Source organism: Ambystoma mexicanum, chromosome 10 (assembly GCF_040938575.1).
Source record: "Ambystoma mexicanum isolate Mex_15411 chromosome 10, UKY_AmexF1_1, whole genome shotgun sequence".
In the NCBI taxonomy this organism is placed as follows: domain Eukaryota; kingdom Metazoa; phylum Chordata; class Amphibia; order Caudata; family Ambystomatidae; genus Ambystoma; species Ambystoma mexicanum.
Window position 1 is genome coordinate 1,694,767,848 of NC_090932.1, and position 144,179 is coordinate 1,694,912,026.

The window sequence follows — 144,179 nt, forward strand, 5'->3', positions numbered from 1 at the left end:
ATCTACCCCTACCGCTCCTTGTGTATCTACCCCTACCTCTCCTTGTGTATATACCCCCACTGCTCCGTGTGTATCTACCCCTACCTCTCCTTGTGTATCTACCCCTACCACTCCTTGTGTATCTACCCCTACCTCTCCTTGTGTATCTACCTCTACCACTCCTTGTGTATCTACCTCTACTGCTCCTTGTGTATCTACCCCTACTGCTCCTTGTGTATCTACCCGTACTGCTCCTTGTGTATCTACCCCCACTGCTCCTTGTGTATCTACCCCTACCGCTCCTTGTGTATCTACCCCTACCGCTCCTTGTGTATCTACCCCTACCGCTCCTTGTGTATCTACCCCTACCGCTCCTTGTGTATCTACCTCTACCGCTCCTTGTGTATCTACCCCTACCGCTCCTTGTGTATCTACCCCCACTGCTCCTTGTGTATCTACCCCCACTGCTCCTTGTGTATCTACCCCCACTGCTCCTTGTGTATCTACCCCTACCTCTCCTTGTGTATCTACCCCCACCGCTCCTTGTGTATCTACCCCTACCGCTCCTTGTGTATCTACCCCCACTGCTCCTTGTGTATCTACCCCCACTGCTCCTTGTGTATCTACCCCTACCCCTCCTTGTGTATCTACCCCTACCGCTCCTTGTGTATCTACCTCTACAGCTCCTTGGGTATCTACCCCCACTGCTCCTTGTGTATCTACCCCCACTGCTCCTTGTGTATCTACCCCTACCCCTCCTTGTGTATCTACCCCTACCGCTCCTTGTGTATCTACCTCTACCGCTCCTTGGGTATCTACCCCCACTGCTCCTTGTGTATCTACCCCCACCGCTCCTTGTGTATCTACCCCTACCGCTCCTTGTGTATCTACCCCCACTGCTCCTTGTGTATCTACCCCCACTGCTCCTTGTGTATCTACCCCCACTGCTCCTTGTGTATCTACCCCTACCGCTCCTTGTGTATCTACCTCTACCGCTCCTTGGGTATCTACCCCCACTGCTCCTTGTGTATCTACCCCCACTGCTCCTTGTGTATCTACCCCTACCCCTCCTTGTGTATCTACCCCTACCGCTCCTTGTGTATCTACCTCTACCGCTCCTTGGGTATCTACCCCCACTGCTCCTTGTGTATCTACCCCCACCGCTCCTTGTGTATCTACCCCTACCGCTCCTTGTGTATCTACCCCCACTGCTCCTTGTGTATCTACCCCCACTGCTCCTTGTGTATCTACCCCTACCCCTCCTTGTGTATCTACCCCTACCGCTCCTTGTGTATCTACCTCTACAGCTCCTTGGGTATCTACCCCCACTGCTCCTTGTGTATCTACCCCCACTGCTCCTTGTGTATCTACCCCTACCCCTCCTTGTGTATCTACCCCCACTGTTCCTTGGGTATCTACCCCCACTGCTCCTTGTGTATCTACCCCTACCCCTCCTTGTGTATCTACCCCTACCGCTCCTTGTGTATCTACCTCTACCGCTCCTTGGGTATCTACCCCCACTGCTCCTTGTGTATCTACCCCCACTGCTCCTTGTGTATCTACCCCTACCCCTCCTTGTGTATCTACCCCTACCGCTCCTTGTGTATCTACCTCTACCGCTCCTTGGGTATCTACCCCCACTGCTCCTTGTGTATCTACCCCCACTGCTCCTTGTGTATCTACCCCTACCGCTCCTTGTGTATCTACCTCTAGCACTCCTTGTGTATCTACCCTACCGCTCCTTGTGTATCTACCCCTACCTCTCCTTGTGTATCTACCCCTACCTCCTGCATATTTATCCCATCACCTCCTGTGTATCAATAAAGAAATGCGTTTGCAATTTTATATTCCGATTCATGGCGTTTGCCAATCTGCTGAGTGGAACACTGATGCCTTCAATTTGCCAGGCACATGTGGACCCCTGTGACGGGCGCATCAGTAGCCATGGCTGATGTAAGAAGCCACTAGCCACATGCCCCTTTCACCCCTCAACCTGGCAAGTGTATGTGTTCCAGACATGGTGGCACTCAAGATAGTTATTTTTCCTCCCAGTGACAAGTAATGCCATGGGCGTGCATGGCACACAAGGCCATCGCTGGTGTTCTCTTCACCCTAGTACTAGTGGACAGTGCCACTGGGTGACGGCACGCGTTGCCCACCAAGGACAGCCACTGGGAGTACTCGCCTTACACAAATGTTTTTACGATTTCTTTTCATCACACATATTAGGACATAGTATTTTCACACTTCCATCACAAGTTGGGACACTAAGTAAAACCACTGATTGCACTTATGCCACTAAACTGTTCAAATAATTTCTCTTCACAACTGCTACTTTTTGCTCATCACAAATCATTGCAATTAGTAATTCCTATGTTGGACTTAGTCCCTTTTCCAATTGGTGGCGGCCATCTTTTTTCACTCGTATTTTTCCTCCCCTGGAAAATGGCAGCACAGGCAGCCCGAATGTCCCATGGGGAAATAAAGAAAGCCATTTGCACCCCAGATGAACCCAGGGTGCGAATTGCTTTCACTACCGGGGTGGGAGGGGGGAGGGTAGTGGGGGTGAGGGGGTGGACATGGCTGGTAAAGGCCCACAACCTCAGCTGGAGGCCTCTCTTTGCTCGGGCCTACCATGACTCGGGTGATGGGCAGTTACGGGCATGTCAGACCCTCTGAAAGCCATGATATGTTCCAATCTCTCCCTCAACTTATCTTGCAGTCTCATGGCTAAAAGACTGTTCACAGCTTTGAAGCTGGCGAGCCCAATATGTTCCATGTCAGTCAGCCTGAACTCACCCCAACGTCGACGCGTCCTAATCACATACAAAGTTCATGAAAGGACTAAACATGCTTGCTGGGCTTAGTCATAGGAAATACCCTTATACGTCATAATTTACATGGAAAGTACTGAAGTTGCGCCACTGTGGTTACCTGCGCGAGTCACTGTGTCATCCTTCCGCCTCGTCTCAGTGCCATTGCAAGACACCACACTCGCCTTTTCATGTGAAGCAGGTCACTCCGTGTTTGTGTGTGGGCGTGCCCGGCCTTTGCCTCTACTCCTGACACCCACTTGGCAAAGGCAAAGTGGGTGTTATTATAGATGCACCCCCCCCCATTGCCCCCATTCCCAATACGGCCAGGTGCACTGTATTTATTGTGACTGGTCTCAAACGGCCTTTTCACTGGTTGGTAAAACACGCACAATGTGTGGGAGCTGCGCTTTGGGTATTTTTTTGTCCTCAAAGGCGTTTGAGGCCACGAAAGGCCCTAATAATTGTTTAAGTCAAAGAAGAACTAGTCACTCATGGTGGTTTGTGTTGTCTTTTTTATTGTATGTTATTCATGTTAACGATCGGGGCTGCACTGCTGTTTCTACAAGGCTTTATGTCACAATCCCAGCGTTTGTCATGACGAGATGAGTAGATGGCCTGCAAAGAGACCCACACAAAGGAAAGACAGTGCAGCACTTACCAGTGCATTCTGCCCCCAATGATATATGTGTCCACAGGTTAGTGTGCGGCCAGATGTGATGTCCAATGTGCGCGTGGTTCCGCTGATGAGGCTTCCCGCCCCGTGACAGCACGCGTCCAGTGCCTGATGCATGGCGGCGCCTGCAGAACTGCATTATAAAAATACATTTTTGATGAGAAATGTTTAAAGTAATGGAGGTTACAGAAGCAGGGAGTTTATTTTCAGTGGGTGAATGCGATCGCATACACGGAAGGTATATTACAGCCTGGGAGTAACTCAATAGACTCGGCCCCGAAAAACACATTCTGCAGAATATGTTTTTTTTTCAATATCACTCCGAAGCAATTGCATTTGCGTTCAGTAGTTTCCCGGTGTCTGACAGCGAGTAGTGACGTGTCTGTCTGACAGAGGGTACAGCAAATATATGGATTTTTCCAAACTAGATTTGCAAATGTTTTTGAATAGTGGGACTCGATATGTTTCTCTCTCTCTGCACACATGTGTTTCGTCATGACCTGTTATGTTTGGGTATCACTGTTAGGAGTGTGTCTATCACCGCTGACATCACAGTTACACACACACACACACACACACACACACCCACCCCCCCTCCACAGTTATTTTCAGTCTCTGTTAACAGTCGTTTTCACTACTTATTGTAAATCACTGTCCTCAATATTACTGTTACAGCTATGTTCACTATGGCTATTAAAACTAGTTCACTAGTACTAGCTTGCACTGTTCTCATGATTTTCACTGGGAGGATTATTTTCACTATTGGTGTTACAGTTGCTTGCACTATCACCATGTTTAATGTTCTCAATGTCATTGTCATTATTGCTTTCAGCAAGGGTGTTTGCAACCGGTACATTATTGCTGATATAGTGAACCCCACCAGTGGTGCAACTACGATGGATTTCTCATTGCTGTTGTGCTTGTTTTCACTATTTCTCTTTGTATTTTCACTGTTGCCTCTGTAGTTTGCCTGAGTGGCACATTGTCTTCTTTTCAACTTTGCTGTCATGTGTTGTACTCTCCAGTTTACAATGGAATTGTGCCTAGTTGTTTCTACTATGTTTATTGTGTACACTATTGCTATTTCCACTGTTCTCACGATTGCCAGGCTTGATTTTCTCTTCAGACTTTTGTTCGCAATCACTATTATGTTTGTTTTTGTTACCAGTGTTATTTAGGGTTTCATTGTCGCTGCTGTTGTTTTCACTAATGACCTTATGGTTATTTTTCACCATGCACCTGTTGACGCTGTCACTATCGCTCTGAGGATGGTTTTCAAGGCCGCTTTTTTGGTTGTTTTGCTGTCCAGGTTGTTTCCAGCCCTGCTGTTATGATTATTTTCACCAAGCATAGGCGAAAATTAGACAAAGCAATTTAGTCGATTGTTTGCTAATGGGTGATAAACACTGCAACTTGCAGGAATGTTTGCACAATAATAAATTAAACAACTGAATGCTAAAAGATTTCAAAAACGACAAAGCTGCTGAAAAATACAGCAAAGTAACTTCTGGAGTTATTTTGAGCATTTTAGATAAGTGATATCCACTTATTGTGCTCATTAAAAAACTGCAGTCTGATATAGTGAAATCTCGTCTTAATGTGTATTTAATATAATCATATATGTGTTTCACTAGTGGTTCTATTGAAAAATAAATTAATACATTCACAAAAAGAAATGCATTTTGTCCAACCTTCATAGCAAAATTGACATTTCATATCCTCCTAGTTTGTGTTGTGTAGTTGTTGACTGCATTGCTGTTTCAGTGGCTGTCGGTTCTGTGTGAAAAAGCCAGTGTTTGAAGGTTGCTGCGGGATCCCTCTTTTGGGGTGGGCCTAGAGGGCGCATCAGGGACTGCTGGGCTGTGATAGGCCACAGAGAACTCTACTGGCTCTCCTTTGCTCGCCATTCACTTGCCATCCTACCAGCATGTGGGCTTGAGAGCCACCGAATTTTCATTCAGCAGCAGGAAATGCGGCGCCCACTTCCTGGGGTCCATTATGCGGCAAGGGCCAATATGTGCACCGGGGCTGCATTGCTGTCACTTCCCCACAGTTGGCATGGCGGTTGCTTTGGGGCAGACAGTGCTTAATCCAGCGGGTACATAAGTGGGCATAGGAGCTCCATGGATATGTGTGGACCAGTTTAACACGCTGAGCAACAGGAAGAAAAGACTTGTGTTACTGCCTGATACAAAATATACAAATGTATCCTTTAATGTTCATGAATAACTATGTGCAAAGAAATATTCTTTACAAAAACATGTCTGTTTTACAGTTAAAACATATGTTTACTCACTTATTTTTCTAATTTGTTTCATTTTAATTCAGTGCATATGGTAAATTAACCTTTCGTACACCATTACAACCATAAGATAAAATAACCATTACAAGCATACAATTACATACAACTACACACAGTTAAAGGAGAAACATTCTAACCATTATAAGCAGGCACAACACAAAAGAAAACACCTATACACTCAATGTTTTACCTTTTCCCAAATGTGATACCCCCCCCCGCAGTAAGAACAAGAGTTTCTGCTCCATACAAAAGACTCCAACATTGGAATGGAACCAAATATCTCGATAAGACGCATACTGCCTATAATACATAGTCTGGAGACTGGAGCACTGAGTCAGGACATGCCGAGCTGTCTCCACTGCATACCCCAAAACCTGCAGGTTTTAAGATCTCGGGGGATACCCGCCCAGGCACCATTAAAAGACAACACAGGAAGGATATCGAACCTGAGTTATAGTGTAAATTGCACCAGTCCAAGAAAACAGTATTTAATCAAATAACTAAGTGGGCTAGACCCAGATAAACCCTGATAAGTGTAGAGTAGATAACTGGGACGTAGTGTCAATACATCTGTAGATTGGGCTTGGTCAAAGTATCGTCTCCTGAGCTCAATTTTAGCTAGACAGTAATCGATCATTAAGGTAGGAACAGTACATAAACCAATGTCTGAAAAAGGACTCATAACTGTTTTTACCAGCCCACAATACCAAATACTCCAAGATACCCTACGAGCATGTACAACCGCGTGATTCAAAAGATTAGCCTCAACATTCACTTCAAGAGTGATTTGTGCCCATTCGTGTGTTATTACTGCCTGATACAAAAACATACAGATGTAGCTTTGAATGTTCATAAATAACTAGGCGCAAAGAAATATTAATTTCAAAAATATTTCTGTTTTACAGTTAAATCATATTTTTACTTGCTTATAAAATATTTCTTTAAGGAATGGGACTTACCTGTTTACTCCCTAAACATCATCTTACTACCAACTTAAACAAAAATAGAGAGTAAAATATGTCACTTCAAAATCTTGTCTGAAGCACTGTTGGTGCTGATGGTCACATATGTGTGGGCTGCAAGTCCACTATAAAGACCCTGCTCATGCCATGGATAGGGCCATCCTACTTTGGGTAACCAGCAGATGAAACCAAAAAGCCTGTGGACAAAAACACTGATGACAATGGCATCATGCAATGACACCCCTGATTGGTGAATTACATCTTCAAGGTGTCTGTGCTTAATGTATGGAGACTTCTTATGTGCTCTGCGCCCAACTGGTCCAAAGGTATGCCAGCCTCTACGGCCACATCGGTAACTCTGCGACACTGAGGTCTCTGACCGTCTCTCCCATACCCTTCTAGTCGAGCACCAAGCCTGCTTGACACTGAGATCAAAGAATTCGGGACCACAGTTTTCCATCATGTGCCCATTTTCGATATGTCTGAGTCGCAACACTTGGGCCCAGTTGTAAATGATCAATTAATCACTTGCAAAACTACTTGGATTCGCAACAGGGAAGCTGTGAAGAGAAATACGCTCATCATTTCTTCGTCAACCTGGTGGGTGAGGGATCGCACGGTTCAAAGTGAATTTGCACTTCTCAAAATTGACTTTGCACTGTCAACACGAACCCCCATTCATGGAACTGTGCAAAGTGTATTTGTGCAGTGCAAATTCAGTGCAAAGTCACTTTTCAGCATCAGGCCCTTAGTAGCTTATATGTTTCATGATAAAACAGGATAATTCAAAAAAGGAATGCTTGGGAGATGACCCTGATCCTCAACAGAACATTGATGGCGAGGAGTCTTTGTCTACCTCTCCATGTCAGCTTCTGGGGAATGCTACACGATTTTCCTAACTTAACTAGGTTAGTACTATGAGTTTCACCAATTGAACACCCAGAGGACACTGTGTCAACAGTGACTGCTTGTCCTCTTCATTCACAAAATGACAGCTGAAAGAACCGCTATCCCTGGACAACACACCAAGGCCAGAGCTGAGACAAGAGTGAGGCGCAGATAGGACAAAGAGAACATGGACAATGAAAGATGATATCACGAATCTGTCACAGGTCAAGTAAACAATGTTTCAGGGATAAGCTACAGGCACACATGACTAAATGACTGCTTTAGCTGTGGATGGACTTTCTCACACGAAGGAACAGGATAGGCCAGTCAAGCTGCCATTGCAGTGAGGGCATGTATTTGCATATGTCTGCAAATCTAGGCTCAGAAGCAAGGTGCAGGTCCGTATCAACATCAGACAGCAACTCTTATGAAGACATGTACATGATGTCAGCTACTGTCACGCTCAGGAAGAAGACAGAGAGCTGGTGGCAGGTGACCATGTGGCTAGGTTCATGATTCTTAGTGCTGCTATGCTTACCATCATCTCTATATATGAATTTCCAGCGTTATCATCTTCAGAACTTCACGTCCTCGTGCCGGCTTCAAATGGACCTATTAAAAACCATGGCAAGTTCGCAGCACTGCTAAAATACAATCACAGAGCAAAACCAGGAGACAGGCGTGTACTGCATGATGAGGTTTCTGCAGAAGACTTCCTTGGTTGAATAAAGCCAAGAGCTAAGGATGTGGCCACCGCAAACCTCTCAATAACATCACAACAACCAATTTCAGAAGGACACCCCACATTGTTTCGTAGACTATGTGAGGGCAGTGTATCACATCAACACCAAGTTCCAACACATCTGGAAATAGAAGTAGAGCAAGACATTGGAAACCTATTCCAAGAAAGCGTCATGGAGACATTGACTGGTGTAACACCTATGAGTAACCTAAGGGTATTCGCACTCCTAACCCCCCTGGATGTTCTGCTCAGGTGTCTCTTGGATCCTGACCACGGGAGTGGAGAAGCGAGCGGGGATCACCTGGGTGGAGGGTCCTTGGGGACATGGAGTGGGGTGCCTACAGGACATGGTATCCCCCCTTTCCTGTTGTGGACCGACCTAACATTCTGTGACCTTTATGGGTTACTATGAAGCTGTTCCCCTCATTTCCCCACATGTGACACTTGACAGTACTGGGACGAGGAAGAGGCAACTAAGAGTAATGAACACTAGACCATTTAAACACTTTAGTACTGGGACAAGGAAGATGCCTGCAAACTGCCTTGAGGGTCAGGCCTATCCCTTTATTTATGGTCAGACAAATCTAATTAGACATTGACACCTACACCCTGTGAATGGGCTGCAGGTGTATAAAGGGGGGGCCAGTGGTGCAGAGAGAGGAGGAACAAGGAGGCCAGTGTGGGAAAGACCAGCAGGGGACCTTGATTGAAAGGAGGCAGACCTGGTGGGACTGGCGTAGGAGCCAAGATGCCGGCAGATACCTCAGAGGACTTGTGGGGCCCAGAGCAAGTGGGCCGTGAACACTTGCCGCAGGTCTGGGAGCCTCTGTGACAGAGCGGGCAGCAGGAGATACGAGAGAGCCAAAAGAAGGGATGCCGCCCGCGTCCACAAAGAAACATCACAATTGCCGGCGTGCAGAGAGAAACACCCAGCAGCAGGGATCTGAAAGGTGGACTTCCGGCTTCAGAAGCAGAGAAGAAGCAGTGGAAGCCACCCGAGGGAGTCGCAGGAGCCGGTGAGTGTCGGGAAGACAGCTTGAACACTGGAGCGCAACTAGCAGACTGCAAATAAGCACAGTCCTTTAAAATAAGCAAAAACAAATGCCTATTGAATACCAAACTGAATGGAAACTTAACATTAAGGAACATGAATGCTTATGGAATATCGAATTGAAGGAAACCCTGACGTTAAACATAATAAATACTGAATGGAATAACACTTTAGGGGCCAAACAAATAGATAGGACAGCCCATGGGAAAAATAATTTACTGAAAAGGAGGCAACTGGGACAGAGCGATTATGAGGTTGCTGGTAACCCACCGGTGCTACTGGCGGTTTGCCACTCACCTTGAAACACTAAATCTGCCACCTGACTTCCCGGTGGCACAAGGCATTACAAGCCCCAGTGGAGCAGGAAGTTTGGCAGCAGATTTGGTAACTCTCCATTCCTGCGGAGTACCATTGGGCTCCATGGGACTGGGGAGACGGAAGCACCGGCACCATTACTAATGGTGCCGTTGCTTCCATGACAACTCTGCCTACCGGGGCCGATGCACCTGGCATGGACAGACATGCTGGGTACTGTGGCCCCTGCAGGCAGACACGTAGTGTGGCCATCCAGAAACAAGGGTGCCGGTAAGTTTACCGGCACCCTTGTTTCCGGACCGCCACACTCAGAATAAGGCACAGAGTGTAATAGAATGGTGGGGTGCAAACAAAAACCCCTAAAAGTTCACTTTTATGAGTGAATGCTGTGCAGCAAAGCCAAAGACTGGCAAGAGGCTATTAATATCCAAGGTTGGATCAGTAGAATGGGACAACACTCTTTTAATACATATTCAAATTTTATTACAGAAGCTCATTACACAAGAAACATCTAAAAATCATAAAAATTGATAAAAAACACAATTTCATACCAGCAATCATAGCCACATACAGAAAATCATTCAAACATTTATACAATAAGAACACCCACAGTGTTTAATGCATCAATGGGTTTTGGAAAAATACTATTTCCCTTCATTTGATATATTCAACAATGACCCAGTCCCTAATATTAGGTGTCGTGGTATATCCAATGCCAAATTGAGGTCAGATATCTTTCACAGAAAAGCGTTGACACGTGTTTTGGTCGGAGACCTTCTTCAGGACATAGGGCAAAGGGAAAGTGCTTCGCCCTGTTCTTAACACATATGGGCCCGTAACCAATCTAAAAACAATCATAAAACAAAGTGTCATCCCTATTTCTTCAAAAAGGTGACTAATAATGTCACAATGTGTCCCAATCTCTTCACACACCAGTCCCTACTCACCCCCAGGTTCCAAGTCGAGGGTAGGTGATCGGGATAATGGACTTTAATCCTCCACTGGAAATAGTGTAAATACTGTACCTATGGAACCAATCATAAACACACGTTTCAGTGTCCATGACGATATTCATATAACACTGCAAGTTCATACAGTGAAATTTAAAACAACAAAAACACTTAAAAACACTTACAGGCACCCAGGGTGCTGCTCGAGAGTCTTCACCGAGGTATTGTGACCAATGGTCAATTCATGGGCCAACATAGAACTTGCCAACTCAATAGGCCATTCACAATGCTATAAGGGAAACACATAGTGAGACCCAAGTTATAAATTTGAAGTCATGTACGTATATCCCCCAAGTACAAAGAATGGAAAAAAACCCTGGTGTCGGTGAACCCGGATTCTACATAGTCCATGTCACCACGTATGCCCAAACATGCGTGTATCTCCGTGTATGTATAGCCACACCAAATGCGAAGTGAAGCCTCTTAAAAAGAAAGTGAAACCTCTTAAAAAGGAAGAAAAACCTCTTTAAAAAGATGATATATTAAGCAGCAGTTATTTCAATACTCGTAACACCTGTCTATCAGTGCTCACTAACAGTATAAGTGGCATGCCAGTCCTTTCAATTAGAAAGACCCTCTTTATATGAGGCAAAACAGAAACGAAAACGAAACGCCGTTCAATCCGCGGCACTCGTTTCGTTCTCCCAGTGCCATCGACACGGTTTTGCACGTGTAATAAGTCAAACGCACGCCCGACTAATCGCATGGTGCTAAAGCATACTAGCCTAGGGTAACACCACGCAACACTTCATTAACAAAGCATAGCCTACGCTTCTTAGTGGCTAAACAGAATACCGGTTACTCGCGTGATAATCATGCATACTATCAATAGCCAGCTGACACAGACCGACAAAGCGTTTACCTTTAGTACGCGACAGAATTTCAAAGCCCGGCCGCCAACACTCGTACGGCTCGAGTAACTCCAACCAAATGGGCTAGACATACTTGAAGGACTATCAACTATAAAGAGAGCCCCAGAAACTAAAAAAGGACTAAAACGCTGTATCTATTCACCCACAGATATAGAGCCAGGTTAAGTCCATACCCGAGTGTTCCGAAATCACTCACTAGCCAGCCAGAAGGCCAGTATCGCGCACATTGCAGCCTCATATAGATGACCTAAATGGTGGAGCAAATTTGACCTAACTCCCTAATTTAAGGGACTGGGTCCATTCATTAATATGGACATGAAGGTAATTGTACAATACAATTTTTTGTTGTTTTGGACCACTTCCTATCGTGAATGTAGCACTTGATGAACATGATTAATAGGATACTAAAGAAATGGCTCATTATATCAACATTGCCATATTTTTTTAAAACAAATTCAGTGTGGACATGTGGGTAGTAACAGAAAATGATTTCTTACATAAGGGGAAAAATCTATTGCATATCATATGGACCTGCAGGTAATTTACACAATACAGTTTTTTTGTTATATTGGACCACTTCATATGGTGCATATAGCAGTTAGTGAACATAGCTCATAGGATACCAAGAGGATAGCTCATTATATTCACATATAGGTAATAACAGACAATGATTTCTTACATAAGAGAAATAATCTATTGCGTATCATACCTGTGACACATACGCCCCATAGAATTTCAGATGTCAATCAATAGGCTCATTGTATTCACATAACCATATCTTATTCTTACATAAATAGTATGCACTAATTCACAAAGTATTTTTCTCATGTGCATAATATAATTGATCAACAGGTTCACATGCATTAGGTGCAGGGCCCACATTTCTGCTATTACATTTTTAATCTATACTTCTCATAGTAATGTTCAACTGTATGGTACCCATATCAATTATTCATATTGGTCCCTCATTTGGCTGTCAGTTTTTTGTAATCAAGGTGTTCCACTCTACTGAAACATTCAGGCCCTTATGGACTGTATTCAAAGTATGGATCCATTTTTGTTCAATACGATGCAGGGTTCTCCCAATGTCGCCCCCTCTAATGTTGATCTTGATATGTTGCAGTACAAACCACCACATGTCTGTATCTTTGTGTTGCATCTTAACAAAGTGTTCAACTAACCATTTATCTGGCACTCTATTTTGTATGCAACTTCTGTGTTCAGATATGCACTGTCTAACTTCACGTGTGGTCTTGCCCACATATAACAATTGGCATGGACAACTAATGATGTACACTACATTTTTGGTCATGCAATTGGTGTAGAAATTCATCTTCCAGGTCCTCTGACCGTATCGGAACTCACGTTTCTTCTCGGTCATAGGGCACGCAACACACCCGCCACACTTGAAATGTCCAACAATGGGTGGCAAACCCCATTGGTCATTAATAGTGGGTTCTCTTGTTGGCTCTATGTACGTGTGGACCAATTTTTGTCTGAGATTTTGGTTGCGTTTAAACGCAAACATCGTTTTTTTCATCAGGGACCTGGGTTGTTTAACAAGATTCCAATGTTTTCCAATGATACTTTTGACATCCCCACTCACTGGATTGAATGTTGTGACACAAACCAGACAGTCATTCTTGTTTCTTGCTTGTTCGGTAAGGCAAATATCCCGATTAGTGTTTTCAGCCCTTTTCATTTGATCTTTTATCAACCTTCTAGGGTACCCCCTATTGGTCAATCTTTCTTTAAGTTGTTCTGCATGTAATTTAAATTCCTCCCTTTCTGAACAGTTCCTCTTAATACGTACAAACTGCCCATAGGGTAAGTTTTGGCGTAAACTAGCAGGGTCAAAACTGTTCAAATGTAACAAGGTATTTTTGTCAGTTGGTTTCTTGAAAAGGGTAGTGATTAACTGATTCCCAGTCTTCTTGATCAGGAGATCGAGGAAACTGACCTGGCGGTGGTTGTATTCAATCGGAAATGTTATGTTTATATCATGTTGGTTTAACCATTCATGAAACTCAATAAGGGATGCAATAGAACCCCTCCAAACTAAAAAGACATCATCAATATAACGATGCCACATTTTCAAATGTGTCTTCAGGGTTGGGTGAGCCTTGAGCAGATTTTGTTGCCCTAATATGAACTTGTCTTCCTAGTCTGCCATATATAGGTTAGTGATGTCGGGGGCAACAGTCACCCCCATACTGACCCCTTTCTCCTGTTTATAAAGCTGTTTCTTAAACAGGAAGACATTTTCGGTCATTGCTAACCTAATGCACCCTTGAATAAACTCAGTAGGGGGCAAATGTGGTCTAATTCTTTTGTCTAGATAAAGACCCAATACGTGCAAACATTGCATATGGGGTATTGCCGTATGCAACGATTCAACATCCATCGTTACAAGGATATCACCTTCTTCAATTACGATGCTACTGGTGATATGAATCATATGAGTTGAATCTTTCACATATGAAGGCATCTCTTGTACAAAAGGTTTTAAAAAAAACTCAGCGTATACAGATAGTGGTTCTAGCAGTGAGTCAATGGCCGAAACAATGGATCTACCCGGGGGCTTAGTCACATTCTTATGGACTTTTGGCAGTGTAGAGAAGGCGGCCCTCTTTGGTCCAATTTTATTAAAAAAACGGCCTTCCTCATCACTAATCCACTTTTCATTCATAGCGTGGTCAGTCAAACTCTTTATTTCCTTTTGTAGTCTCCTGGTTGGATCCCTCTCCAGTTTTTTATAGGATTTCTTATCGTCCAGCAACCACCTACATTCTGTTTCATAGGTGAGTGTGTCTTGTATAACAATCCCAGCCCCCTTATCAGCGGGTTTTATGGTAATAGACTCATCATTACACAGTTTGGTAAGGCTAAGCCTCTCCACTTTAGAAAGGTTGTCAGGCTTGTAGTTCTTAGACTTTATGAACTCGAGTATTTCTCGTGTGACAATATTTTCAAAGGCCATCATTTCTGGTGGGCAAGTATGGGCGGAGGAATAAAACTAGATTTGATTTTAAGGCCACTAATGTTTGGTACTTTGTCAGAAGGAGATCCCTTTTCATACGGGTGGGCAGGGAGGTACACCTCAAAAAAATGCATCTCAGGAAACTGGCTGAAGAAGATGTTTGGGTCCTACAGAAACTAATGACTGAGTGAACTTTTAAATATGAAAAGAAGATTAAACATGCATGAAGTGCTACAGAGAATCAACCGTTCAATAATTGCACAGATGTTGAAACGCAAGTAGACTAAAGGGCCTCATTCCGAGTATGGAGGTAATCATGGCGCTATTTGCGCCATGACTACCTCCAAAACCGGTACCGGGTCTGCCCTGGTTCAATGGGGACTTACTGGTCTATTCCGACCTTTGCGGGACCGGTAAGTCCCCATTGAAAAAGCCATAGGGGACATAGAAGCCATAGGGCTCAATGGGAAGGTGCTAATAACGGTACCGCTAATTGCGGTACCGTTATTAGCTCTAAAGTCCCTTAACCGGTCCCGTCCGTAACGCCTGGTAAAACCAGGAGTTAAGGAAGTGACCCGCTAAGGGAACTCGAAATAGGGCGCAAAAGGATTACCGGCAACGGTGTCCTTACCGGTGCCTGGTATCCCTTAGCACCCAACTCGTAATGAGGCCCTAAATCAGCATAGAAACTGGCTATATGTGTTGAATAGAATGCAGGCAAAGACGCCATTGTATAAAAGTTGGACATCGGGATCACAAATTTAGAAAGCCAGGACTCATAACGAGGGAGGAGATAAACTATGTTCTCCTGTGTATTCTCAGAGACAAGGATACTTTGCAAGGCCAAGTTCAAAGACAATATTCATGGCAGAAGGCATGGGTGATGAGAGATGTCGGTTGTCAGGCTCACCTCCTTGCACTTGGATCTGGGCGTGCGTGCTGCTAAGTGAACCAAATGTTCCAGACATGGCACAAGCGTGCCAACCAATTGTAGATGTCCATATAACGAAGGACCTTACAGTTTGAGAAAGCAATAAGAAACTGTATACTTAATATTTTTGAAGATTACATGTTTTAGAGGTAGGCATATGTCATCCACTTGACAGTGGGCAGCCAATTTCAATCCCATTTCCTACCGATAGTAGACTGAGATATTCCCCTTAAGCCTATCCCAATCCCCAGTAGGTTTTTCGTTATTTGCCACGTAGTATGATGTCACCTCTGGCATATTTTTTAGTATAAAATCTATGCTGTGTGAAAATCGAGCGTTTGTTTGTTGATGTTCGTTGTAATTTCCTGTTTTAGTTATTTGTTAATAAAAACAGTACTTTTACATTTCCTAGGTTGTTGTGTAGATTTCCTAGGGAACGAGTCAAGTGAGGGGAGCACAGCCAATTAGTTAGTCAAAGTGTGTTAGGCTACTGAATTGAATTGAATTGCTGCACATTGCGAAATTGTTGAAAGTACTTAGCTGCATTAACAACTGCATTGATTACTGTCAACTCTGTTCTGACTCACAGATGTATAGGCAGACTACCTTGTAAAGCCTACTGTTTTACAGTTTGTTAAACCGACCACACTGTTAAGCGGCTTCACTTCAACACTACAGCCAAGTCAATGCCTAGTCTGGGATGCTGAGAGAAACCCTTATTGATATGTTTTTAGGTCCAGTTCAGGTACTCTGGATGACAACCCTTATATAACACCCCTCTCTTAGAATCCCCCCACTGAGCCAAGAAGTAGGTCTGTTTTGCAAATTTAAAAGGTTTATTTGAAAAATTAAACAATATATATATATATATCACACTTTTATAATAAATTAATATCTGATAGTACACTTAGACATATGATGTGGATCCACAATGGGTAATGTTACAGTGGTACACTTGATTACTTAGGAGTAGTATAGAGGATGAGGTAGCTGAAAATGCTTGATGGTTTCAAGGAAACGCAAGGTGGAATAAAATTCAGTACAGCAAATAAACTTGATATGATTTCAACCAACAACAATGTAATCACCTTTCTCTGGCAACTCACTCCCCCCCTTTATACAATATAAGGAGATGGAAAGGAGCGCACACAGTCTTCAAGAATCCCAACAAATCACACTTGATAATGCAAAACACAGTTCCAGTCCCCCCAGCAAGCTTAGAGAAAACAGGTATGAGTTTTAAACACAGGCAAATTTCTTTGAAATGTGGTGGCAATGAAGTGAAAAGATGCTAAAATTGATTTTAATTCCCTACAGGAGGTTCAGGTGAGGAAGAGATACTTTATATTAGTTCAGGCTCACTTTAGCGATGCTCTATGAATGATTAGCAGATTGCAAACGAATTTTAGCAAAGAGAAGCAAAAAGCTGCTGATTTTTACAGATGAAGAAATCGGGCCAAAACGCAAATCGCAGTAAATTTCGCGAGTGCGTGTCTCGCGATTACGGAGGCACTATAAAGAATAGCAAGTCGGTTCTAGGTCCATTGGAAAGCCTAGAATCCCAGCTTTAAAATGAAAAGTTCCTTAAATTTCATTCCTAGCCCAAACGGTTCAAGAGATACGGACGATTTAATAAAGGTAGATTTTCGGATTTAAAGTAAAACTCAAAATGACAGATGACAGCTCGCAGCTTTAGAATGACAGATGACAGGATTTCTAGGAGGCAGTTCTACTTAGGTTAAAATAGTTTGGATTAGATTATTTTAACTAAGAGATTGGTTTTGCACAGTGAGTACTCACACTATATTTTTGAAATAAGCCATCAAGGTCTGGTCAGGTTGGACGGACTTCTGGCGGTTCTACACTATATTTTTGAAATAAGCCATCAAGGTCTGGTCAGGTTGGACGGACTTCTGGCGGTTCTGCTCACAGCGATCTGGGTCAGCTATGCTCTGCTGGTCTAGCCTCTATGGATACAGCAGCCTCTGGTTCTGGATACTGCTCTGCTGGTCTAGCCTCTCTGGATACAGCGGCCTCTGGTTCTGGATACTGCTCTGCTTTCCGGTCCGGATCAAGTGGATTCTGGATGTAACACTGCTTTCTGGGTACTGGCAAAAGTTCTTGGCAAAAGAATTCAGACAGCTCGCCCGGCTGTGGAATAGTTTGCAAATGATTTTAAGGATGCTGGGGCCTGCTGAGAAGAGTTCTCAGTTTGTGGGTTTAGGCCCTTGCTTTAAGTTCTGAAGTAAATTTCTGGTCTCTGAAGATTGATGGATGCGAAGTCTGGAGTCTCCCGGCAGAGCATCCCGCAGAAAATTGAATTGAATGTCTCTACCTGTCCCAGCAGTCTCTTTTTATGTGTTTTGGAAGTGGGTGTGTGCGTGGCATAACTGAGCCTGCCCCTCTATACTTGTTATTGGCCCAATTCTCCCCTCTCCCATGATTGGGGGAAGGAAATGGATTGTCATCATGATGAGGTCTGTTTATGGGTCAGAGGATCCTCCCCATTCCCACTTGACCCCCCCCTTCAAGAGATGAATCAGGGGTGATCTCTGCGTAGCCTTCAATGAACTTTCTGCTGTAATTAGTCAGTCCAAGGAGGCTCCTTAGTTCCCGCAGAGTCGTGGGGTCTTTCAGTTTCTGAAGTGCTTCCACTTTCTTTTCCTGGGGACAGAGACCCTGAGGAGTAATCTCATGCCCCAATAAATTAACACGGGTTCTACACAACTGTGCTTTCTGAAAGGAAAGTTTTGCTCCGGCGGCACTCAACTGTGTCAGAACATAACGGATCTCCGCTATGTGTTCTTCCACAGATGAATTTTTGATGAGGACATCATCTACATAAGCCAGGTTACCCCTCGCACCCAGGTCGGGCATGGCCTTGTGTAGGAAAATGTTGAATTCATTGCCGGAGTTGAGGTATCCGAAGGGAGTCCGGGTCCAGGTGTACTGCTGGCCCCCAAAGGTAAAAGCCAGTTTGTATTGGTTCTCCCTACTGACAGGCACGGTCCAGTACCCATTGGTCAGGTCTATTGCAGTGAATACCTGTGACCCCTGGATCTGGGCCAGCCCTTGGTCAATGTAGGGAAGAGGCCATCGGGAAGTATGGACCCGTTTGTTGAGCTCCCTAAGGTCGGCGCAGAGTCTCCACTGGCCTTTTGGCTTCAATATTCCCAGCACCGGATTATTGAAGGTGCTGTGTACTGGACGGATTATTCCCCGGGACTCAAGGTTCTTAATTATTTCAGTAAAGGTCTCCATGGATGCAAGAGGCAAACAATATTGCTTCACAAACACTGGAGTCATTCCAGGGTCAGTGGGAATTGTTGTGGTGTGGATGTCGGTGAAACCACAGTCATATGAGTCTACCGCAAAGAGATCTTGGAAATTCAAGAAAACTTGTTTCAACTTTTGCTTCTGTTCCAGAGTCACGCAGGCATCAGCTAGGTTGACTCTCTCTTCCACGATCTGCCTGAAGCCTGGAAAGACTTCGGGTTTGGCTATCTCAGCGGCCTCCTCCAGCTGGGTGGAGAAGCCATGGTCAGAGTGCTGATTTGGACTGCAGGCCTCAGGTGGGAAAGGCAGCCTTCATGGACCTGAAAAATCACCTCATCACTCCTGAAGTCACAAGTCACATCTTCCTTACCATACGGGCAAGAAGTGTACACCAGGAAGTTCCCCCCATGCCTGGTGAAAATCCTGTCTGGTGTTGCATTGTCATCCCTGTCACTGTCAAAACAGTCCTTGGGGATTTGTCCTAACAGTTAATCTCCTAAATCAATGGAGAAATGTCAGTCATCAACCGCCATTCCAATGATGGTGCCTGCGGCTAGAGTAATACTCTGTAAATCGCTGTTATCCACCTCTATTGGAATGGTGTCATGTTCTATGTTGACTAATGGAGTTGGGTTTACCCCCAACTCTTGCTGTTGGAGAGAAGCATTTAGATGAATATAAGCATCAGTTTTTTTCAATTTTTGTCCTCTTTTAACTTTCACTTCCAGGGAGAATTGTCAGGTCCTTTCTGGAATGGTGACTTCCTTTTTAAGCTGATTTCAACCGCATAAGGTAGCAATTGAGCTGACCTAAATGCTTTTTCTTGATCATCAAAGCCCACTGGATTATCCACTAATCGGGACCAAGCTTTGAAGTTTATTAGGTCCAAACTATTGGCGAAACGATTGAGAATGTCACTGCCTAAGTAAAAGGCGGCAGTGACGTCTCGCACGACCCAACAATTATGGACTATGCTCTTGTTGCCAATGGAGATTTTGAGCATACACCTGCTTGGCAAGAGATGTTTGGAATTGGGTGCTTCCAGGTCCATTTCCCATTTGTCTATCAGTTTGAATGTGGGAATGGCTGGATCTTTTGGGAGTTGGCGGAACATGGCTTCGCTGATGAAGCTCTTACCGTGGTTCACACACACTCGAGCGAGAACAGGGTCCTTCCCATCATTTAACTGAACAGGGATGAACAACTGCTCTCCAATTTGCTGAATATCAGCCAGGCTCTGAGCTGATTTCACATCTTTCTGGACTATAGGAGTGGGAGTTTCTGATTGTGGATTAGTAAAGAATTTCAGGGTGTTTCCTTCCAGTGTGGAATACCACCTTAAACTGGAAGGAAGATTGATTTTCAGAAATAGAGAGGACCCCCATCACCAGTCTGTTGTCCTACTGCTATTACTGTCACGTCTGGAATCTGGTTGTTCTGGAAGTGAAATTCTACGTGGTCAGATTTTTGTTCAACCATGTGGCAGGTGCCATTTAAACTAACATGGTTGACACTCTGTTTTAATTTTATTGGTCGGATAGTCTGGGTCCAAAGGACCTTGTTTACACAATCTATTAGGGGTGACAACCTTCTCAGGAGGTTGTTCCCTAGTAAACAAGGGGTGCCCTCTGGAGTCACTACTATGACCGGTGTTTCACCTTGTGTCGCCCAATTTTGATGTCCAAATCTGCAGTCCCCTCGACAGGAATTTCCTTCCCGTCAAAGTTCTCCAGTTGTCCAGGAAGAGAGGTGAGAGGAATACGGTAATTCTCCCCCCTTCCTGCATTTAGTTCATCAAAGACCCTTCTGCACAGAAGGGTAGCTTGAGATCCAGTGTCCACCAGCGCTGAAATTGTACCCTGCCCCTGTACTTGTACCGGGGCATAATATCTTCCCTTCTTCTCCTTAAGGGGGAACAGATAATGCACATTTTTGGACAACTGGTGGGCTAATTATCTGGTTTTGGACATGGCGAGAGAAGAGATTTGGGCAGAATTCTGTGAAGAGCCTGGGGAAACTGAAAGAAAAAGTTGGCAACTGGAAATGGTTCTGGGCCGCCCCCCCCCTTTTTGGAGGCAGTCACCAGGATGGGTTTGACCCATGGTATTTTGGTATTGTCGGTTCTGGGATGAGATGATGGGCGGCGGTAGCTCAGTCTCCACATCTCCCCAGTCTGAATTGGCATCCTTTGGGACCCATTTTTCCTTGGGAGGAGTTCCCCCATCTCTGAAGGAGAAGATCCTTTTCCCAGGATCCTCTGAGGATCACTCTCCTTCAAATTGGAAGATCTGTAACTCCTCCACAAACTGGGCCTGTTTGGGTACTTTGTTTCTCCTACCCCCCCCCTCTGCTCCTTGGGAGGCAGGCTTTCAGGGGCAGGAGATTTTGTTTCCGGTTCCTGGTTTTCCAGGGGCTGTTTACAAGTTGGGAAGGAAGCTTCCTCCAAGGCTTTACACCCCCTTCCCCTTGTGCCTCCTCCCTGGGAACCGGTGGGTTATCGGGGTGCTGCCCCTGTCATTGTTCTGGAACACCAGGTCCAGAGTTTGGGGCATTCTGCGGTAGCATGCTCATCTGAGGGTTCTGTTGAGCCCTCAGTATGTGACCCAGATCCCGTGCCATATTTTGGACCTGGCGCTCTAACTGGGAAACCCGCTCATGCTGATACAGGGCTCTATTTTCTCCCCTGGGCTGATCCCGGGAAGGGTAGCTATCCCTTCTCTGGTAATACCCTGGGTTGGGAAGATTCGGGTACCCCTCCACCCTTGGCCTCCCCTCTCCCAGATTAGGTTGTCTGGGCTCAGAGAATTGGGGAAAGAAGGATGGATGATTTTAGGGCTGGAAATTGGGTGGATACCTGGGGAAAAAGTTCTGCCCAGGATTTGGTGAATTTCTGCCCCCCTGGGGGACGTTAGGAGGGAAGTTCCCTGGGTCAGGTGCTTGGCTGGATCCCCCCCCTTGGGCTGGAGGAGTCCACACATAACCCAGGATGGGTTGGTTTCCCTTGTAGCGGGGACTTAAATAATCAGGGGAACGAGGGACCCCATTTGTGGGACTACCTCCTCGACTCCCTGTCTGTGACTGGCCCGAGGGCCTTCTGGGCTTGCATTATTAGGTGCAGGTAGGTTTTTAGGCCCCCCCATCTCCAAATCCAAAACGGGGGTGACCTTTACCTCTGCCACCTTAGCAGCAGCAGGGGTGCTGTTGGTTTTGGGGTTTTTCTGCGCATTATTTTTATTTTCGATGGGCTTCTGCACCTCATAGATCCGGGTAGCCTGTTCAATGACCCAGTCTAAAGATCTTCTCTCATGAAAATCTCTCACGAGCTCGGTCATTATGTATTTGGGTAAGGTGTGGAAAAACGTATTGATAAATTCTCTGCTATCTGTGCACACCCTTCTGGTGGTCTGCGCAAAAGCACGCTTTAATTCTTGCACAAACTCTTGTGGGGCCTGATCCTCCCCACATTGCAAATTGTAGGCTGCCTTGCGAGCCTCTTGAGGATATCTGTGCACATAAAAATGTTTCAAGATGGCCGCCCTGTATGTGGACCACCTTGAATGGTTTTGATCCTCCAGCCCTGCAAAGAAACTGGAGTATTCTGGTGAGAAGGTCCATTTGACGTACTGGATGCAGCAACTGCTGTCCTTCAAATGGAAAGTCTCCATCATTTGCTCACAGAGCTCCAAGTGTTCCCAAACAGAATACTTGGCGTTCTTATGATAAGGCGTGATGACACTCCTTATTGCCTTTATTTGTTTCAATGGGTCCTTAAGCAAGGCCCTTTTTGCCTTATTGGCCTTTTTGGTTCAGGTAACCCTGGTCCATTCATCCTCTGACTCAGAAGCACTGCTCCCAGAGGTGCCCGTCTGATCTTCCAGGTTTTCCCGGATTCTGCGAGCCTGGGAATGGCTGGCAGAATGTGGGGACCTGGTCTCCTGTGTCCTGTAATGCTCAGAGGAGTCTTCAGATCCCTCTTTGCTGTCAGGATTTGATGGGTACCCCCCCACTGACCTAACTGGGCAGAGGTTTTCAGGATGCCCTTAATGGGCCTACTCTCCCGGGGTTCCCCACTAAATTGCACTGTGCTTGAGTGCCCATACCCGGATGCCCGCCCATCCATTCCTGGGAGGTACTGGTAGTCTCTTTTTATGTGTTTTGGAAGTGGGTGTGTGTGTGTCATAACTTAGCCTGCCCCTCTCTACTTGTCATTGGCCCAATTCTCCCCTCTCCCATGATTGGGGGAAGGAAATGGATTGTCATCATGATGAGGTCTGTTTATGGGTCAGAGGATCCTCCCCTGGTCAATTTGCCCACAAATCTATATTTGATTCAAATACATATTTCCCAGATATACAATTTGTTGAAATTACATGTACACATTATATATTCCTTATGGTCCATGCTTTTCCGCTTCTGATCTTCCTGGGGGCTTGCATTCAAAAATGACAACATTTTGCGCTTTTTGACTGGTTTACCAATATCGGACAGTTACCAAAATTTACACACATGTGCGCAAGGAGTATGGACATTAATTGATGAAGTGTCAGATTTTTAACATGCAGACATTTGGATTGAGACCCTATTTTCCGCTAGCAAGCCCCCAGAATACACCACAGGGTCCTAACGCATCTTAAAACGTGCACAGAAAAATCACAAGAATAATGATATTACTTATATAATTTTGACCAGTCCGCACTATGAGTTATCTATCTTTTTAACTTATGCCCTGGTCAAAAAGGGGTGTGGCTTCCCACATCACATGGTAGAAGAACTGATTTATCCACTTCCCCCAAGCACAGCTGGCTCTCACAGGCACTTCTCCTCCCACTTCTCCCAAGAGGAAGCCACTTTACGGCCCCCAATATAACATTTGCCTGAGTCCATTGTTCAGTTTCCTGCAGTCCCCAGGTAATTCAATCAGAGAGGTGTCACCTCCTTTTTGTGGGGGCATCAGAATGCAGCCAGGCCTGGGAACACAGCTGTTGATCCAGTTTCAACTCCTGTCGGGGGTAGTTGTCAGGCAGAATCCAGTTCCATTAAGCCAGGTTTCAGCTAAATGTCACTTTTTGTTCCCAGTTTTCTACATTCAAATCAAACTGACAATTTTTACACATGCAGCTAGAGTGCTGATTCTAAGTTCAAAACTATGACATTTCAACAGTGCCAAACTATGTGATACTCAAAAGTAGGTCCCTCATTTAATTTAAACATTTCGATTTTAGTGGTTTTCAGTTCAGTTTAACTTAAGCTGCTGACCTCCACAGCTCAGCCAGTTTTGTTATGAACATTGTTTTATGCTCTTTTTCTTTCCAGATTTTGTATGCACACAAAACTTCATTCTACCAAATGTCTGCTGGTGTTCAGTGAGATTATTGAATATCCTGCAATGTTTGACATAGGCATTTTTAGCTTGCATTCAGAGAAACCAAGGTGATTTCAAAGGGCTTTTTAAGCTAACAGGCACTGCTGTTTTTCCTTTGGCACACATTCCACTCATGGCACCCCTGGCCCATCACGCTCGCACTGATGGGTGGAAGGTTAGGCAACCATTTTGGTGTGTGCACAAACTGTGCGGTTCTCCTGGATTCTGGCGCACATGTGGGCTTTTTGGCCATCTTGGATTTTCTAAGCCCACAGCACCAAATGTTGCAGCTTAATGACTCAAACGTGGGTCAATACACCTGACAACACACACAGTGCAATCTTTTAAAACAGTGTTTTGTAATGGTGCGGGTTAAGATCAACTGATTACTGTATACTTTCCTGTGATCGTCTGAGCTGTTTTTGGTTGTGTGAGCTCACAGGAGCTTTTAGAAACTGATATAGGCCATGACAGCAGGATTTACTCACTGCACTGACCTCTGACAGATAGGACTTCATTGACCAGAAGCCCCGGCTGGCTATATAGAGAAACATCAGGTGCTTCCGCGCCGGCGCTTCAAAAGCCAAGCCGGCCTTTGCCATCCGCGGCGTGAGGCGCAGAACCCTGGTCCCCTTCCACCAGACGTGCCTTACCGAAAATCATGGTAAGAATGGGAGTAGGCAGAGGGGGTGCGCCATTGCTTGAACACCAAAATCTCCACGTATGGAAATTGTGCAGCACCTTGCACTACAAACCATGGAGTGCGGTAAACAGCAACAGAATGGCATGATCTACCACACCTCAAATTTAAAGGGGCACTTACAATCCCAGGGCCAGCTACTAAGGAACAAACAAATGAATAGAGAGAAGAAAGTAACGCTCAGACAAAAACCTGTAAAACCTAAAAACTAAATATGCCCCAAACAAAGAAAAACTAAATATGCCCCAAAATATGCTCACTGAACACCCAATTCCTAAACAAACATGCTTTGTGCATTCGCGACTTCGTCTTAGATGAGGCCATTGATATTATGTGCATAACCAAATCTTGGTTGCATGAACCAACGGGCCCCACCTGCGCTATTGTGGCCCTGGAGGGTTATGCCATCCAATTCTCCGACAGAGAATCTAGACAAGGGGGGTGTAGCCATTATTTACAGTGATTCTTTACACATGTTTTCCTCCTCCTCATGCAGAGGGTGCACAACTTTACACTTAAAACATTCACCTACTGAGAATAATTGCATCAAATTAATTCTGATTTACTGACCTCCAGTTCCTATGTCAGAATTGAATGAAAAACTCATACAGCTACTTACTACATTACAATAAACAAACAAAGATGGCAAGGAAACTGCAAAGACAATGGGCCTCATTACACGGTATGTGGTAACCATGGCGCTATTAGCGCCATGGTTGCCGCCGGTATTTTACCGTGTCCGCCTTGGTGGATGGCGGAATTACCGCCCTACTCCAAGGTGAGCGGGGGCGGTAATTCCCCATTCACCAAGGCACTTCCCCATTCCCATTTTTTCCCCCTATGGCTCAATGGGAATGGGGAATGAGCTAATTACGGTACCGCAAATTGCGGTACCGTAATTAGCACCAGGGTCCGTTTGTGGGCCCGTTCCTTAATGGCTGCTAAAACCAGCCATTGAGCTCGGGTCCGGCAAAGGGACCTCGTAGTAAGGCGGTAAGGGTTTACCGGTACCAGTGCCCTTACCGGTACCGGTAAACCCTTACCGCATTCCGCGTAATGAGGCCCAATGAAGCAATACATCTAGAAAAAGAACTCAATAAGATCGATTTCCTTGCTATGAACTCAAGCCCCACCATATCAAGTGGAAATCAGCTCGACTGGGCCATCACCAACAATATAAACACCAACACTGTTGTGCGAAAAAACCCTGTGTCTGGTGTGATCATTCTACAGTGTCATTTGCACTGACTGTGCCATGCGCAAAACAGAACGATGTCAATGAGTCAAAGAAAGTCTCATGTCGAAACTTGAAGAAAATAGGAAGACCCCACCTAGAACAATGCATCAAGGAAAGCATAACAGACCTAAAGACAGAAGACACGTGTGAGGTTATCAGCTCTATGTACATTGGCAGCAGGCTAGTCTGATGGCATGTCGGCAAGGGCTTCCACCAGGGTCGGCTTCACCTCAACATTCCCTTCCTGTAGATGTGCTTCTGTACATTCCTAGGGGTCCTGCAGGGTGTCCACAAACTCCTCCTCCGCCTCATGTGCTGTCTTGCAGGACACCACCAGGATGGCAGGCCATCCCCTTGCCTGCCGCTCATGCACCTCGACCCTGGCCCTCCAGATGGCAGCATTCCTTGCCCATCTCCTATCCACCTCCTGCTGCCTCGCAGATATCACCCTGGCCGAAATCAGATTAGCCAGTCGGATCCTGACCCCCTGCTTCGATTTGTGCGCACGTGTTCTACTTTGCCTCCTCTAGGTTGCAATGCCCTGTAAAATATGCCTCTTCACAGCAACCATCTGCTGCTGTCTGGGAATGAGTGCCCCATAGCTGGTCTCCCTCTGGCCAGACGACATTCGCTGTCAGGGGAGTACAGCACCTGCACTGCCCTGAAGTGGCTGTTGTTCCGCCATTGCCTGTACCTGTGTGGGCTCCTTGGCAGGCTCAGTGATCCCTTCTGCTTCTTCTGATGTAGGGACCTCCACCTCAAACTGGGACACAGGCACATTCAGAACAGGAGATGGTGGGATTGGTGCTAAGAGGGCAATGGTGGGAGGTGACATAGAAACTGCAGTGGAGGACAGCAAGGCACAGAGGAGGAAAGTTAGAGGGGGGGCCATTGCATGGGCCAGACTACAGAGACAACCAGAGCGAAGTGCAGTCGCCAAATGGGCCAGGAAGACAAATATCTGCTCTTGATGCTGATCGAGGCCCATACGAGAAACCTGCACAGCATCACGAATAGCTGATGTCTGCCTTTCAATACCCATCAACAGGGGCTGCACTAAAGTTCGGAAGTCCTCATGGGCCCGAGTGGGGGATCATTCTGGATGGAGGCCTCACAGAAGGTGGTCACTGCTACGGCAGATGGCCCAGGGACATGAGGATGTGCAGAACCCTCCACAGTCGTCTGCACATCCTCATCTCTCTGGTCCAGGGGTGGAGCCTGAACACTCTCTCGGTGCCCCCACCTGACCCTATATGCTGGCCTGCAATGGCTTTCTTCACTACATCCACCCCCGTCACCACAGATGCCGCCAGAGAGTCCTCCACCCTAGTTGGCCCCTGTGTGGCAGCCCTGTCCCACTGCTGATGAGGTGTCCCCCATGACAACCACCTCCTTGGACTTAACATCAGCAGCCTCATCTGATGGAATTGACGCTCCCACAGCCACATCACTCTCAGAAGAGGAGGTCTCGAGGTGGCGTGGCGGTGGTCTGCACCTGGTGCTGGAGGCCCTGTCCCTGCAGCTCAACTCCGCAGCATTGCTACTGATCTCTTCGCCAGCTGCAACAACTGTGGAAAAGCGGACAAAGAACATAGACATCAGGCAATAGTGATGATGCATGTGTCACATGCACAACATTAACAGTAGCATGAATTCAGCACGAGTCAACCATCGACTGCCACAGATGCACATACCCATGCAATCAGCATAGATAGTGACGCACCAGCCTAGGCACACTGATGATTCACAATCATGAGACATGCACATGTCCACCCAGCACATTCACGTGTGGCCACATACACATGTCACCAAATCATCACACGGTACTACACCGATGCGAAAGTGACCCAAATTGGACATGCGGCAGGTCCATGGGAACTGCACATGTCTCCGTAGCACCATTGCATGGCTCGCTAGAACACCCTGTGCGCTCATTTAGACATGCATTGTAGCAAAGGATAGAAATGGATGTCTATAAGGAGTCAAAAATGGGACAGGAAACATTCACAGTCATGGCCTACACAGTGGCACAGGAGTGGGGGACCACAATGTGCACAACTGGGTCCATGCCCTTGATTCCCCTGAGAAGTACCCTCCAGAGAGTCATGGGGACCCCAACTGCATCATGGAGCTCCACTAGCAACTCCCAGGGACAACTGCCAGAGCATGTGTCCTGCCTGGTGCCCAGCGCAGAGGAGCCCCTCAAGCCCCCATGCCACATGTCTGTCACACAGGGCACTCCTACCACATATGACAATGCATGCACTAAGGGGTGTTCCTGGAACATTGCTGCCAACATATGTGGCACCGAGCTGCCCCAGCTGTGATTCAGTGCATCTGGTGGGCCAGGCCCAGTCACATATGCAGTTGGACCTGGCTGAAGGAACTGGTCCAAACAGATCGATGTGGAGCCATGATGCAGGGCCACTCATGAGGACAGCACCCCGGGTCCGGCCTGGAGCCACCAACACTGAGTCAGTGGCTGCCAGTAACATAACACTGTCTGTGCGGTCAGTTTCATCAAATTGGCTAGTGCCCCCTGAGCGTTGTTGGGATGTGGGTCACATTACACTGCATTCCATGTGTTCACTGTAGCATGTGAAACATGCACTGTGGACATCCCACAACACTATGGGTGACAGAGGAACTCCTGGACATGTTATGATGACCCACTCCAGTAAATTAGGTGAACGTCCTATCCACTATGCCTGAAATGAGTGTGTATCCATGTGACCGAAGCCCAGGTGGCTGTGCTTGGGATTAGCATCATACTGTCTGCCCTGTCTGTCTGACCTCAGTGTCAGTAGACGGACAAATGCTGCAATTTGGGCGGCCTGTTGGTCACTCACTTGTCAAGAGGCAGCTGGATGGGTGGCAGAGAGCGCCTGGGCTAGGCACCAATCTTGCGAGAAGGGAGTGGCTGCTTCACATGCCCACCAAACAAGAGAAGTTCACACATGGGGAACTCCCGTCCTCTGCACACTTTCCGGGGCCTTAGATATTAGCCAAGAGTACAAGATAACACCAAGCAAGTAGAAGTCTAGGGTGACTTTTGGGCTTGTTACTTGGTCAAATACAATTCTTTACACTTTTGTAGTTGAGGCATAAACATTTTTTGAATAATGAAATCTCTAATGACAGTTAGATAATATACAAAATATCATAATGTATTATGGAGATAGCCCAACGTGTTTGGAGTTTTGACTCTTATTCAGGGACAAGTTCAATACAATTCTACAAAGAAAATACTAAAATAGATTTGGTAAATCTCCTGAACAACTTTCAGTTTATAAGATGAAGAATATATATTACAGATTTCATACTCTATTGTCATTTCCTGTTCCAAATGCACTTTCAACAGAGATTATACAAAGTAGATCTCATATCCTCCTAAGTAACATATAATGAGAAATGTGTAAAGCTGTTTGATACATACTTTTATACCTACTAACCTTGGTATTGAGTATCTAGAGCAAGAGACACATGATTGCTTATCCTCTAGGAATCAATAAAACAAAGTAATGTGAGACGGTGGTGAAAGGGACAAGCATATTTCCAATCACAAAGGTTTTCAACAAGCTGTGCAAATGAACAGTGAGGGATAGAAAGCCCCAAAAAACACCAGACAACAAGTGACTTCACAGACAAATGTGTACAGAATTAAGAACAGGATTCACTCCTGAAGATCCATGTTAAATACTTTGTGAAACACGTGCAGAGAGATAAAATGTTGTGATATTTATAAAACAACAAGGCAAAGACAAAATATCCTTTATTTTGGAAACATTGGAAAACAAAGAACATTTATTTTTTGGAAAATTGGAATACAACAGAAATAAATGAATAATGAAAAATGAAATCAATGCCAGGACAGTGTGTTGCTGACTAAATTTGAAGCATTCACCCTATAATTCAACAAATATAGGAATTGGCACACAGGTAAAGATACTATTTGGTTGAATATAATATCTATTGTTATATTGAAATGGTCACAATATAGGTATCTACTGTGTCGACAAACACATACAAAAAAGAGGCAGATTCGCCTAGGATTTAAGCCTATTTCTTGACTGAAACATTTTGAATATATTCAGTGATGATGAGCTTTGACTATAAGAGATGTGTTTTTTATAATATGTGCTGAGAGAAATCAAACAAATGTCTGTTGATGTCCATCGTAACTCTCTGTTTTAGATAATTGCAAATAAAACAGACCAAGTTTTGCCAACTTCCTGAGTCAGCTTTCATTATTGATGTTTGAGTAATTTAGCATCTCCATCTATCTCTAAGTATTGCTACCTCGTCTTGAAGGGCCCTAGGTCTATGGGTTCACTAGACTGCTTGTATTCCATTTATGTGTACAACCCTGACTATAATCTCAGTAAGCTACAACAGATCCTGAACAGGACAGCCTGACATTTGACATGGCTCCTTCTCCGTCAAGGCTCCCACACTCTAATACTCACTCTCACTCTCACTCTCACTCAGCACTGGCCTAGTGGTGGGCCACATTTCATTCCACGAGGCACAAAAAACCTGGCGCTTTCCTTCCCCAAGCAGGAGATAGGCCACACCCCATGCAATGTCCCAGCCAAGATTGCCCTGCTGGTGGGCACCCTACCGACCCATGGTAGTTTGCCCTGCATGTCATGGCTGTGTTAGTATCAGGAGCCTGGCTTGTTTAGGCAAGAAGGGTGCCTGGCCAATGGGTGTACATCAGCTCACTTGAACACAGATGGCTCGGCATCTAGGCTGTATGACTCCCTGCACTCCACAGGACCAGTTTAGCGCACTTGGATCATCTAGGTCTGTACTGTTTTTTACATGTGGACCCCTGACAGCATTTACCTGTCTTCCCCATACAAGTCACGTGCTGTTGTATGTTGCTTATCTGTATGTTCTCTCATCTTCAATGTATTGCATGACTTTTGTTTCCATAACTTGTTGTTCACATCCAGCACTGTGAGTGACTGCACTGTATGTGTCTGTTCATTGTGGGCACACGCATGTGGATCATCACTCCCTCCCCACAGCTTCTGTTTATATGTTGTCCCTGCAAGTGTTTACACTACACCCTATGATCCCCGCCCCTTCCTGGGAACGGATGCTCCAGGGCTTGTGATCAGTTTGAGGAGGCAGCAACAGCTGGGGCAGCACTACCTGTCCATGAATGGTGGTGTCCAATCAGGGGGTAGGTGGCTGGTGTGGAGTCTGGAGTGGGGGTGGCACAGCCTTATTTGCATGGATGTTGAAGACATGGGTCTCTTACTGGATTGCATGCCATGGCGTGTTGGACATGTTGTTTTGGTGATGAGAAGCTAAGGAGTCCCATTTAGCAGCTGGCATTTGTTTCCAATTCTGTCCTTTACCCTCACCCCCTATTCTACTTCTTCAACCCCAACCTGTGCTATTTTTCCATCATTGTGCCTCTGGGGCTCTCTGCCCCTGTTTCCTTCTTTTCCTATACTTTTATCTCTGTCTTCCTCTCTATTCCCCCTTCTCTCAGCCCTCACCCCTCTAACAGCTCCATCTCTCTCCTCATCTCCCCAATGGCCAAACTCCTCTTTGCTCCCAAATTCCTCTCTTTCTCTGTCTCTCTCTCTCTCTCTCTCCACTCCTGCACATTCTTCACTCTGTCTCCTCTCTCCCTCTTTCACCCTTCACATCAGCTCCCCCACATGTACTTACATTCCCCAGACCTCCCCCTCCTCCCTTGGTGTCCCTTTCCTTGCACTCCATCCAGGGGTACCTCAAAGGCACCCATGAAACCTGACAGTGGGTGTGCTTGACTTGTATGACTGCAATTGATGACCCAGCTTGTGCCCACATCTCAGGGGAGCCTAACCCCTGTGTCCAGAGTGCATACCATGCTCTGGTGGCAATTTGTTTGCTTTACTGCCAGTGAATAATGTGCCAATGAGTTCAGATATTGTTGGATTCATTGGTGCTCACACTCTTTTATGAGACCTTCCGGTTTTTAAATGTATTTATTTATTGTGCATTTGTAAGGCTCTTATACAACAAGTACGTTGTGTTTCAAAGCGGCCCACAGGACAGCAGGGAGGGAACATGGGAGAGAAAGGCAAATATAACAATTACAGAGAGAGTGGTCCTACCAGGCCTTGTGAGCATTCAAAGTGTGCAAGTGCAGAGAGAGAGGCACATGGGGGTAAGTGCAAGGAGTAAGAAGGAGGCAAGTGCTACAGAGTAAGTGACTGGCAGAGATCATATGGTGGGTGGTCGACTGCCAATAAATGCGTGCAGGCCTGTGATAACACAGGCCAGTGGGTGCCTAAGGCAAGTGCTGGGAGTGGGCAGAGGCTGAAAGAGATTGGGGTGGGAGGCCAGGATCCAGGTGGACACATAAGGGTTCTGGTCACCAATCGCAGTGACTGTGAGATTTACTAAAGGAGGTGAAAATGGAAGTCTTGAGGAGCATCTGGAATTTGAGGAGATCTGGCGTAAATCGAAGAGGAAGGGGAGGCTGTTCCATAAGAGGGAGCCAGCAAAGTAAAGAGTGTGTCCACCAGCTCACTGTTTAGAAAATAACTTGACAGGCAGAGAGTTGATGCCGGAGGAACGTAAAGATCTAGAGGGAGTATATCTAGTGAGAGCCAGTTGTAGATAGTGTGGTACCAGGCCCCGGACAGCCTTGTGGATGATACAGAGGGTTTTGAATGTAATTCTTGCAGCAACTGGGAGCCACTGGAGGGTGTTTAGCGTTGGAGAGATGCGGTCACTGGGCTTGAGGCCAGGAATAAGTCTTGCAGACCTTTTCTGGATTAGCTGGAGGGGACAAGGAGAAGAAAAGGGTAGATTATGGAAGAGGCTTTTGCAGGAGTCAAGCCTAGAGAGTACCAGGACTCTAGGCACACCGGGCTTCTGGGAAAAAGTGAGGAAAGGAAGGATAACTTTGGGGAGGTGGAGTTAAAAGTGGGACTTCTTGGAAAGTTCCTGGTTGTGAGTGAGCAAGGAAAGAGAGGAGTCGAAGATGACTCCAAGGTTTTTGACTTCAGATGAAGGAGAAGGGGGAGAAACCATAGGCGGTGGTTGGAGTGAGGGGAGGAGTTTCCGATGGGAAGGATCTCAGTCTTGCTGGCATTGAGGCTGACATTATTGGAGGCACACCAGGACTGGATGGCAGATAGGCAGTAAGGAATGACGGAGGAGGTAAGGAGCAGATCAGAGGGAAGTTCAAAGAAGAGTTTTGTGTCATCTGCATAACACAGGAAGTGAGGGGAGTAGGTGAAAATTAGGTGTGCACGCGTGGCAAGATAGGTGTTAAAGAGCCAGAGAGAAAGGTTGGAGCCCTGGGAGATTCCACAGGTGGAGATGGAGGTGGGAGAGGAGAAATATCCCAGGATAACCTGGGAAAGACGGTCAATGTGGAAGGAGGACAGTCAGTCCAGTGACCCCACTGAGATACCTATGGTATTGTGGAGTCCTTTTATGAGGATGGAGTGGTTAACCATTTCAAATGGAGAGGAGAGATCAAGTAGAATGAGAACGGCAGGAGAGTTAGAATCAAGAGATGTGAGCAGTTCTTCACGTATGTTCCGAAGAACAGTTTCCATGCCTCTGAATGCTCGGAATCCAAATTGATCATTGTGTAGGCAACCAACATGCTCCGCATGCTGGTTCAGTTGGGGTAAGACAATCTTCTCCAAGAGTTTCCCAAGGAAGGGGGTGATAGAGATGGGGCGTTAGTTAGCCATTCAGGACGGGACTGCAGAAGGTCTTTTCAGGTGGGGTTGCACAAGAGAGTGCTTGAGGAAAGAGGGGAAAGACCCAGTAGCAAAAGAGTGATTGCGGAAATCAGCGACTGCAGGGGCACGAGAGCCAATGTTGTCCTTAATAGTTCTGGAAGAACAGGGGAAGAGCTGTTTGGAGGAGACCTTCATAGAGCAGACCACTCTAGTGACCTCATCAGATGTGATAGCAAAGAATGAGGAGAGAAAGGCAGAGGGGGGATAGTAAGCCATAGATGGCAGGAGGGTGATGGAAGAAGAGGGTGAAGGAGAAGCAAGGGTGTTCAAGATGTCCTGAGTTTTTGCAGTGAAGTATGAGGCCAATGCATTGCAGAGAACCATAGAGGAAAGAGGATGGAGGGAGACTGCGGAAGGGTTGGCAAGTTCCTTGCAAATTTTAAAGAGCTCAGCTGTGTTGTTGGATGCACCAGAGACGTGAGCCTGGATGTGGGCCCTTTTCTTGAAGGGAATGGAGAGTCAGTATTGCCTTTGGAGCAGTCGACAGGGCAGTTATTGACACCGGGTGGACCATGGCTCTCAAGTCACCTTGTTCCCTACATGACACCTCAAGGCTGTCCAGTTTGTTTACTTTCATGCACTGCATGTCTTACCAAACTGAGAATGTGATTTATTTATTTAATGTATGTATTGTTTGCTTGTTAAATGCTTATACAACAAGAACATACTGTTTCAAAGCACCCACAGGGCAGGGAAGGAGCGAAGGTGGGAAATACATTACAAAATAATATTTAAGAGCAGAGTCGGGGAGAAAGAGAGGGACAAACCTACTATGGCTTGTGAGTATTCAGAACGTGCAAGTGCAGAAAGGAAGAGGGAAGAGGGGGTAAGTTCGGGGGAGTCCGAGCTTGTGGATGAGCCATAGATGAAGTGCTAGGAAAGTTGAGTGCTAACCGACCTGGGCCGCGGGAGGTGTAAGTGGGAGACTCCAGAGCGGAGGGAGTGCAGGTGCAAGTGCTGTGCATAGACAGGAGCCTGTAAGAATTGGTGTGGGAGGTAAAGGCCATGAGGATGCATAAGGGCCAAGGACACTGATTCAGCAACTGTGTGATTAGCAGAGGAGAGAAGGAGGGAAGGAGGAGGAAAAGAGGAAAGTCTTAAGGAGCTTTGGAATTTGAGAAAATCCTGCTCAAGGCGCAGGGCAAGGTGGAGACTGTTCCAGAGGAGGGAGTCTGCAGAGGAAGGTGAGCAACCCCCTGTCCTCTGTTTAGCAAAACGCTTTACACACAAAGAGTTGGTCCCAGCGGAGCGAAGTGGTCTAGAGGGACAGAATTTAGTGGGATAAAGTTGAAGAAAGTGTAGTCCCCGGGCCTAGACAGTCTTGTGGATTATACAGAGGGATTTGAATTCAATCTGTGCAGCAACCGAGACCCATTGAAGACTTTATAGTGCAGGAGAGATGTGGTACCTGGGTTTATGGCCAAGGATAAGTGTCACTGCCCTATTCTGGATAAGCTGCAGGGGTCGCAGAGTCCAAGAAAGAAGACTCAGGAGGAGGATGTGGGGTCACAGAGTGGAAGATGAAAGATTCAAGAGGAGGCTGTTCCAGTAGTCAAGTCTAGAGAGAATAAGCGCTTGAGTCAGATTGAGCCTCTGAGGAGAAGTGAGAAAAGGTAAAATTCCATTGAAAATGAGGAGCTGATAGTTGGACTTCTTGGCAATATCCTGAGTGTGAGGGAGGAAGGAGAGAGAGGGGTCAAAGAAGACTCGAAGACTCCAAGATTTCTGGCTTCAGTAGAAGGCGCAGAGGGAGAGCCCAAGGAGGAAGGCCAAAGTGAGGGGAAGAAGGAGGGAGCAGGGGTTCCAATGGGAAGCAACTCAGTTTTACAGGTGTCGAGGCAGAGATCATTGGCGGCGCATCAGGACTGGATGGCAGATATGCAGTCGGGATGATGGAGGGTGCAAGAGAGTTGGCAGGGAATCTAAAGAGGAATTGTGTGTTGTCTGAATAACACTGGAAGTTGGAGGAGAAAGAGGAGATGGGGCATGCAAGGAGAGCAGGGTAAATGTTAAAGAACCAGGGCAAGAGAATATAGCCCTGGGGGACACCACAGGTGGAGATGTAAGTAGGAGAGGAGAAGGGGAAAAGCAGTTAGTGAGGAAAGAGGACAGCCAATCCAGTGCCCTTTCTGAGATACCAATTGTATCGTGGAGCTGTTGTATGAGGATGGAATGGTTAACTGTGTCAAATGCAGAGGAGAGATTGAGAAGGATAAAGAAAGCTAGGGATTTGGAGTCCAGAGATGTGAGCAGTTCTTCATGGGTGTTCAGAAGAGCAGTTTCCATGCCTCTGGATGCTCGGAATACAGATTGATGCCATGGAGGGTGCCAACAAGTTCAGCGTGAGTGTTGAGTGGGGCAAGGTCAACTTCTCAAGCAGCTTCCCCAGGAAATGGTGTGATGGAGAGGGTGATAGCTGGTAGGGCAGGTAGGGGCAGAGGATGTTTCTTTCAGGAGTGGATGCACAAGGGAGTGCTTAAGTGTGTAGGGGAAAGATCCAGTGACAAAAGAGTGATTGCACAAATCAGCGAGAGTAGGGTCAAGAAAGCCAATGCTATCCTTGATGGTCCTGGATGAGCAAGGAGAGACCTGTTTAGAAGAGACCTTCATGGAGCGGACAACTCTGGTAACCTCCTCAGGTGTGACAGGGGAGAAGGAAGAGAAGGATGAAGGAGGGGGAGTGTGGAGGAGGGTGAGGGATGGGTTGTGTGGGAGTGTAAAAATGGTGGACAGAATGTCCTGAGTTTATGGTGATTTATGGTGAAATGCTGTGGCTGTGACCCAGGTGTGTCCCTTGTGCGGGTACGTTCAAGGCACACAGCGTGTGGTTCCATTGTTGTTGGGTAATGGGAGGTTGGCAAGTCATTGCTTGCAGTTGTTGCATGGCACTCAGGGGGGCAGGCAGTGGAGGTTTTTTTGCTGGGGATGCTGTCATTGTGTGGGGTGTTTTTCAGATCGTTGGCCTGAGGTGAGCAGGTATGGCTGCGTGGGTGGTGGGGAGACATGGTAATGGGAGGCAGGCAAGCCATTGCTTGCAGTTGTTGCATGGCACTCAGGAGGGCAGGCAGTGGAGGTGTTGTTGGAGGGAATGATGTCACTCTGTGGGGTGTTTTTCATTGTGTTGGCCTCAGGTAAACAGGTCTGGGTCCATTGATGTGGAAGGAGACAGGGATATGGGAATGTGGCGAGTCATTGCTTACAGTTGTTGCAAGGTAATCATGGGAGCATGGGGTGTGGTGTCATTGGTTGCATGGATGTGTTATCTGCTGTGACCTTGTGTTATTTTTTTCTTCTGAGCCATTTTGCTAGTGGATATGGTTGCTGCTGTGCAAGGACACTGGGCTGTGAGTTCCCTGCACGTGGCAACTCAGCAGTGTAGGCTGCTTTGGATGCCTACGGAGGGGAGCATGGATACTTGACTGGGTACAGCTGGAGCAGACTTGCAAGGGAAATGATGGCAGGTGAGATGATCATTGTGAACTGAACCTTCAATTTTCTCAGTCTGTATGGCTATTTCGATTTAGATGTGTATTGTGAGCTGAATTGTTGTCAGAGAATGGGGTGGTCACTCCACCTGTATGTTGTTGTGACCAGGGCAGTCCTTACCAGTGTTAGTTAATGTTTCCATGATATGCCGTGATTCTCTACTTGTGTTGTCCTGGGTGTTGTTGGTTGTCTGCATGCACAGTTGTTGGTGGTGAGCATGAGGAAGTGGTAGGGGATTTTGTAGATTGTGTTGTGTGCTTTTGTGAGAGCAACATGTTTACTGTTGATTGCACTTGCTATGACTGTGTCAGTGGTTAGTGCAGTTGATTTTATGGTGATGGACACTGTGAGAAACATGTAGACCACGAGAATCCTCTACTCAGGAGGCCATGGGTGGGCAATGGCTCTTGGATCCCAACCCTAGGGGTGGACGAGCGAGGGATGATCACCTCAGTAGGGGAGTCCGGGGTTGCAAGACGGAGCTAAAGAGTGCTGACAGACAGAGAGTAAGAACACAGAGACCGAGACAGAAATAGAGTGAAATGGACAGCATAGGAGAGAAAGGGTTCACCGTAGAAGGAGTATTGGCACATGACGTCTTGTATTGCACACTCTTACATAAATAATTACTGGGAATTTATATAGCGCTACGAACTCTCAGGTATCTGAGCGCTGCTTATTATTACCCATGAAAGGCTGAGTTTGGTTCCGCCGGAACCTGCGTCAGGAGGCTCTGCACAGATGTCAAAGCGAGCGCTCTACTCGCTGTGCCACTTGACCGGCTTAACATCTTACATTTCTCCCCAAACCCCCCAACCCCCCACTGTATGTGTTGCCGTCACTGCTTCTCATATTGTCACATGCCTGAAAGGGCACTTTCTTGTGTTTTCTACGCCAGAATGTACTCTCATTCCGTCTTTAATGCAAACAACCCATTTCCTCATAGTTCTGGACGACGAACACAGGTAGCACATGCTATTTACATGACTTCACCTTCTGTTCTCACAGTCTGCAGTGTGTGCTGTAAGGCCAAGGCTGAGGCGTGCATTGTTTACTCACTTTAGTTTTTCATGGACTTGTCAATACCATTTATATCTACAACGAAGACACGCTTTGCTAAATCACTTAAAGAAAATAGGACTGCCTTGCTTGCTGCAGAGATAATCAAAGTAGCTGATTTAAAATGCAACAATTACAGCGCATCCTTCATCACTGGCATTCTTATTTAAATATATAATGCATCGTTGACAAACGCACGGTGTTGTGTACCGTCACGGCAGCCAATTATATCATTTCATTGATAGCACAGCAATTAAACGTCTTCCATCTCGCCAAATCACATATAACCCTTTCCGATTTATCTTTAGTAAGCTCTTGTTGCATTGTAACAATCAGGTTATTCTTGTAGTAATTATGTGCATACATTTGTTAGGGGGGGCCGCGTCCCTCCCGTGCCCCCGATATATTCTCCCAGTGCCGATAAGCACTGGTTGCGTGCACTGAACGATCCAAAGAGCAGCCCCCATCTGACCTTTGGAGAAATGTCTTCTTTTGTTCTATGAATCCAGCTAAGCTCCAACAACGTCCATGGGAACATTAACCTCCCATGCCAGATGTTTTGGACTACGACTCCCATGATCCCTTACCATTCACTGTTCTGGCTTGTGAACTGGGGAGTTGTAGTATCAACCATTTGTAGAGCCAAATGTTACAGACCCTTTCTGAGAATATTGAGCACACAGTTGAACATATGTTTTTTAATCAGTAACATGTCATGCAAAGGATGGGATGCAGAGTAACTCTTACACCAAATAATCAGACCGACTCATGAAGTTGTCAAAGTCCAGATTGTCTGTTTTAATATCAATTGTCTAAAACAGGATGTTACAACGGACATCGATGGATGTTTGCTCGAGCTCTCAATAAATTTGACATAAAAACATACTTATGTACTACAAATGTGCCATACATGACCTCATACTACATGGCAAATAAGAAAAACCTACGGGGGTTTGTGGCTGGTTCAAGGGGAACATCTGAGTATACTTTCTGTACAGGGTCGGGTTGCAATAGGACATCTACTGTCAGGTGGACAACTTAAGCCTGCCTGTAGTTCAAGTCAACCGTAACACTTATTAAGTACATGGAATACTATTGGCTCTTAAACTATAAGATCCTTCATTATACAGCCCTCTATAACTGGCTGGCACTCTCGTGCCATGTCTGGAACATTCGGCTTCTTAGCAGCATGGAAGCTCACAACCAGGTGCCGGGAGGTGGACTTGACTTTGCTTTCCCACCCAATTAGTCCCACATCTTTCATAACCCATGCCTTCTGCCATGCAGACAGTCTTTGTACTTGGCCTTGCAGTAGATTCTCTTCTCTTGGGAATAAAAGGGAGTATGGGTACATGCTTATCACAGTTCTGGTCTGCAGGCCCAACTCTTATTTTCATCCTTAGCTCACGTGACAAGAAACCACAATTCAGCCTATTTTGCAGCAATTATGTGTCTTGAATTAATTAACATGGCACTCGTGGTGTTCTTTCATTGCACTTTAACACTGGATGATGCAACGTCTCACAGTTTCTGCTCTTCAAGGTTATATAAGCAGCCTTTGCTTGATGCAGCTTTGATACCAGGCCAAACAGCTTCACCCTTCAAGTCCACGATCAACAGCTAATGCTTTGCTCCTACAAACAGCGCTCGATACATCTTTCTCTGTGGATTTGAACTTACAAAAATGTGTGACACTGATGTCCAGACACTATTCTTCTATGATTACTTAGACTACTTGCATTGCTGCATCTGTAAATTTGTTGAACGGTTTGCATTTTCTACAGTGTGCCACACACACACATGCTATATTCCATTCTGCATAAGGATGTTCACTCGATTCCTTATTTCGTCATCAGTTTGTATGAGGTCCATACATGCTCTTCTTCTTATCATCTTAGTGTGTCACTCTCACTTCTTGTGACATCACCAGCTTCCTTTCTCTTGTTGACGAGGTAAGGAAATTACTGACGGGCCCATTGGTCAGTACTCACCCTCGAAAACTAGTAATGGATGATAGCTGCACCATGTGAGGACAGAGTGCAGGATTCACATACTCCAGCAAGCTTCAATAATCAGGACTCATTAAATTGGCAAAGGGAAGTCTGTTTAATGATACATACATCAGCAGATGGAATTCAGCAGCATCACGAACACCTGCCTAACGCCGACTTCCTCGAACCTTAGTCAATCAGCCTCTTTTATGGGCAAAATCCATCATCATTGACGTCTAATTCTACAAAAAATCATCATGCAATACACTTGGTTGGGAAAGGTAACTTAAGTATAGGTGCTATATCTGTATTTGAAAATAACGCAAGTGGATTGCATAACTCTTATCGGGTGAGTGTCTACGCCCTTCCCTTTACAGCACACGTGATTGACGTCACTACAAGTACGTCTCATTGGTTACAGTGTCTATAGGACCCTAGATTACATGGTCCCTTGTGATTGGGCAAGTTACACCCCTAAACATAAATCTCCATTTTAATTAGCAGCATGCAGAGTAGACACCCAGGTACCAAGTCTCCTAAGATTCATTCTTCCTCCCTTCCATCAATCAGTGTTTTAGGGCTATGTGTCAATTAGTTGGCTGGGTATGGCCTCGGATCTGTATTCTCTTATCAGGAAAAGTTATGGCACCCTCTGGTTCTGGATGACATCAGGTGGTGGTACATCTTCGCACCTGTCTGGTCACGTGCTGGTCCACTGTGAATCTGCTTCAGTTTCCAACCTTTTGTGCATTTAATTCTGTGTGCGCTTGGCCACCTGCATGGGCCTCTCTTATCTTGACCTTCACGGGCGGGCTGGTATGCTCTGAAGCTGGAGTCTCGTGAGCTCATGCTCACCTCCCCTTCTCTGGTTGACCTCGATCTCCACTGCATAAGCCTCTCTTTGTTGGGTTTTGATTCTGCTCCTTCTCTGGTCTTTGCTGGGTTTCTAAACTCAGCCTGTCGGACCTTTGGCCGCCTGGGTACATTTCTGCTTTCACAAAATGGAGTCGCACTCGTACATTGTGCAGTGTTGAGGTAGATATATGGTTGGCGCTTGCCGCTCTATTCTTCTACTAAGCATTGCAGGCAGTATCGATTTCTTAGCATCTTGCATTTCAAGCTTATTTACACACGTTCAACAGGGCGGTTGCTTCCATCTTGTCTTATGGCACCATTCTCTTACATTTTAACAGTGTCTCTCCCCTGCATCCATTATCATTATCCTTGCAGTTACTAGTACTGGCATACGTGCTTTCAGTAGCCAATTCTGTTTGTTCTCGGGACTGCTCGGCCCCTTGGTTCATTTCCATTGGCCTTTCATTAAGGCTTTAGGGGTCTCCTCGTGGACCGTGTGTAGGTATTCCTCATTTCGTATCAGTGGCTGGTATGGCTGTCTGATAGGGTACCGTGCTGCCCAGGGTTGTCGTGTTATGGCTGCTTCAACCGGTATTGATCTCCTTACGTACAAGGGGCAGAGTCCCAGTGTGGCTCTCTGTTGGTTCATTTGCTCCTCATACGTCACATACCACGGCAAGTACCTTACTGGCAACTCGCAATGGGGGCAGGGGTGCAGGTCATATCTGGGACCTCCTCTACACTCTGGTCGGTTCATCGACCACTCCTTCTTCCTCCTTTATATTCAGTTTCTTTGATTCCTCATATTCTTGCTCATCGTTTCCTGGGTTTACACAAGAAGGCGTGAAATTATGCAATTTTGGTGTCCATATCTTTATCACCCCTTTCAAGCTTCCTGCTATTCTCACATGCTCATCTTTGTTCCTGGTCATCAACTGGCATTGTCCATTTGGACTGCAGTAAATCCATTTGCCTTTGTACCTTCTGCGTTTCTTGGGATAAGTGAATTTTGTTCCTTCTGGTGCAAATTCACTGGCCTTCACAAAATCCTTTAAGTCCTCATCTGTCAGGTCTCTGGGCTTCCTGCCAGGCTCGACATCGACCATAATTTTCATCCCAATGGCTTTCTTTGCAGTTTTCTGGCACTGTGTGATGATTATCTTGATAACACAGACTCCTAGCAGGACCATTGCTAGCAAAGCACCCAGAAATTTAAAAATATCTGCCATCCATTGCGGGACCCATGAGAATAGGTTCCCAAACCAGCTGTCGTCGTCCACTTCATCTGTCTCATCGGTCATCTGGTTTTCAGGGTTGTTAACATGTCTATGGCCACTGTGAGGGTTCCATTTTCTTTGTCGTGTGATGGTATAAATGTGGAACATGATTCTTCAATTTTTGCGCAAACACCTCCATCCATTGCGGTGATCATGTCAAGCACATATCTGTTCTGGAGGGTCATCAGTCTGACTGCCCTCAGTTCTTCCTTGATTGCGTTGAACCCTTTTATGGTGGTATTGATGGTCTGCAGTAACTCCCATCTCGTTATCTGCAACCACTTGGTATTTGCACCAACCTGGATGTGCAGCAAAAGTATTGTTGTAAATACGGATGAAGTTAGGCTAAACAGCCTGTGTTTGTAGGGAATGGCATAAAATGTGTCCTCTGATTTGGCAGAGAAGTAATTCTCTACTTCATCCTTGACATTAGTTCCACAGACCTCCTTTTCCTCATGTGAGCGTCTGCTTTTGGGAAACTGTCCAAATTCAGTTCATTTTTTGGGATCACTAGTGCAGAACGTGGATGTTTACCAGTGTGCATATGCCTCCCCAGTTCCTCGGTAGTCTTATGTAGGCTTTGGATCCACATGCCCAATAGTGGTCAATCAGGACTGCCGTCCCTTGTGACATCCCTAGGGCTTTGTATATTCGCCTGCAGTTTTTATTCTCCCCCAATTTTTTACTTGTGCCATTACTTCTAAAGCACAGTTTCGGGTTTTCCAGCGGTACTATTTTCAGGGGGCCTCCTCTGTCTTCGACCCACATTAACCACTTTACCAATTTTGGCCAGAGTGATTTACATAGTCTTTGAGAGTTTTCTATGGCTTCTTGGCAGGCTCCAAGGACCATCCAAGCTCGGCAGATTACAACTTCTTCTTCCCAACTGTCGGGGGAAACAACTGATCCCCAGATCTGCATTTGGCCTCGGTTTTTCCATATTTGCGCTTCTTCTGCCATTTTCCCTTGGACGTTCAGTCTTGAGTTTATTTCCCACCTTATTCCTGATCCTTTGACGTCCGGGTTCTCATATCTAATCACATGATTCTTGGTGTGCGCCCTCTTTCTTGTTTTGATGTCTTGGGCATATCCGTCTTCATCAGGGTAGTCCTTTTCGTTGGCCCACGCCCATATCAACGAGGCGTCTCTCCCCATGAATTGTTACACATTGCCACATGTGACATGCAGTGTGCTATGGGGCCATCTTTTTCTACAGCCACAAAGATTTTGGACTTGCCCATGCTGTACAGCAGGAGTGCACAGACGGAACATTCTCCTTCTGATTGACTTCGTCCAACTTCCTTCATGTGCTGGTACCATATGTTGTTTCCAAAATGGGCCGTGCTGTCCAAGTAATCGTTTAACTCGTTATCGGTTTCATATGGACTTCTCTTGATCCTTAGCGTTTTTCTGTGGTTGGCTATCACTATCTCTCTGAATGCGTCTGTACTGCTCTTTCGTTCAGGCAGACTCTCGGGTGTTATCCTTGGAGGGGCAGGTTTCATTTTCTGCCCTGCAGTAATAGGTGGAGGTTTTGCACTTCTTTTCCTTCCTTCCTGCATTCTTTTGTAGACCTCCTCCCACCGCATGTGATTTATCATCTTTCCAACACAATGCTGTGTCGTAGGCTTGGTAGTTACTTCTGGCATTGGAGCTGGCGTGCTCGCTATCACAGATGTGGTGGTAGTCTTGCTCAGATCCTCATGTAGCTTCTTTGCTCTAAGTATGAGTGGAAACACATACTCAACTACCGCATGTGTTTTCTCAGTGAGTTCTTTCGTTGCTTCATCTGTTCTATTAAGTGATTTTGCTATTTCAATTCGGTTCAGTTTCTCACGTTGCTCCCTGCTTTCTGGAGCTGCTTGTTCCACAGGTGATTTCTCTCTTTCAGTTGGTTTGGCCTGCGGTTTCGTAGCCATTGACACTTGCCCTTGTTCGTGTGCACTCAGTGTATGGGTACGTGCCGTGGACAGTGCTATGTTATCATTCATTCCGTGCTGACCCTGTCTCCAGCCTTTCTCACCATTCATTACTTCAAGTGTATACGTGTTACTGCTAATTACATTCAACTGTAAATCGTTTGTTTTATCATCAGTTTTTTTTGGAACAGGTATGACAATATAAGGTCTGGGTGCTTTTGTGGGCCCCAGATGTTCATTATCTGGTGGATGCACAGACATTGGGATGCTTCGTGCACCAATAAAAAATGCAGTTCTAATAGTTAACGATAAAAATACTACAATAATCACAATGCATATACATATGATGGCCTTGAAAGACAGCTTGCAGCATCTCCTTCCAAGGAACCGTGGGCGCCCTTCCACTGATGGCAAGACTAAGTTTTGGGCCCCCATTTCAAATACGTCCACAGTCAATAGTTTCTTTTTCTTCTTATTCTGTTTTCGTCTTTCAAAGTTCAATAAACACTAAAGTGACAAGTGCAGTTCAATGTGCTCCCTCTTACGAGTGATGATGATGATAGTCTCTGAGTATGGAGTACAGTTCCTTTGCTAGACTATGGAAAAAGGTTAGACTATCATTTTCAACAGATCATAATTATCCTGTATTTGTATGGCCAGCGTATTCCCAGGGCACTCTTCCAACTCGCCTTGGCCCTGGGGGCATACAGGACCTTGCTGTTGTGATACCATGAAAGGATGGATTCACTACAAATCATGCAAAATATCATTTTGAAAAAATAAAAAATAAAAATAAAAGTGAACGTATGAGAAGGTAGGAAAAAATAAGAAAAAGGTTGAAAAAGGTAAACACGGCAGTGAAGTTCATATCTCTTTTCCTTTCACTTGGTCTTTCGAGGTCGAGTTGGTGAACAGTCTCTCTCTCCCCCATTTACTCCACTGTGGAACGAAGATGCAAAAATAGAAAAAATAAGAAAAATAGGACCAGAAGTTCAAAATGTCGTTGTCCTTATTTCCGCCTTTTCGGTCTGTTCTACGTTTGAAGCATGAAGAACTGTGTCTTTGTTTCCTTGCTCTGTCGCCGGCTGGGGGATGATGGAAGGTTTTATCTTGGATCTCCCCCTTCTAAGGATCTTCTTTGCAGTGGATGTCCATAATTGCTTCTTAGTTGTGATGCAATAGCCCTCAGGAGCCAATTCAATTGGGCATTTTTTGCTGGATCATTAAGAAAAGCAGGCACATCAATGTTGTGGGGTCTGCCTACTAGTTCTGGAAAGTTTTCAATGAGATGAAATAAAACATAAAACGCATACCGACTGTCTTCAGGTGTTAATGACATTTCCTCTGACTCTTTGGCTCTTAGGTCACAGGCCTTTCATGCAGTGTGATCAGTCTTTGCCTCCTCGATCTGTCCCTCGCTGGAAAGTGGAATGTTCCACTTGGAGCATAATGCCATGGAGAAGAGTCTTCATGTGTGGGAAATTGACGGGATCTCTAAGGAAGGTAGCAACATCGACATCAGCAGGCCTTCCCACCATTTCTGGATAGTCTGTGACTAGCCTGATCAGGACGTTTTGGGCAAGCTGCGTGTCTGCAGAGGACAGGGACATTTGCTTTGTTTTGCTGGGCCCCGATCACAAGTCTTTTTGTTGTCGTGAACAGGTCTTGCACATTCCTGCTGCGTGGTCTGCTACCACATTGTTCAGTTTACTCCATATTTGATTCAGGATGTGATTATTTCAGGAATCTCTGATGAAAGTCAGGGTATCTGTGGTTCTCCCGACATGTCTGGGCACTCCTTCATGATTCAAAAGAATAAAATGTAGGTAACTTCGTCAATAAGTGCTTGAGGCGGGAGCATTAGTCTTTTGTTCACTGTGCTCTGGCAACTCGGCGAAGACCTCTGCGATGACACTCAGTAGTTGCCTGATTACCTTCTTATTTTCTGGATTTTGAATATATTCTGTGACACTTGTTTCTCTCCCTATGAGTGACGGATAGGACAGTACTACTAGCTGAAAATAGGTGAGCACATCCCACTTGAGACTTCTGCTGGGGTGAACCATATGTCTGTGAACAGAGTCTTGATATTGGATGCTTCCGGATACCAGGTTTAGTTTACAAGAGTGTCCTGTTTTTACAGTTTATCAGAGTCTGAGAGTTCGTGTTCAATGCTTTGTGGCCCAACGCGATCAAGCTATCAGTGTCACTGCAGGTTCAGAGTATGCAACTTTTTCCTTTACCCTGCGAGTTCAGCTGCACTTTGCTTTCATTTGAAGGTTGTGCACCTCATTCAGTGACTGGAGGAGAAGTTCAGTGTACAGCCACAATTTTCACAGCGAGTTCCTTAGTTTGTGTTTTCTGCTCGTGTGTCTTTCTTCCTCGCCATAGACCTTGTCTGCATGTGCGGTGGTCCTTCCCCGTTGTCTGTGGATTCCCCGGATGTAGATGCAGTAGGAATGCTCTCTCCGATAAAGGGTTTTATGCCGTTCAGGAAGATCCAGGCTCTTCTGCCCACAAGCTTGACTGCGGACGGGGTGCAGTCCTCTATGATGAAGGGGCCGTTAAACCTCGCTTGTCCCATTTCTTTCTCGTAAAGTTTTTTACCAGAACTCTGTCTCCAGGGAAGACAAGGGGTGTGCCAAGGCTGAGAGCTGCGCTAGCATCAGCACTATCTGCAGTGGTTCGTGCTTGCTGTCCCCTTTCCGCCAGTGCTGCAGCTGGCCTGAAATGACAGTGGTACTGGATGTGAGACAGTCCAGGTAAGCTTTCATCTCTTCTCCCAGAACCTCCCTAGTTGACAGGGCATCATATCTAGCTCTGTCTCGGGGGGTAAGGGGAGTCCTCATCCTTCTCCCAGTAACTATTTTGTGCGGCGTGAGATGATGATCGGAGCCTGGTTAGTTCCGAAGTGCATACAATGCCAGTGGTAAGCAGTGCATCCATCCCCTTCTTAATGTGAGCTTCAACTTGGCTGTCCTCTCCTTAAGCAAGCCGTTGATTCACTCACATATTCCATTTCCCTCTGGATGATACGCTGACGAGAACTTGTGCTTTATACCAAGCAACAAGCTGATCTGTTCGAACACTGCGTTCACGAAATTAGGCCCATTGTCTGATCTCATAACCTCACACACCCCCCATCTAGGGAAGACCTCGCTCACCAGGAATTTAGCAGCACAGGCGCATCGGGGTGTGTACAGGGACCTGCGTCCACCCATCTGGAAAAGGGACACACCACCACAGTTAAATACCTGTACCCATTACACACTTGAATCATATCAACATAATCGATATGCAGATGCTGGAAAGGTCCACTTGTTCTGGGGATGAATCCTCTTACGTCTTTTAATGTGTGCCCAGAGGTGAATTGTTGGCAGACAATGCAATTTACCATAAAGAATGCAACATGCTCTGCTAAATTCGGTGTAAACCAGTCTTCGGCAAGCGCTGCGGCAAGATTTCTCTTGTCATGTGAATGGGGTAATGAAGCTGTTCTAGTGCTACTTTTAGAAGGGCGACATGCATTACTAGTTTACCAGTGCTGTCCTGCCTCCACAATCCGTCTGAGGGATTTAAAGAACACCCTTGACACTTCCACAGATTTTTCTCCTCCTGAGGTGCCTTCCCCTGGAGCTCCATTAACTGAGACTGCCCCATATTACTATAGGCTTCTGGTGTGGCTCGCGCCAACATCATACGTTCATGGGTACGTGCTACATCCACGTCCATGATTGTTTCAGCTTTGGATGCCATGTGCTTGGCTTCCGTGTCCGCTTCATGGTTTCCACGTGACACAAAGTCTGTCCCTTTGGTATGAGCGGCGCATTTTACGACCGCTATGCCCACTGGGAGCTGTAGTGCTTTTATCAGCCTGTCCAGCAAGGCAGCGTGCTGCACTGGCGTGCCGTCTGCTCGGAGGTAGCCCCTCCTTTTCCAGCGCGCTAATCCTATGTGCACTGTAGACATCACATAGGCGGAATCACTGTACACCGTTACTTCCTGGTCCGCGTGATTCTCCATGGCGAGTATCAATGCCAATAGTTCTGAAGCTTGTGCCGAATAGTGGGATGGTATTCCTGCACTGACAAGCACTTGGAATTCTCCATTCACCATGTGTTTGATCACGGACACGCCAGTATACCTTTGCCCGTCATCTTGGTCAATTCTTGATGACCCGTCAATAAAGACGGTCTGTCCACTTGGCAGGCCATTTTACTTGACCCTGGGGATCTCATCATAATATTCTTCATAGTTCGCACAGTCATGCACAGGTTCTCCTTCTGTGACTGGCTCAGCAATAAACACAGCAGGGTTCACCGTTTTGCATCGCACTATTTTGATCGATGGATTGGAGATAATCACCTCGTAGGCTGATGCTCTCTGAGAAGTCAGCGTGCCATTTGGCTTCTCTAGTATGGCGAATAATGAGTGCTCAACATAAAATGTCATGGAGCACCCCATCACAATGCATGACGCCTTCTCAATGGCGAACGCAGCAGCAGCTAAATTTTGTGCGCAAAGGAAGTGGCCTTTCATAACCGGGTCCAAACTTCCACTGTAATATGCTAGGGGTTTATATTCCAGTGAGGTTCGCTGCACGAGTACTGCCGTCATAAAATCGCTATCAGTATGAGAGAACATATAGAATTCCTCAGCATAATTAGGAATCCCGAGGACTGTGGCCTTACAAATTGCCGCCTCGAGTTCTGTAAACCCTTTCTCCATTGCTTCATTCCAGCCAATTTCTTCTCTCATCACCTGGGCCTTTTTAAGGGCCTGCAACAAGGGTTTGGTATACGAGCTGTAGTCGAAGATCCATGCTCTGACATAGTTGCACAGGCCTAGGAAGCTTTGCATTTGCTTTACTGTGTGCGGCTTCGCCGTGTTCATGATAGCCTCAGCCCTTTCTGGGGTTAACTTTTTCCGCTCATGTGAGATCAGTTGCCCTATGTACAGCACCTCCTGTTGGCAGTATTGCAACTTGTCCTTGTCCACTTTGTACCCCTTCTCAGCCAATATAGTCAATAGCTGGACAGAGTCGTGTCGGCATTGCTCTTCAGTGATGCTGCAGATTAGAATGTCATCTACATACTGCAAAACAACACTGTCCACTGCAATATTGCTTAGGTCCATTTGCAGGACTCTGTTGAAAATAGATGGAGACTCGCAATACCCCTGTGGCAGCCTCCTACTTTTCAGGCGCATTTGTCTGAAAGTAAATTACGTCAGGTCTTGTGAGTCACGGTGTAATGGAATAGAGAAGAATGCATTCTTCAAATCGATCACCGTGAAGTATTTCGCTTCAGTGGGTATATTGCACGAAATTCTGGATGGATTAGGGACTAGAGGGAACTTGGCTTCGACTATGTCGTTCAATGCTCGTAAATCCTGGATTAAATGCCAGGGCCCTGCCTTAGATTTGTTGACAGGGTAAATCACCGTGTTGCATGGTGATTCTGACGTCACCAGGATGCCCTGCTCCATCATGGCAGAGATTGTCTTTGTGATCCCTTCTTCTGCTTCCCTGGACATGGGATACTGTTGTGCCCATGGCAGAATTGCTCCTAGTTTCAATTTAATTTTTACTTCGCCGGCTCCCCTCAGGAGACCTACATCATAGGGCCCTGTAGTCCATACCTTGGCTGGCACTAGGGCCATATCATTATTGAAATATTCCAGGTGTACCAGCGCTAACATCATCCTCTGTGGCACCTCCCGCTTGATCACTTTGACCCAAAATATGAGACTCACTTCCACCCGTGTCTCTTTTAGGTCAGGGTGTTCTTCGAACAGATCATCATCGGTGACGTCAGTCACTTGATACGCTTCTTCAATGGTGACAATTGCACACCAAGGTCTGCCCTCGTCGTCACATCCTTCAACTAATAATACCTTTCCTCGCACCGCGGCAGCTTGTATCATTAAGGGAAATACTTGTCCCTCCTCTTCATGCATGGGTATTCTTGGCCTGAATAGAAACTCATCCAGAGTTCTCATAGTTTTGTCTGCGAGGCCTAACACTCCCGTCATAAGCACTCGCATGCCATATGCGAACACTTCTGGTTCCAGTGGTATAGCCCTCATAGCGGCACGTCCAGAATATGCTCTAATCATTTCGCACACGTTTGAATAATCCATTCCTGGAGTGGAGATGGTCATATTCAACTTTGTCATCAAGTCCCGACCCATGATATTCACCGGGGACTGACGAGAATACAATAATGGTACATTCATGTCGCACTCTCCCACTGAGGCTGGGAGTGCATCAGTAAAGGGAACTCTGCTATGAGCTCCAGTAAAACTCTGGGTATCTATGGCCTCGCCGGACAAGGAGAACCTTCCTTCACGTATGCACGAGCGCGTTGCACCCGTGTCAACTAAAAAGGAATATTCTTTCCCCCCTATGGTGACATTTACCCTAGGTTCCCTGTTAGGGTCTGGTGTCACTGATGGGATAGAACACATCAGAGTTCCCTGTGAGCCGTCCTATTTCATATTTAGGTTCGGTCCACTGTATACCTGTGGGTTTCCCCCACCGGAATTAGTGCCCTGTGCCACTTGCGGCAGTGTCTGCTGGGGTTGTCCCTGTGGTACATTCCCCATGTTCTGTGGCTGGACCATTTGCTGTGCACCTTGCTGGAAGCCAACCGCCTGCTGCTGCATGGTATAGTTTTATGCACTGCCCTGTTGTGGGGTAGCAGGTTGATTCACCATGCCTGTCCCCAATCCTTGGTTGATCTGCCACATGCTTTGGCTTCTGCACATGCGCGCTATGTGTCCTGTTACTCCACACAACCAACACGCTGGCGGCGGTTGGGCCATCTGTCCATCTGACATAGTCGGACTGGCCATCGGTGTGTTCTGGATACCACTTTCAACATTCTGTAAACCTCCTTGGTTACCTCTAAAACCTCCCTGATTGCTCTGCCATCCTCTTCCAAATCCCCTTCCTCTCGGGTAATATCCCGTGTTACCCTGATTGTTTTGTGGCGGGTGAGAGGCGCGTTGTGCACTCGATTCAGCTGGACTTGTTAGCATGGCTCCCTCGAGAGCATACTTTGAGAGCTTCCTTTGCACTAGGTTCGCCTCCTCTCCCATACGCGTTGCCTCTTTCTTCTGATTCTTTTCTTGCAACAGTCTGCAGTAATGGGCAATCGTCAACTGGATTTCGGCCCATGGTTTAGCTTCTATTCCTACCAATTTTATTAGCTGTTTTTGCACCGGTTCTGGTAACCCTTGGCACAATATATAATAGAATACAGGGATAGATTTTGTCCAAGACTCATGCGTTTCGAGCAACCACACGTCTTGAAAATTCTGGATATAAAGCAAAGGATCCTCTGACTCCTTCATTTTTTGAGTCATTATAGCTCCCATATCAGATGTGTCTGGAGATATCGTATGCAGCGCTTTCCACACTGCTGCTCTACAGTTGTTAAATGGTGCCCCGTCATGAGAGGTGTTAGTTATGGTTACCCTGGGGTATCCTGCCTTTTCCACACATCGTCTGCTCTTTCACCAAGTATAGCAATTAGAAGACCCTTGATGTCCCCTATGGCTAGAGTGACACCCCCCATCACTTTCTCTAGCTCATGTATCCACTTTCCGGCTCCTGAGGTCAGCATTGGAAGCTTATTTTTAAGATTCTCTCGGTCCATGTGTGGCCATGGAATATATTGCGGTCTTGCTCCCCCTTTTTCTAGCATTGGGAATTGGAATGCGCAATCCTCCTTTTCCTTCTCTATACCTCCTCAGTCTCTTGCCGGGGCTGCGTTCCTGCCTTGCCTTCTACCTGGCAATGCCCTTAACCTATCTGTATAGGCAGGTACTGACGCCCCCCTCTGACAGTGGGGTGTCTCTTCATGTCGGCTGGACTGTCAGGCGGACTTCGGTGTCCTATCTATGGACCCGCTAGCATCTGACCATCATATCTCTTGGTTCCCTGGGAGTCGCTTTTCACACCGCCTCCCTTCGTCATACGCCACTTCCTTCGCTTACCCATCTGAGTCTGATTCCGAGTACTCCCAATTTACACAACTTCTCGTATCATCTTCATTCTGCCCAACTTCTAGTCTATCTAGGGAACGTCCCCTACTCCCACTACTTTGGGTGACATCCTCAGTGTCATATAGCTGAGTGCTCACTAAGCGCTCATCTTCCCTTCCCTCTTGGGAGTTTCGTTCCAGTCCCATCTCATCGTATATTTTATCAATTGCTTCCCCGATGCTTCTGGTGTTGAAGTCATCATCAATAACTGTCACGCTTGTACCTGGTACTGCATCGCGTGCAGGGAAGAAATCTTCTATCTCTTCCCAGTCTACAACAGGATTGGGTTTTTTCACTTCCCGTTGCAAGAATTCTAAATCTCGCGCCCTTTGCCTGTGTTTACGTTCTGCTTCCTCATCCATTTCTCTTCGCTTCTTCGCTTCCTTTCTAGCCTTATCAACCTCCCTCATCCGTTAATCTCTACGTTCCTTTGTCCTTCTACTTTCCTCGTCTTCTCGCTTTTTTACCTTTCTTTCGTGCACTCTCTTCTCTTCCTCTAACCTTAGCATGTTCTGCCTATACTTTTCATGGGCTCCATATTGCGTGCGACTGATCGGTATACCTTGCTCTTTGCGATATAGTTGTTCCCGCCTCAACCTATCCTTCTTTCTTGCCCTCTCATTTCTTACGTCCACGTCTTTTTCCCTTTCCTTTCTTTGCGCCTCATCAGACCGTTCACTCGGCCTTGCACCATCACTTCCTTTTCCATCTAACTTCAAAAGTATATGCCCTCCCATCTATTCGTCCTTTGTTCATGTTAACTCATCGGTTCCTTTCCGCTTTCTTCCCCTCTCTCTCTCTATCTAGAGGTGCACTTGTTTGTGCCTGGTCCTTCCTTTCGTCACCTTGCCTCTCTTTTCCTCATGGGACTGTGGAGGCCGAGTCAATTTCCTGTTCCTTCTCTTTCATCTCATTACTGCTACACGCAGGTGACTCATATGCAGGGTTGCTATAACCTGTGGCTGCCTTAAGTTCTCTTAGTGGGTAAAGACCCTCTGACTTACTTCCCTCAATAACTGGTTCCGGCGGGGCAGTTGGCGCGCTAGGCGTCTCACCCACCTCCGTACATACATTTAATATCCAGTCTGCGGGGGATTCTTCTTCTTTTGCTTGTTCAACCATTTTCCAAAGCTCGAGAACAGCAAGGAGTTTTTCGAGCTTCTTCCCGCTACATGTGGCATGTAGGAAGGTGGTCATGTGCTGTAAAACAGCCTTTGACAATGACGAATTTTGGGGCTACGGCATAAACATTTTATTTGCGGTGCCCTTAACCCACTCCTGGCTATATTTCTTCAATTTTGTTGCATGCTTTGGCAACTGCTTGCACAAATGTGCAAGTGGGGTGACTTCTTCCATTCTTAATTTTGTCACCAACAATGTTCACACAGTTTTTCAACTTTTCGCTATTATGAGCAAGCGCCACATACGCAAGCTCCAATCAAATTTTCCCACACAATTTTATACTAACAGTTTTCCTCAAAACACATCAATTCAGTGGCGATTCCCTCTCATTTACAGAATCACGTAAAGCAAAAATACATTGCCATCAATTAATAACACAATAATTCCACATTCAGCATACACAGGACATATAGGATAGACGCTTGACAGACTAGACGGACACCAACTGGTCATAAGTATACCTGCCTTCTAATTATTACCCCGTCATGGGATTTGAACGAACCCCAGTCTTACATCTTTAAACGTAAGCGTAGCCTAATGTCCCCTCTTTGTGGGCTCTGGGTTCACGTTCCTTCTGACCACTCTTTAAAGTGCAGGAACAAGGCGAATTTTACAGTTTTCTCTCGGGTGCCCCCCGGAATTGCTTACAGTTTTTTTCTCGGGTGTCCCCCTGGTATTCCTTACAGTTTTTTCTCAGGTGCCCCCCCCCCCCGGTATTCCTTACAGTTTTTTCTTCGGGTGCCCCCCGGTATTCCTTACAGTTTTTTCTTTGGGTGCCCCCCGGTATTTTTCCCAATTACATCAGGTGCCCGGGTTTTTACCCTCTATGGGCCTCATCATGACTTCGGCGGTAACCCTTAAATCCGGCGGTAGCGCTATTACTGCCGGATTTAAGGGTCCGCCGAATCAGGGCTTCCGCGGATTTCGCCCCAGCTCTGAGCTGGGGGGAAATCCGCCAACAATTTGCGCTATTACCGCCGGCGGGAAATCCGCCGGCGGTATTAGCGCGAAGATTCCCCATTGAGCCCGATGTGGAATGGGGCATTCCCGAATGGGCTCAGTGGGGAATGGGGACTTACATTACCGCCGAACTCGAGATCCGGCGCTATTAGCGCCGGGGAGTTCGGCGGTAGGGCTAATACCGCCCGCACTAATAGCGTTACCGTTACCGCCCAAGTCGTGATGAGGCCCTATATCTCTACAGTATTTCGTACTTCTAACTGTATTAATCTTCTCCACCACCCTCCCTTACCTTTCCCCTTCTTACTCTAAGGCCTACAAGACCTCTGCCAGGATAACGAGTTTCGTTGTTTTCACTCACCGATCACCTCTTTTCCTCTCTGGAACTTCAGGATCACCGCCCCTTCCTCTTCCCGCTTTTATGGTTTTTGTCTGATCCGCTGCCCGTGGGAATAAGAAGAGTTATGATTGGAAAGGCGGGTTCCTTCAGACCCACTGCAGATTTTTCGGGAATAATTACACTATCATTTTCCACGGGGAGCTTCTCAGCCTACTCAGCCGGAATATCGAAAGGACTTGTGATGTAACCGAAGGCCCAGAGTTACTTCGTGCTGTCGGTCTAAAGGTGTCATACTATATCAATCGATAATCTATAATCGATGGCCAAAACCATCCTCTTGCTACCAAGTGTTGACGAGGAGAGGAAATTACTGACGGGCCCATTGGTCAGTACTCACCCTCGAAAACTAGTAATGCATGATAGCTGCACCATGTGAGGACAGAGTGCAGGATTCACATACTCCAGCAAGCTTCAATAATCAGGACACAGTAAATTGGCAAAGGGAAGTCCGTTTAATGATACATACATCAGCAGATGGAAATCAGCAGCATCACGAACACCTGCCTAATGCCGACTTCCTCGAACCTTAGTCAATCAGCCTCTTTTATGGGCAAAATCCGTCCTCATTGACGTCTAATTCTACAAAAAATCATCATGCAATACAATTGGTTGGGAAAGGTAACTTAAGTATAGGTGCTATATCTGTATATGAAAATAACGAGAGTGGATTGGATAACTCTTATCGGGTGGGCGTCTACGCCCTTCCCTCTACAACACACGTGATTGACGTCACTACAAGTACGACGTCTCATTGGTTACAGTGTCTATAGGACCCTAGATTACTTGGTCCCTTGTGATTGGGCAAGTTACACCCCTAAACATAAATCTCCATTTTAATTAGCAGCATGTAGAGTAGACACCCAGGTGCCTAGTGTCCCAAGATTCACCCTTCCTCCCTTCCATCAATCAGTGTTTTAGGGCTATGTGTCAATTAGTCGGCTGGGTATGGCCTCGGATCTGTAGTCTCTTACCAGGAAAAGTTGTGGCACCTTCTGGATGACATCAGGCAGTTGTACATCTTAACGCCTGTCTGGTCACGTGCTGGTCCACCGTGAATCTGCTCCAGTTTCCAGCCTTTTGTGCATTTAATTCTATGTGCACTTGGCCACCTGCATGGGCCTCTCTTATCTTGACCTTCACAGGCGGGCAGGTATGCTCTGAAGCTGGAGTCTCGTGAGCTCATGCTTACCTCCCCTTCTCTGGTTGACCTCGATCTCCCCAGCATAAGCCTCTCTTTGTTGAGTTTCGATTCTGCTCCTTCTCTGGTCTTTGCTGGGTTTCTAAACTCGGCCTGTCAGGCCTTTGGCCGCCTGGGTACATTTTGCTTTCACAAAATGGAGTCACACGTGTACATTGTGCAGTGTTGAGGTAGATATATGGTTGGCGCTTGCCGCTGTACTTCTGCTACTAAGCATTGCAGGCAGTATCGATTTCTTAGCATCTTGCACTTCAAGCTTATTTACACACGTTCAACGGGGCGGTTGCTTCCATCTTGTTTTATGGCACCATTCTCTTACGTTTTAACAGTGTCTCTCCCCTGCATCCATTATCATTATCCTTGCAGTTACTAGTACTGGCATACGTGCTTTCAGTAGCCAATTCTGTTTGTTCTCGGGGCTGCTTGGGCCCTTGGTTTATTTCCATTGGCCTTCCATTAAGGTTTTAGGGGTCTCCTCGTGGACCGTGTGCAGGTATTCCTCACTTCACATCAGTGGCTGGTATGGCTGTCTGATAGGGTATCGTGCTGCCCAGGGTTGTCGCGTTATGGCTGCTTCAACCGGTATTGATCTCCTTACGTACATGGGACAGAGTCCCAGTGCTGCTCTCTGTTGGTTCATTTGCTCCTCATACGTCACATACCACGGCAAGTACCTTACTGGCAACTCGCAATGGGGGGCGGGGGTGCAGGTCATTTCTGGGACCTCCTCTACACTCTTTTTTTCATATTCTTTTGGGGATCTCCTCCAAGAGATTGTCATCTCTCCGGGCATACATCTGGTATGGCTTTCTTAATGTATACCTTTTTTGAACACTCATTTGGTTATGGTCTACTACTGGTGTCAAGCATGGTGCAGTCTCAGGCTTCCAACATACAGGCAGTAGGGGGGGCAGGACCTCCTGTAGAGGCATTTGGCAGTGGACTCCCTTTCACCAGCCAAATGGTGCCTTGTTAAACCACTCATCAAGATCTGACCCCACACTCACGGAGATCCCGCTCTTATGTTGCCACAGTAGCCCGTAAAACCTTAAACCAAGCATATTATTACACTACTGAAAGAAAATGGACAAACAGAATGTCCAATCACTGTAAGGCCTTGAAAAATAAATGTGTAACATGATGCCATCTGGTGAGGATAGAAAAGCCCAAGCACTATTTGTTTTTCGTTTCACGTGAATTGAAGAGGGTAATTCTGTTTCTTTTTATTTTTTTTATTTGTGCTTTTATTTGTGCTTTAGCCAAATAAGGGCTTTTCACATATACAAACAATATAGATATATAAAAGCATAATCACATACAACCTTAATAAACATATTATTCTGTAATGCACATTAAACCAGTCTCTTATTTTGACCAGTTACTTCACTGGAGTAGCTCCTTACCATAAATGATATTAGCCATGTGGTGTCAAACCACAGATCTGCAGAATCTGAACAACATTTATAGTAAGTGATGTCTCATGGCCAGCTATTACCATGTCCCAAAACATATTTGATGACAATCTGTCCCATCTCTCTACAAAGTGCAGGAGCTATCTCACCCTAACTCCACAGGTACCCCTACAATCCAACAGAATATGCTTAATGGACTGCTGGCTAGTAACCACATAAATTGATCCCAATTTCATAGTTCACTCCGGCCCCAACAGGACAACAACTCACCGGCATGGATCAGATTTAATCTGACCCTTAGGAAGGTCTTTCTCACTTTCCAGCCAGAAGAATGCCTCAGGTACCTTAGAAGGAAGTCAATTTCCTTATCAAATGGCGAGAGTAAAATGGCTAGAGATAGCTTGCGCATATCATCGATTGTGCGGATCCAATCAGTTTGCCCCAATACTTTCTTTACCTTCATAGAATTGTACAGAAGGGTATTGACATCACTGTCACATTCTACCAGTATTCTCAATACTAGATGTTTTAAATTGGACAAGAATACTTATGAGAAATGTTTCAAAAGCATGTTTATGTCTTCGTAGAGTGAATTAGCTTGTGGAGCCAGTATCATTCAGAATAAGGAAGCTGGCTTCCCTTCCACGTATGATCTGAGTGATTTTAAACTTAACTCATAGCTTAAACTGGTCAGTGGAAGGCTCTGATGGATGCTAAGAACCTTCTTCCATATTTGACCCTCCCATCTGGGCTAGTTCATCTCCCAGGCCAGGGTTTTAGCTTCTAGATCATATAGGATAACCAGGATCACTTTGACTACATACAATTTCATCACTGGAGTCAGAGAATTTGCAATATGTCACAAATAGCTTCCTCATTTGGGAGCTCATTTGAGAGATCTTCTTAAGGAAATCTAGGTTAATTTGTCCCACCGTCAGAGAAGCATACAATGTGAAGCCCAGGTTAACCACTTCCCTTTCCACCAGGATGGTTTGGTCCCCCAGGATCCACTTGTATTTGGCAACCTGCCCACCTGGTCTCTTAAATATCACTATTTTAGACTTCCTCAGGTTAATCAGCAAGTTATTCTCTGTTGCAGAAATCCCCAGTGCGGTCAACAGTCACTGGAGCGTAACCGCTGTATTATCCAAAAGGACAATGCCATCAGCATAAACCAGTCACCTGATTAGACAGGAGTCAATTTTAGAGCTCGCCAATGCTGATTTATCCAGCGCCTTTCCTAAATCTGCTAGGTAAATATTGAAGAGCAAGGCGGCCACCATGCACCCCTGTCTTACTCCCCTCTCCACCCACACATGCTCCGATACGTGGTTAGCACCATCTGAACTGACTATTACAGTTGTATCCTTGTGGAGGCTGGCTAACATCACCTCTTGCGTCCTCATCTGCTTGATCTCTCCTCTGCCTTTTACACAGTCAACCATGCCATCCTACTCAACCGTCTCCATGATAACCTGGGTATCACTGATCAGGCTGTGGCGTGGCTGACTTCTTTGTTCTCTGACCGACCCTCCCAGCTCCAACTTGGTTCCTTCCTCTCCTCTATCTCTATCTCTACCTGTGGTGTCCCCCAGGAACCTCTCTCCCTGGCTGTTCAACCAATACCTGGCACTCCTTGCCCACCGCATTGCCGCTCTCTGCCCCAACTTTCAGTGCTATGCGGATGACACCCAGCTTATTTTAAGGCTACCCTCGGCCTCCTCCTCTCCTTCCTTCATCTCTGACTGTCTGTCTGCTATCCAGGAGTGGTGTGCTGCCAATGACCTCTGCCTTAATGCCAGTAATACTGAGATTCTCCTCATCGGCACACCCGCTCCCTCCTCCCCGGCTGCTCTCTGGCCAGCCTCTCTTGGCCCCCTTCCTGCTCCCCTGTCAAGGCTAAAAACCTTGGTGTCATATTCGACTCCACACTCTCCTTCTCTCCTCTCATTGCTGATGTCTTTAAGAAGTAACACTACCAGCTGCACTTCCTCAGAGGTATTCTTCCTTTCCTCTCCTTCCCCCACAAGCTCACTGTCTCCAGAGCTCCGGTTCACTCCAGGCTGGACTACTGCAACAGCCTCTTTCTAAATCTGCCTGCCTCTACTCTCCGCCCTCTGCAACTCATTCAGAACAGGACAGCAAGACTTGTCCTTGGCCTTAAGCCCAGGGATTGCATCTCTCCAGGACTGAAATCTATGCACTGGATCCCAATGGCTGTGAGGATTAAGTTCAAAACCCTCTGCATCGTCCACAATGTTTCCTGGGGCCTCAATACCTCCAACTCATTCTTCCTAAATATCTTCCTTCTCAAGCTGTTTGCTCATCCACCTCCAACTCCCTCAGGGTCAGTCGCTTCTCCAAGCAACGAGTTGGTGGTAGATCTCTTTCTTCAGCTGGGGCCTCCCTCTGGAATAGCCTCCCTTCCTCCCTGAAACTTGAGGAGAATCATCTCAGGTTCCGGAAGCACCTCGAAACCTTTCTCTTCGCTTCTGCTTTTTCTCCTCCTCTCCCCTGCTGACTTTCTGACCGAAACTGAAACTGCCCTGGTTACCTGGCCACCTTCTGATCTCGGGCCCAGGTCGCCTCCCCCGCCAGTCACTCGCCTGCACTGCCTTCCCAGCAACCCCTGCACTTGGGGACTGTTTCTGTATCCCCTACAGTCCCACTACCAGCACTTGACACCTTTATCTGCACTTACCCCTGCACTAGCCACCTGCTGGCCATACATTTACTTACTGTTATTTGTTCCATTATGTACTGCACTGTCCCCCCCACACTTTCCCACTCCCCCCACCCATGAACTTGCACAATCTGAATGACACCTGGCCTAGTAGGATTGTTGTCTCATCGCGCCTTGAAACACTTGTGTATAGGCAAGTAATACATGCCATATCATATCATATATCATATCATATCATAATCAAGGCTTTGGTACCCCACACCTCCATAGCTTCTCCCACATATGTTCCCTATTGACCAAATCAAAAGCTCTTGAAAGGTGTGCCCTGGCCCCGTAGAGCACTACCCCTCCCCCCTTTACCCAGGATCTTTCACAGAGAATCCCCAATATTGTTCCATTCAATGCAGTGGAATGACCCTTACTGAACCCTGTTTGAAACTTTGGTTAGATATTTCTTTGTCTAGCCCAGTGGTCTAGCTCCTTCAGTAATACTCCCTCAAATATCTTACTTTCTATGTCTAGGAGAGCAATCAGGCAACAATTAGACTGATCTTTCTGATCACCCCCCCCTTGAAGATGGGGATAATGATGGAAGTCTTATAGAATGGCGGAAATGATCTCCTCTCCAAACTTTCTCGATACAATAAGGCCAACAACCTGTCCCATAGGCTTACATTTCTTTAAAGTACCTAGTAGGTTAAACCATTTGGTCCTGCTGCCCTAGATGAGGATTTTCTGAGTATTTGCTCAGATATGGCATTCTCTCAGGTGTCTCACTCCCAGGCTACATTGGGGATCTTAAAGCAGCAGTTTGTAGATGGCTTTTTATATTGTGAGCTCAGATAGTTAGACCACTTTGTTTCTGCTACCACATTGCTTTGAGTGCTCTTTTGCAGAACATCCAGGTGATTCACTAGTGTCCAAAAGTTGTGAAAATTGTTACGTTTATTTGTGCTTTCTCTATAAACTTCCCACTCGAAGATTTTACACCCCCAATCCCTCAATGCCTTACACAATTCTCTCTTCTTTGACCATGTTTCCTCATCAAACACATGCTGATATGATCTCTGCTTATGATTATTTGTCCCAAGGGGACAATCAATGAACCATACACATTTCTGCAAATTCAGCGGGCTACATCTATGTTTCAAAGCCTGATCAGGAATCCAATGCGAGTCCTTTTGCAGCTCATCATTTAAGTGTGCACCATCCCTGCAGTACTTTACCAACCTATTTTCCGTTGTTGATGGACAGTGGTTGGTATTGATAGTCCTATAGAAATCCCAAGAGATTATTGCCTCAAGACAATTATGGTCACTTGTACCCGTATCTTTACCCTGAAAGCTCTTGCAGACTTCTAGTAACTGGGGGAGAGGAACACGTAGTCAATAGTAGAGGTCGAGCCACCACGTCTCCAAGTCACTACAGGGGGAACATCTACCCCTATTATACCATTAATCATTTCAGGTTCCACTCTCAGAGGAATTTTACCCATCTCTTACCTAAGGCAGCAACTCTTTTGGAAGTCAACCTACCCTCACTGGCCAGGGTGGCGATACATTGTGTGTTAAAGTCTCCAGCTAAGAGGACTTGTCTCCCCGGTAGGTCTGCATTCACTCTGGTCAGGAGATCTGCCAAAGATTCTAAGTAAGCTGTGAGGTCGATACGGGTGGGGTTCCAATATATATTTATGGCAATTAACATTTGCAATTGATTCCTAGTACCGTTGTTTCAGTACCAGTACACTAGATCTATGCGGGCGGGTGCCGTAGCATCCGCCAGGGTCAGACCTGCTGGGCAGAACGGCACCCGCTTGCAGATTTCTCAAGGGAGCACCGGCACCGTTGATAATGCTGCCGGTGCTCCAGTATCCCCATTCCCATGGAGTCCTATTGGACTCCATGGCAATGGGGACTAACAAAATTACCGGCACCTGAATTCCTGGCCACTGGACTTGGAATAGCCCGGTGACACCAGGAAGTCAGGCACTGGTAATCCATTACGGGTCTGGAGGCTACCTGCCGGTTTTACTGGCACGGTTACCGCCGGACCCGTAATGAGGCCATTTGTCTCCTGGTTTATAACCTTCCCCGCCTCCTCTCCCCTTCGACAGTACATTGGTCTCTTTCTCATTTACCTGGGTGTCTAGTGCGATGTGAGTATTTCTATCTGGTATAATAGTCCTTCTGCTTTCCTGAATCCCTAGTGATGGGCCTCCAGGGGACGACACTATGATGCTTTCGTGACACACCTTTTGAGGTTGTATCTTTCCTTGCAAAAAGATTGGAGCCAATTGTAGCAATTTAGATTTAAGTATTATTGATGCAGCACTCTGATTACCCAACTGCTTCAGTATCTGTTTTTTCCCCTGCAGAACAATGGAGGCCCATTTTATCGGGTTGTTAAACGGAAATCATACAGTACCTCCTTTTGATTTATATTGGCCTAAGCCTATTCGCTCTATGAGGAAAACCGCGTTGCAAAGTTCCGATTTAGGATCGACTTCGCCGGCATTTTAGAATCATCCGCCATTTTGATTTCTGTTCGTATATTTTCTGTTCTAAAATGGTGGACTGTGTTTTCAACTTGCAACCAAGCTCCTGACCTTTGAGTTGTGTTAATGGCTAGACTGTCCAAGGGCCGACTGTTTAGACTAGGTAATGAGGCCTTGCACTATACATGAACTGTTGTCCTAGCATTGTCTACGCTAACGAGCCTCATCCACGAATACACATCTGAAACAATGAAATGTAAACGCCAAGCGTAGACATAGGCTGAACTCGATTGAATGCAACTAGTAAAAGGAGCCTTCTATAGGATTTGGGAGCATATGTTGTCATTGTATCACTGTGGAAATACAAACATGTATAATCCTTTGTAAAATATTATGTGAACCAAATGTGGACTAGGCACAAACTCTAGACCGCAGATTATTAACGCAATGAGGGGCTGGACAATATTGCTCAAAACTGTATAAAAGCACGAATGTTTAGTTTTCCAGCACTTGCTTTCCTCTCTTTGACGGGCTGGTACTCATTCCGGGGTGTTGAGAGCCAGATAGCTATCTGTGTTTCTTTGTAATTGTACAGAATAAAGATCTCTGAATCTTTTTAGCATGTGATTGGTTTATTTCCTTTTGTGGTACTCAGCCTCGATATTTTCTTTTTCTTACAGATACCGCCCGAATAGGGACCATCAAGATTGATGCAATCTCGTTGAAGTATTGACGCGGCTATCGGACCGGGATTGGATGGTGAGAAAGGGGGCCCCTTCTTGGATGAGACGCAACACCTCAACAGTACTGCATGACCCGATCCCTGGACGGTGAGCATGCGGTCTGAGACAGCATCTTGACGAGGGTCCATATATCGAGACGGGCTGTTTTGCCGAAATCACCAACCACGAGGGTCCTTTGTTGTCCTTAGTAATCCGATCGGACCTCCCTTAGTCCTTTGATCAGGTGAGTCATGCCCCGATTCCTAAGTATCCTGAAGTTTAATTTGGCTCATTGTTCTCGCGAGTACAATTATTGCCAGGTAACACCAGAAATCTGATATGCCTGAGAAATTGCCTGCCTGTTTCAGGGCATAATTCCACAGAGACAGACAATCTTTGGAATGTGGCCGTCCGGCACGACTGGAGGGGTCACTGTAAGTAAGGCATTTGTAGTATAGTGTTTAGTGATATTTGTCACAGACAAACTAGACATGCTTCCGAACTTCAGTGGCCAATCAATGGTAGCTTTGGGATTTCTCATATAGAATATTTAGAATCTATATTATTAAAGAAAAAAGTTAGACCTGCAGCATTTGATATATTACAAAATTGGAAAAAAGAAGCTATGCAGCAGCTTGAAAGTAGAGAGAAAAATGCACGCCGACATATGTCGAGCACCAAGAAAGCGTTATAATATGATCAACAAAAACAGTCAAAGTCAGTTAGAAATATGGATAGGGCTTTTCAACTTGGCATCCAGAAAATGTACCCGTCTAAAGATTTTCATGCATCAGATACATTGATGGACAAGCTTTTAAATGAACAAAGGCCTGGTGCCACTGCGCCACCTCCTCATGTACCTATTCCTGTTGCTTTAACTCTTCCTGCTGTTGTTCCTCCTCCCGAAGTAATTCCTGCACCTCTTATTACTCCTCCACCATTACCTGTTGCTCCTCTTCCTATTGTTGCTCCTCCATCTGTACCTCCACCTCTGCCTGCTGCCATGGGTCTGGTAGATTTGTCTTTTACACCAGTGTTAGCACCTTCGTTACCTAGTGCGCAAGATTTGTCTACTCTTTCTCTTCCAAGTAGTTCTGTTCCACTTGTAGTTGATAAAGGAGCAGGATCAAAAATTGTAACTCGTAATACAGTGTGTAAAGAAAGGAAGCGAGATCTGAAAGCATGGGCCAGACAGTGCACGGAGAAGGGTGAACAATCTGATGTTTTTGCTACACTCTCTAATCTAGAAAGTTTTCCTGAGAAAACTGTTTTTATTGAAGGGATGGAAATTCATTTATCCGTAATGTGGAACAAACTGAATGATGAAGATATCCCACAAGGGTTGAGGGATCTGAATATTTTAGCATATTCAAGAGATACTGCGGAGAAAGTACATGAGCACGTCGAGAGGGTTTTTGAGTATAGAAGGGAGTTAGAAAGGTTATGGAATGAAGAAACTGATGGTGATAGTTTGGGTGCTATGTTTGTACAGAAACTGTTCTTTCCTCCTTGTAAATCGATGAGTGAAGAAACACAAATTTGCCCAAGAGATGCACTTAGATGGATTTCAGAGATGTCGATATCTCCCGTAGAAGTATATGACACGTAAAGTCAGTATACGCCTGAAATGCAGAGGAAAGTGAAACAGGTAATGGTAGAATACCTGCAGGATGAATGCATAAAAAGAAAGATTTGTTGTCCCGCAGAATTATTGAATATCTATAAGAGAGCTTTTTCATCTGACACCCCTTCAGCTGTTTTAGTGCTCGATTTAGCTCTGTTGCTCAGTAAGCGTTCAGAGTTGCCTACTTCTCAGTTGCCTGTGAGAGACGTTCCTCCGACCTTTGTCCCTAAAGTCGAGGTTCTGGCTAATGCTGCAACGGGTGTAGCCGCCTATGACATTGATGCACATTATGTATCACAGTTTGTTCACGTCCCGTTCTCAAGACAGGAGGTGAATACTATTAGACAATCTATCCCAGATATTAGAAATAATCTGACAGGGATTTATAAAGAAATGGAATCTGTCTTGCAGTCATCAGTATTCACTTTGGGTGATATAGACTTGCTATTTCCTGTGCTCTTACTTGCTGATTTATGGAAACAGATTAGGACAGTAGATGATGTACCAGGGTTAGGGGACACATGGGATAATTTGGCTAGGAAAGATAGAGAAAAGAAAGTTGGTGAGAGGCCACCACAGGTGATACTGACTTTACCTGATAGAATAGTGACAAAACTGAAAGCCTTAATTCCTGATATGATATGATATGATATGATATGATATGGCATTTATAACGTGCCTATACACAAGTGTTTCAAGGCGCGACGAGGCAAGGGAGGGGGAACAAAGGGAAGACAGACAACGATCTTACTAGGCCGGGTGACATTCAGATTGCGCAAGTGCATGGGAAGGGGAAGGGGAAAAGTGCCGGAGGGAAGGGAGAAGGGGGAAGTGCAGTACAAGGGATAGTAAAATAAATAAGATAAATAAAAATGGCCATCAGGTGGCAGTGTATGGTAAGTGCAGAACATAAGTGCTGGTAGGGGGGCTGTAAGGATACAGAAAAACGGTCTCCATGTGCAGGGGTTGCCAGGGAGGCAGTGCAGGTGGGCAAATGGCATGCCTGGGCCCAAGATCAGAAGGGAGGCCAGGTATCCAGTGCAGTAACTGTCAGGAGAATCAGCAGGGAAGAGGGGGAGTGAAAGCAGAAGCAAAGAGGAAGGTTTTGAAGTGCTTCCGGAACCGGAGATGGTTCTCCTCAAGTTTCAGGGAGGCAGGAAGGCTGTTCCAGAGGGAGGCCCCTACAGAAGAGAGAGATCTACCACCAACTCGTTGCTTGGTTAGAGCAGGAAGAGCGGAGAGGTCGAGAAGGAAGATATTTAGGAAGAGAGAGTTGAAGGTAGTTCGGCCCCATGCCCCAGAAGGCCTTGTGGACAATGCAGAGGGTTTTAAACTTAATCTTCGCAGCCACTGGGAGCCAGTGCAGAGATTTCAGTCCTGGAGAGAAACGATCCCTGGGCTTGAGGCCAAGGACAAGTCTTGCAGTCCTGTTCTGGATAAGTTGCAGAGGGCAGAGAGTAGAGGCAGGCAGATTTAGATAGAGGCTGTTACAATAGTCCAGCTTGGAGAGAACCAGGGCTCTGGAGACAGTGAGCTTCTGGGGGAAGGAGAGGAAGGGAAGAATACCTCTGAGGAGGTGCAGCTGGTAATGTGACTTTTTAGAGACATCAGAGATGTGAGGAGAGAAGGAGAGTGCGTAATCGAAGATGACCCCGAGGTTTTTAGCCATGCAGGTGGGAGCGGGAAGAGGGCCAAGAGAGGCCGGCCAGAGAGCTGCAGGGAAGGAGGGAGTGGGTGTGCCGATGAGCAGAATCTCAGTCTTACTGGCATGAAGGCAGAGGTCATTGGCGGCACACCACTCCTGGATGGCAGACAGACAGTCAGAGATTAGGGAAGGAGAGGCGGAGGCCGAGGGTAGCCTGAGAGAAGGATTGTCTGGAACAAACTTACTGCTTGTATCCAAGGAAAATCTGATGGTGCTACCAAATTCTTTAATTGGTTTGAACAAGTATTTTCAGATTTTAGTGGACAAGATTTAAGCACAGAGTCTGGAAAACAATTATTTGTGGACAAATTTGTGCGTGGATTGTTACCTGACATCCAGTCGCAAATTATGACTTCTGAGAGCACTTGGCAAGCTAAGTCTCAGTCTGAAGTGTTGTATATGGCTCAGTATTATGAAAATCGAGTCAATAATGAGAAGGAAAGGATTGAAAAGAAAAATTAGACTTGAAAACTAAGGAGTTGTTGCAACAGATTGTTAGAGGTCCTAGAGGGTGTACTACACAGTTTAGGGGACAGTATGGTCCACAAGGTAAGGTGCCATTGGGTCCTGTACATGCACACTAATGTGCTTATTGCAGACAAGAGGGTCATTGGCGAGCACAATTCCTGATCCTCCAGCTGAGGTCGAATAACACATATGGTGTCATGGGTAGTCGATCCAGAGGCCGCACTGGGGCAGAGGGTCCTGGTAGAAGCCAGTTTTCTCAGAATTCTCAGTCCTTTTTGCAAGACAATCAGCCACTGAGTATGGATTTTAGAAATATTTTTGATCATCCTTCTACTGCTTATCTCTCTGAAGACCTTCCCTTCGATTGTTTCGCTAGGATTGCCCGAAGCAGGGTTTGGAACCAACACCTATTCCCATTAATTAGAAAGATCCCTACGTTGAAATGATAGTGGAAAATAGGAAACATCTATTTTTGATAGATACAGGAGCACAGAAGTGTTCCATTGACCATTCACAGGTTCCAGACATTCCACTGTCAGGGCAAACTAATGTTTCAGTAGGGTTTTCTGGTATGCCAGTGGTGGTTCCGGTTTCTCTGCTGGTACCGATTTCACTGGGTCCATTCATGGATCACTGTCTGTTTCTTTTGACATCAAACTGTGGTGAGAATTTGCTGGGGTTGAATCTGTTGAAGGAATTAAATGCGGTATTTCATTGTTCTTTGGATGGCGTGCGTTTGACGATTTCACCATAGCAATTTTCTTCCTCACAGTTTCTGACTAGACCTTTGCCGCCGGAATTTAGTGACGTTCCGGAATGTTTATGGGTGATTGATGACAATGATGTTGGTGTTTTACAGATCTAGCCTGTTAAAATTGTTTTGAAACCAGGAGTAAAGTTGCCACATATTCCACAGTATAAGATTTCGGTTGATGGTGAGCAAGCTTTGAAGTGTATAGTTTCAGATTTTGTACACCGTGGGGTAATTGAAGAAACTGCAGGTAGTTTGTGCAATAGTCCAATTTTACTGGTGTATAAGAAGGGAGATAATGCAATTCCTTTTCGTTTTATTATTGATTTACGTGCTATCAACAAGATTGTTGCTCCATAATTTCCTATTGTGCCTGATGTAACAGCAATAATAATGATGATCCCAGCTTCTGCTACTCATTTTAGTGTTGTTGATCTTAAGAATGCCTTCTTTAGCATTCCTATACACAAGGATAGCAGATACCTGTTTGCGTTCACCCTAGGGGGACGCTCGTTTACATTCACCCGTGCGCCAAAAGGGTACACAGAGAGTCCGAGCATTTACAGTAGGGCTTTGAAAGAGCAGCTTGATACACTTGAGTTGCCTGCTACTTGTACATTGCTTCAATATGTTGACAACATTCTTTTAGCTGCAGATTCAGAAAGTGCTTGCAAGGAGGTCACTGTGTTACTACTTATTCACCTAGCAAAACATGGACATAAAGCTTCACTGAAAAAGTTCCAATATTGTAGACAGGAGGGAAGAAGATTGACACCTGAACGAATTAAAATAATTTCTGGCATGTCTGTCCCAAATACACAGAAGGAAGTCAGAGCCTTGAAAGGAATGGCTTCTTACTGTAGGCAGTGGATATAATCACTTTCAATATTCTACCGGGATACCTGACTTTCAGGTTCACAGAGATCCACCAACCCACTCCCTTCCGCTTCCTCCTCACCTGAGCTGTCAGTTAAGACTGCCTCCACATCCAGGTGTCTTTGGGTAAGGTAGTCCTTTGTTTCTTCAGCGGTAAGTACCTGCCTCGGGTAGAAGCCACAGTGACCACCTGTGAGCTACAGAACTGTGACTCCTATCCTGGGGACAGGTGAAACATGAACAAGGGGAAAAAAGCTTTTGTTAAAAAAAACCCTTTGCTGAATGAACCTCCAAGTGGCACAATAGTGATGTGGGAAGTCGTTGAACTTCAGACTGCTTTCCGAAGAGTTTGTGCTCCAAGCGAGGAGGAAATGGCTGGGCAGGGAAACCAAGCAGAGGAGCAGCTGGTTCCGAAGAGAAAGTGAAACCGGAAGTAGATGGAGCCGTGAAAGGAAACAGGTAGGAGGCGGCAAAAAGGAGAGAGGATACCGGAGCGATGGTAAGAGGAAAGGTAGAAGAAAATAACTGGGCTGGGCACTGGAGGAAAGGGTGCCAGAGCCCGAAAAAGGGGAAAGGAAAGCTTTGTGCGAAGTGAAAATGAGAGCACTAGCGTGACAACCAAAGAGAGCTGCGAGTCAAGACGGTTGCAATGCCAGGACTGCTGTGAGCGGAAGAGTAAAGTACCTCCCAGGAGTTGCAGTGATGCAAAAGACTAGACCGCCGAGAAAAGTGAGAGAGAAAACGTAAAGGCTATCCCTTGCGTCGGAAACCGCCTCCCATCCTCCAACACGGAAGCACTCGCCAAGTGCGATCGCGCATGACAGTGGATCCCAAACTTTTCACTAGTGATGAAACCAATGTTGACGTTGACAAAAAAGGCCATTTCTTTGCTATTGCCGTGGAACTTGGACCACCAGAAAGCTTTTGATTTGCTCAAGACCGCACTGTGTTCAGCACCGGTTTTGGGCACACCAAATTACGAAAAGGCCTTCGAGTTGTATGAGCATGAACGTGATGGATGTGCTTTGGCTGTGTTAACGCAGGAACATGGGGGGAAGAATAGGCTGTGCGGTTACTTTTCCTCCACCCTTGATCCTGTTGCATGCACTTTGCAGAGATGTCTGTGAGCTGTCACTGCTGCTGCTGCATCTGTAAAACAGAGCGAGGGTCCTTGTTGGTACCTCACTCTGTAGACATTCTATTAAATAGAACGCAAACACAACATCTCACTTCTGCACGATTAACGAGATACAAATTGATCTTGTTTGCACCACATATCAAAATTAAGAGATTTTGTGTACTGAATCTGTCTGAATTATTACCTCTTCTGCAAGATATTGCTTGCAGGGCCGAAATGTGACATGACTGCCTTTATACCACAGAGCAAGAAACTAAAGGCAGGATTGAATTGAAAGATTCACCTTTGAATGATCCACAAGGGGAGCTGTTTTGCAATGGCTCCTGTTTCAAACTTCCGGATGCTACATCCACTGCTGCTTATGCCATCACTACACTAAGCAAAATTGTGGAAACCAAAAGAATTTCGCATAACTCTGTGCAGGCCGCAGAGATTATTGCATTGATTCAAGCTTGTGAACTTTCCGAAGGGCTTAGAGAAAACATATATACTGATAGTCAGTATGCTTTTGGGGTAGTTCATAACTTTGGTAGACTTTGGGCAGAACGAGGTTTCTTGACCTCACATGTGAAGAAGATTCAATATGGCACCTTGATAGTTCAGCTACTCTCAGCGCTTGCACTTCCCACTCAGTTAGCAATTATGATGTGTGCGGCACATCAGAAAATCATAGACGATGTAGGAAAAGGGACCGCTTTCGCTGACCAGATAGCCAAACAGAATACTACTGATCTTTGTTCATATATGTACAGAGAAAGGGAAGCCACAAATGTCTGTACTATAGATGAAGGAATCGATTCTATAAAGAATATCCAAGCAGATGCCACTCTAGAGGAAACTAAGCAATGGGCCGAGGGCTTGGCGAGGTTGAATGATGATGGGTGCTGGGTGGATAACTCAGCGGGAAAATGGATGCTGCCAGACGGGTACATCACTATGATGGTTTCAATGGCTCATGGTCCCACTCACATATGTGCTAGGAAAATTAGCAACATTTTAGAAACTGTCTGGGTAAATGTTAACATCCCGAAAACTGCTGAGCGTTTCGTCCAGAGTTGCATGGTCTGTCTACAGCACAATGTGGGGAAGGTACATCGACACCAAGGGGTAGTTTTGGTCCACCATCAGTCCCTTTCAAGGTAATTCACTTTGACTTTATTGAAATGGAGCGTTGTAATAATCTGAGATACGTTCTGGTTGTTATTTGTGCTTTTAGTTAATGTGTTGAAGCCTTTCCTGTAAAAGATGCCACAGCAATGACAACGGCGGAAACCATGCTTAAGGAATATCTTCCTAGGTTTTTTTTTGCCGAGGGTCATCTGGTCGGATAATGGTTCACATTTTATCGCTGCTGTTATCCTGCAAATATGTGCAGGATTACAGATCGATAAACGGTTCCATTCAGCCAGACATGCTCAGAGTGCTGGATTGGTAGAACGACACAATGGGATCTTGAAGAACAAACTCGCTAAGATGTGTGCTGGCACAAATTTGAAATGGCAGGACGCCTTACCGATAGTGTTACTCTCTATGCGCATTACCCGACAGACTAGGACTGGCCTCTCCCCATGTGAGGTGGTGATGGGGAGGCCAGCTAACATTTGGAATCTTCCTAAGCCTAGGGCCTTGAGGGATATAGAGCACGTACTTCTTTCTGAATATTGTGAACGGTTAACTCAAAATCTGTATTTGATTCATCAACAGGTGCGAGAAGCCCTCCCAGCCAATTATGAGGGGCCAGGTCACAGCATCCGACCTGGTGACTGGGTGCTGACTAAATCATTTGAGAGAGCATCCTGTCTCGCACCGCAGTGGAGAGGGCACCATCAGATCCTATTGGCCACACAGACTGCTGTACGAGTAGCGGCAAAGTGTCACTGGCTCCACGCTTTACATGTCAAGAAGATACCTTTCCCTTTGCCAAATGACAAAGATGGTAAGGAGAAACTTACTTGCTCTGTTCCTAGCGATCATTCAGCATTAAGCAGCACTGAGGGTGTTTCGGAGACACTTCCTGAGCCTGCGGGGCCTGGGGAAACTGCTGTTCTGTCTCCTCACTCTTCTGCAGATCCTTTTGCACCTTTGTCTGATTCTGCTGCAAATTCATCAGTTCCATCAGGAAGCAACGACACACTGTTCGCAGATCACACGGTACCAGGTGTCACTAGGTACAATCTGCGTCCGTGGCACTAGTCACATTGAATGGATACGACTGTGCCCACAGGGAAATAACTACAGAGCTTGTCCTTTGCCACTTTCTGCACTGAAGGAAAGTAGGTGGCTGGGGATTGGGAAAGACTAAGAAAACACGTGATCAGGAGATCACCAGCAAACAGACTACGGAGATTTTCGCAGGAACTTATCGGAGAAGAACTCCAAGGAACAATGCCTGTTATCGACCCTACTTGTGCGGTACAGACAATGGCGTGTGTGGCCAACAATGACAATGGACGATCAAATACATGGGAGGTCATTCCGAGATTGGTGGTAGTCATGGCGCTATTTGCGCCATGAATGCCACCAATAACGGGTCCGGCACCGGTGTTGGTCAATCGGGACTTACCGGTCCATTCCGACCTTGGAGGGACCAGTAAGTCCCCATTGAGAAAACCATTCCCCATTCCCATTTGAGCCCCAATAGGGCTCAATGGGAATGGGGAGGGCGCAAATAACAGGCTCGCGAATGGCAAGCCCATTATTTGCACCCTGGTCCCCTAACGGGACCCATAAGGTACGTTTGGTCCAACCAAACGTACCTTATGGGTCTTGTTAGGCAACCTCGGAATCGGGAGGTAGGGGAATACTGGCACCGGTCTCCTTACCGGTGCCCGGTATCCCCTACCGCCCGACTCGGAATGAGGCCCATGGTCTTTTAAGACATATTGGGCCTCATTACACAGACGGCGGTGGACCAAGGTGCTATTAGCACCTTTGTCCATGCCGGTAAAATACCGGCACCGCCTTGGTGGAAAGGGGAATTACCGCCCTATTCCAAGGTTGGTGGGGCGGTAATTCCCCCTTCCCCCATTGCCCTTCCCCATTCCCATTTTTGCCCCATAGGGCATAATGGGAATGGGGAAGGTGCTAATTACGGCACCGCAAATTGCGGTACCGTAATTAGCTCCCTGGTCCCTTTGCGGGTTGGTTTTTAACGCCTGCAAAAAGCAGGCATTAAATTCTCCAACCCGCAAAGGGACCTCGTAGTAAGGCGGTAAGGGTTAACGGTCACCGGTACCATTAACGGTCACTGTTAACCCTTACCGCCGTCCGTGTAATGAGGCCCATTGTCTTCTTGTAATTGTGTTAACCAGTTTCATAGTATTAGCTGCCTTAGGATTTTGGTATATGGAAGAAGTACGCCCACTTGAAACATTCTTGCCTACTGAGAATGTTCCTACTATATCTACACATTTCGTGCACCTGCACACTCTATCTCCTAGAGACTATCAACATAGACAGAATTATCATAATAATACATTATTGCTCATGATGAATGCAACTCATGCCATTTTGAACAGAACAAACTGCTGGATTTGCTCCCATTTACTGCAACATGGGGAAAAAGGGCTTGGATGGTATATTCATCCTTTGCCTTTAACTACTGCATGTTATGCTTCTCTACGGGGACTATTCTTTGGGCGATGGAATGATAGCATCTCGGGGAACTTTGAGGGACGAAATTGAATGAATTTGAAAGGTGAGTCTTAACACCTCTGGGATGCTCACTCGCCGCAAATAGGAGCAAGCTTAATGTTGCTTCTATTAGGCCTTCTGATATAGACTGTGCCGACCTTTTTAATCTCTGATTTCTTTTAAGATGGCTCCTATAGGTAATAGGGATGCCACGCCACCTTCCTACACTGTTAACCATAGCCCCAACTCAGTTTATTTCTGCATATAGAGGAATGGTACTCAGTCAATGGGCGATTTTGAGGGTTGCACTAATGTTGCAAACTTGACCAGTGAGGACAGACCTTTGTATGTAGGCGAACCTGTGTACTTCATTTGCGGTAATGAGGCTTATCCATGGCTACCTAGGGATTGGCAGGGAACTTGTTATTTGGAAATTCTGCTACCAGTGGTATGTGTAGCCAGTACCACTGAAATCTCTAGGGCTCGTCCTAGGTGGGACTAGAATGGCGATACTCCGTCACAAGTTCTGGGCGATGTAGCAAAATCCTTTGTACAATTTTGGGGGCAGATTATGAATTCTGAGGATATCAGGAGACTAGCAAGAGTACTGGAGAAAACCATCAACCGGACCACTGACATACTCTATAACATGACTCTCGAGCAAAAGGCAATCAGATTAGTGGCGCTACAAAACCGGATGGTATTAGACGTCATCTTGGCTGAGCGTGGTGGAGTATGCAAATTAGTGGGGTCTGCTTGCTTTGTTTTTGTACCAGATTCCTCCCCGACCATCTTTAAGGCAATACAAAATCTGCACGTCCTGAGTTCAGAAGTACATGTTCCCGAGGGAAACTGGGATCTTAGTACTTGGTTCTGGGACTTCTTATGATCTTTTGGATGGAAGCTTTTCTCGGTCGTATTGATAATTCTGTTGTTCTGCTGTTGCTGTATACAATGTCTTCCTTCTATTATCAGAATGGTTCAGAGTCACAGCTAGGGATAGACTTCTTGCTCTTGTACAAGTCGGGTTGTTTACATCACACCAATAGGAAATAGGCCATCAATTGTGTGGCATAGGAATCAGAGTGTATGATCCTAAAGAAATGATTATAACATTTTTCACTTATGGTGTTCTTACTTGTGTGGTTTTAACATATGATATATGTTTTATGTACTATGATCATTTTTATGATTGTTTTTATGAAATAGATGAGATTTAAATAAAGTATTTTGGATATTTGACTCCATCGTTGATGGGGGAAGAGTGTTAAGCAACACCGGTTGAAATACTGGACTTTCTTTTTGTATATATAAAAAAAATACAATGTCTTCCTGCCATATGTTCAATGTTAGGGGGATGTTGTGCACAGACTATGGGAACGTTAGGACCAAAGGTACATGCACCGGAAAGAATGGCCAATGAATTTGTGATGAAGGAAATTTCTGCCACAGATCTTATGGTGATTGATACATCTGATGAATGTGATTCAGGATGTATGGACATTGAAAAGTGGAGTTACTTGTGAAGTGACTAGTTTTTAGTTTAGCACTTTGCTTAGGCCAAAAGGAGGGTTTGGTAAATGGAAATCATATAGTACCTGCTTTTGATTTATATTGGCCTAAGCCTAGTCGCTCTATGAGGAAAACCGCATTGCAAAGTTCCGATTTAGGATCAACTTCGCCACCATTTTAGAATCATCCGTCATTTTGATTTCTGTTCGTATATTTTCTGTTCTAAAATGGTGGACTGTGTTTTCAACTTGCAACCAAGATCCCGACCTTTGAGTTCTCTTAATGGTTAGACTGTCCAATGGACAACTTTTTAGACTGGGTAATGAGGCCTTGCACTATACATGAACTGTTGTACTAGCATTGTTTACTCTAACAAGCCTCGTCCACGAATACACATCTGAAACAATGCAATGTAAACACCAAGCGTGGACATAGGCTTAACTCGATTGAATGCAACTTGAAAAGGAGCTTGCTGTAGGATTTGGGAGCATACGTTGTCATTGTATCACTGTGGAAATACAAACATGTATGATCCTTTGTAAAATATTATGTAACCAAATGTGCACTAGACACAAACTCTAGACCACAGATTATTAACGCAAAGAGGGGCTGGGCAATATTGCTCAAAACTGTATAAAAGCATGAATGTTTAGATGTCCAGCACGCTCTCTCCTCTCTTTGACAGGCTGGTACTCATTGTGGGGTGTTGAGAGCCAGTTAGCTATCTGTGTTTCTTTGTAACTGTACAGAATAAAGATCTGTGAATCTTTTTAGCCCGTGATTGGTGTATTTCCTTTTGTGGCACTCAGCCTTGATATTTTCTTGTGCTTACAGGGTTTGACGATATGTTATTATGGACAGCTCCAGAATTAAAACTAGATTGTTGATCTTGGTCCTTATGTCCATGCCATTTTCACTCCGGGTGCAATCAGTTGAAACATTCATTAAGTCATCATTCCTTGCCTCTGTCTGCATGCCTATACTAACTCTCACCACCTGTACACCAGGAGTCTTCTGGAACTTGCCTTTCTTTGTTGTTTGCTTGCCTCGAATTACCAGGTTTTTATCCTCTATCATTATGGAATCTTTCCCTTGGACTTTAAATTCTGCTGGTTCGGTGGGCTGCTGGAAGCTGTCAGGGCCATTTATCTCTGCAAGACTAGGGTCTGTTAAGCCTTGATGAAACTTGCTGGGCCTGTATTCTTTGGCTTCACAGATGTTTGGTTCTTTGATTTCTTTTCCCTCCTCTCCATCGCTGGGGGGTTTAGGGAGTAGACTCCAGGTTCCCGTATTTCAGCCCCTTTCTTTTGGCTTTTCTACTCATGCGATAGTTCTGGTACGCACTCTCTATCCAATCGTTTCCAGCCGATTATTCCACTGGGACAGGTTTAGGGTGTATGACTAAGTATGTTTCTTCTGGTTCGGCACCTCCACCCTCGGCTACTTATGCCGTACTTTAAAACTCCTCCCAGGTCGATTCTGAGAGGGGAGTATCATCGAATGTGTGATCCATGACCCAGCCTATCCTCCAAAGGCGCAACTTCCTCTTCCTTCACCGAGTCACTATTTCTAGTAGTGCAATTTGATTGTTGGAGAACCATTCCCTGGAGCTCCTTCTTTTCGTTCTTTGCTTCCTGTACAGCCCCAATCATCAGGCTTATATTAAAACTCTGCCTTCTCTAGACCGTCTATTCTATGGACGAATGGCACGCCGAAGGTGTCCCGTTCCTCATGGAAGAGACACCGCTATCGGTACCCTACGTTACTGGATTGGCGACCCTGGGTGCTGATGGCATTGAGTGGCCGTTCCATGGGCTATACCGGGGGTAACGTCCCGGACCCTCGGTGTGCCTCGTGGAATGGGTACTTGACAGTATATTGTGCCCTGATATTGGGTCTCTTATTACTAAGAAAAGATTGTCTGGCCATCTTCCTCATTATACATATACGGCTGAGTAAAAAGTACCGCACCAAGTCCTTCTGATCTGCATGGAAGATAATGCGTGTGATATGTTTCTCTGCCACTTGGTCCAAAATGTCATGGTTGTACTTGCTCTATACGTTTTCAACGTTGTAAAGCAATTTTGCAGGCACATGTTTTGTATTTAGTTCAGTGCTTTATCAAAGCTAAGGTAATCAGTTGGTTTGGTATAGGTAACCAGTGTAAAAAAGGGACAGCAATGTTCAGGTGAGAGGGAGAGAGAGAGAGAGAAGAGAGAGAGAGAGAGAGAGAGAGAGAGAGAGAGAGAGAGAGAGAGAGAGAGAGAGATGTTCTGTGTAAGACGGGAAGAATGTGCTTGAAATATAGCATGTGAACTCATGTATTCGTTACATGTGGCAGGATGTGCCCAAATCGTTCAACCGACGGGTAAAAGGAAAAACGGACGTTTACAAATTGAAAGATATGTTCAAGATGTATACAGCCAGGCTAGAGGGTCAAATAATGGCGACAGACGAACATGTGATTGGTTGAACAGTTTGGTTACTCATTTTTACAGTGTACACGTGATAAACAGGAGTGAATTCAACAATAGTAGAAAACATGTTTTTAATTTCATGCCACATGAATTCTAAAAAAAAAGCACTGTAATAAACAAAAAATGTAAATGTGGTCTGAGCAATGTGGGCACACTGTACCAATTGAAAAAAAACCCTCTGTTTTGTGGCCTCCTCTGTAAGGTTTTTAAACAATAGTACCACTGAAGTGTTTAAAACATTTCTTAGGCCTACCATTGAGGATTCACATCGAACGACATCTTTAGTGAGTTCCAGCAAAATTCCTGAATGAGCCTGCACTTCACCTTTCAACAATTCGCACACATTTACTAATGAGTTCAATACGAAGTTCGAGGCTGATAGGGTAACTTCACTCCCCCGTGAGTCCTTCAAAACCTCCCCTTGATTCTGCTGTTCTCCTACATTCTGCCTTTCCTGACCTGATAATTATGTGTCTTAATCAGTCTGGTGGCAGGTAATTCTCTTATTACAAACTATGCCAGGGATGTGGCCTGGAGACTGATAAGGGAACTCAAGAATGCAAGCCATAATAATTTGATAACACCCTTATGGAACAATGGCAAGATGCTGACTCCTTTGTTTCTCAGGTGGAAGGGACAACACCCTCCCATGGAGAATGGCAGGAATTCCCTTAGGAATGGTGCTTCAGAGGAAGCACTGACATTACAAAGCCAGCCTCACATCAGGGTGATGATAGCTGGAATGCCTTTGCAGCTGTCAGGCATTGAAAGGGAGCAGATTTAGAGAGACCAAGGAGGGAAGGTAGGCCCAGAGAATGGTCCCGCTATCTTACTTTCTGTTAAGGCTCTCTTCCCATGCCTGTCCACTCAATTATCTTCAACAAATACTATGTGTGTGATGTCATAAGGCAAAGGGCAATTGTCACAACAACAGGGTTCAGACTCCTTTCAGCCGGACGGATACTCTGTGGCATGTTGTCTAGTAAAGAAGACGGACACCCGCTCATTATTTGATTTATCTTTGGAGAACAGGAAGATGAATATACTTTTGGACCTCTTTTGGGGGTACAGTCCAGTTCAGAGTTCTGTGATACACAGGTGAAGGCATCAAGACAGATGAGGCCTGTGCTCCCTAACCATCTCCTGGGAATAGTGGATGTGAACTGCTAAGAACCAAGGACTGCCACTCTGCCAGCTGCACTGGAACCAGGCCACTCATTGGAATTGAAGAAACCCCTGTAGGTGCCAGTCGGATCCCTGGATTGGGAGTGGACTGGGAGTGTAGAGTAAAGAGGACTCACCTTGACATGGAGCCCACGGAATGGAGTATGCAGGAAACCAGAAGTCTGCGAGCAGCAGGAACCCTTTTTCACCTTGTTGAACCATCTTCGAGCTTTGACTGTGTTTGACACCCTTTAATCTGACACAGGAACAGCTGTGCTGCTTTTGGCATGCCACACACTTCGAGCTGCTTACCTGCCTGTGACCTAGAACATAGCTAGATTAACTTGATTGCACTTATACATGCGTCCATAACAACTATTAACATAGTATTGATACATGAACACCTAGCCGGCAGCTAGATTTCAATATTTGTACTTACCTCCATTTCAAACACATTAGGAGCCTTTCTCATAGTGCTTTGCTCATAACATCTGCATGATAGATTAACTTGGTTCTACCTCACTTTTTACACCTGCATAACTACTGCGTGTCTCTGTTGTGTGCCCGCATCGCTAGCAATCAGGGAGGTTGAATCGGTGCTTGTCCCTTACACTAACTGCAGCCTATTTACCTAGTGCTTGACTAGTTTACTTTTAGTTGTGTCTACGTACCAAACAGATAGACTTTGCATACTTATCACCTACAAACTTTAACTTGCTGTACTATCCCCATATTAAATGTGCAGCTTTTGGTATTTCAACCCTAACCCCCAATGCATAACTGGTTGGACACACCATATCTGCCTGAACAAACAGCTCCAAGTTAAATCATCACACCTCAACTGGATGCTTCCAGCCCTTTAAGACGAGTAGCAATACCCTGGAGATAGATGGGGATGCAGATTTTAAAGAAAAAATCAATAACTCTGGCGATACAAATAGCTTGGCAAAGGTTTGTCTGTTTTAATGTAAGTCTTTAAAACAAAGAGCACAACGAACATCAGCAATCGTTCGATACTCTAACTATCAATCATTTCATAAAAAAGCTGGGTTCTTAAGCCCATAATTGGTCATAGCTGACTTGTTGACCTGCATCATTACCAATGTTATCCTACGAAGCAAATAACTAAACTTATCGGGAAGCGTAACTGGTTCTAAGTGAATAACTAAGTATAGGTGTTATATCTGTATGGAGTAACAGAGATAAATAATTGGATACTTAACATCAGGTGGGGCAACTAAGCCCTCCCTTCAAAAGACCACTATGAACGTCACTAAATATATGATTCCCATTGGCTACACAACCTACAGGACCCCCAACTACGTGGTCCCCTACAATTGGTTGACTTCTAACCCCTGTCAGTAACTTTCCACCTACGTGAGCAGCACGCAGACCGAACAACCAGGTGTGGGTGAGCTTGTCTTTATACCAGCTTCCCACCAATTAAAACTCTAATCCATCATCACCTCAACGGTTCAGTGTCAATACGCACTTTGAAGTTGGCCTTGAGTCTGTACTACTCTCTGGGATTTTTTAAGAAGTATGGGTACTGTCTGGCTTCCATGCATAGGTGTGATCTTCTCATCCGTCCAACTTTCTTCTATCACGTGAATGGACACCGTGAATTGAGCCTTTTCATGTATTTGATTTTATTCTCCAATAGTCTTCTGACGTCTTTTGTTTTCACTTGACCTTCTTGAACAGGAGCTTCTGATATTTCACGTTAATTCTATCCAATGCCAGCCAATTCCAGTTCAGATAAGACCTTCGATTCCGTGGCTCAGCCCAAACTCCTTAGCTGAAATGTATTCTGTTTAATTCAATTGCTTTTGTAACTGCGACACTGAATTGAGGCCTTCCTTGTTGCTCAAGACTGCTTTATACATAGTGGAACATTCATTCTTTATTTAATCGATATGTATCTATGAGGTATATATGTATATGTTGGTGCTTGCCATGATCTTTTCACTATAAGCATGTGGCTAGCTTCATGATTGCTTTGCTGCTTGTGTTTCATTGTATCTGTACATGTTTAAACTAACTAAGTAACTTCATCAAGCTTATGGCATGTGATATGATATGATATGATATGATATGATATGATATGATATGGCAAGTGCAGGATGAGTGCAGACATAAGTGCTGGTGGGTGCACTGTAGGGATACAGAAAAAAGTCCCCAGGTGCAGGGGTTGCCAGGGAGGCAGTGCAGGTGTGCAACTGGCAGGGCTAGGGCCCGAGGTCAGATGGGTGGCAAGGTAACCAGTGCAGTATCAGTATCAGTCAGGACTTGTCTGTTCATCTTGATCCCAAGATGTCACTTATCCTTGGTATTTCTTTATTCTTCATAAATTGCCTGCCTCTCTGGTCTGGCTATCATCTACATGGATCGTTTCATCTTCGTATGACATCACCATTCATCCTGATCATTCAGTTTCTTTGTTTCATCAGGAATCTTATGCAAATGGCCATCATATTGTCTTGGATGCAGGTATGGTTTCCTCAATGGGTACTTCACTTCCCATATTCTCTTAGGTATAGGCATTCTTATGGGTACTGCACAGATCCCTCTCTCTTCTTTTGCTGGTTTAACTGTTCAGTACACGTCACATATTTTGGTTCATACATTTCAGGCAATGTAGGTGGGCAGGTGGAGTGGGTGTCAAGGAGTTCCCCCCTTCTCACCTGAGTTTGATCTTTGCTGGATTTCTTGGCCGATGCCTTCTTGCGAACTGATTGAGTCTTGAATAAAGCTGCACAAGTCTCTTCCGACTCCAGCGTGCGTTCAAGGTTCCGGGATGCAGGGATCCAGGAGTCCGGGAAAGTAACAGGGTGCACAACAAGCACACGAGTCCAGTAACCAAGAAAGGAAGGAAAGGGGCTAGGATGGGGTAAGCTGGAAGAAGCAAAGGATACAATACTGCGAGCTACGGAGCACACGTCTGGTCGCTACTTTGCAATAGCATTGAGACGCGCGGGGCCACGGGGGCGTGGCACATTTATGGGACGTACAACGTCTGCCGTGAAGGCTGGTGCGAGGTGTGTCATGTGATACGACAACTAACTAAGAGAGACCAAAAAGGAGTTATTTATAGACGTATGTCCCGAACTCCTAAGAAAGCTTTGTAGACAATATTCGACAAAAGGGGGACAAAAACGTCTTTCTCTTCTAATATCTCTCTAAATTATATCCCTATTTTCAAACATAGTCCGTAAACCAAATAAGGACCACATACAGGAAATTATAAGTCAAATTCAATACAATTTTATTCAAATTTCTCAAAAGTCAACATCTCTAAAAGACAAATATAAAACTGGGTGCACTAGAGTTCATAAAATACGATAAAAGTTCTGAATCAGTTTAAATAAGATACTGAAAAAAACTTTCACAAAACAAAATAAAGGTGTCACCTATACACCAAAATGAAAAAACTCCTACCTATACAAATCTAAAAAAACTAACACTTTTGATGGGTAGCGCCCTTTAACAACCCCTATTCAGGATTTGATAAAGGTATATGAATACATTACTCTTTATTAATTGTCTACCCCTTACAGTCGCTACTGGGGTGACAAAAAAAACCGTTAAATAGGACAATGTGAAACACCCTAATGTTTAAGATGTTCATATGCCCGACATGTTTCATTCAGAAAAACATATTTAGCCAATTTAACTTGAAATTCATCAGGGGATCAAAAGCAACAAAAAAAACCCGCTATACAAATAACGGATAAGTACATTCACAGACAACTGAGAATAAATGTCTGAGAAGATGAATCGTGTCTCCATGTAGGGATGCTCCCAGACGTTTTAAAGGTTAAAGATGAAAAGCAACCGACTCCAGTTTCGTCAAAGCAAATACTGTAAAGTGACGGTAATAGGAGAGGAGAACGTCTTCACTGTGGACGTTAAAGTAACACGTTTCCACTGAGTAGCGAAGGAAGTCGAGATGAGTGCAAGAGGCTCTTAACACTAGTGCTGCGCACCAAGGATCAGGACTGGGAACCCAGGGGTAAATACACCACATGAAAGCTGTAATACCGGGGGAGATTGTAGACCGCAATAGAAAAGTATAGAATATGGCCCTCATATGTCTCCATATCGAGGCGATGTTCGAAATATTCGTGGAGGGAGACGGCACTAAAGAAGTTGTACACGGACACTCGCTTCCTTTCGTCCTGCCAGATCACTCCTGTGATACGGCCATGTTGGAAGAAACAATGAATACAAGCCCCGCCGCGATAAGGACCAGGAAGTCCAGAAGGGGCGCGTTCTGCGGGTCATGACAGCATGCCTCCTCTGAAAACCTGTTCCACCAGGTTTGTCCGGGTGTATAAGGTGAAATCTTCTGAGTAGTCGAGGGGTCTTGAGATTAGAAAGTGGCTCCCAGGTTCTTTCACTAGGAGGATATCCTTTCCATTCAACCAGGTATTGAAGCTGACCCCGTTTATACCTGGAATCACATATTTAGGATACTTCATACTCCAATTGGTTGTCGACCAGTAGAGGAGGATGTCGGCAGGATTTCTGGGAGGATTGGTTGTATGGTTTTATTAAGGGTGTGTGGAATACTGGGTGAATTCTCTTCCAAGAGTCTGGTAGTCTAATCCGGTATGAAAGTTGATTGATAATTTCCTTGATGGGAAATGGACCATAGTACCGAGGGGCCAACTTGTTTGACCGTAGATGCTGGGGTAGTAATTTCGAAGACAACCAGACTTGATCACCGATAGCATAAGAAGGACCTGGTCTCCTTTTTAAATCTGCATACCTCTTAGTCTGTGTTCTGGCCCTGTCTAAGTTTTCTTTGGCCTCCTGGTGAACGTTGATGAGGGTTTCAATCCAGGAGTCGACAGTAGGTACTGGTGTAGGATGAGGGAGAACAGAGGGTAGAACCTATAGATGGAAACCTTGGCTACAAAAAAAAGGATTGGTCTTAAGTGCTGAATGGTCAGAATTGTTGTAGGCAAATTCAGCCACGGGTATCAGGAGCGACCAGTCATCTTGAACCTTGGTGGCGAAACATCGAAGATACTGTTCCAGGGTCTAATTAGCACATTGTGTGGCCCCATTGGTTTGGGGATGATAACCAGACGAAATGGCGCGTTGGATTCCCAAAATGCGACAGAGATGTTTCCAGAATTGAGAGACGTATTGAGGTCCTCGATCAGATATGATCTTGGAAGGAAGTCCATGTAAACAAAATATGTGTTCCAGGAAGATTCCAGCAAGCTCGGACCAGGACGGCAGCTTACACAGGGGTGTAAAATGAGCCATATGAGTGAACAAGTCTATGGTTACCATGATGGTCGTGTATCCTCGGGAAGGTGGTAATTCCCCAATGAAGTCTGTAGCAATGTATTCCCATGGTCTTGTTGGCAGCGATGGTTGCAGTAGAAGACACGCCAGTCTCTTGTTATCATGTTTGTTTTGGCTGCAGACACACAAGCTTTGATGTACTGTTGTACGTCGGTCCTTCATTCTAGGCCACCAAAACTGTCTTTGTATAAGACGGAGGGTGTTAGTTATGCCACGATGTCCGGAGTGAAGGGTATCATGGCAGAGGTTTATCATTCTTTGTTGTAATTTCTGTGTAGGAATGACCAGTGCATTGTCCTTGAATAAATATCCTTAATTAACTCTTAGGTACCATGGATTCTTCCTTGAAATATCCTTCCAAAGGTCAGAGGACTGGGTTTGCACTTGGATTTCTTCCAGGAGGTTGACTGCTTGTGCTACAAAGATCATGTGGGGAAACATCTTAGGATAGGCCTTGTCTTCAGTGGTTACATAGTCAGGACGTCGAGATAAGGTGTCAGCAATAATGTTTTGTGATCCGGGAACATGAGTGATTTGAATTGGTACTGGGCAAAGAGGTAGGCCCAACGCGCCTGACGACTGTTCCTGCACTCCAACGACTGTAGAATTTGAAGATTTCGATGGTCCGTGCGGACCTGAACTGGATATCTAGCACCCAGAAGTAGATGTCGCCATTCAGTGAAGGCTTGGCGGATGGCTAACAGTTCCTTTTCCAGGACAGAATAGTGTGTCTCACTGGGAGTCAGAGTTCGTGAGAGGTAAGCAATGGGGTGTTCCAGTTTATCCTCAAGTACCTGTTTCAAGACCGCTCCTATGGCGTAGTTAGAGGCATCCGTTTCCGCTAGGAATGGGCAATTTATGTCGGGTTGGGCCAGGATGGGGGCTTGCGTGAACTCTGTCTTCAATCGTTGGAATACTTTATCTTGTGGTGTAGACCAGATAAAGGGGGTGTCTTTCTTCAAGAGAGCAACGATCGGCTGAACGATCTTGGAAAAGGTAGAAATTAACTTCCGGTAGAAGTTGGCAAGCCCCAGGAAGGATTGAACTTGCTTCACAGATGTGGGAGCGGGCCAAGCCAGTATGGCTTTTACCTTTGAAGGGTCCATACCAATTCCTTCTGGGCTAAGGATGAATCGTAGGTATTGAACAGAAGTAACGTGAAACAAAAATTTTTCGGGTTTGGCTAAAAGTTTGTGTTCACTGAGTCGTTGTAATACTGCCTTTACGTGTTCTTCATGCTTTAGAGGATCCTTGTAAAAGATCAATATGTCATCCAGATAGACAATGACGAAGAGGAATAACATGTCAGAAAACACCCTATTCATAAAACATTGAAAAACTGCGGGGGCATTAGCTAGTCCAAAGGGCATGACTAGATATTCATAGTGACCAAAGGGTGTTCTAAAGGCTGTTTTGCATTCGTCTCCTTCCCGGACACGGATTAAATGGTAGGCACCCCAGAGATCCAACTTCGTGAATATTATGGCGCCTCTCACAGCTTCCAGGATATCCAAGATCAGGGGCAGTGGGTACTGATCTTTGAGGGTGCATTGATTTAAGCCACGATAGTCGAGGCAAGGTCTGAGTTCCTTGGTGTCCTTCTTGGGAACGAAGAACAACGAAGCACCCGCTGGAGATTTTGAGGGTCTTATGGTGCCGTTTTCAAGATTGGTGTCCAGGTATTCTCGGAGGGCCTTTTTCTCAGGTTCAGAAAAAATGAACATTCTGCCGAAGGGAATCACTGCTGAGAGATCTGTATCTATGGCACAGTCTTCAGGTCTGTGAGGGGGTAAGGCCTGGACTATGGCAGTTGATAATACATCAGCATATCCCTGATAGGCCTCTGGGACTTGTATGATATTGGAAACCATGAGTGGTGTTTTCTGGTCTCTTAGTGGTTCTTTAGGAGGTGTCGAGGAGGGATCCAGGGATAGACAGTGGGACATACAAAACTCTGAGCCCAGGAATAGTGATCCTGCTGTCCAATTGATATACGGATTGTGTTTTTGTAACCAGGGCATACCCAATACCATGGGGTAATGGGCTGACTTAATGATGTCGAATGTAATCCGCTCTTGGTGATGGTTTATGAAAAGTTGGATCTCTTTTGTCTGCAGGCTTATGGGTCCTGAAGAGAGGGGTCTTCCGTCGATTGCTTCCACCGGCTGCATGGTTCTTCGAGTCTCGTATGGAATATGATGACTAACAACCCAGTCTTGATCAATGAAGATTCCCATAGCTCTGCAGTCCACCAAGGCCAGAATGGGATAGGTGTTATTCTTTGAGGGCGACAGGAAGGCCTGTAGTATCACCAAATTGTTTTGTCCGGGAGAGTTCAAGGATGGAATTGATGTGGAGCAAACATCTCTCTCCCGAAGCTCTGCTCCATCTAGGATCGGGAGCTGGCGTTTCCCGAACGCCGACTGGGGGCTAAGGGACATTCCCTAACCAAGTGTTTGTCTGAGGCACAATACATGCACAATCTCGTATGAATCCTTCTCATCCTTTCTTGCGGGGATATAGTTCCACGGAAGTCTCCTATCTGCATGGGTTCTGGTTAGTGACTGAGCCTGGGTTTGTGTCCGTATTGGTGGTATTCTCGAAAGACAGCTTCAGAGGATTAGCTCTGGATTTCTTCTTCTCTGCCTTCCTTTCCTGGATACGGAAATCTATTTTCAAGGCAAGGTCCATTAGTGCCTGAAATTAGTTTGGGTGAGCCACTCTGGCCAACTCATCCTTAATCTCCTCATTCAGTCCTCTCCTGAAAAGGGTAAAACTAGCCTCCGGGGACCAATCAGCTTCCTTAACTACTTGCTTGAATCGGGTAACATAGTTGAGAATATCCTGGGATCCTTGCTGGAAGTCTAACAGGCGTTCCTGGGCACTATAGACCTGCTCTGGACGGTCAAACATGGTCTTAAGGGCTTGTATGAAGCCATCATGGTCATCCAGAAGAGTATCGCCGGAATTAACGAGGGGCGTAGCCCAGGTTAAGGCATTTCCTGAAAGGTGGGAAATTATGAACACCACCTTAGCCCTGGGAGTTGAAAAGTAATAGGGCTTAAAAGTAAAGTGGACCAAACAAGAATCCAGGAATCCATGAAGGGTTTTTGCTGAGCCATTGTATTTGTCCACTATGCCGCCCAGCAATACACTTTCTTTTGTGGCAGAATCTTGGGATAGAACTAATTGTTTGAGAGCGGCGTTTTCCGCCTTTAGATTCTGCACCTCGATTGATAGCTCTTGCATGCCACGCATCAAATCCTTGACAGCCGCTTCCATGTTCATATCGAGTTCGGTCGGGTGGCATCTCAAACTGTCAAGGAGTCCCCCCCCCCCTTCTCACCAGAGTTCAATCTTTGCTGGATTTCTTGGTCGATGCCTTCTTGCAAACTGATCGAGTCTTGAATAAAGCTGCACGAGTCTCTTCCGACTCCAGCGTGCGTTCAAGGTTCTGGGATGCAGGGATCCAGGATTCCGGGAAAGTAACAAGGTGCGCAAGCACACGAGTCCAGTAACCAAGAAAGGAAGGAAAGGGACTAGGATGGGGTAAGCTGAAAGAAGCAAAGGATACAATACCACGAGCTACGGAACACACGTCTGGTCGCTACTTCGCAATAGCATTGAGACGCGCGGGGCGTGGCACATTTATGGGATGTACAATGTCCGCCGTGAAGGCTGGTGCGAGGCGTGTGATGTGATACGGCCATGTTGGAAGAAACAATGAATACAAGCCCCATCGCGATAAGGACCAGGAAGTCCAGAAGGGGCGCGTTCTGCGGGTCATGACAGTGGGGGTACTTGGCTTCTCCTCTACACTCCCCCCTCTGGGCGATTTATCATCCACTCTCACATCATCCTCTATACCTATACATCCTGGTCTGAAGAAATGCCTCTTAGGGATTCATATTTGTATGACTCCCTTCAGAAATCCTGCTGATTTGACATGCTCATCTTTGTTCCATGTCATGAGCATGCATTGTCCACTTGGACTGCAATAGATCCATCTTCCCACATATTTCCTGTGATTCTTTGGGTACAGGAACTTTGTTCCCTCGGGAGCATGGATACTAGCGTTCACACAATATCTGATTCCTTCATCAGTCAGGTCTTTAGGCTTCCATCCTGGTTCAACATCAATCATAATCTTCAAACTTATTCATCCTGACATCCTTCTTCCAACTTCTTTCATGTGTTGGTATCAAGTATTCTAGGCTGTCTAGATAATCATTTAGTTCATAATTATCTTTTTGGGTGCTTCTTTTGATTCTCAAAGTCTTCATGTAGTTTCCTATAACCACATCTCTGAATGCATCAGTATAACTTCTCTGGCTGGTTGATTTATAGAAACATCCATCCAGGTTCCCTGTGTAGAGGAAAGTTCAGCAAGTCTTCCTTTATCCCTCTGTTTCTTTCTGGCAACGGCTAAAAATTACCATATAGATTCTGATATCATCTCTGCACGTGATGTTTCTGTGGGACTTGTGCTTGGGCTTCTTGTTGCTGGATCAGGTGTGTCTGCATGCATTATCTGTGTGGGCCCAACCTTTGTCAACCCCTTATTTTGCCTGTCTCCGGTGTTCAAAAGTAGAGTTTGAAGCAAGTGCCTGTGTGTGATGTATTACTAATGACATCCATTTCAACCTCAAGTATCTGTCCTTTTTTTTCTAGGGACCGGAATAACTATCGATGGCCTAGGCTGCTTTGTTGTTTTCACGCTTACCTTTTCCTTCTGCTCAGAACATATACAGGAATCTTTGCCTCATGTGCTCCTATATAGAATGCAGCTCTTACTGTCAGTGAAAGCAATATGAGGATGAATACAATACATGTGTAGACAATGCAGTGGTAAGTGAGTCTACAACATCTGCTTCTGGGACAGTATGTACGTCTTTCCAGTTGGGGCAACACAATATTGCTGTTCTGGTTCCCCATCTCGATCATTTGATGCAAAGGAAGAAAACATACTTTTTAATGACGCTGTATTTTTTTAGATTGCATCTGGAAATCTGGAAGCTGTTGTTTTATTCAGCATTCGTCCTCAATCAACTAGCTGCTTTCTGGAACCAATTCCTTCACCAGTCACAGTGCAAATGTTCCTTTATCATGAAGAGGAATGTCTTCTGTGGGCCTCTATGAAATCTGCTTCATTGATTAGTTCTCAATCAATGCCTCAAATCTGCTTCATTCCAGATGACATTGTAGCTTCCCTTTCAGCATGAACAAAGTTTTAGTTTTTGTCACTTCCTCGATCTGTTCCTTGGAGGAAAGTTTCTACACAGCTCTGTGATTTCTCTCAGAATAGATTGCTACCTGGATTATGATACCTTCCAGGATCACATTCAAATTTGCAGTATTTCTTGGGTCTCTAAGAAGGGTTACCGCATCAGTATGTCTCCCAACAAGATGCGGTTAGTAGTCTTCAATTAGACGAAAGAACACCACACTGACTGTGGTACATCGGGTGATAGGGGCATTTGAGTTTTCCTCACTGAACTCAGGCGACTTCAAAAACTCTTCAGTGGTGATTATGAGCAATCTTCTAACAATATTTTCGTTGTCAGTAATACCAATAGAATTTGGAATGCAGCAAGTTCTCCCCACCAGTGACATATACGAACGTAACACCAACACAAAATAAGTAAGTATGTGCCCAGAAAGGTCATCACTGGGTAACACCATAAGTAACACTGAACAAGAGCTCTGTATAAAAGGAATCATGGAACTGTATCATTTTAAAATTGCTGTGTCCACGATCAAAATTTGGCATATCCTTATCTTATCAAGACTTAAGTGTGCCTCAGACCAAGGTCAATAATTACTGTGGCTTTCGAGAATGCAGATCTTCTGTTACTCTGCAACTAGGATGCACAGAGTGTTTGAATGTGTCCTTTTACCCTTTTACATATAGCTCAAAAGGGAGTGTCCATCTTAAGCCACAGTTCAAATAAAGAGTTCTTCACGCTTTCCACTTGTCGGATTATGCGTCCTTCTTTCTCGTCATGGATCTTGTCTGCACATGCTGCTGGCTCTTCCCTGATGTTTGTAGCTTCTTCGCGGTGTGGTGTAGGCAGAGGAGTCTCTCCGGAGTGGATCTTGATGTGACCCATGAAGATCCAAGCTCGCCTGCCCTGCAATTTGACAGCAGATGGCGTGACGTCCTCAACTAAGAAAGGACCGTTGAACCTGGGCTCGTCCCACTTTTTCCTTGTATGATTACAAATCAGGACTTTATCTCCTGGGTAGATTATTGGATGTAGAAATTTGGGAGTTTGGTTTGATGAAGCATCTCCTTCTGTGTTCTGTACTGCCTTACACCCTCACCTCTGCAACTGTCCTGAAATTACAGAAAAACTAGATGTTAAACAGTTCAAGTAGTTTTGCAAATAAAGTCCTAAAACATCTGGCATTGAATGAGCATCACTATGGAGGCATTAAAGGAGTCCTCATTCGCCTGCCTGTCACAATCTCATGTGGCTTAGGCTGATGGCCAGAACCTGGTTGGTTCCTCAATGCATACAATGCCAATGGTAGGCAGTGCAACCACCCTTTTTTCAACGTAAGCTTCAACTTACCTATTCTTTCTTTTAACAGGTCGTTGAGCTTTTCACAGATACCATTTCCTTGTGGATGATAAGCCGAAGAAAATGTGTGTTTTATTCCAAGCAGCAAGGTGATGTGCTCATAAATAGAATTAACAAAGTGAGGTGCATTATCCGATCTCATTACTTCACACACCCCACATCTAGGAAATACTTCATGCACCAAGAACTTGGCTGCACAGGTAGAGTCTGGGTGGGTACATGGACCTGCCTCTTTCCATCTAGAGAAAGGACATACTACAACTAATAGGTATCTATATCCATTGCAAGCTTGTATCATGTCGACATAGTCGATACACAAGTGCTGAAAAGGACCATTGGGTCTTGGGATGACCACCGTCACTATGCGCAGTGTATGCCCAGCTGTGAATTGCTGGCAAATAACACAATTTACCTTACAAATGCAACATGCTCCATTTGGTTAGGTCCAAACCAATCCTCTGCAATGGTAACAGCAAGATTCTCCATAGTTGTATGCGCACGATAGTGTAGCTGTTCTTGCGCTACCCTTAATAAGGCTATTTTGGTTACTGGTTTACCAGTGCTGTAATGTCGCCACAGTGCTTCGGAGAGGTTTAAATAACACCCTCTTTGTTTCCACAAATTATTTTCCTCTTGCGGTGCCTCTCCTTGAAGCTCCACTATTTGTGTTTTAGACATATGATTGTATCCCTCTTCCACAATAGACAACACAGTCATTCTTTCATTCACACCCGGTATCAGTATTTGCTATGTGCTTGGCTTCAGCGTTTGCTGCTCGATTTCCGTGTGAGATAAAATGTGTCCCTTTCGTGTGATCTGCACATTTAACGACTGCTATGCCCACTGGGAGTTGTAGTGCCTTAATGAGCCTGTCCAATAAGGCTGCAAGCTGCACTGGTGTGCCATCTGCTTGGAGGTAGCCCCTCCTTTTCCAGCGCGCTAATCCTGCGTGCACCATCGACGTCACATAGGCGGAATCGCTGTAGACTGTTAATTCCCGGTCTGCGTGATTCTCAATTGCGAGTATCAATGCCAATAATTCTGCAGCTTGGGCTGAATAATGTGATGGCAATCGAGTACTCACAAGCACTCGAAATTCTCCATTTGCCAAAGGTTTCACTACTGCAGCACCTGTTTATCTTTGCCCGTCATTTTGATTGATACTTGAAGAACCGTCAATGAAGACAAACTCTCCCCCTGCGAGTGCATTCTCCTTTACTCTAGGGAGCTTATCACAGACCTCTTCATAGTTCGCACAATCGTGTATAAGCTCTCCTTCAGTGATTGGCTCAGCTATAAACATAGCTGGATTTACTATTTTACATCGAACAATTTTAATCGCTGTAGTCGATATAATTACCTCATAGGCAGAAGCCCTTTGAGTGGTGAACGTGCCTTTTGGTTTTTCTAAAATTGCAAATAATACATGTTCAACAAATAACGTCATGGAGCATCCCATCATTATGTTTGTAGCCTTTTCTATGGCGAATGTGGCGGCTGCTAAACTTTGTTTGCATGGAAAGTGACCTCTCATTACTGGGTCCAAAATTTCACCGTAATATGCAAGGTGTTTGTACCCCAATGTAGTTCTGCTGTCATAAATGTACCATCTGTGTGTGAGAATAAAAATAATTCCTCTGCATAATTAGGAATCCCTAAAACTGGAGCCGTGCAAATGGTTTTTTTTAATTCATCAAACCCTTCTTCCATTTGCTCAGTCCACACAATGTTCTCTTGCGTTGCCTGTGCTTTCTTTAAGGCCAATAAGAGCAGCCTAGTATACGAGCTGTAGTGAAAGACACATGCTCTGACATAATTACATAGCCCCAAAAACTTTGCATCTGTTTTATCATGTCAGGCTTAGTTGTTTTTAAAATGGCCTCAGCTCTTTCTGGGGTGTCCTTCTTTCCCTCATGTGAAATCAATTGACCTATATACAACACTTACGGTTCACAATATTGTAACTTTTCTTTGTCAACCTTAAATCCTTTGTCAGCAAGTATAATCATTAGCTCAAGAGAATTGTGTCTGCACTCTACCTCTGTGGTGCTGCAAACTAAAATTTCATATAGGTATTGGAACAAAACACTCTCTAATGCGATATTGCTCAAGTCATCGCTGTTGTTGATGTGAAGATCAGTGCTCATAGCTTTTGATGATGTGAGGACTGTTGGTCATCACTGTTGATGATTTGAGGACTGGTGGTCATCGCTGTTGATAATGTGAGGACTGGTGGTCATTGATGTTGCTGATGTGAAGGACTGGTAGTCATCACTGTTGTTGATGTGAGGACTGGTGGTCATCGCTGTTGATGATGTGAGGACTGGTCGTCATTGCTGTTGATGATGTGAGGACTGGTGGTCATCGATGTTGCTGATGTGAGGACTGGTGGTCATTGCTGTTGCTGATATGCAGGACTGGTTGTCATCGCTGTTGTTGATGTGAGGACTGGTGGACATTGATGTTGCTGATGTGCAGGACAGGTGGTCATCGCTGTTGTTGATCTGAGGAGTGATGGTCATCGCTGTTGTTGATGTGAGGACAGGTGGTCAGCGTTGTTGTTGATGTGAGGACTGGTGGTGATCGCTGTCGCTGATGTGCGGGACCGGTGGTCCTCACTGTTATTGATGTGAGGACTGGTGGTCATCGCTGTTGTTGATGTAAGGACTGGTGCTCATTCCCGTTATCGATGTGAGTACTGGTGGACATCACTGTTGATAATGTGAGGACTGGTGGTCATCACTGTTGTTGATGTAAGGACTGGTGCTCATTCCCGTTATCGATGTGAGTACTGGTGGACATCACTGTTGATAATGTGAGGACTGGTGGTCATCACTGTTGTTGATGTGAGGGCTTGTGGTCATTGCTGATGATGATGTGAGGAGTGGTGGACATCACTGTTGTTGATCTGAGGACAGGTGGACAGTGCTGTTGTTGATATGAGGACTGGTGCTCATCGCTGTTGTTGATGTGAGGACTGGTGGGCATCACTGTTGATGATGTGAGGACTGGTGGTCATCACAGTTGATGATGTGAGGACTGGTAGTCATCGATGTTGTTGATGTAAGGACTGGAGGTCATAGCTGTTTTTGATGTGCAGGACTGGTGGTCACTGTTGCTGATGTGCAGGACTGGTGGTCATCGATGTTGCTGATGTGAGGACTGGTGGTCATTTCTGTTGTTGATGTGAGGACTGGTTGTCATCACTGTTGCTGATGTGAGGACTGGTGGTCATCACTGTTGATAATGTGAGGACTGGTGGTCATCACTGTTGTTGATATGAGGACTCATGGTCATTGCTGATGATGATGTGAGGACTGGTGGACATCACTGTTGTTGATCTGAGGAGAGGTGGACAGCGCTGTTGTTGATATGAGGACTGGTGCTCATCGCTGTTGTTGATGTGAGGACTGGTGGGCATCACTCTCGATAATGTGAGGACTGGTGGTCATCACAGTTGATGATGTGAGGACTGGTAGTCATCGATGTTGCTGATGCGAAATACTGGTGGTCCTCAATGTTGCTTATGAGAGGACTGGTGGTCATCGCTGTTGATGATGTGAGGACTGGTGGTCATCGATGTTGCTGATGTAAGGACTGAAGGTCATATCTGTTTTTGATGTGCAGGACTGGTGGTCATCACTGTTGCTGATGTGCGGGACTGGTGGTCATCAATGTTGTTGATGTGAGGACTGGTGGTTATACCTGTTGCTGATGTAAGGACTGGTGGTCATTGCTGTTGTTGATGTGCAGGACTGGTGGTCATCACTGTTGTTGATGTGAGGAGTGGTGGTCATCGCTATTACGGATGTGAGGACTTGTGGTAATCTCTGTTGTTGATGATCAGGACTGGTGGTCATTGCTGTTGATGATGTGAGGACTGGTGGTCATCACTGTTGATGTGAGGACTGGTGGTCATCACTGTTGCTGATATGCAGGACTGGTGGTCATCGATGTTGTTCATGTGAGCACGGTTGGTTATCGCTAATGCTGATGTGAGGACAGGTGATCATCACTGTTGCTGATGTGCAGGACTGGTGGTCATCAATGTTGTTGATGTGAGGAGTGGTGGTCATTGCTGTTGCTGATGTGAGGACTTGTGGTAATCCCTGTTGTTGATGTGAGGACTGGTAGTCATCGTTGTTGCTGATTTGAGGTCTGGTGTTCATCGCTGTTGTTGATGTGAGGACTGGTAGTCATCGTTGTTGTTGATGTGAGGACTGCTGGTCATTGGTTGTTGATGTGAGGACTGGTGGTCATCGATGTTGTTGATGTGAGAACTGGTGGTCATCGCTGTTGCTGATGTGAGCGCTGCTGGTCATCAATGTTGTTGATGTGCAGGACTGGTGGTCATTGCTGTTGTTGATGTGAGGACTGGTCGTCATTGCTGTTGATGTGTGGACTGGTTGTCATTGCTGTTGTTGATGTGAGGACTGGTGGTCATCGCTGTTGTTTATGTGAGGACTGGTGGTCATCACTGTTGCTGATGTGAGGACTGGTGGTCATCGCTGTTGTTGATGTGAGGACTGGTAGTCATCGCTGTTGCTGATGTGCAGGACTGGTGGTCATTGCTGTTGTTGATGTGAGGACTGGTGGTCATTGCTGTTGTTGATGTGTGGACTGGTGGTCATCGCTGTTGCTGATGCGAGGACTTTTGGTCATCGCAGTTGTTGATTTGAGGACTGGTGGTCATTGGTTGTTGATGTGAGGACTGCTGATATGAGGACTGGTGATCATCGCTGTTGCTGATGTGAGGACTGCTGGTCATCGCTGTTGCTGATGTGGCGACTGGTGGTCATCGATGTTGCTGATGTGCAGGTCTGGTGGTCCTCGCTGTTGTTGATGTGAGGAATGGTGGTCATTGTTAGGCAGAAACCTGTGCAGTTCCCTCTGGGACCACTGCAAAAAGTTTAAGTCTACAGGAGTTAGCAGTAAACCCAATTGGTAGCAGTCTGCACCACCCAAATTTACCTGGTAGCTGTGGCTGAGCAGTCAGACTTCTCTCAAGACGAGTTAGGCAGTATTTGGAGTATACAAGATAGGGCAATTTACACAGTAGAACAAGCAGACACTGATCAGAGCTTGGGTGTAAAGATATATAATTAATTATTTTAAAACACATCTATGAAAAACACTCTGGCACTAATATGGCAAACAACTTCAATCACAGTTACAATAAGTATATATCAATCCCATAACCATATTTCGACCAGTCTAGGTTCAACGTCACCACTTATTTGCAGACAGAGGTGAATGCTTTAACCTAGATGGCACTCTAGTATTCGTTAGAACGGGAGAGAAAAAGGCAGGGTATGAAACCAACTCAGTACCAACACTTTTACGAAGAAAATGCAAGACAAGCAAGGCAGGGTCCACTGTAGATCACAAAGTTCAGAGGCCAGGCCCACTCGGAGAGAGGCAAGGCGATATGTCCCAAAAGTACCACAGTGGAAATGCACTTCAAGTCTTTGTAGCAAAATGTCACCGAAAGGTTGGACCAGTTTTAGAACAAAAGTTAAGAAGGTCTGGGGGTGATCCAGTGGAAAGGTAAGGATTTAAGAGCCCTCACGCTAACCGTTTCAAGGGAAACCAGGCGGACACAGTACCTTGAAAGTGAAGAGACAGCTCCGGCGGGGGCAGTTGTTCCTGGTGGTGGATGCAAGTCAGGACTTTTCCAGAAGAAGAGATGATCTTGTCGTAGAGGAAGGTTGAAGATCGTTGCACCACCAGGGAAGAGACCAGCCAAGGAGTGCTCAGTCACAAGGCACCACTTTTTGGTCGCGGTACAGTGGTTAGTTGCTATCTGGTTGCCGGGGTGCTCAGCATGGGCAATTCGACCACTAGAAGTCCTGGAAGCGAAGAAAAAGCAAGGGACTGGTTGTTCCCACCAATCAGGGGAAGAAGACTCTCCAGCAGGAAGATCTCCTCTGTCGTTGGGAAGTGGTGAGTCGGTTCAGCAGGGCTCCACCGGAGGTGTCGTCGTTGCAGGTCGGCTCAGCTTTACCCTCGTCGGATTCTTAGGTCCTGTGGCGACTTCTGACGTTCCAGTCCCAAAAGCCCTGCTTTTATGCAGAAAACCCCCATTCTTTCAGCCTAGCTGTCAATCAAACATGCTAAGTGGTGAGTGGGCGGCTGACCACTTGGGCCAATCACACCAGAGTGCGACTTGAGTTGGCAAGGCAACTCAGTCCAGGGTGCCTAAACCCCTCCGACACCCCCTGTGGTACCCAGACAGAAAGGCACCACTTCTGGAGGGCTTCTGTGCAGAAGCCCGCCAAAAGTGGAACAAAGGGCTCAACCTTTGGTTCGGAGTTACAGAGGCGAACACATACGCCATTTTAAAAACCGAGTTCTGGCAGAAAATACCAACCAGTGGATTTATTTAAGACAAATAAGCCGGCCGTATGTTAGAGACTAACGTGAAAAAGTATTAGCCTCAAACAATGGGAAGAATCCCATAGGAATATATTCGCGGTCGAATATAAAAAGTAGTATCCACTGCCACCAGCCAAAACTCGACGAGGGCGATGGGACAGTGCCCCCTCGAACAACAGACCAAGGGGTAATCGAATTACCCCTACCAGTACGTCCACAATAGGATGGTTTGTACTAGTTCTGTTAGTAAATTTAGGTCTAGTAAAGCCAATGCTGACTTTACATGCCCTGGGAGACAGTAGTCAGTCCCAGGGTATGGAGTCTATGGTGGGGATCCTCTAGGACACCCCAGTGTTACGGCACGGAGGGTGCAGTGTAACACACATAGCAAAAGACATGAGGCCCTATGAAGTAAAAGACCCCATGGCCCATAGAACACATTGACATTCAAAGAAATCAACCACATTCATGTCCAAGAGTGGGAGAAAAAGAGTCTCACTCTTGGCAGGATGAAAAAAACAAACTCCAGAAATCCAGCAAAGCTACTGGGAAACTCACTAGGTTAGGGAATTCAGCCTAAACAGAGAATTCTCCCTAACAGTCAGTGATGTTGTTGATGTGAGCACTGGTGGTCATCGCTGTTGTTTATGTGTGTACTGGTGGTCATCACTGTTGCTGATGTGAGGACTGGTGGTCATCGCTGTTGTTGATGTGAGGACTGGTGGTCATTGCTTTTCTTGATATGAGGACTGGTTGTCATTGCTGTTGTTGATTTGAGGAGTGGTCGTCATTGCTGTTGCTGATGTGAGGACTGGTGGTAATTGCGGTTGTTGATGCGAGGACTTTTGGTCATCGCTGTTGTTGATTTAAGGACTTGTGGTCATCGGTTGTTGATGTGAGGACTGGTGGTCATCGCTGTTGCTGATATGAGGACTGGTGATTATCGATGTTGCTGATGTGAGGACTGTTGGTCATCGCTGTTGCTGATGTGATGACTGGTGGTCATCAATGTTGCTGATGTGCAGGACTGGTGGTTATCGCTGTTGTTGATGTGAGCACTGGTGGTCATCGCTGTTGTTGATGTGTGGACTGGTGGTAATCGCTCTTGCTGATGTGAGGACTGGTGGTCATTGCTGTTGTTGATGTGAGGACTGGTGGTCATCACTGTTGCTGATGTGAGGACTGGTGGTCATCGCTGTTGTTGATGTGAGGACTGGTGGTCATCGTTGTTGCTGATGTGAGGACTGGTGGTCATCGCTGTTGCTGATGTGCAGGACTGGTTGTCATTGATGTTGTTGATGTAAGGACTGGTGGTCATTGCTGTTGTTGATGTGTGGACTGGTGGTCATCGCTGTTGTTGATGCAAGGACTTTTGGTCATCATAGTTATTGATTTGAGGACTGGTGGTCATCGGTTGTTGATGTGAGGACTGGTGGTCATCGCTGTTGCTGATATGAGGACTGGTGATCATCGCTGTTGCTGATGTGTGGACTGCTGGTCATCGCTGTTGCTTATGTGGCGACTGGTGGTCATCGATGTTGCTGATGTGCAGGTCTGGTGGTCATCACTGTTGTTGATGTGAGGACTGGTGGCCATCACTGTTGTTGATTTGTGGACTGGTGGTCATCGCTCTTGCTGATGTGAGGACTGGTGGTCCTCAATGTTGTTGATGTGAGGATTGGTGGTCATTGCTGTTGTTGATGTGAGGACTGGTGGCCATCGTTTGTTGATGTGTGGACTGGTGTTCATCACTGTTGTTGATGTGAGGACTGGTGGTCATCTCTGTTGCTGATGTGAGGACTGGTGGTCATCGATGTTGCTGATGTGAGAACTGTTGATCATCACTGTTGCTGTTGTTTAGGACTGGTGGTCTGATGTGCAGGCCTATGGCTAGTGGTTTTCGCTGTTGCTGATGTGAGGAATGGTGTTGATGTGAGGACTGGTTCTCATTGCTGTTGTTGATGTGAGGACTGGTTGTCATTTCTGTTGTTTATGTGAGGAAATGTGGTCATTGCTTCTGTTGATGTGAGCACTGGTGGTCATCACTGTCGTTGATGTGAGGAGTGGTGGTCATTGCTGTTGCTGATGCGAGGACTGGTGGTCATCGCTGTTGTTGATGTGAGGTCTGTTGGTAATCGCTGTTGTTGATGTGAGGACTGGTGGTAATCGGTTGTTGATGTGAGGACTGGTGGTCATCGCTGTTGCTCATGTGAGAACTGGTGGTCATCGCTGTTGCTGATGTGACGACTGGTAGTCATCGATGTTGCTGAGGTGCAGGACTGGTGGTCACCGCTGTTGTTGATATGAGGACTGGTGGTCATCGATGTTGTTGATGTGTGGACTGATGTTCATCGCTCTTGCTGATGTGAGGACTGGTGGTCATTGCAGTTGTTGATGTGAGGACTGGTGGTCATTGATGTTTTTGATGTGAGGACTGGTGGTCATAGTTTGTTGATATGAGGATTGGTTGTCATCACTGTAGCTGATGTGAGGACTGGTGGTCATTGATACTGTTGATGTGAGGACTGGTAGTCATAGTTTTCTAATGTGACGACTGTTGCTAATCGCTGTTGATGTGCAGGACTGGTGGTCATCACTGTTGCTTATGTGCAGGACTGTGACTAGTTGTTTTCACTGTTGCTGTTGTGCAGGACTGGTGGTCATCGCTGTTGCTGATGTGTGGACTGGTGGTTATCGCTGATGTGAGGACTGGTGTTCATTGCTGTTGATTTGAGGACTGGTGGTCATCGCTGTTGTTGATGTGTGGACCTTTGGTCATCGCTGTTGCTGATGTGAGGACTGGTGGTCATCGATGTTGTTGATTTGAGGACTGGTGGTCATCGCTGTTGCTGATGTGTGGACTGGTGGTCATCGCTGTTGCTGATGTGAGGTCTGGTGGTCTTCGCTGTTTTGATGTTTGGACTGGTGGTCATCGCTGTTATTGATGTGAGGAATGGTGGTCATTGATGTTGTTGATGTAAGGACTGGTGGTCATCGCTGTTGTTTATGTGTGGACTGGTGGTCATCACTGTTGGTGATGTGAGGACTGGTTGTCATCGCTGTTGTTGATGTGAGGACTGGTTGTCATCATTGTTGTTGATGTGAAGACTGGTGGTCATCGCTGTTGCTGATGTGAGGACTGGTGGACATTGCTGTTGCTGATGTGCAGGACTGGTGGTCATCGCTGTTGTTGATGTGAGGACTGGTGGTCATCACTGTTGTTGATGTGTGGACTGGTGTTCATGTCATGATGCCCGCTCCCGGGGAGCCGGTTAAAGCCCTGCGTCCCCGTAAGCGGACATCCAGTCCCCAAGGAAGGACCCAGCAACCCCATATAGGGGCCCTTTGGAGAGTGTCCTGGCGCCTAAGGCGCCAGGCTCATAAAAGACATCAGTCCTGGCGCCATAGGCGCCATTCTCATTATGGAAGTGCTTGGGTGCACTTACCTGATGCAGACCATGCTGCAGGATCCCGGCCTCCTTGAGGCCTGAAAGGAACTACTTTACCTGGGGGACTAATTTACCATCCGGGCGGGGTCGGGGAAGGATACATACCTGATTGGAGGAAGGATACATACCTGGAACTTCTTCCAAGGCTATTTAAACCCCACCAGAACAGCCACACGTGCTTCGCGTTGTTCTGCATCTAGCAGCTGGACGCTCACCGTGTCTGCTCCTGCATCCTGACTTCTGCCACGTCTGCCAGCATCCTGGATCACCTGCAAAGGAAGAGAAGAAGAGAACAGAAGAAGGAAAAGTCCTTACCTGCTAAATCCGCATCCTGGAGACATCTCGCCGACAATCCTGAAAAGGAAGACTTTAATTTAAAAGCTCATCGCGTCGATCGCTGCAGCGCCGCATTCCACTCACCTTTACAGGGCGCCTCCATGTTCAGCAGCGATCATCCGGATTCGCAGTCACGCCCCAGCGCCTAGGGAGAAAAAGACAAGAACAAAAGGTGAGAGAGAGAAGGGAATAAGGAAAGCTAAATCTCCATGTTAAGACTTACCTGTTGATTCATTCCCTCTTCATTTCGGGTCTGCGCCGCATCCTGGCATTTCCGGACCCCGGCTCCTAAGGGGAAAAAGAGACATCAGCGTTAATGAGCGAATGAAAAGACATTACCAAAAAACGCTCATTAAAGACTTACCTGATTTCTACAAGGATTTCACCTCTCATCTCGGGTCGGTGCCTGTTCCCCGGCATTCCGTACCCCGGCCCCTATGGGGAAAAAGACACTAGCATTAGTACATTAATGCATGGACACAAGGGGAACCTCTTATCAAAAAACTTACCTGGAAGCCAAGCAAGTTTGGTTCTCACCAATCTGAAAATCCAGTGAAGTAACTGAATACCAACGCGCCCCTGCATCAGAAGCAGGATGGAGAGCTCGTCCTTCCAGACCCTAAGGTGAGACGCTACGAGGAATCACAGAAGGGTTTCGAGGAGGGTGAGAGGGGAAAGTGGGAGGCTGATTGCATTACCCCGCAGACAGTTAATCCCCTATTTTCGCCTACAGAAGGATACTTCTGCGAGCCAGACAAGCCAGATTTGGGGGCCCGGTCCAGTCCGTCTTCCGAACCCTGCGCATCACCTTAGAAGAGGTCACAGCAGCGCGAACCAGGCCACCGCCTCCGTGGGAGTCAGGTGAGCGTCACAGTTCATCACTCTTGCTGATGTGAGGACTGGTGGTCATCGCTGTTGTTGATGTGAGGACTGGTGGTCATTGATGTTGTTGATGTGAGGACTAGTGGTCATCGCTGTTGTTTATGTGTGGACAGCTGGTCATCGCTGTTGCTGATGTGAGGACTGGTGGTCATCGATGTTGTTGATGTGAGGAATGGTGTTGATGTGAGGACTGGTTCTCATTGCTGTTGTTGATGTGAGGACTGGTTGTCATTGCTGTTGTTTATGTGAGGACTTGTGGTCATTGCTTCTGTTGATGTGAGCACTGGTGGTCATTGCTGTCGTTGATGTGAGGAGTGGTGGTCATTGCTGTTGCTGATGTGAGGACTGGTGGTCATCGCTGTTGTTGATGTGATGACTGGTGGTCATCGTTGCTGCTGATGTGAGGACTGGTGGTCATCGCTGTTGCTGATGTGCATGACTGGTTGTCATTGATGTTGTTGATGTAAGGACTGGTGGTCATTGCTGTTGTTGATGTGTGGACTGGTGGTCATCGCTGTTGTTGATGCAAGGACTTTTGGTCATCATAGTTGTTGATTTGAGGACTGGTGGTCATCGGTTGTTGATGTGAGGACTGGTGGTCATCGCTGTTGCTGATATGAGGACTGGTGATCATCGCTGTTGCTGATGTGAGGACTGCTGGTCATCGCTGTTGCTTATGTGGCGACTGGTGGTCATCGATGTTGCTGATGTGCAGGTCTGGTGGTCATCACTGTTGTTGATGTGAGGACTGGTGGCCATCACTGTTGTTGATTTGTGGACTGGTGGTCATCGCTCTTGCTGATGTGAGGACTGGTGGTCCTCAATGTTGTTGATGTGAGGATTGGTGGTCATTGATGTTGTTGATGTGAGGACTGGTGGTCATCGGTGTTGTTTATGTGTGTACTCGTGGTCATCACTGTTGCTGATGTGAGGACTGGTGGTCATCGCTGTTGTTGATGTGAGGACTAGTGGTCATCGATGTTGTTGATGTGAAGACTGGTGGTCATCACTGTTGCTGATGTGAGGACTGGTGGACATCGATGTTGCTGATGTGCAGGACTGTTGGCCATCGCTGTTGCTGATGTGAGGACTGGCGGTCATCGCTGCTGTTCATGTGAGGACTGGTTGTCATTGCTGTTGTTGATGTGAGGACTGGTGGCCATCGTTTGTTGATGTGTGGACTGGTGTTCATCACTGTTGTTGATGTGAGGACTGGTGGTCATCTCTGTTGCTGATGTGAGGACTGGTGGTCATCGATGTTCCTGATGTGAGAACTGTTGATCATCACTGTTGCTGTTGTTTAGGACTGGTGGTCTGATGTGCAGGCCTATGACTAGTGGTTTTCGCTGTTGCTGATGTGAGGAATGGTGTTGATGTGAGGACTGGTTCTCATTGCTGTTGTTGATGTGAGGACTGGTTGTCATTTCTGTTGTTTATGTGAGGAAATGTGGTCATTGCTTCTGTTGATGTGAGCACTGGTGGTCATCACTGTCGTTGATGTGAGGAGTGGTGGTCATTGCTGTTGCTGATGTGAGGACTGGTGGTCATCGCTGTTGTTGATGTGAGGTCTGTTGGTAATCGCTGTTGTTGATGTGAGGACTGGTGGTAATCGGTTGTTGATGTGAGGACTGGTGGTCATCGCTGTTGCTCATGTGAGAACTGGTGGTCATCACTGTTGCTGATGTGACGACTGGTAGTCATCGATGTTGCTGAGGTGCAGGACTGGTGGTCACCGCTGTTGTTGATATGAGGACTGGTGGTCATCGATGTTGTTGATGTGTGGACTGATGTTCATCGCTCTTGCTGATGTGAGGACTGGTGGTCATTGCAGTTGTTGATGTGAGGACTGGTGGTCATTGATGTTTTTGATGTGAGGACTGGTGGTCATAGTTTGTTGATATGAGGATTGGTTGTCATCACTGTAGCTGATGTGAGGACTGGTGGTCATTGATATTGTTGATGTGAGGACTGGTAGTCATAGTTTGCTAATGTGACGACTGTTGCTAATCGCTGTTGATGTGCAGGACTGGTGGTCATCACTGTTGCTGATGTGCAGGACTGTGACTAGTTGTTTTCACTGTTGCTGTTGTGCAGGACTGGTGGTCATCGCTGTTGCTGATGTGTGGACTGGTGGTTATCGCTGATGTGAGGACTGGTGTTCATTGCTGTTGATTTGAGGACTGGTGGTCATCGCTGTTGTTGATGTGTGGACCTTTGGTCATCGCTGTTGCTGATGTGAGGACTGGTGGTCATCGATGTTGTTGATTTGAGGACTGGTGGTCATCGCTGTTGCTGATGTGTGGACTGGTGGTCATCTCTGTTGCTGATGTGAGGTCTGGTGGTCTTCGCTGTTTTGATGTTTGGACTGGTGGTCATCGCTGTTATTGATGTGAGGAATGGTGGTCATTGATGTTGTTGATGTGAGGACTGGTGGTCATCGCTGTTGTTTATGTGTGGACTGGTGGTCATCACTGTTGGTGATGTGAGGACTGGTTGTCATCGCTGTTGTTGATGTGAGGACTGGTTGTCATCATTGTTGTTGATGTGAAGACTGGTGGTCATCGCTGTTGCTGATGTGAGGACTGGTGGACATTGCTGTTGCTGATGTGCAGGACTGGTGGGCATCGCTGTTGTTGATGTGAGGACTGGTGGTCATCACTGTTGTTGATGTGTGGACTGGTGTTCATGTCATGATGCCCGCTCCCGGGGAGCCGGTTAAAGCCCTGCGTCCCCGTAAGCGGACATCCAGTCCCCAAGGAAGGACCCAGCAACCCCATATAGGGGCCCTTTGGAGAGTGTCCTGGCGCCTAAGGCGCCAGGCTCATAAAAGACATCAGTCCTGGCGCCATAGGCGCCATTCTCATTATGGATGTGCTTGGGTGCACTTACCTGATGCAGACCATGCTGCAGGATCCCGGCCTCCTTGAGGCCTGAAAGGAACTACTTTACCTGGGGGACTAATTTACCATCCGGGCGTGGTCGGGGAAGGATACATACCTGATTGGAGGAAGGATACATATCTGGAACTTCTTCCAAGGCTATTTAAACCCCACCAGAACAGCCACACGTGCTTCGCGTTGTTCTGCATCTAGCAGCTGGACGCTCACCGTGTCTGCTCCTGCATCCTGACTTCTGCCACGTCTGCCAGCATCCTGGATCACCTGCAAAGGAAGAGAAGAAGAGAACAGAAGAAGGAAAAGTCCTTACCTGCTAAATCCGCATCCTGGAGACATCTCGCCAACAATCCTGAAAAGGAAGACTTTAATTTAAAAGCTCATCGCGTCGATCGCTGCAGCGCCGCATTCCACTCACCTTTACAGGGCGCCTCCATGTTCAGCAGCGATCATCCGGATTCGCAGTCACGCCCCAGCGCCTAGGGAGAAAAAGACAAGAACAAAAGGTGAGAGAGAGAAGGGAATAAGGAAAGCTAAATCTCCATGTTAAGACTTACCTGTTGATTCATTCCCTCTTCATTTCGGGTCTGCGCCGCATCCTGGCATTTCCGGACCCCGGCTCCTAAGGGGAAAAAGAGACATCAGCGTTAATGAGCGAATGAAAAGACATTACCAAAAAACGCTCATTAAAGACTTACCTGATTTCTACAAGGATTTCACCTCTCATCTCGGGTCGGTGCCTGTTCCCCGGCATTCCGTACCCCGGCCCCTATGGGGAAAAAGACACTAGCATTAGTACATTAATGCATGGACACAAGGGGAACCTCTTATCAAAAAACTTACCTGGAAGCCAAGCAAGTTTGGTTCTCACCAATCTGAAAATCCAGTGAAGTAACTGAATACCAACGCGCCCCTGCATCAGAAGCAGGATGGAGAGCTCCTCCTTCCAGACCCTAAGGTGAGACGCTACGAGGAATCACAGAAGGGTTTCGAGGAGGGTGAGAGGGGAAAGTGGGAGGCTGATTGCATTACCCCGCAGACAGTTAATCCCCTATTTTCGCCTACAGAAGGATACTTCTGCGAGCCAGACAAGCCAGATTTGGGGGCCCGGTCCAGTCCGTCTTCCGAACCCTGCGCATCACCTTAGAAGAGGTCACAGCAGCGCGAACCAGGCCACCGCCTCCGTGGGAGTCAGGTGAGCGTCACAGTTCATCACTCTTGCTGATGTGAGGACTGGTGGTCATCGCTGTTGTTGATGTGAGGACTGGTGGTCATTGATGTTGTTGATGTGAGGACTAGTGGTCATCGCTGTTGTTTATGTGTGGACAGCTGGTCATCGCTGTTGCTGATGTGAGGACTGGTGGTCATCGATGTTGTTGATGTGAGGAATGGTGTTGATGTGAGGACTGGTTCTCATTGCTGTTGTTGATGTGAGGACTGGTTGTCATTGCTGTTGTTTATGTGAGGACTTGTGGTCATTGCTTCTGTTGATGTGAGCACTGGTGGTCATTGCTGTCGTTGATGTGAGGAGTGGTGGTCATTGCTGTTGCTGATGTGAGGACTGGTGGTCATCGCTGTTGTTGATGTGAGGTCTGTTGGTCATCGCTGTTGTTGATGTGAGGACTGGTGGTAGTCGGTTCTTGATGTGAGGATTGGTGGTCCTCGCTGTTGTTAATGTGAGAACTGGTGGTCATCGCTGTTGCTGATGTGACGACTGGTAGTCATCGATGTTGCTGAGGTGGAGCACTGGTGGTCACCGCTGTTGTTGATATGACGACTGGTGGTCATCGATGTTGTTGATGTGTGGACTGGTGTTCATCGCTCTTGCTGATGTGAGGACTGGTGGTCATTGCAGTTGTTGATGTGAGGACTGGTGGTCATTGATGTTGTTGATGTGAGGACTGGTGGTCATAGTTTGTTGATGTGAGGATTGGTGGTCATCACTGTAGCTGATGTGAGGACTGGTGGTCATTGATGTTGTTGATGTGAGGACTGGTAGTAATAGTTTGCTGATGTGACGACTGTTGCTAATCGCTGTTGATGTGCAGGACTGGTGGTCATCACCGTTGCTGATGTGCAGGACTGTGACTAGTTCTTTTCACTGTTGCTGTTGTGCAGGACTGGTGGTCATCGCTGTTGCTGATGTGTGGACTGGTGGTTATCGCTGATGTGAGGACTGGTGTTCATTGCTGTTGATTTGAGGACTGGTGGTCATCGCTGTTGTTGATGTGTGGACCTTTGGTCATCGCTGTTGCTGATGTGAGGACTGGTGGTCATCGATGTTGTTGATTTGAGGACTGGTGGTCATCTCTGTTGCTGATGTTAGGTCTGGTGGTCATCGATGTTGCTGATGTGAGAACTGTTGATCATCGCTGTTGCTGATGTGCAGGACTGGTAGTCATCGCTGTTGCTGTTGTGCAGGACTGGTGGTCTGATGTCCAGGACTATGACTAGTTGTTTTCACTGTTGCTGATGTGAGGAATGGTGTTGATGTGAGGACTGGTTGTCATTGCTGTTGTTGATGTGAGGACTGGTTGTCATTTCTGTTGTTTATGTGAGGACTTGTGGTTATTGCTTTTGTTGATGTGAGCACTGGTTGTCATTGCTGTCGTTGATGTGAGGAGTGGTGGTCATTGCTGTTGCTGATGTGAGGACTGGTGGACATCGCTGTAGTTGATGTGAGGACTTTTGAACACCGCTGTTGTTGATGTGAGGACTGGTGGTAATCGGTTGTTGATGTGAGGACTGGTGGTCATCGATGTTGCTCATGTGAGAACTGGTGGTCATCGCTGTTGTTGATGTGAGGACTGGTGGTCATTGATTTTGTTGATGTGAGGACTAGTGGTCATCGCTGTTGTTTATGTGTGGACAGGTGGTCATCGCTGTTGCTGATGTGAGGACTGGTGGTCATCGATGTGTTGATGTGAGGAATGGTGTTCATCGGTGTTGCTGATGTGAGGGCTGGTGGTCATCAATGTTGCTGATGTGCAGGACTGTTGGCCATCGCTGTTGCTGATGGGAGGACTGGCGTTCATCGCTGCTGTTAATGTGAGGACTGGATGTCATTGTTGTTGTTGATGTGAGGACTGGTGGCCATCGGTTGTTGATGTGTGGACTGGTGTTCATCACTGTTGTTGATTTGAGGACTGGTAGTCATCTCTGTTGCTGATGTTAGGACTGGTGGTCATCGATGTTGCTGATGTGAGAACTGTTGATCATCGCTGTTGCTGATGTGCAGGACTGGTAGTCATCGCTGTTGCTGTTGTGCAGGACTGGTGGTCTGATGTGCAGGACTATGACTAGTTGTTTTCACTGTTGCTGATGTGAGGAATGGTGTTGATGTGAGGACTGGTTGTCATTGCTGTTGTTGATGTGAGGACTGGTTGTCATTGCTGTTGTTTATGTGAGGACTTGTGGTTATTGCTTTTGTTGATGTGAGGCGTGGTGGTCATTGCTGTTGCTGATGTGAGGACTGGTGGACATCGCTGTAGTTGATGTGAGGACTTTTGGTCACCGCTGTTGTTGATGTGAGGACTGGTGGTAATCGGTTGTTGATGTGAGGACTGGTGGTCATCGATGTTGCTCATGTGAGAACTGGTGGTCATCGCTGTTGCTGATGTGACGACTGGTAGTCATTGATGTTGCTGAGGTGCAGGAATGGTGGTCATCACTCTTGTTGATATGAGGACTGGTGGTCATCGCTGTTGTTAATGTGTGGACTGGTGTTCATCGCTCTTGCTGATGTGAGGACTGGTGGTCATCGCTGTTGATGTGCAGGACTGGTGGTCATCATTGTTGCTGATGTGCAGGACTGTGACTAGTTGTTTTCACTGTTGCTGATGTGCAGGACTGCTGGTCATCGCTGTTGCTGATGTGTGGACTGGTGGTCATCGCTGTTGATGTGCAGGACTGGTGGTCATCATTGTTGCTGATGTGCAGGACTGTGACTAGTTGTTTTCACTGTTGCTGATGTGCAGGACTGCTGGTCATCGCTGTTGCTGATGTGTGGACTGGTGGTTATCGCTGATGTGAGGACTGGTGTTCATTGCTGTTGTTGATTTGAGGACTGGTGGTCCTCGCTGTTGTTGATGTGTGGACTTTTGGTCATCGCTGTTGCTGATGTGAGGACTGGTGGTCATCGCTGTTGTTGATTTGAGGACTGGTGGTCATCACTGTTGCTGATGAGTGGACTGGTGGTCATCGCTTTTGCTGATGTGAGGTCTGGTGGTCTTCGCTGTTTTTGATGTTTGGACTGGTGGTCATCACTGTTGTTGATGTGAGGACTGGTAGTCATCGCTGTTGTTGATGTGAGGACTGGTGGTCATCGCTGTTGTTGATGTGAGGACTGGTGGTCATCGCTGTTTTTCATATGTGGACTTGTGGTCATTGGTTGTTGATGTGAGGACTGGTGGTCATCAGTGTTGTTGATATGAGAACTGGTGGTCATCACTGTTGCTGATGTGAGGACTGTTGGCCATCAATGTTGCTGATGTGAGGACTGGTGTTCATCGCTGTTGCTGATGTGAGGACTGATGGTCATCGATGTTGCTGATGTGAGGGCTGTTGGTCATCACTGTTGCTGATGTGAGGACTGGTGGTCATCGCTGTTGCTGAAGTGAGGACTGTTGGTCATCGCTGTTGCTGATGTGAGGACTGATGGTCATTGCTGTTGTTGATGTGAGGACTGGTGGTCATTGCTGTTGTTGATTTGAGGACTGGCGGTTATTGCTTTCCCTGATGTGTGGACTGGTGGTCATCGCTGTCCCTGATGTGAGGACTTGTGGTATCGCTGTTGTTGATGTGAGGACTGGTGGTCATTGCTGTTGTTGATGTGAGGACTGGTGGTCATCGATCTGCTGATGTGAGGACTGGTGGTCATCGATGTTGCTCATGTGAGAACTGGTGGTCATCGCTGTTGCTGATGTGACGACTGGTAGTCATTGATGTTGCTGAGGTGCAGGAATGGTGGTCATCACTCTTGTTGATATGAGGACTGGTGGTCATCGCTGTTGTTAATGTGTGGACTGGTGTTCATCGCTCTTGCTGATGTGAGGACTGGTGGTCATCGCTGTTGATGTGCAGGACTGGTGGTCATCATTGTTGCTGATGTGCAGGACTGTGACTAGTTGTTTTCACTGTTGCTGATGTGCAGGACTGCTGGTCATCGCTGTTGCTGATGTGTGGACTGGTGGTTATCGCTGATGTGAGGACTGGTGTTCATTGCTGTTGTTGATTTGAGGACTGGTGGTCATCGCTGTTGTTGATGTGTGGACTTTTTGTCATCGCTGTTGCTGATGTGAGGACTGGTGGTCATCGCTGTTGTTGATTTGAGGACTGGTGGTCATCACTGTTGCTGATGAGTGGACTGGTGGTCATCGCTTTTGCTGATGTGAGGTCTGGTGGTCTTCGCTGTTTTTGATGTTTGGACTGGTGGTCATCACTGTTGTTGATGTGAGGACTGGTAGTCATCGCTGTTGTTGATGTGAGGACTGGTGGTCATCGCTGTTGTTGATGTGAGGACTGGTGGTCATCGCTGTTTTTCATATGTGGACTTGTGGTCATCGGTTGTTGATGTGAGGACTGGTGGTCATCAGTGTTGTTGATATGAGAACTGGTGCTCATCACTGTTGCTGATGTGAGGACTGTTGGCCATCGATGTTGCTGATGTGAGGACTGGTGTTCATCGCTGTTGCTGATGTGAGGACTGATGGTCATCGATGTTGCTGATGTGAGGACTGTTGGTCATCACTGTTGCTGATGTGAGGACTGGTGGTCATCGCTGTTGCTGAAGTGAGGACTGTTGGTCATCGCTGTTGCTGATGTGAGGACTGATGGTCATTGCTGTTGTTGATGTGAGGACTGGTGGTCATTGCTGTTGTTGATTTGAGGACTGGCGGTTATTGCTTTCCCTGATGTGTGGACTGGTGGTCATCGCTGTCCCTGATGTGAGGACTTGTGGTATCGCTGTTGTTGATGTAAGGACTGGTGGTCATCGCTGTTGTTGATGTGAGGACTGCTGGTCATCGATCTGCTGATGTGAGGACTGTTGGTCATTGCTGTTGCTGATGTGAGGACTGTTGGTCATTGCTGTTGCTGATGTGATAACTGGTGGTGATTGCTGTTTTTGATGTGAGGACTGGTGGTCATTGCTGTTGTTGATGTGAGGACTGGTGGTCATCGCTGTTGTTGAAGTGAGGAGTGATGGTCATTACTGTTGTTGATATGAGGAGTGGTAGTAATCACTGAAACAATAGCAGGACTTCCTCATGAATTGCAACTATCAAGTGCCCCGCTCTTCCCCACTGGACATGCTCTGAGTGGGCAACTCTTGGTGTCCCTAAATGTAAGTACACGTTATTAGCCTTTAGCACTGGTGGTCATCGCTGTTGTTGGTTCGAGGATTGGTGGTTATCGCTGTTTTTGATGTGAGGACTGGTGATCATCGCTGCTGTTGATGTGAGGAATGGTGGTCATCGCTGTTGTTGATGTGAGGACTGGTGGTCAGCGGTTGTTGATGTGAGGACTGGTGTTCATCGATGTTGCTGATGTGAGAACTGGTGGCCATTGATCTTGCTGATGTGAGGACTGGTGGTCATTGCTGTTGCTAATGTGAGTACTGGTGGTCATCAATGTTGCTGATTTGAGGACTGTTGGGCATCACTGTTGCTGATGTGAGGACTGGTGGTCATCGCTGTTGCTGATGTGAGGACTGTTGTCATCACTGTTGCTGATGTGAGAACTGGCGGCCATCGCTGTTGTTGATTGAGGACTGGCGGTCATCGCTGTCCCTGATGGGAGGACTGATGGTCATCGCTGTTGTTGATGTGAGGACTTATGGTATCGCTGTCCTTGATGTGAGGACTGATGGTCATCACTGTTGTTGATGTGAGGACTTATGGTATTGCTGTTGTTGATATGAGGACTGGTGGTCATCGCTGTTGTTGATGTGTGGACTGGTGGTCATCACTGTCCCTGATGTGAGGACTGATGGTCATCGCTGTCCCTGATATGAGGACTTATGGTATTGCTGTTGTTGATATGAGGACTGGTGGTCATCGCTGTTGTTGATGTGAGGACTGGTGGTCATCGCTGTTGCTGATGTGAGGACTGGTGGTCATCGATGTGTTGATGTGAGGACTTGTGTTTATCGCTGTTGCTGATGTGAGGACTGTTGGTCATCGCTGTTGCTGATGTGAGGACTGGTGGTCATCGCTGTTGCTGATGTGAGGACTGGTGGTCATCGATGTGTTGATGTGAGGGCTGGTTTTCATCGCTGCTGTGGATGTGAGGAGTGGTGGTTATAGCTGAAACAATAGCAGGACTTCCTCATGAATTGCACCTATCACGTGCCCCCCTCTTCCCCTCTGGACATGCTCTGAGTGGGCAACTCTCTGCGTCCCTAAATGTAAGTACACGCTATTAGCCTATAAGTGGCGGATCTGCGCTACTGCGGAAAGCATCAAAGAGAAGGCTGTGAATGCCCACTTCTCCCACAAGTCCATGCTTCTGGCGTGAGACATCATAGAGCAGCCACACAGGTTGCAGAATTCCCTGGAAGCAGCAAGGCCTGCAGCTGTGCTCCCAGCTAAACGCTACGATTAACTCCAGGCTTTGAAAGGCCCTAGACTAAAGGTAGAAGCTCGGTAGATACTTGTTTTGGTTGCAGCTGCATGAAAAGAGGAAGTGTCATGGTGATAAAGGCATTTATTGAGCCAGTAGCAAAGATGTACTGTCGTCACCATTGTCAAGAGGGAACTATGGAATTATGGGATGTGTAGTGCCTCACAGACAGGTGTCTTGGAAATTGTTTAAAATCTGTTGAAATTGTTAGAAAATAAAAGCGATGTTCAGCATAATAGAATGACCTGGTGGCCTGTTGATGAATGCACACAGGACCCAATAACATCGACCAAACTCCTGCCACCCTTACCCCTCTCCCAGTACAGCGGAGTGATAATTCTGTTTCGGGTAAGCAACGCTTTCGCGTTTCCCCCCTCTCGATGACATACTCACTTGCCAATAACCCTGAAATACTCTCTATCCCGAGCAATATGAAGGCCTCAGCCAATCATCGCAAGCCTTGCTCAGCTTCAGTCATGAAAGAAGTCCTGCACCTTCTGGCAGACCTTATTCCTAGCATCTATCAGGACCTACCACTAACATCTGGTCCTAGCCCCAGCCAAATCAGCCTCTATCAGACATCTTCTAATAAAACCCACAGCAGATTCTCTAGTACCTGAACACTGTCCACCCACTTCAGACATCCTCTCCATCAGGGAAATCTTAGTGGAAAACATGTCTTCCCAGCCAATGGCTCACAGCGAAGATAACATTCTCCTCCATGACAATCAAAATGGTTTCCGCCCACCGAGAAGTTTGGAAGTTTGGCATCTGGTCCCCTCTCCAGGATTTTATGTAGAGCATGTAGAGCATGTAGAGCATGTAGAGCATGTAGAGCATGTCGAGCATGTAGAACATGTAGAGCATGTAGAGCATGTAGAGCATGTAGAGCATGTCGGGCATGTCGAGCATGTAGAGCATGTAGAGCATGTAGAACATGTCGAGCATGTAGAGCATATCGAGCATGTAGAACATGTAGAGCATGTCGAGCATGTAGAGCATGTAGAGCATGTCGAGCATGTAGAGCATGTCGAGCATGTCGAGCATGTCGAGCATGTAAAGCATGTAGAGCATGTAGAGCATGTCGAGCATGTCGAGCATGTCGAGCATGTAGAGCATGTCGAACATGTAGAGCATGTCGAACATGTAGAACATGTAGAGCATGTCGAGCATGTAGAGCATGTAGAACATGTCGAGCATGTCGAGCATGTCGAGCATGTGGAGCATGTAGAGCATGTAGAACATGTCGAGCTTGTAGAGCATGTCGAGCATGTAGAGCATGTAGAGCATGTCGAGCATGTCGAGCATTTAGAGCATGTAGAGCATGTCGAGCAGGTCGAGCATGTCGAGCATGTAGAGCATGTAGAACATGTAGAGCATGTCGAGCATGTAGAGCAGGTAGAGCATGTCGAGCATGTAGAGCATGTAGAACATGTAGAGCATGTAGAACATGTCGAGCATGTAGAGCATATCGAGCATGTAGAGCATGTCGAGCATGTAGAGCATGTAGAACATGGAGAGCATGTCGTGCATATAGAGCATGTCGAGCATGTCGAGCATGTAGAGCATGTCGAGCATGTAGAGCATGTAGAACATGTAGAGCATGTCGAGCATGTAGAGCATGTCGAGCATGTCGAGCATGTAGAGCATGTAGAGCATGTCGAGCATGTAGAGAATGTCGAGCATGTAGAGCATGTAGAGCATGTCGAGCATGTAGAGCAGGTAGAGCATGTCAAGCATGTAGAGCATGTAGAACATGTAGAGCATGTCGAGCATGTAGAGCATGTAGAGCATGTCGAGCATGTAGAGCATGTCGAGCATGTAGAGCATGTAGAACATGTAGAGCATGTCGAGCATGTAGAGCATGTAGAGCATGTCGAGCATGTAGAGCATGTAGAGCATGTCGAGCATGTAGAGCATGTAGAGCATGTCGAGTATGTCGAGCATGTCGAGCATGTCGAGCATGTCGAGCATGTAGAGCATGTAGAGTATGTCGAGCATGTCGAGCATTTAGAGCATGTAGAGCATGTCGAGCATGTCGAGCATGTCGAGCATGTAGAGCATGCAGAACATGTAGAGCATGTCGAGCATGTAGAGCATGTAGAGCATGTAGAGTTGTGGGATGTATTTACCCATGCATCCGAGCCCTACCTCAAAACTGTACAGTACTGACATGGAAAACATCATGATGGCCAGAGCTTCCCAGAAAATGCACAGGGAAATGCATGAAGAATAGGCTGCCACTCATTTTTGCCGATGTTATGGGCACAGAAGGACACTGCCTAAAACCACCATTGGACTACCCACACAGTAGTCTGAAACCATTGGGAATGGCAATGCTGATTGCCAAAAGCAAACCCATAACTGTGGGGAATTCATTTTCTTAAATCCCAAAAAGGGGTGCAGTACCAGTACTCACCACTATCAGAAAGCCGGCATTTTAAAACCACCAGATTTTAGTTTTTTTGTAGAAAACTGAATAAATGAACCCAAAACAGGCCAAAGAAAGACTTACTGATAGGTGGATACAATCTAAAGTCATATTCTGAAGTGACTTGAAGGTTTATAACAAGACTGGCTGAGCTGTGGATTTCAGCAGTTTAAGTAAATTTGGACTGAAGGACACTACAAATCTAAATGTTTAAATTGACTGAGTGACCTACTTTTGAGTGTCATATAGGCTGCAATTGTTTAAATGTCATAGTTTTAAACTTAGAATCAGCATTCTAGCTGCATATGTAAAAATGTTTAGTTTTATTTGAATGCAGAAACTGGGGAACAAAAAGTGACATTTTATCTGAAACTTGGCTTAAGGAACTGGATTCTGCCCACCAGCCACCCCCATCAGGAGTGAAACTTGAGTCACAGCTGTGTTCCCAGGCCTATCTGCCTTTTGCTGGCCACACTAAGGATATGCCATCTCTCTGATAATTGAATTAAGGGGAGCCCCACAGAATACAGGAGCTCTGGACAAAGCCCTGTCCTGACTCAGGCAAAGGTTTTATTACGGGGGCTGTAAAAGTAGCTTCCTCCTGAAGCAAAGGGGAGGGGCACTGCCTGTGAGAGCAAGCTGGCTTGGCAGAACTGGAAAAACCAGAAATTCAACCTTGTGCTGGAGGAAAACCACACCCCTTTGGGGCCAGAACATAACTTTAAAAAGATGGATCATTCATAGAGCGGACATGTGAAAATTTTATAAATGATACCATAATTCTTGTGATTTTTCTGCCCACGTTTTAAGACATGTTAGGACCCGGTGGTATGTTCAGGGGGGTTTTAGCGGAAAAGAGGATATTACTCAAAATGTGTGCATGTGAAAAATCTGACACTTCATCAATTAATGTCCATACTCCTTGCGCACATGTGTGTAAATTTGGGTTAATGTACGGTATTGCAAACCAGTTAAAAAGTGCAAATATTGCCATTTCTGAATGCAAGCCCTCAGGAAGAGCAGATTTGGACAGGGTATACCTCCTGTAATGCATGATGGGTGCATATGATTTTAAAACAACATGTACCTCTGCCAATATGTATTTGGTTCAAATCTAGATTTGTGTGTAAGTTGACAGGAGGAGTGGACTTTCTGCAGGCTGTAAAATGACATCACTCTGACACAACTTAGCTCCCCCAATCAGGGGAGAAATGAAAGCTTGGCCAATGATAAGTGGAGAGGGGCTGGCTAGTGATGCTGCTCACACACACCCATTTTAAAAACACATAAAAGCAGAGAGACAGGACGGATAGGGACATTCAAATCCATTTGCAGCTGGAAGCTCTGCCGGGAAAATCCATACTTTACCTCCATCAATCTCCAGAGAAAGCTGTGGAGAAAAATCCAGACTTTAAATCCATCAATCTTCAGAATCCAGAGAGAGAGCAGACCCAGATCACTGTTAAGTGCAGAGACCAGAGTCCCGTCTAAAACCTGACCAGATCCATGGCGAGGCCCATTTAACTGAAGAATATAGTGTGAGTACATAAGAAAACTGTGCAGAACCAATCTCTTAGTTAAAATAATATAATCCAGGCTATTTTAATCTAAGTAGAACTGCCTCCTAACTGTCACCTGTCATTTGTAAAGCTGTCACTTGTCATTTTGTAGTTGCAAGCTGCACTTGTCTTTTTGAACTTTAAAATTTCAAATCTGAAAAACGACCTTTATTTAATCGCTCATATCTCCGTGACCGTTTGTGCTAGAGACTTGCAGTAACTTTCATCTGGAAGCTGAGATCCTAGGCTTTCTTACGACCCCAGACCGATAGTGATAGTCCTTGTAGTTCCTCTGTAATAGCGCTCGGCGCATTCGCAAATTTAGCCGTGATTTGACATTTTACCGCGATTTGCAAATTTCTCCACGTGTGAAAACAGCAGTTTGTTTTGCTTCCATTTGCCAGAAATTCGTTTAACCTGCTAGTTACACCCTAGATCCTTGCTAAAGTGAGCCTGGACTAATATTAACTTGATTTCACTCACCCTGAACCTCCTAGAGGGAATTAAAAGCATTTTAACATATTTTCACTCCATTGCCAGCACATCTTAAAGCATTTTGCCTGTGTTGTAAACTTCTGTAGTCTAAGTTGCTGGGGTGAACTGAATCCCATTTGATTGCATTTCTGAGAACTGTGTACCTCCCTTCCATTTCCTTGCATTGCATAAAAGGGGGGGGGTGAATTGTCCAAGAAAGTGATTACTTTGTCTTTTGCTGAAATCATATTGAGTATTTTCTGTATTGCCTTTCATTCAACATTGCATCCATTTGAACTCATATAAAGCATTCTCTATCACATTATTCTTCTGTCCCTATTTACCAGTGTGCTACCTTATCCATTTCATGTCAACTCCTTAGTGATTATAAAGAAGTGTGCTAGTGCCAGATTCTCCGTTGTTTATCTTTATCATATCAGATTAAGTGTGATATTCAATTATTAATTTATTATAAAGTGTGATATATATATCTATATTGTTTAAAGTCTCAAATAAACCTTTTAACTTGCAAAACAGAACTACTTCTTGGCTCAGTGGGGTCAGGGGGATTCCAACAGAGGGGTGTTATATAGGGGTAGTCATCCAGAACGCATGAACTGGACATAAAGATATATCAATAAGGGTTTTCATTCAGTATTATAGACTAGGCGTCGACTTAGCTGTAGTGTTGAATTGAATCCTCTTACAGAGTATGTCGAGCATGTCGAGCATGTCGAGCATGTGGAGCATGTAGAGCATGTAGAACATGTCGAGCATGTAGAGCATGCACCCCACCACTCATTTGACTGATTTCCCAGCGCCATTTGACTCTGTTGGTCATGACATCTTCATGACTGGACTCCAATAAACCATTGTTTGTCTGGATTGTTCTCAATTGGAGCAAGAATATACTTGCTACACCTCTCCTGTCATGTTAAATCGGGTACCTTTAAGTTAGCACTTTTCCAATAACCATCCAGCGTCTTACAAGTTTCTGCACCCCCCCTCACAGCACCCCCCATAAAGGTTAGCATCTATGTGATCCCATTGGCTTCATTAATAACTTCTTTCACAGCAGATTTGCAGGTATCATCACACCTTCTGGACCCACACACCAAGAGCTGATCCCCTCCCTCACCCCACTCCTGGGGCTTCCCTGCCCCCCCTTCATCCACAGCCAGAAACCTTGGGATCTTGTTTGACAGCAACATTTCCTTCACCCCCCAATCTACAGACTCCAGCATCATATGATCACAGTTGCCCCGACCTTGCCACTCTCGGAATTGGATCATTGCAACGCTGTTTATTTGGGTCTAATAAAGAAAGCCACCTGACGGCGGCAGCGAGCCAGCTTGGGATCCCATTGCCCCCCCTGTGAAAGCATTGAAATGGTTCCCTGTGGATCCAGGATTACTTAGAGATCCCTCGGTGTAATCCACAAAGTGCCTGGCTACAGGAAGCCCCATTACCCTACATTCAGCCATGCAAGTACCCCACAAGCACCTATATCCACTTTTTTGCATGCTCTTTACTGTCAAGCACCACAGTTCCACACATGGTGGCGGCTCCTCTGCTCTACTTGGCTCTACCAGCTAGAACCCCCTCCCGGCAGAAATCAGGAGCTAATTATTGCACTGACATTCCCTCTGCCATTCCCTTTGTCATTCTCTCTGCCATTATCTCTGCCATTCCCTCTGCCATTCCCTCTGCCATTCCCTCTGTCATTCCCTCTGCCATTCGCTCTGTCATTCCCTCTGCCATTCCCTCTGCCATTCCCTCTTTCATTCCCTCTGCCATTCCCTTTGTCATTCTCTCTGCCATTCCCTCTGCCATTCCCTCTGTCATTCTCTCTGCCATTCCTTCTGTCATTCACTCCGTCATTCTCTCTGCCATTCCCTCTGTCATTCCCTCTGCCATTCCTTCTGCCATTACCTCTGCCATTCCCTCTGTCATTCCCTCTGACATTCCCTCTGTCATTCCCTCTGCCATTCTCTCTGCCATTCCCTCTGTCATTCCCTCTGCCATTCCCTTTGTCATTCCCTCTGCCATTCCCTCTGCCATTCCCTCTGCCATTCCCTCTGTCATTCCCTCTGCCATTACCTCTCCCATTCCCTCTGTCATTCCCTCTGCCATTCCCTCTGTCATTCCCTCTGCCATTCCCTCTGCCATTCCCTCTGCCATTCTCTCTGCCATTCCTTCTGTCATTCACTCCGTCATTCTCTCTGCCATTCCCTCTGTCATTCCCTCTGTCATTCCCTCTGCCATTACCTCTGCCATTCCCTCTGTCATTCCCTCTGCCATTCCCTCTGCCATTCCCTCTGTCATTCCCTCTGTCACTCTCTCTGCTATTCCTTCTGCCATTCTCTCTGCCATTCCCTCTGTCATTCCCTCTGCCATTCCCTCTGCCATTCCCAGTGTCATTCCCTCTGCCATTCCCTCTGCCATTCCCTCTGTCATTCCCTCTGCCGTTCCCTCTGTAAATTAAAGACCCACATGTTGGCTTCTGCCATGCACTTAATCACCCAACTATCTGCCGTGTACCCAACTATCTGACCCCTGCCATCCAAACATGCTATCTACAGTCCTTAGAAGGTGGGGTGACCAAGGATTCTGTTGCAGTTTCCAAATGCATTGTATTGTAATATTTTGTTGCGCTTAAGACGGAACCTTCTGTTGGCTAAGCAGCTTTTGGTAAGAAGGGATGCGTGCAATTTCTGTATATTAATTGCAGATTTTGTAAATCTGACCAGATTGAGACCACCCGACATTTGGTTTTGGATTGCACAGACTTAAATTCAGTAAGGTGGAAGTATTTTTAATGCTACAAATCAAGAAAGCCATTGGTGTTCGATTAACTGCGACAATATTTGGAACAGATGTGTAAGCATCAGCTCTGTCAGGGAGGGTTTGGCAGTGGCAGGATTTGTTAAAGCTCTGTTCCTAAAAAATCCTGCCTGATGACTTGCTGAAGTCTTTTCTCGTAACACCATGGCGGTAGTTTCATGAGTTTGAATGATATTTGAAGTTTTATCAATGCAATCTGGCAGGGTGCTTCTGAATTTTGTTTGATGAATTATTGCGGGCAATTTTAAGCATTTAACTGTTGACATGCTTTTAGTGATGACCTATTGTATTATTCTGTGTGTGTTTTAAACATTTCTTTTTTTTCGTGTAATGCTGTGGTTGGTTCTATTAATAATGATAATATGTTTTATAATGATGAATTATTGTACAATTCTGCGTGTTTTCAATTTGTATTCTTTCTGTACCAGCGGGATTTTGTTATCATTTGAATAATGTTGGCGCTGAATATGTCGGTATCTCTGGATTTTTGTTATCAAAGGATGTTTTGATTTGCTCTTTTTGATTTTGATTTTGAAAAGGTTTGTTGTAAACCAATTGCAAATAATAAACACATAAAAATAAATCTACAGTCCTTGTATATGTATCCATGCCTGGCTGTTCCAAATTAACAAGGGGGGGGGGGCCTGGGAGTCCCTCTGCCAGACACGAGTCCTGGTTACGAGAGACTTACCCAGAGTCTTTAGCTCACTATCTTTCACAGAGGAGAAATATCCCAAACACATCAGTCTTTGTCCTGCCCTGGGGCAGTCCAGCACAAAAATGCAAGGCAATTCTCCTCTGAACAAGAGTACCAACAGCATCCCCAGACACGTGTTTCGGGTTGGTTGGACCTCGTCAGGGTGGTGGAGCTGTGCCTCTCTAAGAATAGCGCTGTACCTGTAACGCATATTCACGTATGTGCCCCACCCCCTTCCTTTATTGTGTGTGTCGAACGCTTTACAGCTGTCGGTTTGCGCGTTGCCCCTGCATCTGCTCCACATGCCCTTTGCGTGACTATCTTAGGGGGCGTGTCTTCATGTGTGTCAATGTTGCTAAAACGCTGCACATGTCTTTACATTACTCGTGCCGCTTGCAGCAGCACCTCCGTCAATGTGCGCCATCACTGCAGTCCGTATTGTACAAGTCCCTACACTCTGATGTAGCCACGTTGGGATCTGCTGCTTTAGCAAAAAAGTGGAAAGAAATGAATAAACACATACATGAAATAAATTAACGAGAGTAATAAGGCTGGAGGACTCCCCGCCATGTGATCTTGCAGAATGAGCTGAATGTGGAGGTCGATATCGCTGCGAGATTTCACAAGGCCCGCTGACAAACCAAAACGGACCTCTTCAAAAGTGTCAACATGTGTTACTTGTATTGGTGGCCCAATCAGAATACATGATACTCCCACAGAGGATCAGTGGGCCAATCAGATCCCCCAATACTCTGGGAAGGTTTGGTGGGCTGGCACGTGGCACATCACACTTCCTGGCTCTCTCTGGGCTGTGCATGGAGGCTATTGGAAGAAACAGCAAAGCTCACACATGGGAAAGAGAGAGAGGGAGAGCTTCTACTGTAGCCACTTAGAGCAATGTTTTAAAGAATTTTAAAAATGTAATTCCCTGTAAATGATATTTGTTTGTGTTTTGCCTGTTTCGTACAGTCCCATAAAGGCTGACGTCCCCTCACAGAAAACCTTTCTGAATCACATTTTGATGGTTTTCATTTTAACTGCCTCTTCCTGCTCTTTCCTCCTTCCACCCCAAAAAGCAAAAAAAAAACACATATAGAAAAAAAAAGAAACCCTTTGTGAAAAATTCTTTACACACAGTTTTCTTTCCGAAAGTCTAGATGGATGTTCCTGATGTTTGTCCTCGTGGAGAAATTGCACAATATAGATTTTCATGTTGGGCCAAGACGTGGCCTGCTAAACACATCCTCTTCCAGTAAGAATGGCTCTTACTGGAATCACCCGAGGTCCGTGCTCAGAAAGAATTCATCATCACTCTTCTTCAATTCATTGCAGAAAATTCATATTTTCAATATCAGAATAAGTTCTTTCTTCAAATATCGGGTACATTGATGGGCGCCACTATGGCACCATCATATGCAAATTGCTTCATGTATAAATTTGAAACAGAACATATTTTGAAGAATCAAGAATGGAACAGTAATACACACTTATGGTCACGGTACATCGATGACATTTTTGGAATCTGGACAGGAACCGAATCCACATTTAACAATTTCTTTGAATACCTCAATAGCATTGATCCGCGTATCCAGTTCACGAGTGAGATATCCAAAGATAGGATCACATTCCTTGATGTCTTAATAAAGAAGGGCAACAGCGGTTACAGCACAACTCTGTTCCGCAAAACCACTGACCGTAACAATTTGCTACACCGTCTCAGCTTTCACCAGCCCAGTCTCTTGAGAAATCTTCCATACAGTCAACTCTTGAGAGTTAAAAAGATTGTGAGTGACCCTGAAGAGTGCCTAGCCCAACAAATCGAAATGAAGGACAAATTTCTGGCACAGGTTTATAAGCCAGCAGAAATACATTTAGCATCTGAGAAAGTGAATGCCCTTAGTCGTGAGACCTTGTTGACCAATATCACCAAATCCAAAAGAGAACTTAAATCTCCGGTCTATGTTTCAAAATATTCGATTCAAAGTAATAAAATCAAGAATTCCATTAAAAAACACTGGGGCATTTTCAAGGATGATGTGAGAGTTCAGAAACTATTTGATCAAACACCAGTATTCGCCTATCAAAGAAGTAGGAATCTTCGTGATGAACTTGTTCATACTAGACCTCCTCTAAAAGAACCTAGCACTCAACGGACGGGCACATATCCCTACCTACACTGTGCTAACTGCAACATGGTGATCAAAGGAAATGTTGTGCACCATCCCCGCACAGGCAACAAGATTCCTCTTAAGTCTTTCGGCACTTGTGACAGTGTGAACATAATATATGGAATCAAGTGCCCATGTGGTAAATACTATGTCGGCCAATCCACGAGAGCTGCTAAAGTACGATGGAATGAACATCGCTCGTGCATCCGGAATTCAAATCCCAATTCAGCAGTGGCCAGACATTGGAGTGAGAAGCGACATGTTTTGGCACAAATCAGGTTTCTGATTTTGGAAGTATTAACCAAGATCAATCCACATGAAGATTTGGGTCTTCGCCTCAACCAGAGAGAAACTTTTTGGATCGATAAACTTGGGAGTTTGCATCCCAATGGTCTTAATGATGAGATTAATTATCATTGCTATCTTTAATGCTTTAACTCACAGTCAATCTGTTACCATTGAAATGCATTTGTTTGATGTGGATGTGTCTCTTCATTCTCTGAACAGGGCATAGGTTCTAACACAACAAGTCTGTTTCTCCTGGTCACATGACTGGGACCCAAGGTGGTACTTTTCCATGCCACCGGTTTCAGACTTTTTGTCTGATTCATATGCCTATAAGCATGGATATACATGGTTATGATTTTGGTTTTATTAGCTTGTTTCATTTCACAAATAAGATATATTATGATTCACCCCAACCAGTCTGCTTCTCCTGGTCACTCGACTGGGACCCAAGGTGGTACCACTTGGCACCACCTTCTGCAGATCGGTTACATTGTTTATGCTGTTTTTGAATGTTTATTATGTTATTGTATACATCTATTAGTCTTGACACATTTAGTATAGCAGTTCTGATGAACGCTTAGATATATTTATTTTCAATATGATACAGTTCTATATAACACTTTTTGAATACGATGGAGTTCGATCATACTTGTTTTATATGGGTTATGTTTGACTTATAGTGTGGATGTATACATATGATGAGAGTATTTTTTCTATGTCTATGCTATACACAATTTTTATTTATTTTTTCCTTCTTTTAATTCCTGACTCAGCCCCTACAGCCCCTGTAATGATTTTTCTTGCACCATTGTTGCCCCCAACGGCAGTTTTCTGCCTCCTGAATCACATTCCGCATCGCGCGGGTTCGCCCAGCGGGTTGCGGTCACGTGCCTATTTCACTTACCGTTTCCCTAGCAACGATTCTAGTCTGCGATGTACTACGGCTCGTGGCGTCCACCGCTGACACTATTCTTTGAACTCAGGTAACCGCATCGGTTGTGGCTTCTTACACTCTGTGTACTTACTCTTTACAACCGCACCCACTGAAGTAGATTTCGCTTTTACAGATCGTACACTGGATCCACTCCAGCATCCGATCGTGCTCTTTGCGAAAATATACGACTGTTTCTTTCCTGTTTTAACGCGCCTGACTCCATTCTTTAAGCGAGGTAATTTTCTTCCACCTATGAGTTTATGACATTAATTGAATGATTGTAAACGTGAACTGACACTGATTTCTATTTACTTTATTTTTTCTGTTTTTACATATTACACTTTGACTCGAATTCTTCCATTGGGGTATGTAACTATTATATTTCTATGCGCTTTATGATCATTATGCTACCATTACATATCATTATGTATCTCTTGCCTTATATACATTGTATGCATTTCTTGTTGTTGATATTGTTTTCTAAAAGTACAGACTTGCCCTGATGAAGGAGTTTTATACTCCGAAATGCATTGGCATTTTAAGTCTACTTGCATAAGGCAACATGTCAGCTGCGTCCTCACTAAGATTTGATTAGTGATCATTCTTTTGATTTTTTTGATAAAAGAAAATATATTATATAAACAAGGTCTCGGAACTCATTTTTCTATGAACAATTCTCAAATTAAGAAGAACCCAACCAAAACTATTTGGAATTGTTTTTTCGAATATAATTACCCAGCCTGGGTATAAACGGAGAGCGGTTGTGTGACTAGGTTTCCCATCTAGTCTATTGCCTCACTTGTTTCTTTGGGTCAGGGTGATTCCAGACCCTTCTCAGCCTGCTCCCGCAAGTGTTTAGATATCTCTTTGCTATAAATTTAAAATACAAATACGGACTGAAGACGTATTTAATAATATTTACCCTGTGGTGCCCACTTATTTCTCTTTTTCTTGTCCCTCCTGTTTAGAGGTAAAGGTTGCACCCGTTTTAGATTTGGAGATGGGGGGGGGCCTAAAAACCTGCCTGCACCAAATAATTCACAGCCCAGAAGGCCCTCGGCCAGTCACAGACAGGGAGTCGAGGAGGTAGTCCCACAAATGGGGTCCCCCGCTCCCCTGACTATGTAAGTCCCCGCTAGAAGGGAAACCGACCAATCCTGGGTTATGTGTGGACTCCTCCAGCCCAAGGGGGGGGATCCAGCCAAGCACCTGACCCGGGGAACTTCCCTCCTAACTTCCCCCAGGAGGGCAGAAATTCTCCAAATCCTGGGCAGAACTTTTTCCCCAGGTATCCACCCAATTTCCAGCCCCAAAATCATCCATCCTTCTTTCCCCAATTCCCTGAGCCCAGACAACCTAATCTGGGAGAGGGGAGGCCACGGGTGGAGGGGTACCAAAATCTTCCCAACCAGGGGTACTACCAGAGAAGGGAGAGCTACCCTTCCCGGGATCAGCCCAGGGGAGAAAATAGAGCCCCGTATCAGCCTGAGCGGGTTTCACAACTTGAGCGCCAGGTCCAAAATATGGCACGAGATCTGGGTCACATACTGAGGGCTCAACAGAACCCTCAGATGAGCATGCCACCGCAGAATGCCCCAAACTCGGGACCTGGTGCTCCCGAACAATGACGGGGCAGCACCCCGATAATTCACCGGTTCCCAGGGAGGAGGCACAAGGGGAAGTGGGGTGTAATGCCTTGGAGGAAGCTTCCTTCCCAACTTGTAAACAGCCCCTGGAAAACCAGGAATCGGAAATAAAATGTCCTACCCCTGAAAGTCTGCCACCCAAGGAGCAGATAGGAGGTAGGAGAAACAAAGGACCCAAACAGACCCACTTTGTGGAGGAGGTTCAGGTCTTCCAATTTGAGGGAGAGGGATCCTCAGAAGATCCTGGGAAAAGCATCTTCTCCTTCAGAGATGGGGGAACTCCTCCCAAAGAAAAATGGGTCCCAAGCGATTCCAATCCAGACTGGGGAGATATGGAGACTGAGCTACCGCCGCCCATCATCTCATCCCAGAACCCACAACACCGAAATCCCCTGGTTCAAACCCATCCTGGTGACTGCCTCCAAAAAGGGGGGGTGGGGGCGGCCCAGAACCGGAACCAGGGGAACCCACAATGGCTCTGATCTTCAGTTGCCAACTTATTCTTTCAGATTCCCAAGGCTCTCCACAGAAGTCTGCCCAAATCGCTTCACTAGCAATGTCCAAAACCAGAAAATTAGCCCACCAGTTGTCCAAAAATGTGCATTATCTGTGCCCCTTGAGGAGAAGGAGGGAAGATACTATGCCCCGGTACAAGTACAGGGGCAGGGTACAATTTTGACACTGGTGGACACTGGATCCCAAGCTACCCTTCTGTCCAAAAGGGCCTTTGAGGAACTAAATGCAGGAAGGGGGGAGAATTACCGTATTCCTCTCACCTCTCTTCCTGGACAACTGCAGAACTTTGACGGGAAGGAAATTCCTGTCGAGGGGACTGCAGATTTGTACATCAAAATTGGGCGACACAAGGTGAAACACCGGTCATAGTAGTGACTCTAGAGGGCACCCCTTGTTTACTAGGGAATGACCTCCTGAGAAGGTTGTCACCCCTAATAGATTGTGTAAACAAGGTCCTCTGGACCCAGACTAGCCGACCAATAAAATTAAAACAGAGTGTCAACCATGTTAGTTTAAACGGCACCTGCCATATGGTTGAACAAAAATCTGACCAAGTAGAATTTCACTTCCAGAACAACCAAATTCCAGACGTGACAGTAATAGCAGTAGGACAACGGTCCTCTCTATATCTGAAAATCAACCTTCCTTCCAGTTTAAGGTGGTATTCCACACTGGAAGGAAACACCCTGAAATTCTTTACTAATCCACAATCAGAAATCCCACTCCTATAGTCCAGAAAGATGTGAAATCAGCTCAGAGCCTGGCTGATATTCAGCAAATTAGAGAGCAGTTGTTCATCCCTGTTCAGTTAAATGATGGGAAGGACTCTGTTCTCGCTCGAGTGTGCGTGAACAACGGTAAGAGCTTCATCAGCGAAGCCATGTTCTGCCAACTCCCAAAAGATCCAGCCATTCCCACATTCAAACTGATAGACAAATGGGAAATGGACCTGGAAGCACCTAATTCCAAACATCTCCTGCCAAGCAGGTGTATGCTCAAAATCTCCATTGGCAACAAGAGCATAGTCCATAATTGTTGGGTCGTGCGAGATGTCACTGCCGCCTTTTACTTAGGCAGTGACATTCTCAATCACTTTGCCATTAGTTTGGACCTAATAAACTTCAAAGCTTGGTCCCGATTAGCGGATAATCCCATGGGCTTTTATGATCCAGAAAAAGCATTTAGGTCAGCTCAATTGCTACCTTATGCAGTTGAAATTCAGATCAAAGAGGAAGTCACTATCCCAGAAAGGACCCGACAATTCTCCCTGGAAGTGAAAGTTAAAAGAGGACAACATTTGAAAAACCCTGATGCTTACATACATCTAAACGCTTCTCTCCAACAGCAAGGGTTAGGGGTAAACCCAACACCATTAGTCAACATAGAACATGACACCATTCCAATAGAGGTGGATAACAGCGACTTAAAGAGTATTACTCTAGCCGCAGGCACCATTATTGGAATGGCGTTTGATGACCGACATTTCTCCTTTGATTTAGGAAATGAACTGTTAGGACCGATCCCCAAGGACTGTTTTGACAGTGACAGTGAGGACAATACAACACCAGACAGGATTTTCACCCGGCATGGGGGGAACTTCCTGGTGTACACTTCATGCCCTTATGGTAAGGAAGATGTGACTTGTGACTTCAGGAGGGATGAGGTGATTTTCCAGGTCCATGAGGGTTGCCTTTCCCACCTCAGGCCTCCAGTCCAAATCAGTACTCTGATCAACCTAGCTGATGCCTGTGTGACTCTGGAACAAAAGCAAAAGTTGAAACAAGTTTTCTTGGATTTCCAAGATCTCTTTGCGGTAGACTCATATGACTGTGGCTGCACCGACATCCACACAACAACAATTCCCACGGACCCTGGCATGACTCCAGTGTTTGTGAAGCAATATCGTTTGCCTCTTGCATCCATGGAGTCCCTTACTGAAATAATTAAGAACCTTGAGTCCCGGGGAATAATCTGTCCAATACACAGCACCTTCAATAACCCGGTGCTGGGAATATTGAAGCCAAACGGCCAATGGAGACTCTGGGCCGACCTCAGGGAGCTCAACAAACGGGTCCATACTTCCCGATGGCCTCTGCCCTACATTGACGAAGGGCTGGCCCAGATTCAGGGGTCACAGGTATTCACAGCAATAGACCTGACCAATGGATACTTGACTGTGCCTGTCAGTAGGGAGGACCAATACAAACTGGCTTTTACCTTTGGGGGCCAGCAGTACACATGGACCCGGACTCCCTTCGGTTACCTCAACTCCGGCAATGAATTCAACATTTTCCTACATAAGACCATGCCCGACCTGGGTGCGAGGGGTAACCTGGCTTATGTAGATGATGTCCTCATCAAAAGTTCATCTGTGGAAGAACACATAGCGGAGATCTGTTATGTTCTGACACAGTTGAGGGCCGCCGGAGCAAAACTTTCCTTTCAGAAAGCACAGTGGTGTAGAACCCGTGTTAATTTCTTGGGGCATGAGATTACTCCTCAGGGTCTCTGTCCCCAGGAAAAGAAAGTGGAAGCACTTCAGAAACTGAAAGACCCCACGACTCTGCGGGAACTAAGGAGCCTCCTTGGACTGACTAATTACAGCAGAAAGTTCATTGAGGGCTACGCAGAGATCACCAGACCCCTGATTCATCTCCTGAAGGGGGGGTCAAGTGGGAATGGGGTCTAGAACAATCCGAGGCGGTAAGACAACTCAAAAGAAGCCTCTCACAAGCGCCTTGCCTAGCTTACCCTGTCAGAAACAAGGAGTTCTTCCTGGAGACAGGTTTCTCTAATACGTGCTTGACGGCAGTATTATACCAAAAGCATGACAAGGTCAATAAAGTAATCTCCTATGCGAGCAAAACTTTATCCTCTGTGGAGGGAAAATTCAACGATTGTGAAAAGGCACTCCTGGCAACGGTGTTGGCATTGAAGAATTACCGCCCGTTTATCCATGGGGAACACATCATAGTGGAGACTCCACACCAGCCTCTGCAATATCTCCAAAGTGACAGAATCTGGGCCGGAAATGTGAGTAATTCCCGAATTACTTCCTGGATTCTGTCAATGCAAGGCTTTCCTGTGGAGTTAAGATATGGCCAAAACAAGAAGAGTCCCCTCGCGCAAGGTCTGGCTGACTTGCATGATTGTGCCAGAGAAAACTGTCTTGAGGACGAAAGTCTAAAATTCAAGGACAACATGGAGGCATACCTTAATTCTCCACACAAAGTCTTTGAAGAAGACAAGTGTGAGGGAATGCCCACTGTCTATGTGGATGGATGCTCTTACCATGTTGACAACGATGGGGAGAAATAACTGGTGGCTGGCGTAGGGAATGCATGGGTGAAGAAGTTTCCAGAACCCTCCGCTGGATACAAAATTGGTCCCCGAAGTAGTCAGGTGGCAGAATTGATGGCTGTGCATCAAGCCATCCTCACTGCTGTCCAACATCAACTCCACGAACTGGTCATAATCACAGATTCTGATTATGTATGGAACGGGTTCGTGGAGCACCTGGTTAATTGGAAAACCAGAGGCATGTTATATGCTAATAACAAACCCTTGAAACATGGGAAGTTAATCCAAAATATTGATGATCTGGTCACCTCGAATGAGATGACCATCTATTGGAAAAAGATCAAGGGTCATTCCAAAGTAGAGGGACCAGACAAAACTGGAAATGACTTAGCTGATCAGCTGGCCAAAAACGGGGCAGTCCAAGGGGATCTAATTGAGATTGAGTCCCTGTTGGGGGAAATCCAGGTCACTGCTATCACTAGGTCCCAGACAAATGCTCACAATGATCTTTCAATTGCACAATGGAGTAAGGAGACCTCTGATGCTGATTTGATTACAGCTCAAAAGGGGGATCTAATAATTGGTAAGTTTTACCAAGACATTGAGGACCCTGAGAACTTTCCCCTGACGGATACCGATTACAACAAGAAAGAGGACCTTAGAGTGTTGATGAAATGTCCAAAAATGTTCCGGATCCAAGACGGTTTGTTGGTAAGGAAATCCCAAGCTGGCCATGATCAGTGGGTGGTTCCTACCTCCTTCCGAAGCCTGATGTTAAGTCACGCCCATGATGCGGCTACCGCCGGTCATAGGGGGTTTCATACAACACTTGAGATCTTACGAGAGGTTGCCCACTGGCCACACATGGGCCAGGACCTCAACCAATATTTGAAGGGTTGTCTTGTGTGTGCACAATTTCAGCCAACATCCCTCACACACCAGGCGCCTCTCCAAAAGAGGGGAATGACACTCCCATGGTCAGATTTTCAAATCGACTTTGTAGGCCCTGTGATTCGCTCGTCTAGAGGAAACAAGTACATGTTGACCGTTACATGCTTGTTTACCAAGTGGGTGGAATGTCTCGCAGCCCCAAAATGCAAGGCAGAAACAGCAGCTGCCCTGATGATTAACCACATCTTTTCCCGTTTTGGTCTACCTCAAAGGATTGAGTCAGACAGAGGTAGCCACTTCACCAGTGAAGTGATGACAAAGATGTGGGAGATACTGGGGGTCAAGAGAAAGCTACACATTGCTTACAGGCCAGCTTCTTCTGGAGCAGTAGAACGCTATAACCGGACAATTGTGAGCATATTAAAGAAGTTTGTGGCAGATTCTGGGCCAAGTTGGGATATCCGATTACCTCTGGTCCTAATGGCGATCAGATCTACCCCTTCATCTGCAACCAAAATGTCACCATCTGAGTTGATGACTGGACGCAAGATGGTGCTTCCCCAGCATTTGCTCTACAGAACCCAAGAGCAAACATTGATAAATGCCTCCACAACTCATGAGTATGTGGAGAATTGAAGGAAACACCTGCAACATGCTTTTGCCTATGCTCAGCGGAATCTAGAAAGATCAGCTGAGAGTATGAAGTCCCACTATGACCTGAAAACTTCCAGGAAGAAATATCAGGTGGTGGATCGGGTCTATTTATACAACTTCCAAAGAAACCAGGCAAAACAGCGAAAATTCTTTCCTACATGGAAGGAACCCTTTGAGATTATAGACAAGATCTCCCATGTGGCCTACAAGATCTGCATCCCCAAAGGCGGTTTGGCAGAGGGGGAAGACAAGTGGGTCCACATAAACCAGTTGAAGTGTTGCCATCCCAGGCACACTTTGCAGCAACTGGAGGAGTCCTCTGTAATCCCAGAGGGTACAGCTCCAGAGTAATTCAATTCCAACCCTAAAATATCCTAAAGATAACCTATCAAATTCTGTGCTTCTCAAGCTTATGTGTTCCTGTCGCTTAATTTAAAAAAATGTGCATGTTCATATCTGTTGAGTTCTAAAATAGATATGCCACCCCACTATATTAATGGTGGGGGAGAAATGTCCATGAATAGGTATTGCCGCTTTTCCTTTGTCGTCCTAGGAGAAAGAAAACCTGGAGACTGGCCAGGGAGGACGATCCGGAGACCGGGAGCAGAGACCCAGGGGGCCCGGGGTACCGCCCAATATTCCCATCAGGACCGGCAAGGAGAACTGATCGATCAGTACCGGATGGAGGAAAAGATGCTGAACTGTGCCATTTGCAGAATTGGAAGAAGATTATGCGGACATACCAGTGCGTGGGTCAAAACATTCTGTGCACCCGACTCCCCATCGACTCAAATTCCAAGTGCAGTCGCGTGGGGGGGCGTTGTTGGGTGTCCTGACCCACGTTTGAGCCATCATGCTGCAACATTTGGTGCTGTGGGCTTAGAAAATCCAAGATGACCAAAAAGCCCACATGTACGCCAGAACAGGAAAACTGTGCAGTACTGGCATGGAAGACATCATGATGGCCAGAACTTCCCAGAAAATGCACAGGGAAATGCATGAAGAATAGGCTGCCACCCATTTTTGCCTAGGTTGTGAGCACAGGAGGGCACTGCCTAAAACCACCATTGGGCTAACCCCACAGTAGCCTGAAACCATTGGGAATGGCAATGCTGATTGCCAAAAGCAACCTAGAACTGTGGGGAATTCATTTTCTTAAATCCCAAAAATGGTTGCATTACCAGTACTCACCACTATCAGAAAACCGGCGTTTTAAAACCACCAGACTTTTTTGTAAAACTGAACAAATGAAACAAATCCAGACCAAGGAAAGACTTGCTAAGAGGTGGATACAATGTAAAACTTTACTCTGAAATGACTTGAAGGAAGTAATTATTTATTGTGTATGTACAAATTGTATTGACTTAAACTGGGGGACAAAAAGTGACATTTTATCTGAAACCTGGCTTAATGAAACTGAATTCTGCCTGACATCTACCCCCACAGGAGTTAAAACCTGCTCAGCCACTCTTCCCCTTGCCAAAAGGAGTTGTCACCTCTCTGATTAGATTAGGGGTGGAGCAACTACAGGGAGTTGAACAAAGGCCTGTCCTGGGCCCAGGCAGATGGTTTATTAGGGTGGTCGTAAATGGCTTCCTTTTGAACAAAGCCCTTCCTTGACTCAGGCAGAAGTTATATTGGGGGAGGTCGTAAAGTGGCTTCCTCTTGGCAGAAACGGGGAGGGGCAGCCCCTCTGAGGTCAGGCTGACCTTAAAGAAAGTGGATAGACTGGTTTCTCCACCATTAGACCTGGGAAGACACACCCCTGTTGGCCAGAATATGATTTTAAGAAAGATGTATAACTCATAGTGCAGACTTGTCAAAATTATCTAAATGATACCATAATTCTTGTGATCTTTCTGCCCACATTTTAAGAGGTTTGAGGACCTGGTGGTATGATCTGGGGGGTTGCTAGCGGAAAATAGGGTTTCACTCCAAATGTCTGCATGTTAAAAATCTGACACTTCATCAATTAATGTCCACACTCCTTGCGCACATGTGTGTAAATTTGGGTAAATGTCCGATACTGCAAAACCAGTTAAAAAGCACAAAATGTTGCCATTTCTGAATGCAAGCCCCCAGGAAGAGCAGAGTTTGAACAGAGTATACCTCATGTGATATGTGATCGGTGCATGTAATTTTAAACAACTGTGTATCTGTGCAATATGTATTTGAATCAAATATAGATTTGTGGGCAAACGGACCAGGGGAGGATCCTCTGACCCATAAAACCTACAGCATCACTCTGACTCACATTTCCTTCCCCAAATCACGGGAGAGGGGAAAATTGGGCCAATGACAAGTAGAGAGGGGCAGGCTTTGCTAGGCCCAGGCACACACCCATTTTCAAAACACATAAAAAGAGACTGCTGGGACAGGTAGAGACATTCAAATCCAGTTGCTGCAACGCGCTCTGCCGGACCATACAAAATCCAGAAGATACCAGATCCAACACTTAGACTTTAAAACTCCAAAGAACTTGATTCAGAACTCAAAGCAAGGGCCTAAACCCACAAACTGAGAACTCTTCTCAGCAGGCCTCAGCATCCAGCAAACCTAACAGCGGTAGCAGCATCCAGGAGCCGTGCAGATCAGCGCTGTGTCCAGAGAAAGCTGTGCAGAAAGATCCAGGAGCTGTGCACAGACGCTGTACCCAGAGATCCAGGAGCCGGGCCAGGAGCAGTGTCAGACCAGACCAGCAGAGCAGAGACCAGACGCTGTGCGCAGAGACCGTCCGGGGCGAAACCAGAACCGAAGCCATCTTGACCCGATCCGTGAGACCTAGACCTTCCAAATACATTGTGAGTACAGCTAGGACGGTGTGGAACCAAATCTATTAGTTTCCAGTGATATAATTCAATCTATTTAATCTAAGTAGAACTGCCTCCTAACTGTCACTTGTCAATTCTGCAGCCGCATAGCTGTCACTTGTCATTTTTAAAAGCTGTGACCTGTCAATTTGAGTTACTTTAAATTCGAAAAACGACCTTTACAAAATCGTTCATATCTTTGGAACCCTTTGGGCTAGAAACCTGGTTTAACTTTCCTCTTAGAATCTTAGCTTTTCAACAAACCTAGAACCGACTTGCTACTCCTTATACTTTTGCCGTTATCGTGATTCACGCATTCGCAAAATTTGCCGCGATTTGCGATTTGGCCTGATTTCAGCCACCTGTAAAAATCAGCACCTTTTGCCTGAACTGCTAAAATTTCGTTTGCCTCCTAAGAACCATCCCTGAATCATTTTTAGAGTGAGCCTGAACTAATATTAACTAGATACCACTCACCCTGAACCTCCTAAAGGGAATTAAAAGCATTTTCAGCATATTTCTCACTGCATTGTCACCATATTCAAAGCATTTTGCCTGTGTTTCAAAACTCCTATCTGTTGTATAAGCTGCTGGGGGGAATTGAACTGAATTCTATTTGATTGCATTCCTAAGAACTGTGTGCTCTCCTCTTCATCTCCTTACATTGCACAAAGGGGGGTGTGAATTGTCCAAGAAAGTGATTATGGTGTCTTTTGCTGAAATCCTATCAAGTTATTTTCTGTACTGCATTTTCATTCCACATTGCATCTATTTGAAACCTTAAAAGTATTGTTGCTATCTTATCCATCCTATACCCACTCATCATTGATTATAAAGAAGTGTGCTAGTGCCAGACTATCCATTATTGATTACTGCTCAGATACAGAGGGTAATTCATAGAATTTCGCAGAAAAGTGTCGCAAGCGGCTGGCGCAGAGTGTCCGCGTGCGATTGTCTGTGCCAGGCACGTGCGCTAAAACCGATTTCCGCGCACAGCGTATTCATGGATTTTAGGCTCCCAAACCAGCCGTGGCGCAGAGTATCGCAGCGACCCTGCAGCAGCGCCAGTAACGCCCCCAAGAACGCCCTCGCGCAAGGAAAAGCCATCAAAATCGCTAAATCATCGCAAAGGGCTGCGCTAACCCTGGACCAGTTTACAGGGCTGCCAAACAAGGAACGCAAAACGGGTAACGTGCATATCAGGGGTACGCGTGAAGTTATACACGCGATTAGCCAGGCTGCCAGGGTACGTGTATTTCAGGGGTGCGCGGGAAGTTCAACACGCGATAGTCCAGGGAACGTGTATTACAGGGGTACGCGGGAAGTTCAACACGCGATTGTCCAGGGAACGTGTATTACAGGGGTACGCGGGAAGTTCAACACGCGATTGTCCAGGGAACGTGTATTACAGGGGTACGCGGGAAGTCTTACATGCGATTAGCCAGGGCACGTGTAATACAGGGGTACGCGTGAAGTTATACACACGATTAGCCAGGGTACGTGTATTACAGGGGTACGTGGGAATTATAACACACGGAATTTGGCTGGGTATGTGTATTACAGGGGTACACGGGAAGTTCTACACGCGAATCGGCTGGGAACGTGTATTACAGGGGTGCGCGGGAATGATCACACGCGATTTGGCCTGGTACGTGTATTACAGGGGTGCGTGGTAATGATCAGACGCGATTTGGCTTGGTACGTGTATTACAGGGGTGCGTGGGAAGTTCTACATGCGATTGGCCAGGGTACGTGTATTACAGGGGTACGTGGGAATTATCACACGCGATTTTGCTGGGTACGTGTATTACAGGGGTACACGGGAAGTTCTACACGCGATTCGGCTGGGAACGTGTATTACAGGGGTGCGCGGGAATTCTCACATGCGATTTGGCCAGGTACGTGTATTACAGGGGTGTGCGGGAATTATCACACGCAATTAGGCTGGGTGGGTCCTCACAGGTGTTCCCTGTACACCCTCCACGGCCCCAGCAGGCAGCCCACAAAACAGGGGACTACCCTGCACACCTGCTCATGTCCCCCTGCACCCCCAGACCCCAGCAGTGCAGGGTCACCCTCCACCAGGGCCCCACTCATGTCTCCCACCACCCCCACCCCCCAGCAGTGCAGGGGCACCCTCCACCAGGCCCCCACTCATGTCCCCCTGCACCCCCACCCCCCTGCCACCATGGGCAGCCCCCAACAGGCCCCCACTCATGTCTCCCACCACCCCCACCCCCCAGCAGTGCAGGGTCACCCTCCACCAGGACCCCACTCATGTCTCCCACCACCCCCACCCCCCAGCAGTGCAGGGTCACCCTCCACCAGGCCCCCACTCATGTCTCCCACCACCCCCACCCCCCAGCAGTGCAGGGTCAACCTCCACCAGGCCCCCACTCATGTCCCCCTGCACCCCCACCCCCCAGCAGTGCAGGGTCACCCTCCACCAGGCCCCCACTCATGTCCCCCTGCACCCCCACCCCCCTGCCACCATGGGCAGCCCCCACCAGGCCCCCACTCATGTCCCCCTGCACCCCCACCCCCCAGCAGTGCAGGGTCACCCTCCACCAGGCCCCCACTCATGTCCCCCTGCACCCCCACCCCCCTGCCACCATGGGCAGCCCCACCAGGCCCCCACTCATGTCTCCCACCACCCCCACCCCCCAGCAGTGCAGGGTCACCCTCCACCAGGCCCCCACTCATGTCCCCCTGCACCCCCACCCCCCAGCAGTGCAGGGTCACCCTCCACCAGGCCCCCACTCATGTCCCCCTGAACCCCCACCCCCCTGCCACCATGGGCAGCCCCCACCAGGCCCCCACTCATGTCTCCCACCACCCCCACCCCCCAGCAGTGCAGGGTCACCCTCCACCAGGCCCCCACTCATGTCTCCCACCACCCCCACCCTCAGCAGTGCAGGGGCACCCTCCACCAGGCCCCCACTCATGTCCCCCTGCACCCCCACCCCCCTGCCACCATGGGCAGCCCCCACCAGGCCCCCACTCATGTCTCCCACCACCCCCACCCCCCAGCAGTGCAGGGTCACCCTCCACCAGGCCCCCACTCATGTCTCCCACCACCCCCACCCCCCAGCAGTGCAGGGTCACCCTCCACCAGGCCCCCACTCATGTCTCCCACCACCCCCACCCCCCAGCAGTGCAGGGTCAACCTCCACCAGGCCCCCACTCATGTCCCCCTGCACCCCCACCCCCCAGCAGTGCAGGGTCACCCTCCACCAGGCCCCCACTCATGTCCCCCTGCACCCCCACCCCCCTGCCACTATGGGCAGCCCCCACCAGGCCCCCACTCATGTCTCCCACCACCCCCACCCCCCAGCAGTGCAGGGTCAACCTCCACCAGGCCCCCACTCATGTCTCCCACCACCCCCACCCCCCAGCAGTGCAGGGTCACCCTCCACCAGGCCCCCACTCATGTCTCCCACCACCCCCACCCCCCGCAGTGCAGGGGCACCCTCCACCAGGCCCCCACTCATGTCTCCCAACACCCCCACCCCCCTGCCACCATGGGCAGCCCCCACCAGGCCCCCACTCATGTCTCCCACCACCCCCACCCCCCAGCAGTGCAGGGGCACCCTCCACCAGGCCCCCACTCATGTCTCCCACCACCCCCACCCCCCTGCCACCATGGGCAGCCCCCACCAGGCCCCCACTCATGTCTCCCACCACCCCACCCCCCAGCAGTGCAGGGTCAACCTCCACCAGGCCCCCACTCATGTCCCCCTGCACCCCCACCCCCCAGCAGTGCAGGGTCACCCTCCACCAGGCCCCCACTCATGTCCCCCTGCACCCCCACCCCCCTGCCACCATGGGCAGCCCCCACCAGGCCCCCACTCATGTCTCCCACCACCCCCACCCCCCAGCAGTGCAGGGTCACCCTCCACCAGGCCCCCACTCATGTCTCCCACCACCCCCACCCCCCAGCAGTGCAGGGTCACCCTCCACCAGGCCCCCACTCATGTCTCCCACCACCCCCACCCCCCATCAGTGCAGGGTCAACCTCCACCCGGCCCCCACTCATGTCCCCCTGCACCCCCACCCCCCAGCAGTGCAGGGTCACCCTCCACCAGGCCCCCACTCATGTCCCCCTGCACCCCCACCCCCCTGCCACCATGGGCAGCCCCCACCAGGCCCCCACTCATGTCTCCCACCACCCCCACCCCCCTGCCACCATGTGCAGCCCCCACCAGGTCCTCACAATCCCCAATCATGTGCGTAATGGTCAGCCTCCACAGCCAAAAAGCCCTACCAAGTAACCCATTCACCCAAATGGAAATGGAAACACATGTTACACCCCCAATGTTCATGAAGCAAATGAACCCATGTCCGTCACACACAGATTTTCAAATTGAATGGGAAAACACACAACATGACATGCATGAAACCAATGAGATGAAACCACACAGTGAACAATGGAAATAAAAATGTATTGGACAAAAATACAAATGGTAATGAAAGAAAAATAACTACAATGTAAATGTGAAAAAATAAGCTGCATGTCCGCATAAAAACACAAAAGTAGAAAATCAAATCCATAAAATATTGTCCAAAGTGAAATGTAAAAACTCTCCATGCAACAAAGAACTATGTACAAAAATAACAAGGGTCCATCATCACAACTGAACTAAGGAAACCTCCTAAAAAACCTACCTAAATATCAACTATATACAAAAAGTGGAGCAGTGTCCGTCGACTCCAAATCATAAGAAAAAACAAAGGAAACCTAAAACTAAAGAACTATATACAAAGGCGGCGGGCAAGTCCAGCGGCTCACTCCGTGGTGTTCCGGGCCAGGGCATCATCGAACTCCTGTTCGATGTCCCGGAGGCCGTCCAGTTCCATGGCCCCGAGGGTCCGCAGGGACGACGCCGTGTCCTCCTCCAACCCCCTGCGGATTGCCACGAGGCACTCGGCCCCCCTCAGGGCCCTCCGCATGGAGTTCTCCGCCCTGACCATTGTGAGCCGCGCCTCTTCCGCCCGCCGCCGCTCCGCACCTATGGCGTGGCCCAACCGCTGCCACACGGAAGACACTCTCTGTCCTGGGTCCTCCTGCCCTCCGGCCGATGGCTGCCCCTCCGATGTCGAAGGCCCCGAGCCTTCATGGCTCCCACCATGTTGCTGCTGCTGCTCTGCCTCTGCCCGTGCACTGCCTCCTGCTGCCTGCACATCCTCCGCCGGCTGGGGTGCAGTTGTTGATGTGGCCACCCCTGCTGGACGTCCGACTCCCGACTGTGGCAGGGATGCCTCCTCCACCAGCCTGGCCGCACTGTCAGAGGCAGCTCCACAGGGCACCCAGGTGACTGATGGGTGGGAAGATGGCACAGAGGACGACTGGCGCGTAGGGGGTCCAGTTGAGGAGGGGGTCGGAACAAGCCCCATCAGACGGAGGAATCCGGTCTGGGTGACCTGTCCCAGCAGGCTGACGTGGTCAACGAGCCATTCGAGATGACGTGCAGTCTCTCCATGAAAAGACTGCAGGTCACCTCGCATGGCCCGTTGACGCAACGCCACACCAGCCAGGACAGGCTCAACCCGGACCTGGATAGCCACGTCCGCAGGCAGAGGAAGGCCAGTTGACGTCAGCTCATCCCCTGCCTGGAAACGGGTCTGGACGTAGGCATCCCTGCTGGTGCAAGATGATGCAGGGACAGGATCGGGGACAGGATTGCACACAGGCACCTCCGCGGCGGCCTGTGCTGCCTCCTGTCCCTGGTCCTGGACTGCACCACTAGCACCAGTGGGATCCCCACCTCCAGACCCCGTCTCTGGTGCTTGCACGGCCTCCTCCTCCACCAGACCCCCCACCAACCTGGATGACTCCGTGCCATCTTCCCCTGTTGGGCCCTGTGGGGTCCCAGCTGCCCCTTTTGCTGCCGAGGAGTCCAACTCCAACCTCCGCCTCTTGGACCTCCCCCCGGCAGCTGCGGCCTGGGACGCGGCACCGGACTCCTCACTCCCCGACGAGATGACAACACGGGAGGGGAGTCGGGCCTTGCGTCTCCGGCTGGCGGTCGGATCCCCGCCGCTGTGCTCCACAGCACCTTCTCCGCCCTCTTCATCAGTTGACGCTGCAGACAGGGAGAAACAAAACACAGGCATCAGGGCACTGTACAATGGACACATACACACATGACAGTTGCACATGAGTGGCATTGGCAAACCTCAGACATGTCATCACAATCCCCAACACACATGTCATTGCAACTCCCACACATGAGCCATACCACAGCCATATTGCAACTGCCACCACCATCCATACACATACAACAGCATGAGCAGCCAAAGGTGACCCAGACATCACATGCAACACAGGAAGTGCACCACACATGTACACACACCACCACACTTGCATGCATGTGTACACCTCGGCCAAGTGTCGCACTGTTCAGACGGGCATCCATGTCACATCTGCCAATCAGGCTTACACATACCGCAGTCACATGCATCCATGTTGCATCACTGTTGCACCCTTGTCAAATACACACACATGCACATGTACACAGTGCTCATACATGCAGCCCAATACAACATACATGTGTGACATCACGGACATGTCTACTTACATACACATACATACAAACAGGTGTGCACGCACAACTGCATTTGCCATGCAAGCCTACACACACAAGCACCATCCATGTCTCACACATTACAGCCCTCGCATGTGTCAGCCCCACGGCCATGTACACCCCCACCCATACTCGACCCCATACAAACAGATGTGCAACCTGCACAATACCGAATAATCACCACATGCACTGCTCACAATCAGGATGCATGTACACTCACCGCTCGACTCCAGACGGGTCTGCTTCTCCAGGACCTGGACCTGGAGCGCTGGGGATATGCGTTCCAGGACCCCCATCTGTTCTTCCGACAAGTGGCCCCGGCGCCCCTTGGCATCCGCTGCCTTCAAGAGGCGCCGGGCCTTGTTCAGGGTCCTGGACCTGAAGTCCTCCCAGCGCTTCCTGACATGTTGTAAGTCCCGGACTGCCACCCCCTCCGCATTGATGGCAGTCACGATGTCAGTCCAGATCCGAGTCCGTCCTTCCTTGTCGGCGCGGGAACTTCCGAAGAGGGCATCATACTGCCCCAGGACTTGCTCCACCAGGACACCAACTTCGGTGGCACTGAAGCTGGTGCCCCTCTGCCTCTCTGGCCGGGGGTTGTCAGTGGTCACAGATGGTGTTTGCCCCGACATGACAACCCCAGAGGCAGGAGTGGGTGGGCAACTGGGTCCTGGGGCTGGGCTGTGGAGCGATGGAATTCCAGTCGGGAGTCTTCGGTACCAGCAGGGGTGGTCACAGCAACAGCACCCCTGGCTGATGTGCAGGCAGCAAATGGCAGTGCACGTGGGCAGCAGGCAGTCAGGCAGCAGCAGATGGTAGGTGGGAGCGTGCTCGGGGCTCTGGGGGGCAGTAGTTCGGCCTTCTGGGCAGGAGCGTGGTCTTGCGTGTGCTTACGCGTGGCCAGCTTGGTACGGAGTGATTTGGCACGTGAAAATCCTGCACGTCAGCGTGAAAATCGAGGAAAGGCCCTTAGCGCGTAAGCGCGTCAGCACGCATACGCGATTCTATTGGACCAAAGGCCCTCAGCGCGTAAGCGCGTCTGTGACGTGACCCGCACGGGTGTTTCCCACACAGCACGTGATGACAGAGCACACGTGGAAAGACTGCACGTCAGAGTCTCATCGCGTGTGATTGGTGGAAATGGCCCTACACGCAGAAGTGACAAAGTGTGTAATTGGAGGAAATGTCCCTACACGCAGAAGTGACAAAGCGTGTAATTGGAGGAAATGTCCCTACACGCAGAAGTGACAAAGCGTGTAATTGGAGGAAATGTCCCTACACGCAGAAGTGACAAAGCGTGTAATTGGTGGAAATGGCCCTAGCGCGTACACGCCGCGTAAGTGACGCTGGACGTGTGGGCCTGTATAAAAGGTACGCGTAGAACACTACTTCCTTGTACGTGCTTTTCGTGGAGAGCGAGTGGGTGAATTCTGTACTTCTTGTCGTTTCACACGCGATTTACTTCACGGCGTTTCAAGTTCATATTCCCTGTTACCTCTGACAGCTTTTTCTCTTCTTTCGCTTTTACTGGTTTACCTGGGCCTGTTCCCTCAAACAGTGTTCCCTTCTACTGTTGTCCTGTCTCCTCAGACAGCGTACAAATCTTCTTTTGGCGGGGGTGTTGCCAACCAAACGTGCTCCTTTTACACGCTCGTTTACCAGGCAGACGGTGAGTCACGCACGTATCTAACATCTGTGCTTGCCCCGTGTGTAGCCTACCCCTTCAGAGGTCATTCTAGGCTGCGTGTGACACGCATACGTTCATTCTTGTGTTTCTGGGTGCCACAGCGTAGTGCAGGTTTTTCTTTCTGCACACGTGTTCTAGGAGGGGTTGCGTGCACGTCATCTCCCTTTTTTGGGCCTCCTGTGCGTTGCGTGACCCGTCATCTTTCCCCAGGGGTTACATTCAGCCTTGCTAGAGCACTAGGGTACAATTACCATCTGGTACCCAACCCCTTTGACCCCCAATTGCCCAGGACAATAGTCTACATCCACTCCCATACACACATTAACATCAGTGCCATGGCTGGGAGGCGAGGATTCCGTAAGGGTGGCAAAGGTGGAAGAGCCACAAGTGGTGGCCGTGGTGGATCCGGTAGGGGACGTGGTCGTAACTTGCAGGGTGAGCCTGTCCCCCCATGTGTGGAGGACCAGTCACGGGCACCCATAATCCCCCCCTCCCTCCCTCCCATTGAGGCTGATGTGGCTGACACCATCCATGCTCAGCCCTTGTTGGACCAGCCCATTGTGGCACCAGACCTGGCTGACTCCATGGCTGACTTCCAGGTCAGCAGGGCTACGACACGTGCGCTGGTGCACGTTGATGCCATCATGCCACGTGGATCTGGGGCAGCAAGGTCATCTGCTGCACCAAGGAGGCAGGGCGGAGAGGCTGCAGGGGCAGCTGCGGCTCCATCCACCCCAGCCCTCACACACCCAGCCAGGACAGTGTCGGTCCTAGTCCATGCTGCTGACATTCCCCCTGACACCATCACACTAGAGCCAATGCCTGCACCAACTCCCATGCTGAGTGTGCAATCCCACACTCCTGATACAGAGTCCACCAGGGCTCCTGCCCCTAGTGTCCAGAGCGGTGCAGGACTCTCAGGATCACCACCACCTTCCAAGCGGAAGAGGAAGAGTGCTCGTCCGGCACAGGCTGATGCCCCAGACACGGCTACACAGTCCGGCCCGTCCAGGAAGCCCAGCTTCACGGATGACGAACTGAATGCACTTGTCGAGTATGTGTCCGGACATGACAACGAGATGGTCATTGTTGCAGGATCCAAGACCACACCTGCACAACGCCTGGCACACTGGCAGACGGTTGCGGACATCGTAAGTGCCCTTGGAATTGTGAGGCGCACAGCCAATGATTGCTATAAGCGCTGGAATGACCTAAAGCGCAGGGCAAAGAGTAAGCTGGCCTCAAGTCATGCCGCAACTCTAGTGACTGGAGGTGGGTCTCCAGTAGTAGACATGGAACTCACTCCACATGAGTCAGTCGCTGGGACCTACGTCACGGAGGAACAGATCCAAGGCGTGGGAGATCTGGCTGATTACGAGGCATTGTCCGGTGAGTGCACATGCATGTGTGTGTCATCCATGTGCATGGTGTGTGTGTGAGGGCTTCTGTTTGTGTGCCAGGTGAGAGTGTGTGCGCCTGAGTCGTATGGGTCAGCCATGTGCTTCATGCAATCCTTCCTGCGCAGCTGCATTTGGCCATAGCAGTATCCCTTCTGCCAACAGTAGACATCTAGCCCAACTGCACGCCAGTTGCCCTTGAAGTGTCACCTTGCCACAACATATTTGCTTATTTTTCACTGTTCATTCAGTCAGTTTGTTTGCATTCCACCACTTTCACTAGGCATGTCGCTGTCCACTAGTCACATGTCTGACATGGGTATGGTAAAGTGGAGTGACTTTGTTACCTGGATATCATTTGTACACACATGTCCCTGTGCAATTGGACCATTTCTGACTGGCAGCTCCAGGTGAAAAATCTGACCTGTTAGAATTAGAAAAGCAATTACATGCGGGAACTGGACTGAATGAATAGGTGCTGCCCTCCTCTCCATCTTCACTCAATAGCAATGGTACATGCCATCTGTGTGATGGCATGTGTGTTTCACCTGGCAATCACAGGCCAATGTGTGATGCCACTGCCAGGCAGCATGCAGAAAATGTGTCCGAGGGCCGACCAACCACCAGTGAGGGACGTGGTGTGGTGGTGGGGGAGAACCCACAAGTGCTGCAGGTCGTGCTCTCAAGGGGTGTCTCTGGCTGCACCTCCCCCGAGCTGTACTCAGGTGTTGATTCGGATGAGACCTACGTGCCGTCGCAGGTGAGTGTTCCAGGGAGGGATTCTGTTCCGTCTCACCCACCTGCACCAGGGTCAGGACCCTCCATGGGGATGTCAGTGTTGGCAGCTATGCCTTCGGTGGTTACGGATGCAGGGTCACACTCCGCGACATCTGATCCTGTTCCTGGGCCAGCAGATCAGAGGGGGAATGCAGTCCTGCAGCCT